The sequence below is a fragment of the Triturus cristatus genome, chromosome 7, assembly GCF_964204655.1.
Source record: "Triturus cristatus chromosome 7, aTriCri1.1, whole genome shotgun sequence".
Classification (NCBI taxonomy): domain Eukaryota; kingdom Metazoa; phylum Chordata; class Amphibia; order Caudata; family Salamandridae; genus Triturus; species Triturus cristatus.
Window position 1 is genome coordinate 1,542,044,899 of NC_140590.1, and position 144,179 is coordinate 1,542,189,077.

Here is a 144,179-nt window from a genome sequence, read left to right on the forward strand (position 1 = left end):
TGATGTCTTTTTTTTATTGTGGGTATAAACTTGATCTGAATATGGAAATGTTACAGGAAATCCCTCCAAATGTCTTTCTTTATCTCTATCTCTATATCCCTTTCTTACTAGATCTGTTCATTTCTCTCATCCTCCCTCACTTTTTGCACCTCTCAAGTTATTCATTTTTCTCTCATACTCTACTTCTTTACATCTCCTTGGTGTCTCTCGTTCTACTTTGTGCTTCACTCAAAATCTCACATTTCCCTTCTCTCTTTTCCTATCTTTCACTCTGTCTATAAACCCCTCTCCCTCTCCCTTTCCCCCTCCTGACTCCCCTTTTGGCTCATTCTTTAGTTATTTGTATATCTCTCAGGCCCTTATTCCTACTATCATTTTGGATCTCTCCTTGTAGTTTTATTAGATTTCTGTCTTGCAAACTTTTCCTTTTTCTCCTGTCTTGCAGTCTCCTGACAGCCTCTTTCACTCCCCTCTGCCCCTTTAAAGTCTTTGTACTATACTTAATATTATATTCTTATGTCCCCTTTATTGTTTTGATGCAGACAGTAACAAAGTCTTCAAGTGCCTGGAGGCAGTGTTTAAACCAAAGGAGAATCCACAGGTCGAATTTCATTTACAATTTTCATTTCTTTGATGAAGGAAACTCCACTGGTGGATGGTAATCTACATTTAGCACATCCAGTACCACTTTCCTGCCTCCCTCTTCTCCACTTTCGCTTTCCAGCTTCCTCTCCATCTTTAACAATTTCAGCACATCTCGCCACTGTCTTTCAGGGCTTCTTCTCCCTAATCTTTTCCCCTTAACTGCCACCATCTATTTGCACATCTAGCACTATTATCCTCTCCTTCCTTTCTTTCTCAGTTGATTTCCTCTTCCCAAATGTTTGTCATTCTTCTCCACTCTCTCACTTTTTCTATTGTGTTACTGTCCTGCCATGTAAATTCTCCCTTCCCTTCGTCATTTTGGCCCCCAAATTAACATTTTCACAGTACTGTTTACATTTTTTTTTGTATTTGGTGCTGTCAAAAACATATTTTATTTTGGTTGCTTGCATTTTTGTTCAATGGTGAGCCGGAGTCCTCTCTCAGATAAGCTAGCAGAGGCTGCAGCTCGAAACAAAAGTAGAGCCTTTTAGATAGCCATCACACTTAATATTTCTCCCTGCACAGTCCCCTTTCACTCCACCCCAGGTAACATTAGTGCATGTTGTGAAGCTCCAAAAAAGCTCAGCCACTCTATGTGGACTCACTGTCAGGGTGAGAGCCTGGGGACAGCAGGAGACCCACCACATGCCCAGCCTGCTCAGTTTGGCCCATTGTCCTACTGCACAAGACAATGAGCCAGCCATTCTCTATACTTGGTTAGAACATGCCCCCATCCTCGCTCTTAGGTTACAGCAGCCTTTAAGATCAAGCTCCAGTGGCCAAGCCAGCCCAGTAAAATGTGATTTTATCTATGGCTGAAAAAAACTGCCCGCCAGCTTGGTTTGTGTTTTACTAAAACAATGGGTTTTTTGGGGGGGAACTAGGGGGGAGAACATGGCGGCCGGATAGGAACGCCGGCCGGGAGCTCCCTGCAGAGATGGGCAGACACTCGGTATAATTTACAAAATGCCTAAGTAAAGTATGAAAATTTACCTCTGAGGGTTCCGTTGTTGGTTTTGGGAGCCTGGTGAGGCATTGCGCTGCTTCGGTGTTTGGGTTGTTCTTTTGTTCCTCGGGACTTGGTGCGGGGTGTGTGGAGCTTCGGTGTCTCCGGCGTCCTCCGGCTGTGGTCCTGGCTTCTTTGATGTTCCGGCTCCCTGCGGGTGCGGTCGGGCGATCGCCGCTGGAGCAGGACACCGCTGTGAGCTCTGCAGTGAGCCCCCTGAGCCCTGCAAAGCCCGTGAGGTCTGCGAGGCTCGTAGATTCGGTCTGGGCAAAATCTGTGTATATTGTAACAAAAGCTCAGGAGTTGGCACTAAGTAAGGATCTGGGGGAACTCAGAAATACAGCTATTGATATAGCTATTGATATTGCAGACACTGAGACACTTAAGAGAGGGATAAGATACTGCCTAAGAAGCAGGAACTTTCTAGGAAATCCTCTAAACACACACTACAAAGGGACAAGAAAAAAATTAAAGAAATAATTTAAATAGTTTCTCCATTACAAACACTGGAGTCTAATATTGTTTCTATACGGCCTAAAGGCACAACAAAAAAGGTTAAAATTACTCCCTCTCTCCGTACGTATTTTAAGGTAAAACCTACTCTCCCCAAAGAGGTGACTCCAGAGGAGGAGGGCAATATTATTTACACAAAGGAAAGCTTACCCCAATCTGAAATGGCTGAGAAGAATCTAACGGCAGGTATCCCACAAAGTCCCAATCGTTTCAAAGAGCTGGTAATTTTAGATCAGGATGGGGAAAATGAGGAATTGGAAAATGGTTTATGTACTCCACCGGGGGTTTTAGCAGAAAATGGTTTGGCTACTAAATCAAACGAAGATGTTAAAACGTCTGACCATTTAATGGAAATTCTGATCACTGAGATGAGATTGAGCTTTGCCATATCCGAAAAAAAACAGCTGGGAATCCAAGGGGTTTGTGAGACACTGGAGACTATGATAAACACAATAATGGAAAGGGTTACTACCCTGGAGTCTAATATGGAAGAGCTAGATAAAAGGCTCACCACTAATGAAAAAGTTACTGGGGGCCTGCAAGCCAGCGAGTGGGAACTAAGAGGAAAAATCGCGTCGCTAGAAAACCAGGCTAGGCGGAATAACCTGAAACTCTTGAATATCCCAGAAGGTCAGGAGACTGGGGACATAAAAGCATTTGTAATACAACTCTTGAAATAATTTTTTACTTGGTTTGGAACCGATGTCCTCTCGGATGATCTGCAAAGGGTCCATAGAGGTCCTTTTGTGAAAAACAAAAATAGGGTGAACCCTAGGAAGATCTTGGTTAATTTTAAGACCTATGCACTAAAGGAGAGGATTCTAAAAGAGGCGATATCTGCGGGCTCCCATAAAAAGGGAGATTGGTCATTCCGAATAAGATCGGATATATCCAAGACGACACAGGATCACCAATACATGCAGGAATTAAAATCTCTGGGAGCAAATGTACAAATGAAATTTCCGGCACTCCTGAGAATTATGTGGGATAACCACATGTATAACTTGAAGGAACCCCAAGAGGTAGAGGCATTGATAAGCACGATTAAGGCACATAAAGTTTGAAATTTCCCATAGAGCAGGGTCCTCAAATAGGCAGGACAGACCTGCCAATGAATAAAGTGAGGGTTCTCTGTGGGAGGGGCGAGAATTGGGAGGGGGGGTCACGGGGTTTTGTTCAGTTTTGCACATATGGTGTGGGAGCATTATGGGGGGAAACCCCCCCCCAAAAAAAATTGGTCCGAATCACGCACGTTAAAAGAAAAAGTGAACTCCCCATTTTAAATTATGAGAACTAAAGTCCTTACATGGAATGTGAATAGCTTGAGAGTTAGAGCAAGAAGGCAAAGGATTCTTGACTATCTTAAATGTAAGGATTGGGATATAATAATCCTTTAAGAAACCCACCTTCTAAAATCCGAACGGAAAGATATAATGAAAACCCAAGGCTGGGTGGATTTTTATATTTGTACCGAGCAAATTTGTTGTGTTAAGGGGGTAATTATTATCTTCAAAATTCAGCAAAGGCCATTCTAGATTCCTAAAAATCTGATATAAAAGGGAGATGGGTTGTTGGAAATATTCATTTAAGTGCTAGATCCCTAGTTATAGCAGGGTATTATGGGCCTAATGTTGATGATCCTTCAGCCTTGCAGTCTCTCTATGCGCACCTTTTGGATGCGTCTGGACCCATCATCCTTGGCGGTGACTTTAATATACTTTTGGACCCTGAACAAGACTGGAGCCCTTCTAAAAAATCGACTCTGTCAAAAATGAGGAGGTGGTTTAAAAATTATCTAGAAGACCTAGGCTTAACAGATATATGGAGAAGTAAGGGTAATAAAGATCACCTGTTTACTGGGACACTCATGCAGAATCAATTATTTTTTTTAATTAATTGATAAATCACTAATAGGGGAAGTAAAAGAGGTCACCCATCTATCTGAACATTTATCTGATCACTCTGCAGTTTTAATGGAGATTGAAACACAATCACTACAATCGATCAAGGTGGACTCTAGATAAGACCCTACTTCTTGATGTTAAAGTAATTGAGGTTCTTAGAGAAGAAACCATCTTATTTGCACCTAAACTTGGGTCCGACCTCCAGCCAGAATAGATGGGAGGCCTTTAAGGCAGTACTTAGGGGAAGTTGATTAGCATAGCAGAGGAGGCCGATATGAAAAAGGCCTTTTTCAATTTCTTCTCAGATTTATATAAAGAGGATGCGAATAAATGTGAGGCCTCAACCCAAGAATATCTTAATCACTGGGTTAAGCAAACCTTGTCAGAAGAGCAAAGGAAAGAAATTAACGCTGAATTTACGGAATTTGAAGTCAATGAGGTAATTAAAACCTTAAAAAAAAGCTAAGTCTTCTGGGCCCGACGCCTTGCCCAATGAGATTTATAAGGTCCTGAGAGAAGAACTTGATCCTGAACTTACCAATCTATTTAATGATATATTTATCAGAGGACAACTAGCTCCTAAATCATGGAGTGAAGCCACTATATGTATTTTATTAAAAGCAGGGAAGGGAAAGACTCTAAACATTGTGAATCCTACAGGCCAATCTCTATGCTAAATTGCAACTATAAAATCTTTACGCAATTATTAGCAAGGAGATTGGGAAAATGGGCACAACAATTAATTGATATAGATCAGAAAGGCTTCATAAAGGGTAGACAGATCCAGGGACTTAAACACTAATTAATAGCAGCAATAGATCTGGCAGATGAGGAAAAACTTCCCCTATCGGTCATTACTTTTGATGCCGCTAAGGCTTTCGATAGGGTTAACTGGAGTTTCTTACATAACGCCCTGGAGGCTTATAAACTGGGTAGTAACTTCATTAGAGCAGTAAGAGCGTTATATTGCTCCCCAACCTCATGTGTGTTGATTAATGGGTCCTTGACGGAGAAAATTCACAATAGAAAGATGTATCAGACAGGGGTGTCCGTTATCTCCTATATTGTTTAACCTTTATATAGAGCCCCTGGCCTGTGCTTTAAGATCCAACTCTTCTATACTCTCCTTCAGATGTAGGAATTGGGAAAAGAAAGTCGCACTTTATGCTGACGACCTAATGATATTTACTAATGACCTGATAGGTTCCCTTCCTGAAATAATAACAGCAACAATGCAGCAGTTTGGAAGTCTATCAGGCTACCAAATTAATCAACAAAAGACCGAGATGATGTGTTGGAATATACAGAGTAAATACCCTTTGGTAAAACACCAAATACGATATTTAGCAATACTTATTGTGGGTGAGGTTAAGAAGATCGCTCAAACAAACTTTAATAAAATTCAATCAGAATCCAAAAAATTGCTTAATGCGTGGAAAAGCCTTCCTCTCTCATTCATAGGTCGCTCTAACTTGGTAAAGATGATGATCTTGCCCAAATTTACATACCTGTTTAACTCGATGCCATTAGAGTTTAAAAAAGATTGAAGCCCAAATAAAAGTGCCAATTTCACCCTGCATTTTACTGATCCAAAGGGAGCCAGAATCTCATGGAAGAAGCTAAAAAGGAAACAGGAACATGGAGGGATAGCCTGCCCGGACTTATTCCAGTATTATAGGGCATTCCATTTTATGAATATTAGAGTACTCTTTAAAAAATATAGCTCCTTCCCAACTTTCATGCAAGCTATGACCGGTCTGGAGGCAGACCACTTTTTATACAAATTCGGACATACGAAATACTTTAAGGGAATTAAACTAAAAAATTTGGGAGCGGCTATTAGATTGTAGGTCCAGATAAGGAATCTGTGGAAGATCCCCTATTATAGTTACTATGCCCCTATTTGGGATTCGCCTGGCACGCCTGAATGTTTAAAGGATGTGTCATCGGTCCCGTTGAGAGAAAATGGAGTGCTGGAATGGGGACAAATATTAACTGGATCTAACATTGTTGATTGGGACCGACTGGTAGAACTAACGAATGGGGGTTTATCCAAATTCAAGTACTATCAGCTATTGAGCTGGACCAAAATGTTAAGAAAAGACGGGATGGGAAATATAGAGCTAGAGTCAAAACTCCAAGGGAGATTTGTGAATAAAGAAGTAGCCTACTGGTATTGGGCACTTATTGATGAAGGACGAGAGGAATTCACATCACCTAATGAGATCTGGGGAAGGCGCTGCCGTCGCTGGATGTATTAGCATTATGGCAAGTATCTGCGGCTGCATTTGGGCATGTTATCGAATATGCACCTTTGAAGAAAAACTTTCTATTTACTCTGCATAGAGCATATTGGACGCCCAAGTGGTTGTTGAAAATGAATAAAGGAAGAGCCAGGAGCTGCCCCAAATGTGGTGAGGTGCAAGCTGAAGACATCCATATGTTCTGGCAGTGTCCGCATCTTCAAACCTACTGGGAAGATGTAGGTAAGATTCTCTCAGACGTCCTCCATCAAGAAATACAGATAAGCACCCAATTGATACTGTTTGGGGTAAAATTGGACGATAATGGGAGGTCCAGTCTTATTAAAAAACAGGAATTTGTTATTTTTGTTAATACTAGCCGCCAGACATGAGATTTGCATAAAGTGGGTCAATCTACTTCCCCCCTAGTGTAGAAGAGTGGTTGAATTCAGTCCTTAGAATAAACTTATTGGACAGAGCTGGACCACACAGTAAAAGTTTGGATTTTTGGAATGATTTGGAACAGTCCTGGGTAGGTTAATCATAGTATCTTGAGATTCTGGCGATCATTTGAAGTCCAATGATTAAGCAAGTAATAGTTTTGAGTATTGGTTACAGAGAGTTTACCTATGGAAAGAGTGGGCAAGCCGCGTTGGATAGACCTAATGGGCTGTTAGGATACCCCCTTGCAGGATATAGAATGATCCAAGCGTCGGTTAAGTGCCATGGAAGATACAGCCCAATGGGAAAACCTCTCTAAGTGGATACGTTTGCCATAAACACTCTATTTCTCAAAACTTTGCGTGATGAGAGAAAAAAAAAAAATATTTATTTGCTCACATGGGCTTAGGGAATGGTGATCTCGTCTAATAAGGTGTTGGGTGTCTTCTGTTCAGTTTAAGATATACATTCATAATGATCCTTGGTAAATACATTTCAATGATTCATGTGTACTTGTGTCATCTTAAGGAAGTTTTTCCACATTCAAATTCTAAATTGCATAGTTCAATATCTGCAACTTCAGCCCACATATTACATTGTACATTAAACTTTCAGAAAATGTTCAAATATCAGTGTAATGTATTGTCCAGGGCTCCAAAAGATCACTTTCTCTGGTATCAGCATAGAAGATAGGATGCCTTGAGCAACTGCCCATGCCTTAATACCTTTGGCGTACTTGAAACTTCAGCAAAGATATTGGAACTGTAAATTCAAAAGCTACACCACAACCCACTGCAAGGAGGCTGGTAGTAGCTTTTCGCAGGCATAGTCCCCTGCAGCTACTTGCTCTTATTTTTATTTTTGAGTATATTATGATAGTTCTTGACTTTTTATATTCCAAGGTAGTCAGATGTGTTGCCTCTTCATTACTTGCAGATGTGATAGCTAGTTTCTTTTGGGGGTGGGGGGGTGAGGGGTTGGTTCTTGGCCTGTTGGATATATGCTCTTTGGCGTGGGTCAGCCCTAACTTTTTGCCTACAACCCTCCTATTTTTAGCGGCTCTGTGTGTTGCAGTTCTTTCTATTGTGCTGCATTTCTTTTGATGGCCATCTTAATGCTGTTATTGCCACTAACTATGTTACTATTATGTTAACAGAATACTGCTGTTCTGTCTCCGAGTTAACCCTGAAGAGAGGATGTGGCCTAACGGCTAGAGTGGTCAATCTCTGAGCTGGGGAACCTGGTTCGAGTCTAGGAAGGGATGCTCAACATCCTGTGATTATGAGCAAATCACTTCATCTCCCTGTGCTTAACAAAAATGTATTTGTCTGTCTGTAACGCAACTGGTGCTGATTTAAGTGCTCGGATACCTTTGGGTCTAGTTTGCACTACATAAAACCCCCCTCAATTAAAATCCCTACCGGAGCATATGGTCTTGTACACAATAGTTTGTGTTGAAAAAATGTAATAAAAATTCATTAAAAACATTTTGTTTAGTCAAATGGCCATTGAGAATGGTGATCCTGTCTGACAAGTTGTTGGGCGTCTTTAAGCTCTTTAAGACCTATATATTTGTAAGGATAATGGGTAAGGACTATGGTATGATTCTTTTGTAGTTGTGGGCCTAATTTAAGCTTTACATTCTCTCATACAGTCTTTCACCAATATTTCCGATCCATTACCGAATCCACTCACCAACCACTCACCATCCACTCAATATCCACCCTTTCATTCAACCATCCATCCAATTTTTTTAAATCACTCTGGGTATTTTGCTGACTGACTATGTTAGACAAGCCAGGGAGTGAAGCCAATCAAAAATGTTTCATAATGGAGGGGCAGACCTATAACCTATTATGATGATTATTCAGTCATTGAAGCACAATGAAGTGGTGGAATATTGGTCAATGAAAGTCATACGGTATTGGTTGGCAAACGCAATGGGACCTCATATTTTCCACCTATGCTCCGCTGTCATGAAAACTGCTGGTATACCGTATAAATTAATAAAACAGCACAACATTTGGGGTGAGAGGGGGTCCATGACCATGGCCACACCCTTGTTAACTGTTAGAGTAGGATCAAAAAAATGAAAGCAGCAAACATACATGATGAATATTATTCATGATACTAGCTTACTTTGGCCTGCATTCTTCAGGGTAGACAGAGTATGAAAACTGTGTTCTTAGTCTTAAGTACCACAAAATATAGATGGGAGAGGGAAAGATTACCAACAAAGCAGAAGATAAGTGAACTAGAGACCGTAAAAAGTCTGCTACCAAAATAAACATGAAATATGGAAACAAAATATTCAGCGATAACAGTAATGAAGCCAAAGTTGGGTAGAGGAGTTGTAAAAAAAGACTAAAAAAAAATAACCAAGGCCCTGTGGTGCTGATGTAAGAAATGAAGAAGATAAAAAAATAGATTAGTGATTTAGTTAATCTTCACAAAATTATTATGACAGGCAGTCACATTGACCTTATCTAAAACAGATTGCCTATAGTACTAGTTTTGAGGCTATTGACTATTATTGAGTTGGCCATGCTAATCCTAAAATCTTTAGCTAAAATTTCCTAAACAAAAACTACATTTGGAACTAATGCATTGCGTTGAATGATCTTTAATTCTATTCTCATTCGTCATCCTCCTTAATGGACCAACTCAGTCTCCCTTTTTTGCAATGCATAGATTCATACTACTATACATCACTGTGAAATAGCTTAGAACTATATGAGCTACATACATAATGTCACAGAGAGCTAACTCGCTGATTTACTATGATGACAGGAGGACACGAGTCAGAAATGGCTTCTTCATTTATCAGCCAAAGTGAGCACCGAAAATGATTACAATTGGGTACCGCTGAGCATATTCCTACCTGAAAGTGAATCACTGCATAATCTTAATGTATACCCTCTCCCAGCACAGTTGACGCTCCCATAAGGGTATCCACTGCCAGGCCTGCCAGCAAAGAGGGGAGGTGATGCTCCACAAAAATACTACTGTTGATACCTCTTCACACCTGGTTGGCGGCGCCGCCCGCAAGTTAGGCGGCTGCTGCTGGCTGTTCGGATGGGCCTGCCAACGCCACTCCCCTGGTCACCCTGCTCTGTCATGGCACTGGGTGGTGTAGAAGATTGAAATAGATAAAGGAAGAAAGGAAAGAAGAAATAAGTAAAGAGAAAAAATAAGCAAAAAAGTCATAAAACAATTTAAAAAAAAACTTGAATACAGACACCAACTCACACTAATACAATAAACAAAAATGAGGGGTAGAATGATTAGGAGACCAGAGGATTACAAAGATTAAAGAAGGATTAAAACACAGGACCAGCACCATTAACTGAGTAGAAATGAAGATGGCTGCTCCCATGTGAACCACCTGGTGCTGTACTCGCATGATTTGCAATGTGAGGACGTACTCTGCATTGCGTTTGATAGAAAAACAAAACGTGAGCAGGTGTGCCGGTAAACTCTGCCCACCAGTAGTGGAGGAGTTTGACACTCCTCGGAGCATGAGTCTACGACTTCTGTAAGGCCTAGTCCACATATTTTCTGAACGTTTAAATTCCAGATAAATGTCACTCAAAAATCACTGCCACCACCTACTCTTTATTTGGGTATATTATTAAAGTGGCTTCTTATGCTCCAAGGTAGTCAGATGAGTTGCCCCCTCATTACTACTACTGGCTTTGATTTTTGTTTTTTTGTTTTTTTAGGGGTTTGGTGCTTGGCCTGTTAGACATGGCATCCTTGGCGTGGCTCTCCCCTAACTTTTTGCCTTCAACACTCCTTTTTATTGTCTGCTCAATTTTTGTCGGCTTCAGTGTTTGTGGGTTTTAGTTTTTCTCGGCTCAGTGTTTTGATGGACATTTTAATGCTGTTAATGCCTCTAAATGTACCTCTATTATTTTAACAGAATACTGCTGTCCTGTCTGAGTTAAGCCTGCCAGCTCTTATTGTCTTGTACACATTTGTGTTAAAAAAATGTAATGTAAATATTTTCTTTAAAAAAACATTGTTTAGCCACATAGGCTTGGAGAATGGTGATACCGTCTGACTAGGAGTTGGGCTTCGTTAAGCCACTTTAAGACACAGATTCATAAGGATCATCCGAAAGGAATTTGGAATTATTCATGTGTACTTGTGTGATCATATGGAACTATACCCTCATTCAAAATAAGAATTGTATTACTCAATATCTGAAAATACAAGCCCACATATTGAAAATTTCAGAAAATGTCACTCGAAAATCACTGCAATATATTGCCTAGTGTTCCAAAAAATTGATAGGAAGACAGTGTATAGAGCAGCAGTGAGAGGTAGAGGTAGCTTGAAAGAGAGGTTAAGAAACTGGTGAAGGATCATTTCCCCTAAGGTAGGACACCTTGAGCAACTGCCCATACCTTAGTAACTCTAGTGTACTAGAAGCTTTAGCAATGTCCAAATTAGAAGTATAAATTCAAAAGCTACATGAGATCCCTCTGCAGGGAGGCTGGTATTAGCTTTTGGGAGGCTTAGACAACTGCCTCCACTTACTCTTTATTTGGGTATATTATTAAAGTGGCTTCTTATGCTCCAAAGTAGTCACATGTGTGGCCCCCACATTACTACTACCAGCTGTGATGGCTCAGTTTGTAATGGCGGCTCAGTTTGTTACGACAGCTCTGTTTCTGGGGCGGCTCGGTTTCCGACCGCTCCTTCTATTATGGTGCATTTTTTTGATGGACATCCTAATGCTCTTGTTGTCAGTAATGGTACCTCAATTATATTAATTGAATACTGCTGTCCTGTCTTTGAGCTAAGCCAGCCGGCTTATGGTCATGTGCACATTGGTTTGTTATGTGTTGAAAAAATCTACTAAAAATATATATATGTATCTTAAAACTTTGCTTAGACAAATAGACTTAGAGGATGGCAATTCTGTTGACATGGTGTTGGGCCACTGTAAGACACATGTTCATAAGGATCCTGAGTAAAGAGTTTGGTATGATTTATTTGTGATTGTGCCATCTTATGGAATTTTACCCTCACTCAATATCTGAATTTTATTACTCCACATCTCCTAATTCAAGCACACATTGAATTGTACAATAAAGTCTCAGAAAATGTTGCACAAAAATCACTGTAATGTCTTCCCAGAGTTCCAAAAAATTGACAAGATGAAGTGGAAAAAAGATTAAGAAATTGATGAAAGATTACTTTAACAAAGGGAGTCAGCCGAAAAGGTAGGGTGCATTAACCAGCCTTATCTCTGGCGTACTTGAGGCTTCAGCACTGTCAGAATTGGAACTGAAAATGTAAAAGCTACACAACAAGCCACAGCAAGGAGGCTGGTGTTATCTTTTGAGAGCCATAGACACCTGCCACCACCTACTCTTCATTTTGGTATATTATGCTAATTTTTGACTTGTATTTCAAGCTAGTCAAATGTGTTGCCCATTCATTAATTCTACCAGCTTTGATGGCTTGTTTTGTTTGAGGAGTGGAGGGGTTTGTTCTTCTCCTTTTAGTCCTGGCATCTTTGCTGTGTTTCTCACCTAACTTCTTGCCTTCAACCTGTGTCTGGTGGCCCAGTGTTTGGCGCCCCCTTTTTGGTGGCTCGCAGAACGTATTGAGCATCTCCCCATGTCTTAATTCTTCTAGTGTACTTGAAGCTTCAGCAATGTCAGAATTGGTACTGAAAATTCAAAAGTTACACGACAAGCCACTGCAAGGAAGCTGATGTTGGCTTTTGGGAGGCATAGACAGCTGCCGCCACCCACTCTTTATTATCGTTCATTATGATAGTTCTAGACTTCTTATATTGCAAGGTAGTCAGATGTGTTGCCCCTTTATTACTGCTAGGCCTGGGCAGAGCGAAGCGGCCCAAAAACAGCACCGCGCTGCGTGGAGTTCCATAAGTGGTAGAGTGCTTTAGGTTGTGACATTCATGCTCATTTTTAGTGCTAGATGAAAAATCAGCTCAAACAAAACCATGGGCAGCGCAAGAGGGTGCTACTACTTTCTGCTGCTCGAGTAGACAATCTACTCAAGCCCCAGTTTCCTCAAAGCGAACAGAACGTTTCTCAACGCAAGCGTCGTCAGCCATCCGCGTTGAGAAATCGGGCCACGAGGTGGTCTGGAGTAAGATTTTCCTCACTCACGCTCCACAACTTCACATTGGTGAATGAGAGTGAGGAAAAAAAACTCTGCTTTGCGGATCAGAGTTTTTCGGAACACACTTTGACGTGGTTCTGCTCTAACGTTTTGGCTTCATCTCTCCTAGTTTTTGGCAGCTCTGCATTTGGCGGCTTTTTCTATTGTGGTGCATTTCTTTTGATGGGCATCATAACGCTGTTATTGGCGCTGCTTTAGCCTCTATTTTTTAACTAAAGACTGCTGTCCTATCTTTTTGTATGGTTACCCCCAACATTTTGTCTGATATCTGATGTAACCTGACTTGATGTGCTCTGGGTCCCTTCCAACCAGGTTCCCAGGGCCTGTTTTCTTTCCAAAAGCTGTGCCATTGTACCCCCAATTGCCACATCCCTGGCCACTGGTAAACCCCTTGTAAAAGATACCATGGGCACCAAGGGCACTGTGACAAAGGAAGGCCTCTAAGGGCTGTAGCACTTACTGTGCCATCCTTAAGGGACCATTACCTTAACAGATGCACACTGCCTGTGCAGGCTGTATATTTTGGTGCAGAGAAAAGTGAAGCGTCGAGATGGCTCACATCCCTGTGTCTCATGCCTGAAACCCACTGCCAAAGGCCTATGTATGTCACCTCTCTAGCAGGGTGCACTAGCCTTCAGGTGAGGGCACAGTGGAATGAGCCCTGTGCACTTAGTGTTGAAGTCCATTCTCAGACACTAAGTGTAGTAAAGCCATAAACAGTATATGGTCTAGGAGTTGGTCATTACGAACTCCACAGCTCCATAATGGCTTTACTAAAAACTGGGAAGTTTGGTAGCAAACCTCTCATCACATTAAACCCACACTGATGCCAGTGTGAGATTTAATGTAAAATGCACTCAGAGGGCATCCTAGAGACTGCCCCTCAAAATTGACTAGCCCTAGTGTGGTTCCTGAATACCTGCCTGACATTTGCCACCACCTAGACCCCTGGGTTGAAAGCCTCCGCTCTCTTGGTCCAGAAACAAAGCCCATCCTGGACAGAGGTGTCATACCACCTTGCCCAGAATGGACTGGGTCCACAAAGGGGAAGTTTCAAAGGCCTGCAAGCTTTGGAAGCGGTCTCTGCCTTTTTCTGCCCCCAGCACTATCTCTCACCAGTTCTGGCCCCCACTTTGGGTGACACAATCTGTGGAAAACCCCAGCTAGGATGAGAGGTGTGCCCACCTTTGCCAACTCCACCTATCGTTTGGGGGAGTTGAGGTGAATCACATATCTCAGTCCCCTCCTCCTTGAAGATGGAGACCCAGCCAATCAAGAAGAGGCTCATGCCCCCTCTCACTGGAGGGTGGAATAATAGGGGGTGTACCCACCCCAAGGAAGGGACCCATTGGTCCCGACCTGCACACCCCTTTAAACACCCCTAAATATAGTAATTGGGGGCAACCCTGAACCTTGCCGCCTCGGATTTGAGGAAAGAAAGACCGAAGAGTCATGCTGACCCAGGAAGAAGAGGATACCTATTGCTTTGGCCCCAGCCCAACTGGCCTGTCCTGAGACTGACCTGCTTACAGAGAAGAAACCGGCATGTCCAGCAGCCCTCCAGAGCACCAAGGGCATGCCCTTCACTCCCCTTACAGACCTTCTCCCGTGGGCACTTGGTTTGCTCTACAAAGACTCCGAGACCAGAATTAGATGACATGCGATTCTGCACCCGATGCCCACAGCCTGAGTTAGTGGCCCAAAACCACAAGGAGATTTTCCCCCAGTGATCCTGACCTGGGATCTGGTGATCCTTGAACTCACTCAAGCTTCAAGAAGACTCCTCCAGGCTCAACCCGAAGGCTCTCCCTGACCACGACTGGAGCAGGTAAGAAAATCTGACGCCCCCTGCACTCCCCACAGCACTCTCCACAGCCTTGGGTGGCCCAATTGATGGGGTCCAGGCATCCCCCAAGATCCCAACTCATCTCTGTAGCTTGTGGTCACCTTCAGGAAACCTCCATGCCCGAGCCTGCAGCAACTTCACCGACTTGAAGGCTTCCATTGAAAAGAACAAGGCCCCTGATGTCTTTTTGGCACTGTGCACCCAGCTGCCCCAGTGCCATTGGTTGTGCAGCTCTGGTGCAGATTGTTGGCCCCTGCTGAGCTGAACCTAACCCCAGTAGCTTTGCTCCCACACCCGATTGACCTGCTCATAAACTGTCTATAACTGAAGGCCCTCTTTGTCCCATTGGCTAACATTGGGCCCCTGCACTCTGCACCTGACTGTTCCAGTGCCTCTGCTGGTGCCACTAGATTGCCCAACTAGACCTTGGGCCTATCCCCCCAAAACTCACTCTTAAGTCGTGTACTTGCCTGAGAACCCCTCTAACGCTTTTTCTCCCTTAGGAACCCATGTTATGAGATTTTGGGTCTAAAATGTGTTGAACTGATGTTTCTACGGAGAAAAGAGAACTAAAATTAAAAGTATAAAGTTGTACTTACTGTGTTTTGTGAGAACCTTAGGAGTGGTATCTTGGCATACCTGCCCCGGTATCACAAGTAATACAGAAGTAACTAAAAGGTTTTCTGAAAGTAATTACTGTGTAATTCAAACTGCTTTTTAAAGTGATGGAAACCTGTAACAACTGCAAATCCATCCTCAGTTGCATTTCTGTGTAAAGGTTTACAATTGAAAGCATATTTTCAGGCCTGGGCATGGTTTGCGTAGTTTTGCTAGGCGGAACTCCGCAAAGTTGTAAAAAAACTCAGGAGTTCTGCATGTGGCGGAGTGCAGTGCGAACTGCTGTTCATGCTGGTCTTCCTGCCGCTCGGGTAGACATTGTACCCGAGAGTCCGCTCTCGCTCGCGAACTTACCAAACTCCCCTGCACTACGCGAAGCACAGGTTTCTGCACTCTGCGAGCAGCGCGGAGTGCAGAATACGCCGCAAACGCAGCAGAGTTACACTGTTCAGGCCTATATATTGTACCTACCTGTACCAAGTCCTGCTTGGTTCAAAAAATAAAACTCAAGTATACCTTTTTTATAATTGCCCAATTGGTCTGGATTATCTGAGTATGTCTATCATTCTTGATGGAGTGAATACAATAAATGCTTAACACACCCTCTGGATAAGCCTAACTGCTCACTCACACTACCACAAAGAGAGCTGTTGGTACATAACTAATTTAGCATCTGCTATACCTCTGGGTACTCCCTGGACTCTGTGCAGACTATACCTTACTTTGGTATCATGTACATCGATCCAGCTTCATTCATCTTGGTTGAGTCAAATAGGCTTAGAGAATGATGATCCTCTCTGACAAGGTGTTGGGCATCTTTAAGCTACTTTAAGACATTTATCTGTAAGGGTCCTGGGTAAGGACTTTGGTAGCATTAATGTGTACTTGTGTCATCTCATGGAATTTTCTCCCATTTGAAACCAGAATGTTATTACTCAATATCTGCGAAGTCAAGCCCACACATTGAACTGTGTATGACAATTTCAGAAAATGTCACTCAAATCACCAACATCTTGCTTGGGGTTCCAAAAAATGTATAGGATGACAGTAGACAGAGCAAAAGTGATAGGTAGAGGTAGCCTGAAAAGAGAGGTTAAGAAACAGATGAAAGATCACTTTTCCTGTGGGTAGTCTAGAAGATGCGACCCTTTGAGCAACTTCTCATGCCTTTATACCTCTGGCGTATTTGAAGCTTCAGGAATTCAGAATTGAAACTGTAAATTCAAAAGCTACACAACAAGTCACTGCAAGTAGGCTGGTGTTCGTTGTGAGATAGAGACCTGTTGACTCTTGCTCTTTATTTGGATTTCTTATCATAGTTCTTAACTTTTTCTATTCCAAGGTAGTCAGATTTGTCCCCCCTTCATTACTACTAGCAGCTGTGATGGCTTGTTTTGTTTGGGGATAATGGGATTGGTTATTTGTCATTTAGACCTGGCATCGTTTGCATGGTTCTTCCCTAAGATTTTTCCTTCAACCATGCTATTTTAGTGGTTTTTTTGTGGCCGGCTCTGTTTTTCCATTGTAGCCACTAACTGAATCACTATTATGTTAACAGAATACTTATTTCCTGTCTCTGAGTTAAGCTTGCCAGAGCTTATGTTCTTGTACTCACTGGTTTGTGTTAAAAAAAAAAGACAACTTTGTTTAGTCATATGGGCTTAGAAAATGGTTGGGTGTCTTCAATCCACTTCGAGTCATATTCGCAAGCAACCTGAGTAAAACTCTTCAATGATTCAAGTCTACTTGTGTTTTCTTATGGAATTTATTTCCCCATTTGAAATCTGAATTTTATTACTCAATATCTGCAAATTCTGCCCACACATTGAATTGTATATAAAACTTTTAGCAAATGTCACTGAAAAATCTGTGTAATGTCTTGCCCAGGGCCCTAAGAAATTGATAAGACAGTGGGAAGAGCGACAGTGAGAGAGATACAGGTAGCCTGAGAAGAGAGGTAAAGACATTTCTGAACGATCACTTTCCCTGAGGGTAGCCTTGAAGATAGGACGCCTTGAGCAACTGCCCATGCCTCATTACCTCTGGTGTACTTGATGCTTCAGCAATGTCAGGATTTGTACTATAAATTCAAAAGCTGCACGACAAACCTACTGCAAGGAAGATGGTGTTAGATTTTGGGAGGTATAGACATCCGCTGCCACCAACTTTTTATTTGGGTACATTATAATAGTTCTTGTCTTCTTATAATGCAAGGTATTCAGATGTGTTTCCCATTCATTACTACGACCAGCTGCAATGGCTTTTTTTGGGTGGGTTGAGTTGGTTCTTGGCCTATTAGACGTGCCATCTTCGGCATGGTTTTCCCCTAACTTTTGACCTAAACAATCCTGCTTTTAGCGGCTCTCCTTTTGGCTGCTCTCCTTTTGGCTTGCCCAGTGTTTGGCTTCCCAGTGTTTGGCTTGCCACGTTTTTTTGTTGTGGGCTTGCCTCCCTTTTTTTGGGCTTGCCTCCCTTTTTTTTTGGGCTTGCCTCCCTTTTTTTTTGGGCTTGCCTCCCTTTTTTTTTGGGCTTGCCTCCCTTTTTTTTTGGGCTTGCCTCCCTTTTTTTTTGGGCTTGCCTCCCTTTTTTTTTTGGGCTTGCCTCCCTTTTTTTTTGGGCTTGCCTCCCTTTTTTTTTGGGCTTGCCTCCCTTTTTTTGGGGCTTGCCTCCCTTTTTTTGGCTTTGCCTAGATTTTGGCCGCCCTGTTTTTGGGTTGGCCGCCCTGTTTTTGGGTTGGCCGCCCTGTTTTTGGGTTGGCCGCCCTGTTTTTGGGTTGGCCGCCCTGTTTTTGGGTTGGCCGCCCTGTTTTTGGGTTGGCCGCCCTGTTTTTGGGTTGGCCGCCTTGTTTTTGGGTTGGCCGCCTTGTTTTTGGGTTGGCCGCCTTGTTTTTGGGTTGGCCGCCTTGTTTTTTGGCTTCTCCGTTTTTTGGATTGTCTTGTTTTTTGGCGCAGCTCTGTTTTTGGCTTGCCTTGTTTTTTGGCGCGGCTCTGTTTTTGGCAGCTCAGCTTTTGGCTTGGCCTTGTTTTTTGGCAACTCAATTTTTAGCAGCTCTGTTTTTGCCTTGTTTTTTGGCGTTGCTCGGTTTTTGGCTTGCTTTGTTTTTTGGCGTGGCTCTGTTTTTGGCAGCTCTGTTTTTGGCTTGCCTTGTTTTTTGTCATGGCTCGGTTTTTGGCATGCCTTGTCTTTTGGCGGTTCTGTCTTTTAGCCACTCCGTTTTTGGCTTAGCCTAGTTTTTGGCGGCTCTGTCTTTTGGCCACTCCGTTTTTGGCTTAGCCTAGTTTTTGGCGGCTCTGACTTTTGGCCACTCCGTTTATGGCTTAGCCTAGTTTTTGGCGACTCAGCTTGTGGCTTGGCCCTTTTTTTTGGCTTGGCCCTTTTTTTTTTGGCTTGGCCCTTTTTTTTTGGCTTGGCCCTTTTTTTTGGCTTGGCCCTTTTTTTTGGCTTGGCCAAGTTTTTGGTGGCTCAGCCCAGTTTTTGGTGGCTCAGCCTTTGGCTTGGAATAGTTTTTGGTGGCTGTTTCTTGGCCACTCAGTTTTTGGCTTGGCCTTGTTTTTTGGCGGCTCTGTTTTGGAGGCTCTGTTTTGGCTTGGCCTTGTTTTTTGGCCACTCATTTTTTGGCAGCTCTGTTTTTGGCTTGCCTTGTCTTTTGGCGGCTCTGTCTTTTGGCCACTCCGTTTTTTGCTTGGCCTAGTTTCTGGCGGCTCAGCTTGTGGCTTGGCCCTTTTGTTTTGGGCTTGGCCCTTTTGTTTTGGGCTTGGCCCTTTTGTTTTGGGCTTGGCCCTTTTGTTTTGGGCTTGGCCCTTTTGTTTTGGGCTTGGCTCTGTCTTTTGGCTTGGCCCAGTTTTTGGTGGCTCAGCCCAGTTTTTGGTGGCTCAGCCTTTGGCTTGTCCTAGTTTTTGGTGGCTGTTTTTTGGCCACTCAGTTTTTGGCTTGGCCTTGTCTTTTGACTTGGCCTTGTCTTTTGGCTTGGCCTTGTCTTTTGGCTTGGCCTTGTCTTTTGGCTTGGCCTTGTTTTTTGGTGGCTCTGTTTTGATAAATATTTATTTAAAAAGCATTGTTCAGTCAAATCTGCTTAGAGAATGGTGCTCCCATCTGGCAAGGTGTTGGGCATCTTTAAGCCATTTTAAGACATATATTCACAATGATCCTGGGTAAGGACTTTGGTATGATTCATGTGTGCTTGTGTAATCTTATGGATAATAAAATCTCAGAAAATGTCGCTCATAAATCCCTTTAATGTCTTGCCCAGGGTTCTAAAAAATTGATAAGATGACAGTGGATGGAGCAACAGTGATAGGTAGAGGTAGTCTGAAATGAGAGGTTAGGAAACAGTAGGATGCCTTGAACAACTGCCCATGCCTTTGTTTTTGGCTTGCCATTTTTTTGGCAGTATTCTATTGTGCATATCTTTTGATGGATATGTGGAGCCTGTTATTGCCACTAACTGTACCTTTATTTTCACAACAGAATACTGCTGTGCTGTCTGAGTTAAGCCTGCCAGTGCTCATGGTCTTGTATACACTGGTTTGTTATGTGCTGAAAATGATAATTAAATATTTTTTTAAACTTTGAGTCAAAAAGGCTTAGAGAATGTTGATCCCGTCTGACCATGTGGTGGGGGTCTTTAAGAGCATTTAATACCTATATTCATAAGGATCCTGGGTGAGGACTTTGGTATGATTCATGTGTACTTGGTTCATCTTGTGGATATTAAACTTTCAGAAAATGTTGCTAAAAAATCACAGCAAGTTTTTAGACCCCTTGGCAAGACATTACTAATATGATAGTGGATAGAGCGACCGGGGTAGAAGTAGCCTGAAAAGAGGCTAAGAAGCTGGTAAGAGATCACTTTATGGGGGCAGACTAAAAGGTAGGATGCCTTGAGCATCTGGTGATGCCCCAATTCCTCTAGTGAACTTGAAGGTTCAGCAATGTCAGAATTGGCACTAACTTTTTACAAGCTACATGACAAGCCAGTGCAAGGATGCTGACATTAGCTATTGAGCGTCATGGACACCTACCCTTTGCTTGGCTTTACTATGATAGTTCTAGACTTTTTATATTCCAAGATAGTCAGATGCATTGCTCCATCATTACTACCAGCTGGGATGGCTTCGTTTTTTGGAGGTCTGGGGTTTGGTTATTTGCCTGTTAAACCTGGCATCTTTGGTCTGGTTGTCCCCTAACTAATTTCCTTTAAAGCGCCTGTTTGTGGCAGATGAGTTTGTGGCAGCTGAGTATCAATCAATCAGCGCTTGTTAAGCAGGTCTACTTCCCCGTGAGGGTCTCAAGGCAGTGGGGAGATGGCGGCTGCAAGTCCTGCTGGGTGCAGAGATTAAGTTAAAGAGCCAGGTCTTGAGGCCCTTCTTGCATTGGGACAGCGAGGGTGATAGCCTGAGGTAGAGAGGCAGGGTGCTCCAGGTTTTGGCGGCGATGTAGGAAAAAGGTTTTCCTATGGTCCTGGTCTTGCGGATCTCAGGGGCAGTGGCAAGGGCCAGTTCACCGAATGTGTCTGGTGGATATGTGGAATGAGAGGCAGTGGTTCAGGTATGCTGGTCCAGCATCATTGAGGGCTTTGTAGGCATGTGTGAGGAGCTTGAACTTGACTATATTGTTGGCTGGGAGCCAGTGGAGTTCTCACAGGTTTTTGGAGCTATGGCTGTGGTGGGTGATGTTGAGGGCCAGTCTGGCTGCGGGGTTCTGTATGTTAATGAGGAGTTTCTGGGTGCCGCCTGCATAGAGTGCATTGCCATAGTAGAGTCTGCTGCTGATGAGTGCGTGGGTGACTGTCTTTCTGACCTCAGCGGGGATCAATCTAAAGGTCTTTCAAAGCAGGCAAAGGTTATGGAAGCATAAGGAGGAGACTGTGTTGAACTGGCTGTTCATCGCGAATGAGGTGTACAATATGATGAGGTTTTGTGCGTGGTCTGTGTTTGTTGGGGGGGTTCCTAATGCAGCAGTCTTCCAGGTGGAGGTGTTTGGCCTGAGGATGAGGACTTTGGTCTGGTCCGAGTTGAGCTTGTGGCAGCTGTCTCTCATCCAGGTGGCCACTGCATTCAGCCCATCATGGAAGTAGTTTCTGGCGATTCTAGACTTGTTGAGGAGGGAGAGGATCAGCTGGGTGTCTTTGGCATAGTATAGACTATGTGGAGTCCTTCGCTCCTGACTATGGTTGCATGCATTGAAGATGATGGGGCTCTGGGAGGAGCCCTCGGTGACTTCGCAGCTTTTCCCCCATAGGTTCTGAGAGGAACGGTGGTAGTATGACTCGCAGTGTTCTAGCAGTAAGGAGGAAACCGTTCCAGTCCAGGGCTTTATTGCAGATGCCAGAGTCGTGGAGTATCTTGCTTAGGGTGCAGTGGGAGGCAGGGTTGAATGTGGCTGAGAGGTCCAGGAGGATGAGGGCTGCTGATTCTCCCCAGTTGAGAAGGGATTGGATGTCATAGGTGGCGGCAATAAGGGCGGTCTCGATGCTGTGGTTGCTTCGGAAGCCGGATTAAGAGAAGTCCAGGACATGGTTGGCTTCTTTGAATGAGTTGTGAGTTGGTAGCCTTCTCAATTACCTTAGCTGGGAAGGAAAGCAGGGAGATGGGTCTGAAACTCTTGAGGTCAGTTGGGTCGGTGGACAGTTTCTTCCAGAGGGAGTTGATCTCGGCATGGTACCAGTCATTGGGGTAGGTGGCAGTCCCAATGGAGCAGTTGATGGTGCAGTGGCTCTGAGGACCTGGCGGCTCTGAGGACCCGGCGGCTCTGAGGACCCGGCGGCTCTGAGGACCCGGCGGCTCTGAGGACCCGGCGGCTCTGAGGACCCGGCGGCTCTGAGGACCCGGCGGCTCTGAGGACCTGGTGGCTCACTATTTGCGAGCTCGGCATCTGGCGGCTCACTATTTGCGAGCTCGGCATCTGGCGGCTCACTATTTGCGAGCTCGGCATCTGGCGGCTCACTATTTGCGAGCTCGGCATCTGGCGGCTCACTATTTGCGAGCTCGGCATCTGGCGGCTCACTATTTGCGAGCTCGGCATCTGGCGGCTCACTATTTGCGAGCTCGGCATCTGGCGGCTCACTATTTGCGAGCTCGGCATCTGGCGGCTCACTATTTGCGAGCTAACTTTTTGGTGGCTCTTTGTATTGTGGTACATTTCATTTGATGGACATCTTAATGCTGTTAGTGCCAGTAACTGAACCTCTATTATGTTAACAGTATACTGCTGTTCTGTCTGAGTTAAGCATGCTGGAGCTTAAGCTCTTGTACTATTTAATATATGTTTTGTAAAAATGTAATTTTTTTTTTTTTTTTATGATCAAATCTATTATTGGCAGACCACTAGAATGATCACACAAACAGCAAGCTGCCTACAACCCAAACCGGGCCGGCCACGAGGTTTAATTGCATACAGGCAAACAAAGCCATCTCCATAAAACTATGTATGTTTGTAGCTATGGTAATACACTGCTTGCCACCTACAACCCAGCATGTGCTGGCTGCGCTTTGGGGTCAGTCAAGATTCATTGAGATGTGCAATGCACTTCATGTTCAGTATTGTCTCAACGTGGCCTCCGCGTGGTTTTGCTGAGTGTAGCAAAGTGCTATGCATGCCAAAGAATAACAGTGAAAACAAGGAAATGAATCTAACCCAAATTGAACAGACTCCCAAGACTCACCCTTTCCCCTGCCAACCAGGACCATCCTGTGAATATAAAGTGCCTAGCCCGGCCAGTGTTTGCTAGGAGTCAGTTAATTCACACTGCCCCTGTCTCCTCCTGCTCGCAGGGCAGTAGCCTGAGGATACAGAGATAGGATGGGCAAGTCAATTCCCTGAACTCTTTGAATAGGATAGTAATGAATGGGAACCAGATTTTCCTATATGCAGTAGGATCAGTGCCTGTTGCCATTGACAGCCGTTCAATGCCCAACAGGGACCAATGCTGGTGAAGCCATTGTCTGTGGTCTGGGACTTTGTCTGAGCCCCAGTTGGACAGGAATAGTCTTTGCAGTGTCTGGGGCCAGTGCAATCTGTCAACCTCTAGTGGACCAGAATGGATATGTGAGTGGGTTGGGGTGCCCCAGAAGGGTGTATGTGGGGAACAGAGGGATCTCAGTATTAAAGGTGCTATTGATGTCCTCCAGGACCATCTCCCCGAATCTGGAAAGCTTTGGACAATGCCGCAAAAGATGCAGCAGCGCTTCTGGGTTGCCAAGCTTCACCAGCACTGCCCGTCACACTGTGCGTTCCATTTTTGAATGTGTGCAGGGGTGTAGTACTAGTATGAGCACAATTTGTATGCTGTATCGGTGTGCTCTGAGTTGTGTGCCATGTCCTATAAAATATGTCCTCTCATTCTTTGTCTGTAAGGGTTTGACCAAGTTCTGCTTCCCAGCAAATCTTGCTTGGGGTCTTCTGGTTATGGGGTGATTTCATCAAATGGCGATAGATTTCAGAAATGAGCTTTTAATCATCTGCTTTTAGGAGCAGCCATTTCTCAAAGGGGGTCATGGGTCTACGGGCTTTGGGGCGTATCTCAGTGTTAAGCAACCAGTGAGTCAGCTGTGTGTGGGTAAATCGGTCCCACTCCAGCAAGGAATAGTGAGTCTTCAGTTGATCAAATGGGATAAGACCCTCATGGCCATAGAGGCAGCCAATCTACTTACAACCACCATCCACCCAGCGCTTAGCTATGCCTGTGGACATACTAGGGGGGTACTCTGGGTTTGCATACAAAGGTGTCATTGGAGAGGGGAAACATTAAAGCCCAGCGGTCTCGCCACCCTGTCCCATACTTGCAGGGTAGGATTGGTTACCGGGGATGAGTGGAGACCCCACAATCTGTGAGCGTGGGCAGCCACGCCTCATTCCAAATGTGTGAACCCACCACTGGCTGATCCATGAAGACCCAGTGCTTCTCCGTCCTAGGGCGGTTCCACTCCACCAGGTACCTCAGTACCGCTAGACCCCCCCTCTTGTTTTATTAGTTGCTGCAACTGCTTTTGCAATCTGGGCTTTGTCTTTCCCCATATAAAGTGGTCAATCTCTCTTTGAAGGTTACTAATCATGCCAGGTGGTGGGAAGAGTGGGAGTGTCTGAAAAATTAAGAGTGCCCAAGAAGGATATTCACCTTCACCGAGGCTATTCTGCCCAGCACACAAGAGGCAAGCATTGCCACTGGTCTAAGTCTCTGTAGATTAGGGCCATGAGTCTGGTATAGTTAGCTTGCAAGGTTTTAGTGACACTCCGTGCCATGATTAGTCCCAGGAAAGGGAAAGTCTGTAAACGGGTCTGATGTCACTCACTTCTTTAGAAAAACCTCTTCATGTCTATGTGTGTATAAAGAGGTTTCCCTGATTATCTTTTTCCCAAGAAAAAATTGTATAATGTAAAATGAAAAGACAGAGAGAGCCATATATAAATGGTACCCACTTAGAAACAATAGTGGTAGAAAAAAGGTGGAACGGGACTGGCAGTGCCTCACGGAAGTAACCCCAACGAGGATACGCAGACAGGTACTCGCCTGCTACCTCACGTTCTCATGAGCAGCAGCTGCCGCCCAGATAGGAAAAAAAGGGATAAATCAAAAACCTCTGCTTAATCCCAACAACTGGTGCCTAGTGAAACTTATACATTAATTTGTGTCTGTGTTAAAAAAATCACAATGTCGACCCACAAAAGAGAGACTGGGTCTGATCAGAACCCACGTCAATCCAAGTTAAAACCAAGCGAAACTACACTAGCTAAATAACTCTTTATTCTGTGCTGTGTCTGCTCATTTAAAACCAACATGTTTCATTGCCTGAGTAAATTAGCGGCAACTTCATCAGGGCTAGTGTCGACTGGCCACTCTGCGTTTCTAGTTCAGACCAGTGAACTATCTATCTGCATCATGGAGATTGCTCTCGTTCAGCATACCTCAACCCTTCATGTAGATAGGTGCGTGCTACATCCAAGTGTGTTTGTCCACCTGGGCTGGTTCCCCAATAGCCGCGGATTTGTGTTTCTCGTCAGCCCTCTGGTCCGGATAAAACTCAGCCTCCACTATTGTTTCTAAGTGGGTACCATTTATATATGGCTCTCTCTGTCTTTTCTTTTTACATTATACAATTTTTTCTTGGGAAAAAGATAATCAGGGAAACACCTTTTATACACACATAGAAATGAAGAGGTTTTTCTAAAGAAGTGAGTGACATCAGACCCGTTTGCTGTATGGCAAAATTGCCCGCACATGTAATATCAAACAAAACAACTTTGAATCTACAAGAGATACTGATGTAAGTGTGCTCACTTTGTTCACTAATTTTTACGGGGCAGGTCCTATTTTGTATATGGTTCATGAGTGGGGGGGCGACCTGCCTATTAACCCCCTGAGCTCCATATTGTTGATAAGGGAAACTGGAATCGCAAAGTTTGCTCAGTGCACTGATTTGCAGTAAGGTTCAATGATTGCGATTTCTCCGACGTTTCTCCAAATACAGTCCGCTCCGAGACAATGGCTGGAAGTGCGGACAGGGGCCGGGTGATTGAGAAAATATCATCCGCATAGAGACTAATCAAATAATGATCGGCCCGAATGGTATGCCCGACGCCTTAGGTTTGTCTCAGTTTCTGCGCAACGGGCTCCATGTACAGGGCGTAGAAGAGCAGAGAAAGCAGACAGCCCTGCCTCGAGCCCCACTCAATAGTGAGCCTACTGGAGGTCACCCCGTTAACTCGCACCACTGTGCTAGGGGTGCTATAGATGTTTTTAATACACTTCTCAAACCGCCCGCCCACACTGAAGCACCCGAGATTCGCAAACAGATGGTGCCAGTGCACTCGATCAAACGCCTTTTCAGCATCTATAGCCAGCACTAGGACCTCCTCCCGTGAGTGATGTTCCTTATCAATAAGATGGCAAATGCACTTGATTTTGTCCTCCTCATTTGGGGCAAGGGGATAAAACCCAGCTTAATCTGGATCGATGAGACCGGCCATCAAGGGGTTAAGGCGATGAGCAGGGACCCTAGTGAACAGTTTTGCGTTCACATTGAGAAGGGAGATGGGGTGGTATGCCAGCATCTAACCCCTTTATTGGTCCACACGCAAAATGTATGTTTGAGGTATAGCATCGCAAATTCAGCCCTGTCTAGGTCAGGACAATTAAGTTGCAACCTCTCCTCTATTAGTCTATGCCAAACTCGGTTGGGGGGGGGAGGGCCGGTGCGTTTATGGATGTATTCCAACTCCAACACTGATTTCTCCAATTCCCTCCTCTTATCCTTCCGTATTTTATGGTAATGGCCTGTCTTTGCAATGAGAGCACCCCAGGCAACCAACTTCAATCTTCCCACACCAGGGAGAGGGGAACCGCGCCTGTGTTGTTAAGGTCCATGTAGTCAGCGTCTTCTTGATTGCTAAAGCTACCTCAGGGGAATGTAACCTCTTGCGCAGCCACCAGGGTGGTGTCTGCATGATGGGCGCATGGTCAGATATGGAACAGGGCTCAATGGAGGAGGTCGTTACCTGATCCCAGGCCGAAGGGAGGCAAAAAAGTGGTGTAAGCAAGCGTAAGTCTTATGTGCTGCAGTGTAGAAAGCGTAGTCCAGTTCATCGAGGTCCTGTGAGTGCCAGACAACATGCAGTCCACAGTCATCTAACCAAGCTAATCCCTCTGGGGAAAGAACCCCATTGTGCCCAGTTCTCTCTCCAGAGCCGTCCTGTTCTGCGTCCATTACTATGTTAATGTCTCCACCCACCAAAATCGCCTGATCTGGGGAATGGAGGAGTTCGGCTAGGGAATCAATTATAAAGTCCTCTTGCAGATTGTTTTGGGCTTGTAGAGAGGTTACCGTGTGGTGAAATGCTCCAAGTTGCACACGGATGGCCAACAAACGACCCTTGATCTCAAGACATGTATCCAGGTCTAGGCAGAATTTGCGAAGTCGCGCTCCGCAAAGCTCCGCAAAAGGGTAAAAAATCTCCGCGAGCACGCAAAAGTTCGGCGAACATGTGGAATTGCTTGTTCCTCCCATTCGCGATGCTTTTTTCTTGTTCGTGAACGCTGTTTGCGTCCTCGGGGAGAAATATCTCACGAACATGCATTTTGAAAGCGCGAACAAGCAAAAAATTTCATGAAGCTGCGGATCGCAGCATTTTTGGTAATTCTGCAGAACGCGAAATTACCCAAATTCCGCAAATTCTACGAGCGGAACGGAATTTACCGCCCAGACCTACCCAGGACCACCCCAGAGAAGCATTTGGAGAGAAGAATATCCACAACCCCTTTCTTCCATTTCCCTAATGACCAAAATTGCTGGGAGAATCTCTTGGTATACATTCTATGCGGCATGTCTTGGGGAAGCAAGTGTTTACTGGAGCAGGCATATATCCCCCAGTGAGTGTTCTAATAGGGATAGAACAGCCAACCTCTTAAAGGGATTGTTAAGGCCTTGTACATTAAGGTGAAGTATTTTGGTCTCCAGGGTCTAGAATGAAAAGAGAGACTAAGCAGTAGTAGACATAGGCTCATAGGGCTGGTTGAGAGGTGCATAGGAGCCAAACTGTCGGGGAAGGTTCGTAATGGTCCAGTGGTGTATCGTCCTGATCTGGTGTGGCCCGTCATAAGGGAAACCTGCGAACTTCACCCCAAAACCCAAACAAAAAACTTGAGCATATATATAGACAATAGAGTCCATCATGACGTGAAGGTCCATACAACTGGGAACTGCCAAGGCGTACCCCTGCCCTCGAAGTATCTTCCCCTCATCCTGTACAGTACCTCACGGGTGGGGATCATCATCCTCTGGTTTGCTGTCACCGGAAAGGGAGTGCAGCAGCTCAGGCTTTTCTTTAGCCATGGTAGCCAGGTCAGGAGGGTGACGTTCCACTCGCAGTCCACACCTTGACCTACGGCTGTTTCTGCCAGGAGCTTTATCGTCAGCAGGGGATCAGTGGGGATCCTGATCCTTGAGATCTAGATTGAGGATCTTTTAAGCCTCCAATAGGGAACATAGCTGGTGTGTCTTACCATTTATTTGAATGATAAGACGTAATGGGTGTCCCTAGGAGTAGGCAGTATCCTGAGAGTGTAGGTGGCTGGTTTTTGTTTCTGAAAGGTAGAGACCGCAATGTCGTGGAACATCTGTAACGAGTGACCTTGGAATTGTATCCTCTGGTCTGATCTGGCAGCTTTGAGGTTTGCTTTCTTATCTGTGAAGTTGTGGATTACAGATCAGGATATCTGCCGGTGGACAAGGGAGAGAATGGGGGGACCGACTCTGTGGCATCGCTCAATCTTGGTGATGCTCTGCATGTTTACCCCCAGAATACTGCTGTATAGGGCTTGAACACAGCTCTGAGCCCTCCATGCCCGTGGGGACTCCCTTGATGCAGACATAGTTTCTTTTAGACCTGTTTTCTAGGTCTTCGCATGGGCCTGCAAGTCAATTTGTTGATCCTGCAAACTGATGATTTAATGCTGGACGTCGATTTCTGCATCCCGGGCCAAGGAGCCCTCCTTAAGGGCCACCACACTCTCCCCCACCTTGTCTATGTCTCGGTGTACTTTCCTGAGTTCCAGCATTGGATCCTTTTTTACTGTCTGCAGGTCCTCTTGCAGAAGAGTGAACAATGCCTCCAGAAACTCGTGGGTCACTGTGCCTTTGGTTCCATCTCCTCCCCTTGAGTGCTTTGATTCTCCTGCTGCCAACTTCTCCTGCTGGGCCTCTCCCAATCGCTTGAGCAGCATTTCACAGACTGAATGGTCCTTTTTTGCTTTTGATGTTGCCATTGCTCCCCAGCAGCAGACCCCAGGCATTCAAGGGAGGCAGGGTGTAGTGCCTCTTAGTCTGGGCCACTGTGTGAGCAAGATCCTGAACCAAGCTGAGACCAGTCCGGACCTTGTTGGTGCTGTTTAGGTGAGCTATCAGCCACTGTTTCCCTGGTCAGCCGCCCAGCGTACAGGACGACCACAGAGTCATTCCATCCTTTGCAACCCACCTCCAGAACCCAGGCCACGGCCTAACCAAGGTTATGGAAGATGGTGGGCCCCAGGGAGTGGAGACTGCAATTCCCCCTGCAGCCCACTGGCAGTGTCAGTGTGTTTCGGGGTCGGGCACACCGGTGGCCCCTAAAGAACCTAATTTCTAGGGCTGATCAGGGCAGTCACAGCCACAACTGGAGCGTAGTAGATGAGGCCTTCGCGCTAGTCTCCTTCTGCAGCACCCTGCGTGAGTTGAGAAAGAGGAGGGGGTCAAAGCATAGGTTGCCCATGTAGATTCCAAAGAGTGAGGCTGCCCAGTTCTTATGTTGGTTCTGGGGTCCACTTTTGCTGCACTCAACATGTATCCAATGCCAGTGGGAGCCTCCCAGGGCAATTCCTGTTGAGGTAAGGTCAAGGTTGTGCAGCCGCCCGGGACCAATGTGTAGTTCTGGCCTAGCTGGGTCCCACTGCTGCTCCAGGTCTCCGGAGCTGCCCCAGTCCCCAAGCTGTGGTCCATGAGGATCAGTGATCCAGCGTAAAGGAGTTGTGGGTCCAGACCTCCCATAGTCCATGCTTCAAACCTTCTACCTTCCCCCTGGCTCCGGCGATGCAGTTGAGTAGAGAGGTGACGGGGGCGTGTCTTGCCGGGTTCTTTCTCAGCACGTGCCGCGCAGGCCCCTGGATGCAGCAGGAGGAAAGGAAGGAAGGGAGGGAGGAAAGAAGGGAGGGAGGGAGGGAGTGAGCGGGCAGGTCCACAGAACACCGGACTGCTCAATGCAGCACTCACCACAGACTGCTGCTGATGCTCTGGTCCTCCTCCCCCAAACTGACACAAGGCCCACTACCAAGGCGCAGGCCTCAGGGTGAACGGAGCTCTTTGGGCAACTTCCGGGGGGGTCCAAGCAGCGCCAATGGAGGTTTTTGTGTCCTTGATGATGCGGGACCCTCTGCCGCTGCATTCAGCCCTCTGGACCCTTGTCTCCAGCTTGCCAACATGGAGGCATGTCGTGGCCTGTGTTGGGTATGAAGTAATGTGGGGAGCGTGTTTCTACGCTCCACTCCCAGTCGCACAGCTTGTTTGGATGCTGTGATCCTTTTAGCCTTTTAAACATTTAACCTCATTGTAAGTGTAATCCATTTAAGCCACAATCTTATCCAAGATTTCTTCATGTAATTTAAACCATTTTACTGATCCACATTGTTCCATAATGCATTTTTTTCAAGCTTCTCATAATCACGAGTGCCCATCCAGGCCTCTTCGGGAAAACGATCACAAAATGCAGATAATAGTTCAGAGCAGCAATAGTTTATTAAGACCCAATGCATTTCAGGCTTATTTCCAGCCCTTCGTCAGGGGTAACTGTGAATCAACAGTTTAAAAAGATATAATTACTACGTAATCAACTTTGTAACATCTTTTGCAAAAACCGCGTGAATTTTACAATTAACAGATATATCTTAATAAACTCATAGTGTGTGTGCCATTCTATTACAGCCAAAAGTTTTCACTAACCCAACAAAATGATTTATTCAAATATATGCCCACGTTCTGTTTAGTATCAAACTTAATAGTGCAACCCCTTTCACGTTCCACCCGCCCGTTTAATAAATCATTGCGCGCTTTCAATGGACCCACCGCTACTCGAGTGTTAGCACTTATGTGTTTAGACTAACCCTGTCATCCCAACATTTCCATATTATCACCATGGCTCGCTTTGTATCCTCACTGGTTTTCCAATCAAACTCCAACGAGCCCCTGGGTGGCCACCGCCTGTCTTTGGTATCGTGCACCCCTTCCCCGAGACTCCACTGGCTGGGATTGCTATGGAGAGTGCTTTAAGCTGGGCAGGGACAGTGCACCAGCAAGACACGTCTGCTCACACCGCCATCTTGGCCACGCACCTATTTTTTTTTTCTCAAAACAACTTTGTTTGGGGTGTCTTCAATACACTTTGAGACATATTTTCATTAGAATCCTGAGTAAAGACTTTTTAATTTTTCATTTGTACTTGTACTCGTATGGAATTTTCCCCCATTTGAAATTTGAATTTTATTACTCCATATCTTCAAATTCAGTCCACATATTGAATTGCACATTACACTTTCAGAAAACAGCACGCAAAAATCACTGTAATGTTGTGTCCAGGGCCCCAAAAATTGATGAGTGGGTAGAGTGACAGTGACGGATACAGGTAGCCTGAAAATAGAGGTTAAGAACCTTGTGAAAGATCACTTTTTCCTGGGGGCAGACTAGAACTGTAAATTCAAAAGCTGCAAAAGAATCTACTGCAAGGAGAATGGTGTTGGATTTCAGGAGGTTTAGACATCCGCCACCACCTACTTTTTATTTGGGTGCATTATAATAGTTCATGGCTCATTATATTCCAAGGTAGTGAGATGAGTTGCCCCTTCATTATACTATCAGCTGTGATGGTTTGTTTTTTGTTTTGGAGGGGTTGGTTCTAATAGACCCGGCATCTTTGGCATGGTTCTTACTTAAACTTTAAGTCTTCAACCATCCTGTTTTTGACTGCTCTGTTTTTGGGAGCTCAGTATTTATCGGCCCAGTATTTGGCAACTCAGTATTTGGCAACTCTGATTTTGGCGGATCAGTTTTTGGCTTACCCAGTTTGTCTTATTTTTTTTATTGTACATTTTTTTTGATTGGCAAGTTGATGCTTTTATTGCAACTAACTGTACCTCTATCTTTTTCTTTAACAGAAGACTTCTGTCCTGTAGGTGTTGAGACTGATGGCACATATGGTCTTCCACACTTTGCTATGTGCTAAAAAAAAAAAAAAATTATTTCAAACATTTTTTTTAGTTAAACAGACTTTGAGATTGGTGATCCTGTCTGACAATGTGTTGGGTGTCTTTAAGCCACGTTAAGACCTATATTCATAAGGATCCTGGGTAAGGACTGTGCTGACAGTCATGTTTACTTGTGTCAAAGAAGGGAATTTCGCCCCCATTCAAAATCTGAAATGTGACTACACTTCTGTAAATTCAAGGCCACATATTGAACTGTATATTAAACTATCAGAAAATGTCACTCAAAATTCCCTGCAACATTTTGCACAAGGTTTCAAAAAATGTAGAAGATGATGATGGATTGAGCACCATTAATTTGGTGCAGAAATACTATTAAATAGTGTTTAGCAAACCAAATATTTGTAGGTGACTGGAATTCGGTATCAGAGGCTTACCACACACTTAAAAAAAAAAAAGAAAAAAAAAGTCTCCAAAAAGATACAACTAAAAATGCACATTGTAACTTTCTTTTTCAGAAATGAAACATAATTTGAAATACTTTATTAGGATAACACCTTTCTAAAGTAATGTGATAGGTGTCCCTGTTATTCTGCAGTTGCTCCTTGGATGTTAAACTGGAATTAAACCAGTTTAATACCCAAATAGAGCAATAAGCAACAAAAAGGTGACCTGTCCAGCTTTGCAAAGGGTCTCTTACTGTGCAGCAACTTGTTGCTGCTTTTTAGTAACTTTTCAACCTTTTGAGAACCTTCTTGGAATGTTGGGACTCCCCTCCAGATGCAGATTTCTGGGGCCCTTGTGAAGACTTTCTTTACCCTTGTCCCCACCCTTATCCTGGGATTTAGAAGAATCTTCCTTCTTCTGGTCACCTCCATTACCATGGTTTTTCTGCTTAACCCTGGTGAGGACCCATTTGTCTGCCTTCTTTACCAATTCTTGGGGAGAGGTCAGATCAGAGACCACCAGGTACTGGTGCAAAGGTATGTTCTGACCGTTATTAAGGATGTGCTACGTCATGATCAAATAGTACAATCCCTCATAGTCCTGTACCTTGCTTTCATGAAGCCAGCCTTCCAGAGCCTTAATAGCATGGTCTACAAAATCTACCCAATCATAGGTGTGTGCCTTCTGGGTATCTCTGAACTTAATCCTATACCATTCAGTGGTTAAGCCAAACCAATCTGAGAGCACTCTTCAGTAGTGAGTAATTGTCCACATCCTCTTCTCTAACAGTGAGAGTCTTAGCTCTACCTTTGTTAGCAAAGGAGAGACACAAGATAGCTGCCCGCTGCTCTTGAGGGACCCCCTGAACTTTGCAGCCTTCTCCAAAGCAGTGATCCATTTATGGATGTTGCCGCCCCTCGTAAGGAGGGACTATCCTGCTCAGATTCCTTTTGTCAAAAGAAGTGCTTCTTATTCTAGGGACACTGTTGCTGCCACCATGGGACTCCAGTTCTAGTCTCTCCTAGTGTTCTGTACTTCCAGGGACTCTTTGTCAAGGGTCAACTGATCTCTCCTAAGCTTAAGTCTGAATTTCTCAAGTTTGAGCATTTGGTATTTGCTTTCCTAAAAGTTGTCCCTCTTATTAGATATGGAGGTCCCTATGGAAGCACATGAAGCATTGGATTCGCTAGAGGAGGATCTAGTCCTCCTTGGTCTACTGTGGGCGATCCCAGGGTGAACAAGAGGTATATCCTCTGTGCCTCTGCACTATCCCCTGAGTGGTCAGAGTTTGGCAGGTTAGAATCATTTGAGTCCTCCTGCCCATGCTCTGAATTGAGATTGTCAGGGGGAACCCCTCGTGCTTCTTCTCCATGAGTATTCCCACCCACATTATCCTGTTCTGCCTCTACAAGATGGTCATCATCCTGATGAAGCAGCTCCAATAGCAGCTTAATGGTGGGGTTGCCATCTCTCTTTATCTTCCTAAGACTACACATTGTCCTTAGTTCCTGAAACTTTAGACCACTGTACTTTACAGACTAGGGTACAGTGGTGTCCCCAGCTAAAGACATGGTTCTAGGTGTATTGCGGTGTTGCACCTACCTATCCTAGTGGAAACAAAACCCTTAACTACCCAACCCTAAGTGCAGTAGAACTTAATTATTTTAAGCTGTACTATATGTGCCTAATATTAGTGATGGTTTTGCAATTAATTCACACCAAGATCAGCTGGTAAAACAATGCAGGCTTGAATCCCAACCACTGCACATCAATGTGAGAAGCTGGATTAGTATATGGTGTACACATATGCAAGTGGGCACCATGCACTAATCCACCCAATCCTTAGTGATTTTAGTGGTCTTAGACAACCTTAGAAAGCTCTCTAAGGGGTAGGTGTGGAGAACATTCTTCAGGCATAGTCCAGAAGGAGTGTAACACAGCTTAATCTTAATTGGTATAGATTAATGAAAAAGAACCACACAGCGCATTTATAAAAATATATGTATTTATATTTATTATAAGACACTCACTAACCCATACGAATATCTCCTGCCTGGAGATATACACAATGCATGCAATACTTTGTAGGTAAAACAGGTAAGTAGCACGATAATGCAGTGGCCGCCAGGGGGAGACCAAACAATATACTAAAATAGTGGTATGCGAACCTTGACTCATGTCAAGACTATACCCAGAAGATGTAGATGTGCCAGGGATCCAAGGAACCACCCGAGGTAAGTAACCAGATGCGCCACGGAGGCTGTGTGGGAACATGACCGAGGGCTCAATACAAGTCAATGGGTATGTTGCAGTTGCAGTATTAAAGAGGGACCGTTCCCAGCAGACCCTGAAGATACCCCATGGAAAACAGAAGGTTGGAGAGCTATCCCACCCGTGGATGCTCTAGGAGCCAGGATTCCTACACCAGGGAAGATGGGTGCATAGGTATGAAGTGGCATCGGAAACCGGCGTTGAACTCAATGGAGGACTTTAGGAAGATGCTGCTGCTGGATAAGGTAAAAGTGTCAGGTGGAACCCAAAGGTGGATTCGAGAAGAGAAGTACCTGCTAGCAGAGGGGACAGAGTCTATGCCACTCGGGAGTGACAAGAAGACACAGAAGACGAATGCCCACCAATGTCCGGTGTTGAAGGAAAGCTGACCGTGACCTTGGAGCAGCAGCTGTGCGGACCAAGTGATGCTGTGGAAGACCAGGAGCCGGTAAAAAGCTGTCCCATATCGGATGTTGATATTTGTGGGTTCGGTGTCTGTTGGGAGCACCAACAAGCCTTAGCAACTGTAACCAACATGGAAAGCAAAAGAGGTGCAGTGTCGGGACCAGCAAGGCCTAGGTGACTTGCCACAAGCAGGGGAGTCAGAGCAGGCCCTGAGCAATCAGAGGAGCCCACTGAAATCAAATTTGAACCTCAAATGGACCAACAGGCCAGAGGCATTGGAGTCACAAGAAGACCTCGAGCATCTCACCAAAGATGGAGGTCCATGGTTCAAGTGATGTGGGGAGGATGAAGATCTTGGTCACAGAAGATGCTTGAGGTTGGGACTACTTGGAAACCCGAAGATCTTGGAGGAACAAAGCCAACAAGCCTTTGTAACTGCAAGTCGACATAGTGCACAGGGGTTTGATTCCTGCAGCTCCAACAAAGAATACTGGCCTCAAACTTGGTGAGAGGACAAGGCAGGCCTCAAGGGATGTGGAATACTACCACCTGTGTTGCTGAGCCTTTTGGAGTCTGTGGGAGCCTAGGATCAGCAGACCGGTTAGCGTCATTGCCGTGCCTGCAGACGCAGGGAAGTGACTCCTTAACTTCAAGGAAGATTCCTTCAGGTGTCTTGGATGTCCACAGGCCTTCGGAGGTTCCTGTATGGGGGCACAGAGGTTGCAGCAGACTTGCAGGATGACGAGACCAGGAGCAGCAGGTGTCTTTCCAGTTGCAGTCTTGGAGCTCAGAGCATGGTCCAGCGAAGTCCAGAGTGCACAGACGGTAGAAGTAGTAGTGTCTGGATATGAATCTTGTCCCACAATGAATCTAGGGACCCACCTACAGGTAAGCCCTTAAGTGCCCTAAGGAAAGTGTTGGACGATTTAAGGGTTCCCTCCCAGGGGAGGGGGTCGGACAGTGGGTAGGATACTCATGTTCTTAGTCCAGTTTTCCACCAGAGCTTTACAGTGCATGGAATTGTACCTCCCAAACCGTTTACGGTGTTGGGGTATGATTCCAACATGTTTGATGCCAAACATGACAGGGTTCATTACAGCCAGTTTAGAGCTGTTTATCGCATAATGACGCATGGCCACTCTATGTATCGTAATGGTGAATGCACTTACAACCCAGGAGAATGGACTCCAAAGGTTGTAGGGGTGTCCTGCACCTCACACTTAGAACTGCTCACCCTGCCTTCAGGATTGAAAGGCCTGCCTTGGGGTGAACTAGAAGTTTTAAGTGCAGTGACCCCAGATATAGGGAAACCTATATCTGCCATAAGTGGTGCTGGCACCAGCATACACAGGCTGCAATGACAGCCCCTTAGTCCCAATTTGAGTGGTCTCTCATGGGTGGCGTAATACCTGCTTTAACCCATGGGAGACCCTTTTTGTACCTATGCCCTTGGGACCTTATTACCATATACTAGGGACTTATAATGGTGTACCTGTTAAAATTGAAAAATTCTTGTTAATGCATTGTTCTATGTATGTCAGCATTTACAGCGCCATTTTCTATGTCGGCGCCATTTTGAGTGGTAATCGAAACTAATTCCTTGCTGTTTCTGAGAAAAGGCCCTCGTTATGTTTTGTTTCTGCAATGATATGTTTTGTTTCACTAATGAATGGGTTGTCCTTATTAGCACATACCTTTCCTACTAGATAAAGGCTTTCTCCCACTTGTCTAGTGGCGGTCATGGGCAGAGCGACCTTGAGTAGCAGATAGTGTGTGCCCGGCTCTAGAATTCAAAACTTATCCTCTGTACTTCATTGTTAGCTGCATCTGCTTGGAAAATTCCATTGTGGGTTTACCTTTGTTGGTTCTGAAATGTATATAATGTATGTATGTGCTGATGTCAGTCCCTCTGCAGCACTCCTAGCGACTGGGCAGACTGCGCTCCACTCTGAGTATACCTAAATAAACAGATATTGGTTTGTATCCTCTACTGTCTGGCCGACTCTTCCTTTTGTATGAAAGGCTGAGAGTTGGTCGTGAGTGACCCGATTGATCCTAATCGGACTACTTCCTTCAATTGGCATCCAAACAGGGACTCCTTCGGGTGAGTGGCATACCCTCTTCCGCAACAGAGGGGGGGAGGTCGAGGCCATCGTCTTGTCGGACTGACTGTTCAGGGATCCCTGTATGAGGAGCATTGATTGCTGCCAGCTGCCCCTTCCGTCCGGTGGGGGCATAGTCATTTTTGACACCAATAGGTACAAAGAAAAAATGCTCGACCTGCTTGGGTCCCCCAGGCATTATTGCAAAATCATGTCTAACCCCGAACCGAGAATTAAACGACGGATCCTCCGCGAAGTAGAACAAGCAGTCAAGAGGGGTGACATATGTATGTCAGAAGCCCTTTTCCAGACACCAACCCATACTCGTATTCCCATCATTTACGGTCTGCCAAAGACTCATAAGGACCAATTTGATCTGCCCCTGAGACCGATTGTTTCAACCATTGGCTCGGCTACGGAACCATTATCTAAATATCTGGATAAGTTCCTTCAGCCCATTGTGGGCAATCTGTCATCCTATGTGAAGGATACAGGACATTTTATTTCCAAGATTGAGGGCCTTGACTATGACTGTGAGCGAGAGATTCTGGTAACTCTCGATGATGATTAATCGCTTTACTCTAATATCCCCCAGACAGAGGCCTGTAGAGTAGTAAGCAACATCATTAACTCTGATCAATCTCTATCTAATGGCCTTTTTATGATCAAAAGCCTTGAGATTGTCCTGGAAGAAAACGTTTTTGAATTTGACGGGCAACTCTATCAGCAAGTGCAAGGAGTTAGTATGGGGGCGGCCTGTGCACCGAGTATTGCTTGTCTATACATGGGCGACTATGAAAAACTTAACATCTTCAATGAGGTCGCACCTTTCTCTGAGACTGTGCGGCACTGGTCGCGCTATATTGATGATGTTTTCTTCATTTGGACTGGTGACCAAATTACCTTGAATGACTACATTGAATGGCTCAATGCGGCTGATTGTAATATCAGGTTTACTGCCCAATCCAGTACCACCAAACTTGAGTTTCTCGACGTTTGGGTGGAACATCATGACTCCAAGCTCATGGTGTCCCTATATACGAAGCCCACCGCTAGAAACACGCTGCTCCATTTTGAGAGCTTCCATCCTAGGAGCCAGAAGGATGGGATCCCTTTCAGCCAGTTTCTACGATTACGTAGAAATTGTACCTCCATTAAGGATTATCTCCATAATGCGGAAATTATGAAGCTGAAATTTATCAACAGGGGTTACCCACCTAGGATGGCTAGAGATGCTTTAAAAAGGGCACCTTTCTATAACCGCGATTCTATGTTCCAAACTAAATCTCAGGAACTAACAGACAAAATCGTTTGGGTTACCAAGTACTCGCCATTTAATAATAAGATCGAACAAATCATCAATTCTGAGTGGCATCTGCTGAATTTAGGCGAACAAACATCCCCTTTGCCCAAACCAGTTGTTGCATTTCGCAAAAACAAAAATCTCAGGAATTTGTTGTTAAAAGCTAAAGACTCGGACCAGAATACCTGGTTACAAAAATCAATCGAAGGTTCCTCTCCTGTCAGAGGAAATCATAAATGCGCACGTGCCATGCATGTGCCAATGCCATTGTTGGTGTTTCTATCTGAGTCAATGGTTTCACTGCTGAATTGAGAGAGATGACTAATTGCAGGACGTCTAATTGTATCTATGCTATACAATGTCCCTGTTTATTGACCTATGTAGGTGAAACCTCGAGGGAGGTCAGGGTTCGGATTGGAGAGCACAAATCAAATATTAGACAGTCTAAGCATGTAGCACCCCTTGTGAGTCATTGGATGGAAAAAAAAAATCACAAAGAAGATGAGCTACGTTGGACAATTCTTGAAAAAATTCGGCTTGAGAAGGGCTCTGACCTTAACAGTACACGCAAAAATCGCGAGGTCTTTTGGATTTTTGTCCTTCACACAAAGGACAAGGGTTTGAATGAATCCCTACCTTGGGAAAACGCAATTCTGTAGGATCTCTCTGTACTTATAACTGCTAGTTGGTTCCACGCTTTGCCCCTTTTTTCTTCCGACCTTTTCTTCCGATTTTCTCTTCCGAAATTATTTTTTTTGATTTGCTTTGACCTATTTTTAGTGTATGTATATTATGGCGGTATTGGTCTGATATTTTGAATTCGTTTTTTCCTCTATTTCTTTTTCTTAAATTATTGTGCCTCCTTTCCCTTCTAGTTTTAGTTTTTATTTCTATTTTCATCTTTATTTTCAATTTTATCCTTTGGATTTGGTCCAATTAATCCATTACTGTCTGATCCTTCTCTCATTGGCCATCTGGTGTTGTGTGTTTGACACACCCTTGATCTGATTCGTCCGTGATTTGGGCATGGCGGGATTGGAGGATTTAAATAACCTGACCCCGGCAGGGCTTCCCCTGTCAGCGATTATTTCCGTTGAACTTTGCTGCTAAGACGCTGGTCGATCGTTTCCGACGCGGTTTCTATCTTTCAAGGTATTTTTTTCTTTGTATTTCTTCTTGCATATTCCTCTTCGTATCTCTTTGTGCAGCTTTTTCTATATCCGTTTCTTTATAAGTTATTTTTTCCTTTATGTTACCATTTTGCTTTTTATTTGGTTTTGACTAATATTTTTACTACTGCGGTCTCTATTGTGTATGTCTTTTCAGTCAGTCCAGTATTACGCCATGCTGAATATTTCATTTTATTTTATTTTTCCGCTTTCAGCATTCGTAAATTCTATTGCTGATTCGAATTTGAATTCATAGCTATTAGCTGCCATCTGTGCGGCACGTTGTACTCTACCTTGATGTCAGGTGAGCCACCTATACATCTCTTATTCTCCGTTTGGATTTGTTTGCTATATTGTTGCACCTGGACGTGAACTCGCGAACTGGTGCTGTTTTATTGGATTTTATGTAACGGCTCCCTCGCGTCTTAATATCTGTCTCTCCCCTTTTTGTGTTTCCTACATTAGGGGTGTACCCGCTGAAATGACTTTCCTCCTAAAGAATTGAACTCCTTCTAGGGTTCCCTTGCTGCATATTAGCCTTGAGGATTTGCCCTTTACGGTATTTAGGTAATTTCTTTTTTCCTCTATTCCCTTTTCAATGTAGCTGTAGGACCCCTTTTGCTGCTCATAACGCGTATTTGGGTATTGGTTTTTGTTGAATGTTGTCTACTGTTTATTTATTCTTTTCTCCTGCGACGTATATATATTCAGATCTTTTATTATTGTTTGATCTTGATTAGAGTGATCTCTCTGCTCGTGTGGAGTTTCATTTTGGAAGCAATTGCGCTGAACAGTCCCTCTTTATCGACGTAGGTAAGCGCCATACTGTGATGCTATTACCTACGGAGGTCGATATTATCCCTTTGTGATTTTTGATAAGTTTTTTTGTGCGCTTTTTGCATAGTGGTTCTCTGCATTCTTTTATGTTCTTTTTTCTTTCACAGCCTTTAGTCTGACCTTTGGTGCTCACTAATCAATATTTAAGTTGAAAATATTTTAATCTTTATTAAATTTGTCTGTGACACTCGGCATGGATTATGTATATATTCTGCCCCCTATTTTTGTCACATATATATATTTATACATCTAGACACTTATTTTATTTCTTTTCGCTTTTGACAGGTCCCGTTTCTATTGATGTTGTTTGTTACACCCTGAAGAAGGTGGTGCTCCCTATTAGGAGTTTTTTCACCGAAACGCGCGTCGGCGTTTTTGAACAGGGCCACACCATTCTTTCTACCTGATCGAACCTGTGTTTCTCAGAAAACTTGGATACCATCCTTATATATATTTATACATTTGTTCGACCAACCACAAGGGTTTTTTCTGGAATTTCTGCTCTTGGGTGGGGCCTATGAGTGCGGTCGGTTCGCACCATAATGAAAAATGCGGTTGAGTGTTGTTGTATGAATGTGTTTTTGGATATGAATGAATGTATGATGGACTAAGCTCTCTTCTGATTGGGAACCTGTTGCTTTCTCTTTCTTTTTCCATCTTGCACTATAAGTGTATTCTCTGTTGTACATTATTCGCACTTGTTTGAATCATTACTTTTTGATGCACATTGTGTTTTTGAATATTAAATGTGATTTGTACATTTTGATTATATTGGAAAGAATTTGATAACAATTTATAAAAGAAATAATAATAATAATAAAAAAATAAAAATGTATGTGATATTTTCTTTTCTTTCTTCCTTTTTTTTCCAAATCTCAAGACATGTCTATACATGTGTCTGTGTTTTATGGGCTTAATCCAGCTAGAGTGCCTTTTTGTCTGCACATTAATATAAGATACATTGTACTTATTCAAATAATAAGGGTAGAGTATAGTTCTTGTGCTCTTAATTGCCCCTTCCGTCCTGCCAGATGGTGCCTCGCCCAGCGGTCATCCTGACTAGAGTCCTAAACTGCAAAACCCTTGGATCCGACCATTAGGTCTGAAGATTCGGCAGTGTAGAATTAGTTTGTTTGACCTGCATGAAACAGGTGAGTTTGTTTTGGTTCTTTGTGGATAAGGTACCATTTTGGTTTGAATTTCGTATGGTCTGAGGACTGTCTTTGGGATAAAAATTTGCAATTGCTTTACCAGGCATAAATAGTGAACTTGTTTTCTTTTGAAGATGCCTGGTATCAGTAAACTGTTTTCTTTGTGCTGTCGCTCTTGTTTTCCAGATGCTCACTTGGAAGAAGCTCAACCAGCGCCTCCAGAAGGCACTCCTAATTTTGATATGTATGTGAAGCATGGTCTTGGCCCTATTATGTTTAGTACATTATGGCACAAATATACGAGGGACAATGCCGAGTTGCAGTGGCCATTGACGGGCACTTGCAATGAACAAAAGATTGGGTATTTACCAGAGAAGTTGTTTAAGAGACGAAGTAGACTGTCTGTTTGACTCTCAGAACATGGCAGAAGGCAGCTAGGCAGAGAAAATTGAAGTCGGAAAAAGATGCACAGAAAGGGAAGATGAGACACTGATTCAGAAAGCTGTAGCATATGATAGAGAAAAACAGAAGGGAGTTGAATGTGAAGATAGGAGGTTTTGATTGCATGTTGATAAATCTTATTTGGCTCAGGAGGAAACTGATACTCTTGTGGAAAAATTGTTAGACGCCCTCCCCCACATACCCCTCATTGGATATATCCCGCTGTTCCTGTGCCATCACAGCCACCTGTTACAGCTGTTCCCACTGTCCCTGTATCTATTGCTGTTTCCTCGATAGCTTGGGCTTCGGCTCTTCGTCCTCCTTTATCTTTACTGTCTGTGGCGACCTATCTCCCTCTCTCTCCCCCGGCGCAGCCGCCTGTGACTATCCTACCCGGTGCTTCTGTTGCTTCTCCGACTTTAATGGTTCGTCTCTCAGCGTTATTGGGTGCTGAGACACCAACACGTGGATTGGAGGATAGAGATTTGGTAAAATTTAAGGCGCCTATAGGCCCTTTTGTATGATCTGCTTGGGGGGGGGGGTGGGCTGAGGAGAAGCAGGTAGGAGCTAATCAGGCTGCGCAGTGGGGTCGTAATCCCATTTACAGTGTGGAGGATGTTAGGGGCGTGATGAAAGATTATGAGCCCTTTGTATAGCAGCATGCTCTTAAATGTATATGTCCTCTGTTGATTGGCCTTTGGCAGCAACATTTTGGGAACAACGTGCCCCAATTTTTTTTTATTTTTTATATTAGCGAGTATGCCAGTGGTTTCGACCCAGGCCAAGTTTTTGGTAACATTACTACGTTGGTTGCTTATAGAGGCAGGTTGCATGACGAGTCCTACTACGGTATCTCAGTTTCTGATGAGAGAGGATCATCCTATATATCACCCAGAGATACCAGAGTTAACGGACCAGCGCGGTAATGTTACTCGAGCAGGAGTAGGGCCCTGTTTCCAAGAACAATGGGTTGATACGCTCTGGAAAGGAAGTGAGGTTTTATCTCCTAAGACTCATTTGACCGATCCTAGGAAAAATGTTACTGCTTATTATAAGGAATTGACTGAAGCCAACTCTTCAACGGTAATGACTTGCTGATATTGAAATGTTTTTTGGTCTTCTTTTTCCGGTTGATATTTGGAGGCAGCTTCATACTCAAGATCAAGTTGCGGAGTTGGGTGGTACATGGAGTCAAATCAAAGCATGGGATCAGGAAAGAAAGCCATGTGATAAGCCCCGAACAGAGATACTTGCCTTGCCAGGCTGCATTATGACATATATGCATTCTCTTAGTCCGCAGAGGAAAGTAGATTGGGACAAGTTGACGCCTTGTTGCCAAAAGAAGGAAAAGTGTGTGTCTGATTTTTTTTCACTTGGTAAGAGGATACATTTTTGGAATATAGTGGCGGGATCTGTCTATTGAGGGAGGTGTTCGGTTGTTTATCAATAGCTATGTTTCTAATTTGCATTCCAAAATTGCGACTCATTTGCAGGCTTCTGAAAGTACCTGTTCCACCTCTTCCCCTCTGTTATTTTGAATATACATCGAGACCAAGAGGAGAAAGAGAGGACAGACAAAAGGCATAAGGATTTGAAGACAAAGGTATTGTTGCAACAGATATTTAGAGTGAATGGTAGAGGCTGTAGTGGTCCTGCCCGACAGCTTCCACGCACTATCAGGCAGCCAAATACGACACCTTTGGGGCTGAAACTGTGTGCATATTGTAATGAGGAGGGTCACTGGCGTAGCTAGTGTTCCGTGCTTTTGCAGAAGGTAGCGGTCCCTAGAGGACAAGGGTCTTGTGGGCGGAGTCGTGGGGCTTTTGGGGTTCAGAAAACCTACGGCCTCACAGCGTCATTCTGATAATTACTTTGATGACCCCCGTGAAGGCAAGTACTACCATGATGACTATGATATGGATGAAGTGACAGGCATGTCTTGCACTTAGGATAGCCAGGGATAGAGTGTGGATCAGTTCTGATACCTGTAGACCAGCGTGGTCCTTACGTAACCGCGAAACTGCAAGGTTCAACTAAGGAATTTTTGGTGGATAAGGGTGCAACAAAAAGTTTTGTCTCCCAAAATATGGTCCCTGGGGCGGCTCTGTCTGGCCATAATAAAGGTTTGGTTGGTTTTTTAGGTGTACCGGTTGTGAGCCCCATTTCAAGACCCCTTGCATTAACTATTGGTCCCTTTACTGAGTATGCTCCATTTTTGTTAACATCCAATTGTGGTAAGAATTTGATGGGTTTGGACTTGTTTAAGAAATTGCATGCTACTATTTATTGCTTCCCGAAAGGTGTCTATATGATGATGGGCCCAAGTGTGAGTACTAAACAGTATCTATCTCACCCTCTTCCCACTGAATTTGCTGATGCAACATCTACTCCATGGGCAACGGGTGATACGGATGTGGGAATGCTGCATATACCCCTGGTTTCAATTCAGGTTAAAGATAATGCTGTTTTGCCTCGTATTACTCAGTATAAAATACCCCAGGTGGGAAAACGGGCTCTTTTACAGATTATTCAGGATTTGCTAAGCAAAGGTGTAGTTGAGAAGACGTCTGCTAATATTTGTAATAGTCCATTCTTCTGAATCTTAAGAGGGCACCCTCAGGTTCTCCTGATGATCATGAAGATGTTTACCGTTTTGTGATGGACTTGCATGAAGTAAATAAAATAGTGGTTCCTCAGTTTCCAGGGGTTCTGGATATTTACACTTTTGACAACGATTCCTTCCACTTCTAAATTCTTCTGTTATCGATTTAGAAAAACTAATTCTTCAGTATTCCTATTCATCCAGATAGTAGATATGTTTGCATTCGTCCTAGCTGGTAAGAGCTTTAGTTTCTGTCGAGCTCCTCAGGGCTATGCAGAGTCAAGAGTATTTATAGCCAAGCATTAAAAGGTCAATTGGATACCGTTTCGCTTCCAGCAGGTAATGTATTGGTGCAGTATGTTGACTATCTCCTTATTGCTTCTGATACCGAACAAGGTTGTAAAGACAGTACAGTTAAGTTATTGCTACATTTAGCTCAGCATGCCCATAAAGTTTCTCTTTCTAAATTTCAGTATTGTCGACAGGAGGTCACCTATTTAGGTCACCTACAGTCGAAGGAGTGTAGGAAGTTGACCCCTGAGGGCATCAGTACCATTGTTAAAATGCCTATTCCACAGACGCAGAAAGATGTGCATGCTTTTATAGGTATCGCTTCCTACTGTCGCCAGTGGATAACTAAAGACTCCCTAATAATTAACCCCTTGCTTGCCTTAACAATGAAACAAGTGCATGGGCCTTTGCCTTGGACGCTTGAATGTCGGCAGTCTTTTGAGCACTTGAAAACTGCGCTTTGTTTGGCTCCAGTACTTGGCACCCCTAATTACGGAAAACCATTTGTGTTGTACATTCATGAGATGGCTGGTTGTGCGCTTTCTGTTTTAACAACAAATTTGGAGATAAGCAAGGCTGTGCGCTTATTTCTCTGTCCTTGATTCAATCGCGAGAGCCCTCCCAATTTGCCTAAGAGCGGTTGCGGCCACTTCGATCAGACAATCGGCTGGACTCGTACTGGATACAGATCTCAGTTATGGTACCCCATGCTGTGGATAAACATATTACAATCAAAAGATGTGCTACTCTGAATCCAATATACAAACAATACTGTGGGTCTAATGTTCTATGCGAAAAATAACACCGATATGACAAAGTGTGCAACCTCCCTGTAGGGTTAAGTTCCCATCACCCACCAAAGGTGGCTTATCATCTGGGAACTATGGACAGTACCATAAACACCAGCCACTATGGTGATTGTGGTGGTTCTATGGTAGTCCCAGGTGTGAATGCAAACAACATTGCAGTTGGTGGGGTGATGGTTGCAGTGCAAAAAAGTAATAAGAACAGTGCAAATAAAAATGGCTAACAAGACACTAAACTTTATTCTGGTGCTGTCTTGGTGCCACTCTAAAAACAGTGCATCGACAGCTTAGCAAATAACTTTCAAGATGTCGGTCTACATGTTTCGGCTACTGGACATAAGAGTCCAAGCTCTCATCAGGACCATGTTGACGCTACTGCAAAAATTGTGTAAAAAGAATAATAAATGAATCTAGTGGTAACTGGGTTGGTAAATTATACAACCTGATTGGTCCTGTGTGTCCCAGTTGAACTGTTACAGGTAATATTTGGTAAAAGAGGCCTGGTCAAAAACCAAACAAGAAATCAGACAAGATCGTTGATGGGATAGCCTCACTTAGTCTTGTGCAAATATCAGTGTTAATCACAGAACAATTTTTAAGAAAAGAATGATTATTTTGTTTCTACGAAATCATGGCAGTACACAAAGGTGTATTACATGGCGATAAGTTGATTCAACAATCAATATGTGCACTTACCCGGAAAACTGCGGGTACGCACCTCGCCTCTCCTGGCATCCGCTCAGGACATGAGGCACCGCTCTATAAATGGAGATTCCAAAAAACAATATTACCCTAATGGACATAGCAGTTTTAATCCAAAAGGAATATAGGAATTCCCCACCAACAGTACTTGACTACAAGTGTAAAAACAAACACAGGCAGAGTCTATATTTAAAAACAACGGGAATATCCTTTTATAGGCGCTCCAGTGTATGGTATTGCAGACAACAGGGAGCAAAACCCGTGTTAGTATTTTATGTGCAATATTGGAGTACTGAGATCCGAGTTTAGAAGTTTTAAGGACCTACAGATATCTGAAAAGCGAAAGGAGTCAGCCCGCTTGCATCTATATCCAGTCAAACACGAGAGTTCTTTATGTGCTGTGTGAATGTCACACTGCGATTAACATGCTGCGTACAAGTAGCTCAGATGCCAACAAAAACAGCCTAAGCAGACTGAGTCTGACTCGTGTATCGGGAAACCTAGAGGAATTTCCTGACATCGTTGAAGTCGCATCAGATAATCGTCGGTAACGGTAGTTGAAAAGGTTACAGAAACGTAGAAGAGACCCTTACCTCTCCGTCGGTACCCCGCTCTGACAACTGAGCTGGACGGGGAGGTATCTGTCGGAGAGGAGGAGTGTCCAAATATCTCTTCCACATACACGCATACTTCCGTCTTGACCATTACGGAAAGCGGCGGTGTACAAAGTACCGCGTGCGTTGTCATCTGTCACAGGGATGCTGGGATTTGTAGTTTGAATCACAAACTTATGCCTAAATGTCGTATTAAACGTCATTGCTGGTTAAAAGGGGAACAGCTTATGACTCCACTGGAGAAATAACACCAGATCTAATATGTCAGGATAATATGGGTGTATATATAAAGGAACAAAAGAGCCATCATTGTGTCCCTAATTTGCAGACTCATAGAAGATGAAACCCTAACATATAGATATAAATATATATATAAAGGTGCCTCACTAGTTCACGCCTAAAGGCTCACTAGCCTATCTTAGGCGCTGAATCAGATGTGTGGGTGAGGAGATCATTAGGGCTGTCCACCCACGTCCAATTGTCACGTGAGGGAAATCAAAATAGAGTCTTGCTGCATACTGATATGGTACCCGGATCCTGTTGTTTATAGAGATGACCACGGGATATCATCATTCAAGCCCAGTTGGTCACTCTTGAATTTAAATACCCACTTCTGTTCTTTAATAAACAGGAATTTTTGTATATCCGTCACATGTGTGGGAATAAATGGTTGTTCTAAAACCAACCACCTCAAGTCTTCTGGTTTATGTCTGAATGCCAAAAAATGGTTGGTTAGTTTGGTAGCCTGTTTGTTCCGCCTAATAGTGCTTTTATGTTCGTTGATACGTGTCTTGATCTTGCGTGTGGTCATGCCTACATAACGCAAAGAGCAAGGACAGGTAATAAGATAAATGACCCTTTCAGTGTTGCAGTTAGTATGTTTTTTTAAAAAACCAGGGTGTGTCTGTACCAATATCAACTGTTTTAGTAGGCTGAGTCTGTGGGCATGCTGAACATTGACCGCATGGAAAATGGCCTTGTACTTGCGGTAAATCCCATAAGGTGTTGGTAATAACGGGAGATTTCAATTTAGGTCTAGTATGTACAAGGCTATCTTTTAGGTTGGTACCCCTTTTAAAGGAGAATAAAGGTGGTAGAATAGCCTCCTTCCCTACATTTAATATCCGCCAGTGTTTTCGAACCGTTTTTTGCACCTGGTTGGACCACGTGCTGATTGTATTAACAAAGGTCATTCTGGACAAAGGAGGCTTTGGCACTGGGGGTTCCAAAAGGGCTCCCCGGTTATTGTTTGAGGCTCTTTTCCAAGCCTGTCTCACCAGGCGTTTTGGGTATTGTCTATCTCTCAATTGATTGGAGAGTTCTTCTGCATGCTGGTTGAAGGAGATCACGTTGGAACAGTTTCTGCGAATACGCAGAAACTGTCCCACAGGTAGATTCTCTCGAAGAGATCGAGGATGATGACTGTTGAAATTGAGAAGAGAATTCTTAGATAGAGGTTTCTTGTAAAGTTCACTGCCAAGTTTGCCCTGATCCGGACATATCACTATGTCTAGAAAAGGCAGGCGGTTTTTGTCAAAGACAACTGTGAAGCGTAAAAATTCATTCTTTGTATTGAGCCAAGCATGAAAGTCTAGCAGAGAAGCTACAGGTCCCTGCCAGACAACCAGAATGTCATCAATGTATCTTTTCCAAATTTTTATTTGGTCTCTGAATGGGTTGGTCTTAGTAAGTACATTGTTCTGCTCGAAAAGGTGGACATACAGATTGGCCAGACTCGGCGCAAAAATGCTGCCCATAGATGTACCCGAGACTTGTAAATATATAGTCTCCTCAAAGTGAAAGAAATTCTCCATCATGGCCATCCTGGCGCATTCCATTATAAAATGGACCGGTGTAATACTATCCAAATTCCTCATATCTAGAAGACATTCGATGGCTTCTAAAGTTTCCATTTGTGGGATGGAGGTATATAAAGATTCCACATCGAAGCTCACCAGGAGGTCTGTCTCTGTATCATAACTGACATTAGGAAGTAATCGGAGGACATCTTTCGTGTCTTGGAGATAACTGGGCATTTCCTTAACTAGAGGTTTTAGGAAAAAATCCCCAAAGGTGGAAAGAGGTTCCAGTAAGGAACCTATGCCCGAGATGATGGGTCGTCCTGGAGGTGGCCTTTGACTTTTATGTATTTTTGGTAAGACATAAAAGTATGGCATCACAGGATGTGTGGTTATTAGAAAGTTGGATTCAGGCTCTGTAATCCAACCTGCAGCTTTGGCATCATCTACAAGAATTTGTATCTCTCTTGTTAATCTGGGGGTCGGATCTTCAGAGAGTGGTCTGTATGCTGTCCGGTCATTGAGTTGTCTCAAACACTCAGTGCGGTATGCCTCGGTGTCCAGAATGACGATTGCTCCTCCTTTGTCTGCGGGTTTTATAGTTATAGTCTCCTTGTTTGCTAGAGCTGTTAAAGCTTTTTTCTCATTCTGAGAAAGATTGTGATAGACTTTGCCTTTTTTGGTGCTAATAGAGGTGATGTCATGAATCACTGCTTGTTCGAACACTTTAACCCGATCAGGTGTCAGATGGGCTGGAGGGTTAAAAGTGGACGGTGTTTTTAGGCCCGTATTTGTTCCAGAAACACCCTCCGGAGAGGCCGTCAGTTCCTTATCTTTAAAGAAAAAGTGTAGACGAATTTTTCAGAAAAATTTGGCCATTTCACATCGCAATTGAAATAAGTCTCCAACATTTGTCGGAACATAGCCCAGGCCTTTGTTGAGGATCAATTGTTCATTGGGTGTAAGAGTTCTTGTGCTCCAGTTTACAACTAGCTCGTTGTATCCGAGCTTGTCCCTGGTTGTGGTTGCCCTTTCCTGCTGCGGGTATTGGGTGGTTGTGGATCCATCTCCCAATGTACCTGCGGCTGTCCTCTCCTTCTGCCTCTGTTTCGTCCGCGGCCTGCTCCTAAAAAATGCGGTTGACCGAAGAAAGGAGATTGCGTTGTGAAGGGAGGCATTGACTGAGCAAAAGGGGGAAATTGATATCCCCATGGGGCAGGAGGCCACCAGGGTCCACCTTGTTGGTAGGGGTTTGATGAACCTCGTCTTTGGTTAGGTCGAGACTGTTGTCCCCTGCCTCTCCTAGATGGTTGTATACTGCTCTGAATCTGAGTCACTAGAGTAGGTGTCTGACCCGGATGAGGAATAGTTGGAGCCATACCTCTTGCCTTTCCTATTGAACTCCGGTGGAACATAATGCTCACTGGTGTAGGGGTAGACCTACTCTGAATCCAGCCACGTTACTACCCCTCCCTTCCTAGAGTGATGGAGTCGATAAACATGACTGTCTTCCAGACTGAAGAGACGAAAGGATGGGTAGACCTGACTGAGGTTCCCTTATCTGATCCACAAGGGGAACTATATATTGATGGCTCTTGTTTCACATCACCTGATGGCACTACAACTGCGGCTAATGCTATTACCACACTGCATACAGTAGTAGAGACATCACAAGTTCCTTATCAGTCGGCTCAAGCTGCTGAGCTTGTTGCTCTTATTCGAGCTTGTGCATTGAGTGAGGGACTGGTTGTCAATATCTATACTGACAGCCAGTATGCTTTTGGAGTCGCTCATCATTTTGGGTGACTCTGGGCTGAGAGATGATTCCTTACTTCCCATGGCACCAAAAGCCAGTATATACCCCTCATTAAGGCTTTATCTGCTTTGACACTCCCCAAGAAATTGGCCATAGTGAAATGTTGCGCCCACCAGAAGGTCATTGATGATGTAGAAAGGGGGAATGCTTTTGCAGATCAGATAGCTATGGAAACAGCCCGGACAAAGATGAAAAGAATGTTTGTAGCAGGTCCGGCAAGGTGGGTGATTGAGGTTGTCTTGTTCGAGGACACCCTTGAGAATGTAAGAGATACAAAGTGAAGCCACCGTAGAAGAGTTAGCAGTGTGGCAGGTAAGTACAGAGCAATTAAACGATGAGGGATGTTGGATTGATAAGTCAGGGAACCAACGATGGATGTTGCTCGATGCATTTATTCTCCATGTGGTTACGATGGCCCACAGCCCAGCTCATATTAGTGTTAAGGGTATTTGCAAGTTGTTAGACACTGTATGGCAGAAGGATAATATTTCGAAGACGGCTGCACATTTAGTGAAGTACTGTATGATGTGCATGATGCACAATCCTGAAAAGGGTATCCCTACACTGCCTTGTAACTTTACTCCACCTACGTTTCCTTTTGGAGTCCTACAAATGGACTATATAGAGCTAGAAAGATGCAATTATTTGAAGTATTTTTTGGTGGTTATATGTGCATTCAATAAATGGTTTGAGTCTTAACCCACTAAAGACAATACAGCCATTACGACTGCAAAGGAGTTCTTCCCTCGTCACAAGAAAAAAGGAGTAAAAAGATAAAACAAGAAAAAGGGGCAGGGTAGAAACACCCTAACCCCCTAGGCCTATTCAGGGGGTCCCACATGGACCCCCAGGGCCCACAAAAGCATTTTTTTAAAGAAAATCAGCCGAATTCCTGCTGGGTGCATGAATCCGGCCGGAAAAAAATAAAACGATGCGCGGGCTTTGTTTTCTATAAGCCCCCAGGTGGGTCAGGTCCCGGGGGCAATTCCTAACTATGGTGGGGGGGGCCGTGGGAGCCCCCACAGCCCCAGGGACTGCCACCTCCCCGTGGCTTTGATCATAGTGTGTGGGGGGCACACGGAGCCCTGGGGACTGCCACCTCCCCAGGGCTTTGCTTTAATAGTGGGCCGGGGGCCTCGCAGGTCCCCCCCCAAGCCGCGGGGACCACCACCTCCCGGGCCTCCAATTTATATTCAGAAGTGTGGGGGGCTCCTGCCCCTCCCCACACTGTCTTGGGGACCACCTCCTCTTAATATGGGAGTCCGTTACGGACCCCCGCCCCGGGGGACAACCACCTCCTATCTAACTATTGGCCGGGGTTGCCACGAGGCCCCCCTCCTGGAGCCCTCGATGGCCGTGGGGACCGCCACCCCACAGCGCTGGCTCCTGCAATGTCCCGGGTGCCCACCCCCAGCACATTGCCGTTTGCTATGGCAGGGCGGGAGCATGGCTCCCGCCTTGCCATAGCAAACACTGCTTTGCTTCTTGGAAGCGAGAGCAGGAAACCTGCTCTTGCTTCCACGAAGCAAAGCAGAATTGCTTTTGGGCAATGGGAAAGTGGGGGCCACACAGCCCCCCTTCCAAAAACCAATTAAAAAAAGCTGGTGTCTCACGGGAGGTCCCGCCCCCTCCCTGCACCACTGTGCAAACACGCCTCTTGATGCACTGCTGGTGGGGTGATGAAGTCCTCTTGTGTCCTGAAGACCTCAGGACTAAAGTGGACTTCATCCCCTGAGCAGCAGTGCGCCAGGAGGTGAGTTTGCAGAGTGGTGGAGAAAGGGGGCGTGGCCTGTGTCCACCTGGTAGCTATCTCACTATTTGGGGTATACTGGAGATATCCGGTAAGGTAGTTGTCCTCTAAGGAACCCCCAGCAGCAAAGGGGACTTTAATCCCCATCCAAGAGCATGCCAGGAAGTGAGTTTGCAGAGTGGTGGGGAAAGGGGACGTGGGCTGCTATGAGAACTTAGTAATCCTGCTGTGTGGGACTTACTGGAGGTAATAGGACGGGTACTTGGCCCCCAAGGTTGACCTTATGGGCCAACTACCCCTCCTGTTACCTCCAGTAAATACCACACTGTGGGATTGCTAAGAGGTCTTCGGAGGCCACGCTCACATTTCTCTACCACTCTGCAAACGCACCTCCTGGCACAGTACTGGTTGGGGGATAAAGTCCACTTTACTCCTAAGGGACTTTTGCGGCCTAGTAGCCCTCCTGGTACCTCCTGTAAGTCCTACACAGTGGAATTCCTGCACGCTGGTTGGAGGCCCAGCTCCCTTTCTCCACCACTCTGCAAACGCGACTACCAGTTAAAGAAGCATTTGTGATGTAATTGGTATCGCATTTGCAAGAATTAGTGCTATTAGCGTTCTAAATCCAAAAGTGTTTTATTAATGTTTATTGGAGTGGAGTGGATGTAGGTTGTGTGTAGTGGAATTATGTGTGTGTTGTGCAGTGAAAATATGTGGATAGAAAGTATGTGGTATTTAGTGAATAGGAATTATGTAGAGTGGGATTATGTGTTACAGAGAGTAATTATGTGGTGGAGTGGTAACCTGAGGTTTAGTCTTCCTCATTCCCATAGAAGCTAAACTATGAACTCAATGAGACAAAAAAAGAAGGAATCACTGAGGGGCACTTCTGGACTTAGTCAGAGGTATTTGCAGGGCCACTGGAATTATGTGACTGTTTGGCTGCACCAAATTTCGCACAATTATACATTTTCCACATTAGCCATGTAATTCATAATCTGCTTCCTGATTTGCAGATTTGAACCACAAAAAGCTTTATCTTTAGCTTTAACGGCTCAAACGTTATAAAAAATGCAGCGACAAGTGTTACAGCATGGTGGAAGGTCCTTTGTAAACCTAGAATGGTCACCTGTTACTTATTGCTCTTCAACGTCTACATGGCTCCACTCACCCCCATCGTCGGAACCTACGGACTTAACATTGTGTCATATGCAGACGACACCCAACTCATCCTCTCCGTATCCAACAAACCCAACATCGCTAGATAGAACTTTCGAGAAGGCCTGGAAGCCGTCGCCAAATGGATGAAAAACAGCTGCCTACAACTAAACACCAACATCATGGGCCCAAACCCCACGCATGGAGCAATACTTGGTGACCCCCTGCCCTCGGAAACACACCAACCCCCACGGACCACGCACGCAAACCAGGAATCGTCCTGGAATCCGAGCTCAAAATGGACCGCCAGATCAACTGTCTTGTCTTCCTGCTTCCACACCCTCTGCCTCCTTCGTAAGACCTTCAAATGGATCCCCTCTCGAACACCAAAAGACCGTCACTCACACCCTGGTCACCAGCAGACTCGGCAACGCACTCTACGCTGGAATAAACAAAAACCTCATCCTCACGCTACAGAACATCCAGAACTCCCCCGCAAGACTGGTCCTCAACCAGCCAAAACACTGCCACATCTCCCAGCACCTGCACACACTCCACTGGCTCCCCGTCGAGACGAGAATCACCTTCAAGATACTCCCCCACACACACAAGGCCCTCCATGGCACCAGACCCACATACCTGAACAGCCGACTCAAATTCCACGTACCCCAAAGGACCCTATGAACAGCCCAGCTCTCATACACTGCACCAGAAAGACTAGATCGGGAGGCCGCTCCTTCTCCTTCCTCACGACCAAAGCACTTCTGCTCCCCCTCAGACAGTCAGCATCGCTCCCCTTCTTCGCAAGAAACCTGGCTCTATGACAGACCCTCTCCTTGATGGAATGGAACCTGCACCCCCCCCACCCCTAGCGCCTTGAGACCCTTATGGGTGAGTAGTCGCGCTTTAGCAAACCCCTGATTGATTGATTGCTCTATGAGTATTAAATTGGTACTAATTGGGTGCAAACCACTCTTGCTTCTTTCTGTACTTCTCTTGCCTCTTTCTGCACCTCTCTTGCCTCTTTCTGCACCCCACTTGCTTCTTTCTGCACCCCTCTTGCCGCACCCTCTTGCCTCTTTTTGCACCCATGTTCCCTCTTTCTGCACTTTTCATGCATGTTTCTGCACCTCTTGCCCCTTTCTGTACTTCTGTTGCTTCTTTCTGCACTTCTCCTACCTCTTTCTGCACCCTTCTTGCCTCTTTTTGCGCACCTGATTCTTTTTGCACTGCTTTTGCTTCTTTCTGCACCTCTTTTGCAAATTTCTGTAGCCCTCTTGCCTCTTTCTGCACCCCTCTTCCCTATTTCTCAACCTCTCTTGCTTCTTTCTGCCCTTCTCTTGCTTCTTTCTGCACTGTTCTTGCTTCTTTCTGTACCTCTCTTGTAAATTTCTGTATCCCTCTTACCTCTTTTTGCACTCCCGTTCCCTCTTTCTGCACCTTTCTTGCCTGTTTCTGAACCCCTCTGGCCCTTTTTGGCACCTCTGTTGCTTCTTTCTGTACTTTTCTTACCTCTTTGTGAACATCTGACTTAGAGGTAGTTTTAATCCCCCTGCCCTATTATGTACTAGGGCCTTACAGGGGAGGTCATGCCAATCACAGCGGTACCCCAACCCATACTGTACCCTAGTGTATGTAGGTGTTTTTACTGTATTCTAAGTGTCTTTCAGCATAGCACTGGCTCCGGGCCTGACTAGTCAGTCAGTTAGTTACCACCAGTACCAGACACCACAAGGTTTGGGGGCACAGGATGACTTTCTGCACCTCTGCTGGTTATTTCTGCATATCTTTTGCTTTTTTCTGCACCTTTCTTCCTTTTTCTGGGCTTCTGTTGCCTCTTTCTACATTTCCCTTGCTTCTTTCTATGCCTTTCTTCCTCTTTCTGCACGTCCTACCTCTGTAGGCATAGTTAGAAATTAGCATTTAAAAAACCTTAGAAATTCACAGAAAACAAACATAGGTTTCAGGGACATTATAGTTAGTGGGACATTTTACTTGTAGAAAACCAGAGAAAATCGGCTGTTATAGTTAGTTGAGCTAACTATAGCTCGTGCCCCCACAATGCACTGCTGATGACATCACATATTACATCACTCATGACATGTTTGTGACGTCACTCATGACATCACTGATGACATCTCAAATGACATCACTGATGCCATCTTCCACGTGATAATCTGATGCATCTTCTTACACCCCAATACAACCTTTGATACACCCACTCTACATTTCAGACTGCCATTCTCAAAACCATAAACACTCCAACACCAAAAACTACATACCCACTCACTAAATCTTAGATCTTCACACACATCCACTCACTCACCCATACAGTCACTCATATATGCAGTCACTCATTGATACAGCCACTATCATATGCGCTTATACATCTATACAGTCACACAGCGCCACTCACCTATAGAGTTGCAAACACAGCTACTCAGTCATGCAAAGAATAAATTACACTCCCATTTACTCACCTATACAGTTAATAACACAACACCTCACTTATTAAGATACTAACACATTCCTACTCTCTTATATAGTCACTGACACAAGCCCACACTCATCCACTCTCAGAATCACTCAATCTCACATAGTCTTTTATGTACTCCAACACTCACTTATACTGCCTTTCACATATGTAGTTACTCACACATGTACCACTGAGACATCTATACCAACATAGCCATACACACCCTCACCAACCCATACAGCCCCTCACAGAGACACTCTTGAACCCATACACTGAGTGAATCACACACTCACACATCCATGCAGGGAGTCATACCCCCCCACCCACACACACTCTGGCACCCATACAGATACTCAGACAACCAATCAATAACCCATTTAGACACTCATGTAGCTACTCACCAACCCATGCAGCTGCTTACACACCAACAGACCGACTGATAGACATTCACACAGTTTAGTCACTAACCCATGCATTCAGTACGACACGTGTAATCCTTCACTTATACAGTCACACACCTACTAAATCATCCATTCAGACAGTTATACATCCACTCATTCTTCAATACACCTTGGCATATATATATTACACATATTTAAACTTTACAGAAACACAGTCACTGGATGATATCATTAGTGATGTCATTGGTGATGTCACTGACCATGTCATGAGTGATGTAATATGTGATGTCATCAGCAGTGCATTGCAGGGGCACAAGTTATAGTAAGCTCAACTAACTATAACGGCCGAATTTCTCTGGTTTTGTATGAGTGAAATGTCAGCCTAAAATATAACGTCCCTAAAACCTGTGTTTTTTTCAGGGAATTTCAAAAGTTTTTAAATTGCTAATTCCTAATCATTTTAGTGAATTTCTAAGATTTTTTAAATGCTAATTCCCAACTATGCCTACATAAGTAGGACATGTGCAGAAAGAGGAAGAAAGGCGCAGAAAGAAGCAAGAGAAGTGCAGAAAGAGGCATGAGAGGTGCAGAAAGAAGTAAGAGAAGTCCAGAAAGAGGAAGAAAGGTGTAGAAAGAAGCAAGAGATGTGCAAAAAGAACCAACAGAGTTACAGAAAGAGGCATGTTTTGACTGTACCTTACAACAGACTCCTACAAAGTAGCCTAAACACTAATCCTTCTCCCAAGAGTTCTTAAACCTCCCTTTTCTCTAAAAAGGCTCACTATTAAACGACTGCTCAGAAAGTTAGGCCTACCAAATATAAAACAGCAATCCTAAGCATATCACTGTTGTAATTCTGACCAAGTTTGTGAAGGAATGCATGCGTGTCCCTGCTTTTACCTAGTGACATGTTACATAAAATATACATACAAATAAGTGAATACCTGTGTTTCAAACCGCCTACTCTGTGAATTTGTGTACAAAAACGTGTATGCATTTCTTTCTGCTCACATTCAATAGTATATTTGAGGGGCGCTAAAACACACATACATAAGACGTCTGCCTGTGCAACTGAGTGACAGAGCAGAACTGAGAAGGTTTGACCACCTAGAGAAGAGAAGTTACCCGCTTTTTAAGCTACCCTCTTCAGATGCATAATGCATTTAAGAATACATGTAGAAGTAGACATATACCTCAGTCACGAGAGCATGCAGACCTTTAAACCTGACAGCTTGCACTTCCCATTTGAGTACAGAAAGAGGTGAGAGAAGTTCAGAAAGAAACAAGAGAGATGCAGAAATAGGCAAAAGAGCTGCAGAAATCGGGAACAGGGTTGCAGACAGAGGCTGGAGAGCGTGCAGAAGGAGGGGTAGATAAAGAGCAAAATGGGTGCAGAAAGAAGGGAGAAGGGTACAGAAAGAGGCTAGAGGGCTGCAGAAAGAAGCAAGAGGGGTGCAGAAAGAGGCATGAGGTGTGCAGAAATGTACGAGAGTAGCAGATAGAAGCAGGAGCAGTGCATAAAAAAACAATAGAGGTGCAGAAAGAGGCAAGAGGGGTGCAGAAAGAGGGAATAGGGTGCAGAAAGAACCAAAGGGAGTGCAGAAAGAGGCAAGAGATGTGCAGAAAGAGGCAAGAGATGTGCAGAAAGAGGGAAGAGGGATTGAGAAAGAAATGAGAGAAGTGCAGAAAGAAGCAACAGATGCAGAAAGGGAGAAGGGGTGGAGAAAGGGGTACAGAAAGAGGCAAGAGAGGTGCAGAAAGAAACCAAAGAAGTGCAGAAAGAAGGAACAGAGGTGCAGTAAGAGGCAAGAGTGGTGCAGAAAGAGGAGGGGTGTGAAAGAGACACACGGGGTACAGAAAGAAGCAAGAAAGTTGCAGTAAGAAAGAAAAAGTACAGAAAGAAGGAACAGAGTTGCAGAAAGAGGCAAGAGGGGTGCAGAAAGAGGCAAGAGGAGTGCAGAAAGAGGCAAGAGGGGTGCAGAAAGAGGCAAGAGGGGTGCAGAAAGAGGCAAGAGGGGTGCAGAAAGAGGCAAGAGGGGTGCAGAAAGAGGCAAGAGGGGTGCAGAAAGAGGCAAAAGGGGTGCAGAAAGAAAAGTAGCGAAAGAAGTAACAGAGGTGCAGAAAGAGGCAAGAGGGGTGCACGAAGAGGGAAGAGCGATATGAAAGAAGCAAGAGGAGTGCAGAAAGAAGCAAGAGGAGTGCAGAAAGAAGCAAGAGGAGTGCAGAAAGAAGCAAGAGGAGTGCAGAAAGAGGCATGTGGGTGCAGAAAGAAGCAAGAGAGGTGCAGAAAGAAGCAAGAGAGGTGCAGAAAGAAGCAAGAGAGGTGCAGAAAGAAGCAAGAGAGGTGCAGAAAGAAGCAAGAGAGGTGCAGAAAGAAAGACCAGAGGTGCAGAAAGAAAGACCAGAGGTGCAGAAAGAAAGACCAGAGGTGCAGAAAGAGGAAACAGGGGTGCGGAAAGAGGGTGGATGGGTGGAAAAAGAGGCAAGGGGGTGCAGAGAGAAGCAAGACAGCTGCAGAAAGAGGGGTGCAGCAATGTGCAAGCGAGGTGCAGAAAGTAGCAAGAGCAGTGCAGAAAGAACAAACAGAGGTGCAGAAAGAAGCAAGAAATTTACAGAAACAGGCAAGAGGGGTGCAGAAAAGGAAACAGTGGTGCAGAAACAGGCAAGAGGTGCAAAAAAGGAACTGGGTGCAGAAAGAAGCAAGAGGTGCAGAAAAAGGGAAGAAGGGTACAGAAAGAGGCAAAAGGGGTATAGAAAGAAGGAAGAGGTGCAGAAAGAAGAAACCGGTGGAGAAAGCAAAAAAAGCAAGAGGCGCACAAAAAAGGAACAGAGGTGCAAAAAGAGGCGAGGTGCAGAAAAAGAAAGGTGCAGAAAGAGTGGCTTGCACACTATTGGTACCAATTAATCACCCACATTTAGCAATAAGTAACAGATGACCATTCTAGGTTTGCAAAGGACCTTCCGCCACGCTGTAACACTTGTCGCTACATTTTTGGTCACGTTTGAGCTAAAAACAAGTCTTTTTTTGTTCAAATCTGCAGATTAGGCAGCAGATGGTGGATTATGTGGCTAATGCGGAAAATGTATAATTGTGCGAAAGTCGGTGCAGCCAAACAGTCGCATAATTCCGGTGGCCCTGCTATGAGCTAGGTCCAGAAGTGCTCATCATTGATTCCTTCTTTTTTTTTTTTTCTTTTCCATCCCCAGGCAGGTTTTGGCCCCGGGGGCCCCATCCCCCGGAGCCCGGCAAAATCATTTTTTAAAGGACGGCTGTGTGGCCCCCCTTCCCTGGACCACTTTTAGCCCCAGAGACCCCATCCCCCGGGGCTTGCCCAGACTTTATTTTTATAATTTTGGAGGGGGGCCCTCCCTCCTAAGGCCAGTTTTGACCCCGGGAATCCTATCCCCTGGGGCCTGACCTTATCTGTTTTCTTTTTGTTTTGTTTTTTAATTGAAATGGAAGGGGGCCGAGTGGCCCTCCTTCCCTGGGCCACTATTGGCCCTGGGGAACCCATCCCGTGGGGCCTAGCCTCCTTGATGGGGACAGCAGGGAGACCCAATGCCCCCGTGGTCCCTGCCAGCTCCCCACCTCTTGTTCGAACTGGCATTGCTTTTGGACAAAGGGAGATGCTGACATGCAGCTCCCCTCATCCAAAAGCATTTATACTTTGCTTCTTGGAAGAAAGAGCAGGTTTCCTGCTCTCGCTTCCAAAAAGCAAAGCAGTGTTTGCTATGGCAGGGCGGGAGCACCCCAGGACATTGCAGGAGCCGTCCCTGGGGGTGGCGGTCCCCAGGGTCTTGGAGGGCACAGCCCCAGGTAGGTGATGGTCCCCGGGGGCAGGGGGCAGCAACGGACCACTGCGCTTCATTTATGTATCACCCGGGGAGTTGGTGGTCCCTGGGGCAGTGTGGGGAGGGAGGTGGCATTCCCTGGGGCTTGGGGGTGCCCGCGAGGCCCCCGTCCCATTCAAATAAAGCCCTGGGGAGGTGGCAGTCCCCGGGGCAGCGTGGAGGGAAAGGAGCCCCCCATACATTTTTTAGTTAATAAGCCCTGGAGAGGTGGCAGTCCCCAGGGCTGTGGGGACAACGCATATAATTTTCTCATTGCCCCCAGGACCTGGCCCACCCGGGGGCTTATAGAAAACAAAGGGCGGGAGCCCGCGCTTCGTTTTTGTAAAAACTTTTGGCCGGATTCGCACACCCCGCTCAAATTTGGCCGAATGCTTTTTTTTTTTGAGCCCTGGGGGTCCTTTTGGGACCCCCTGAGCAGGCCTAAGGGGTCATGATGATTCTACCCTGCCCCCTTTTCTTCTTTTTTTTTTAATGCTTTTTTAACTCATTTCTTGTGACTCTGTTTTACCGAGTCACAAGATAGCTCCCAACACTTCCTGGTTTGGAGTTTTGGCAGCCAATCAGAATGAGCCTCGGAGGGTTTGCGAACCCTCCTCAGCCCTCAGATATCAATATTTTTATTTTTTTAATTTCTCAGCAACTACTGAATGGATTGCTTTCTGGACCAAGAGCTAACTTTTGCCAAATTTGGTGTAATTCCGTCCAGCAGTTCGGGCTGTAGCTGTGTCTAAAGTTCCTATATAAATGAATGTGGGAAAACTCGTTTTGAGACCCCCTTTTTTGTCAGCCCCCACTTGACGAATCACCCTGAAACTTTCAAGACAGGAGCTGACCTGAGTGAACCATTAGTTTTGAAAATTTTGTGAAGTTTCGTCAAATGGCGCCAACGATATTGGCCAAAGAAAAAACGCTTTTTGAATAGAAACAAGGTCCTAACTATAACTACCTACAGGCAACCACCAGTAGGTAATATAGATAGATAGATAGATAGATAGATAGATAGATAGATAGATATAAAAAGTTTGTACGTTTAATTTTTACATGTAAAAAAATATAATTGCTTCTCTATTGTATGCTTACATGAATGTTAATGTGGTGCAAGTGCTTTCTTTTCTGTTTGTTGAAAAAAAAATTACGTTTAATTTTCAATGTTAATTTGTTAGTAGTTTCTAAAGGTTGAGGTTGTTTACTTTCGCTTGCTATTTGGGTGAGTTTATAGTATTTTTATTAATTTATGTATACTTACTTTTTTGTATCTTTTTGCTGGTTTGTGATCGTTGTTTTCGAACAGTTTACAGTTTTTTCACATTGTAGTTTTTTCTTTTAGGAAGTCTATGTAAAGGGATACAAGTTGGATAGTGGTTTAAAATGTATTTGCTATTTTACACTTAAGTTTAATAACAATTTCATTATAGTTTAATTATACGTTTTGCTTACTTGGTTTGGTAGTTGTTTAGATACATATATTTCTTCTTAAATGGTCTGGTGAGAGAATCCGGCAGAGTTTCCTCGCCTTACAGCATTTGTCATTTTTGAATTATTTAGTCGTTTAAATTTGTGTGCCTTTTATATTGTTGATTTAATGGTTTGTTTGATTTTATTGGTTATAGTTGTTTAGATTTTTATTTCATTGGTTAGTTTGCATTTCTATAGTCCTTCTATAGTAAATGCTAATTTAGTTTTCGTTTTTGATGTGTGTAATATAGTTTGATAGCTTTAAATACATTTATATATGTGTTTATTGATATTCAGGTTGGTATTTAAATGTTTGTAGTTAATAGTAATTTTTCGGCTCTTGCGTTAATATTTTAGTTATATAATTTATTGGGTTAAGTATTAAATATTTTGATGTAATATATTTTTATTTAATTTGATATGTGTATGAGATGTTTTGGGTTTATTTGAATTGTTTAATGCAATACGTTTGTTGAAAAATGAATGAATTAATATCGAATTGGTTTGGACAATAATATTCTAGTCGAGATTGTGTGAATCAATGTTTTTGGCATATCTGTTTATAGGTAATGATATATGTTTCTAATAGTGTTTCTGATATATGTAAATTGATATTGTAAACAAATGTGTGATCTCAATATTTGTGGTTTTACAACGTAAGTATAGGAAGTCAATCAATATAAACTTTATTTGGCTTGTAAATCAACCATAAAAGCATATACAATCTTAAAAATACATAAAAAGTAACAGTGCAAAATGGTAAAATACAAAAGACCATTTAGTAAAATGCTACCAAATACATTTGAAAAGTGCGCAATAAATTAGATACAACATGTTGTACCCACACAGTCCTAAAATTAGATCCTGAAAATATAAAAAGCATTAGGTCAATGATTTTGTGTCAGATGGAGCCCCCCCAGTCGATGGTCTTCATTATAGCAGCAACGTTGACCGTGGTAATGGCAGGCCACAAGGTGAGAGTTCGTTCATCTGCTGTGATGGGAAGTTGAGTTGCAACGGTGACTGGGTTTGGTTGAGTTGCTGGAATCCAGCAACGGTGACGGGGTTTGGTTGAGTTGCTGGTTGATGGAGTTCATTTGGTTACAAAAACATTCAGAGTTTCTTGCAAAGGTCTTGTGTGGGGGTGATGTTGCTGGAGGTGGCAGGAGGCACAGTGAAACCTTTCAAATCTTCCAAATAGCTGTTGATCATGCCTTTTTTAGCCCATTAACAATTCAGTAACCTGTTAGCAAACCACAAAATGGGGTATTTTGCGCCGCCGGTGCGTCATGTAACGTGACGCACCGCGAAAATCACTTAATCTTCCGTGCCTAAAACCAAATGTACAATGTAAGGCATTCAAATGCCCTTGAGCAACATGCATGCTATACAAACTGCAAGTAATAAAACTAAAACCAATACTCAGGGCTCCAGCGTTTAGAGGGTCCCATAGATTTGTCTGCATACCAGCTATTTAATAGTTGCTCTCCGATCAGAGCTAGCGAAAACTACTCTTAAATCATTTTATTCTTCAACATCTGGCACACGAATTCATCCATTTTCTAAATACCCAGTCTTCTAATACCCCTCTCTTCTCATTCCCACTATTTCCTGGCCTGCCCTCCCACCAGACCCCTTTTTGCCATTTAATGCTGGTTTAAAACACCTTAAGAGGAGGTCTACACTTTGGGGCAAATTTACTGCTCTTTCACACCACTGGATTTAAGCTAGCCTCTACAGACTATGTACCATTCACCCAAGGCGAAAATATGTGCGTTGGGACTGGAGTCTAGCCTTGTTACAATATCAAGAGGTACCTGACAAGGGTGTCCCTGCTGCCCTCTATTATTTGCCTTATATATTAATCCGTTTCTGAATCTATTGGAAAATAGGTTAAATAATGTGATAGCGAGACCTGGGTTGGAGGTTACTACACTAGTTTATGCAGATGACATTGCGGTTATCTCGCCGGATCCAATTCAAACTGTTAAAGAGATTGAACGATTAGCGGCTCAATTTGGGGAACGATCAGGATTTAAATTAAATATTTCAAAAACGCAAATAATCTGCACTGAGCAAGTCTGCAGTAATGACTCCAGGGTCACAGAGGAGGCCACATACCTGGAGATCCATATTAATGCCTGTCTGGACAAAATGGTATTATCAAATTGGGAGCCGTTAATGCGGAAAATTAAGAAAGACTTGGCTAGAATAGAAAGCTTACATTTATCGATAGTCGTAGATGCAATGTTCTAAAAATGGATATTCTGCCCAAGGTGATGTACTATTTTAGGTGTGTCCACTTGGAACTCACGGTGAAGCAACTTCAAAAACTACAATCCATCTGTGGTAGCTTCCTATGGGCGCAAGGCAAACCCCGGCGAGCAATGAGGTATATGACCCTGCCTCGATCTCGAGTGGGATGGGCTGTTGCGAACTTCTTGTTCTATTATTGGGTATGTATGTTACAACAAATGGGCATTCTGTTGGTTGGGGAAAGAGAGGGAAAGGTGGAAGAATCTCCGAATATTTTTAAGTTGTTACTGGGTTCAAAAACAAAGAGGAATCTATTTTTAAGTTTGGAACCTAGCTATTATGAAAAAAAAAATTGTTTTAAGGTGATGCAAGCCGCTTATAAAGTGTGGAAACAAGTTCGGAAATATCTGAAGCTTGGTCAATTTAATTATTATACACCCACTTCATCTTTAGCATTACCCCCCCCCCCCCTTATTTTTTCCAGACAATGTTGTGGTTAGATGGAGCCGGAAAGGATTGATGACTTTGGGAGATTTAATGGACTGTAGTGGCATTAAGACACATGCTTCGTTAATATCTGAATGTGATCTCCCCAAAAATGATTTTTTTAAAAAAATATTTACAAATTGCGACTATTTATAAAAGAGAGTAGATGTATCAAATCTAGCCATAAAAAGCAACTTGCTGGTAACAAATAGGAAACACGGGGGCATTGGTATTTTATACCAGAACCTCATGGAACTGCAAGGGGATGATCTTGAAAAACAGAACTTCAAATGGAATAGATTAAATCAAGCAGGGAATGTCTTACCAACAGTCAATAGCACTGTCAGAAAAGCTTTTGGTCTCCTCCAGTCTTAAGTCGCAACATTATAAAACTATATATGATTTGTATTATATGCCTGCCAAAATTGCACGATGGGGGCGGGGGGGGGTCAAAATGAAGGTAAATGTATGCGCTGTGCAGCAGATCAAGCTGATGGCCTCCATATGTTTTTTGAATGTCCAGACTTGAGACAATTTATAAATAAGATGGAGATCTTTTTGACAGAGGTGAGGGTGCAGATGGTGATTACACCTACTGGGATGATACTGGGTGTGGTGGAGGAATTAGTAGATTCACAGGGAATATATGAATTTAGGTACTTTCTGTTTATAGCTTTGGCAGTGGCTAGATTATGTATAGCATCATTATGGAGGGAGAAAGAGCCACCATCTTTTGAAATGTTGAGGGGTAGACTTTATTCCATATGAATCTAGAGAATAGCCTCTACGCTCTCAAGGGTTCTCAGAAACGCAGGCTAGGTACTAAGATTTGGGGGGCGTTAGTAGAGTATCTACAATAATCCCTCTCCTCTCCAATTTTAGGTTAACATACCCTGTCTTATGTCCACTCTTCCCCTGATGGTTTACCCTTTATCATCTTCTTCTTTTAAAGGGCTTTCACTTTTTTCTTTGAATGTTTGGTCCATGACACGATTAAAGCTCTGTGAAATATGTTAAAAGTACAGGATGAGAAAATTTGTAACGAACCCTCTCTGATTAATATTTTGCTTTTCTGTCATACTGAATGAAATACAAATGTATGTTGACTTTATTGGCTAATAAAAAGAAAACATGGATTTAAGCTAGCTTGGCTGATGAGAGGTGATGCCCTGAAACGTTTTTCCCAGGATGATTGTTTACGCTCCAGGGAGACCAGGCTTGGCAGTTCGGGCTGGACTCTTCCCCTAAGCAACAGGGTCAAGACTGATTTGCAGATGACTGGGTCTAAACTGGGATGGTGTGGAAAGCAAAAGAATGATGGATTAAACCCAGATCCTTGTGACTATGGGTGAATGTTTGCATTGTACATAATAATGTCCATCAATTGTTTCTTTTGCATATGTCGCCCTAAGGGGGAAGGGTATGCCCAGACGTGGGTCCTGTGCTCACTACACCACCATATTTAAGCTAGCCTGGCTGATGAAGTGTGGTGCCCTGAAATGGTTTTTCCAGGATGCTTGTTTCCGGTCCAAGGAGGACCTGGCTTGGCAGTTCGGGCTGGACTGTTCCCGTAAGGAACAGGGTCAAGACTGATTTTCATATGGCTGGGTCTAAACTGGGGTGGTATAGTGAGCAAAAGAATGATGGATTAAACCCAGATCCTTGTGACTAGGGGCGAATGTTTGCATTGCCCAGTATTCTGTCCATCTATTGTTTCTTTTGCATATGTCTCCCTACAGTGTGGCTGGTGGAATTTTAAAGTGGTGAGGCATAAGGGCAATGCATCTATTTTTGGGCATGAGCGAATCAAACAAGCCTAATGCTTATCATGGAGTACAGGGGTTATTCCTTCAATAAACATTTTTAAAAATTGTGTATTTTGGTGCAATGTTGGTGCCCTGTTTCTTTCTACATCTCGTGAATGCCCTGCCTTGCATCTCCTTCACTTCCCATCTCCCAAACACAGTATGGACCCACTAAGCTGTAAGCACAACCAATTTTACTTTTGCCAAAATTTTGACAACTGTGTACCTCCTTCACATATATTTGCACAGAATCACAACTGCAACTGGACTACGTGACCATGGCGTTGTGCACCCTGCAGCGAGGTCAAGCATTTTGAACACCTTCCTGACCCACTGACAGACACATGAGAAACTTGCACTGCGGGGGCGTGGCTTGGCGCCGACGGGTGATGGCAGCGCTCTGGTGAGGCTCCGAGGCGGCGCCGGGAGACATGCCGGTTCCTGCTTCTATTTCCTGGGGATGACCGGCTGACGGAGTGTCGGAGTGTATCCTGACCCTACCCGGCATCGACAAAGGTGTTTTGGAGGCTCCGCGACGCTGCTGCTGACATTAGTGAGTCCTGTCAGGATTTTCTCAGATGCGGCCGCCATCTTGGGCTCGTCGAGCGTTACGCATTACGATGCGGTTAATCTATTATCAGCCCAACGCTCTGCTTGCTTGATAACGCTTGCTCCCAATGGCCCATAATGTGCCTGCCTGGATGTTTCCTTACTCCCATATGGAGCGTCTACTTTAATGGACTGCCACTTTCTTCTAAAATGCAAGGATAAAGTTTCCTCATTATTATTTTTGTCCTACATGCCTACTACTGTGCCGTCTCTCAAGCCACGACCTTATTGTCGTCCTGTGTGGATTTTTCTCGGATTTTCTTGGTGAGCGGCAAATTGTTTCATTATAAAACACTCACTGCGGACTCTTGTGAGGTGCGCGCTGAGGCGTCTCTTTTCGTCATTCACCTTTCGACAATTTGAATGAGCTCACTTTATACTGCGCAATGAGTCGGCACCACTTTTTTGTACTATAATACCACATGAACAATCCTTTGACCCTCTCGCGGATGGCCTCTTCCACTTTTTCGTATACGCTTTGACGACTGTTTTCACTTGATGTGAGGTGAAGTGGGCTGCATTTCCTTCCTGCACCATTCTGATACCATCGCACTCCTGCTGGGCTCTTTTTTTTTTTCTTTTTTGTGCTGTCTTCGTTCTTGCTTCTGGCGACCTCCACTGTGTTAGCCATTCCACGGATATGCTACATGGGCAGACTTAAGTCAATGTATCGCTTCCCTCGTTCCACCAAGCCTCAGATTGTGAAGAACTCCAAGGTTTTCTCTGCTTTTTCGCAACTAGAAGATTCTCTTAACTCATCTGGATCAGAATCGCCAATGGATCTTCCTAAGAACCCGCAGGATACTTCTAAATCCAACACGAAAAGACTCCAGTCAAACTCTCTTTCACCTCCAAAGCATTCGGGGCAAGTGTCCATGGAACTGTTGTTGGAAGAGATAAGGTCCTTGCGTCCTTTTATGGAAGAGACTAATGTTAAGCTCCAGGTCCTCCCGGATAATTGGTCGCAAATGGAAACGAGTCACTTCAATTGAAAAATCTGTTCAGTCGTTCTAAGAGACATCCTCTGTGGTCTCCAACTTGAAAACTCAAGTCTCAGATCTTCAACAACAGGTGGAGCAGTTGGAGAACAGAAACAGGCGCAATAACCTTCGTATTTATGGCCTGGTCGAGGGACTTGAGGGGTCCGACCCCATCACCTTCTTCAAGTCGTTCCTCCCCAAGCTCTTGCATCTGACACAGGACAAGGCTCTCAACATCCAACGAGCTCACAGGTTGGGTCGACCACCTTCCTCTACTTCTTCATCTCAGAGGCCCAGAGGGGTCATCATCTACTTTTTAGAGTATACTGACCTTTTGATGGTTTTAACGGCGGCCAAATCCTCTCTGAATTTAACCTGGTCTGGCTCTTCCCTTTTCTTCGCACAGGACTATGCTAAGGATACTGCCTCTCGGCGAAAGGCTTTTCTGAACTTGAGAGCGGATCTGTGGGCGATGGGGGCGCGATATGGCCTTTACCATCCATGTTTATTTAAAGTTACTCACAATAATAAGACTACAACTTATGAAGATCCAGTGCGTTTACAAAGTTTCATCAATGCGCATAAATCATCTGCCATGACTGCCTCCGGATCATCTTCCTCTGCTTATGGCTGACTGTTGCTTTTATAAGTTTTTCTTGGTTGTAGTACATCTGAATTTTTTCTGATTCTCCAGTTGCCCGCTTTGTTGACTCTTTATTGTCTAGGCATGATGATTGTCTTTGTTTTCCTTGTTCGTCATGGTTTCAACATGATTTCCTAGTATGTTTTAACCCTTTGTTCTCCTTTTTTCGTCTTCCAGGAATTTGTCCCCGTGTTTGATGATGTTTCTCGGCTCCTGCCTCGTTGGCCCCGGACGTGCTGCCCCACCCCTGTGGTTCCTTCCTCCCTCCACCCTTTCTCGTATCTCTCCTTCGTAGGTATGTTTTTTCCCTACTTCCTTATTTGTCTTTTTTGCGCATTTGTTGCTCTTTCCCTTTCTTCCTCCCCTTTCCCTTTTTTCTTGTTTATGTTCTTATTCACATCTTTTTGTTGTGATTTACTATATCTGATAGAAGTCTTTTGCTCCTGTAAGGATTGCATTCCTTGTTCTTCTTGGTACACTTGTTTTTCAACTTTTTTCCCCTTTTTGACTTCTTATTACAGTGCTTATATCGCTCTTCTATATCCCCCTCTCTGCATTAATGCTTTTGCTCTTGTATTCTTCCTTCTGACTCCATTTTTCTCTCTACTTCTTCCTTATTTCTGGTTTTCTGGATCACTTCCGATACTGTTGCATTTTATTCACCCTTTCTTGATATGGCTCACACTCATGATCACTTGTTTTCTTTTCTTTTACTTCAACATGTTTCCGCTAGTTTTTCTTTTTTCCTTCTGTCCTCTCTACTTTTCATGGGTTTTTCTTTTATTGGCTCTGTTATTTACATTTTTTGTAGATAAGTTACTGTCATGTCGTTGAATATATTGTCATGGAATGTGAAGGGTATCAATTCTCCGATTAAGCGTCAACGGATTTTGTCACACCTTGCCAAATTGAATGTTGATATTGCATTCCTCCAAGAAACGCATTTAACTGAGGTTGAGTCTGTTAAGCTTAAACGTGGTTGGGTGGGTGAACTGTTTTACTCGCAAGGTGATGGCAAACGCAATGGTGTGGCAGTCCTCTGTCGCAAGTCTCTTCCCTTCCAGGTCCTTACCCATGAGTCGGATGCTTCTGGTCGATGGGTTTATGCTAAGTTATCGCTCAGAGGTATTCCAGTCTCTCTTCTCAATGTATATGGTCCTACCACAGGCGAACCTGCCTTTTGGGCTGATTTCTCTCCACTTTTAACTAAATTTATCGACCACAACTTCATTCTGGCGGGAGATTGTAATCAACCTCTCGATCCCTTCATCGATAGGGTGTCCAAAGCCCCCTATATTCCCAACAAGCCCCACAAGCTGTTTAGCCATGCCATTTCACAGCATAAACTAGTAGATTCCTGGCGCCTTTGCAATCCAAGGCTGCGTGAGTGCACTTTTTATTCTCCCTGTCACCGTTCCCAGTCACGACTTGACTACATCTTTGTTTCCCATAACCTCGCTCAGTCACTCATACACTCTGAGATAGGCCCGATATTGCTCTCTGACCACGCTCCTGTTCTTACAAGTGTCGATGTATTCCCTAAAACTGTTGGCCCCAGGAGATGGCGTTTTAATAATTCCCTCCTTGCAGACCCCAAATTTACAGCCACCTTTACTTCCTTTTTTGATGAATTTTTCCTCCTTAATGCTGACGATGCTCTCCCTGACCACACTATTTGGGATGCTTTTAAGGCAGCAGCACGTGACTTTATTATTAGTTACGTCGCGAACAAGCGTAAAAGCGCCCGAAGGTTCACTAAAAGTCTCCTTTCTGACATTAAAACACTGGAACATGCATATTTCACCTCGCATTCTGCTGACAGCCTGACAGCTCTTATCGCAGCAAAAATGAAGTTTAATGAGAAATCTACGGAGGATGCTTCCTTGTACCTGTTGAAGTCTACCGCTAAATTTTATGGGGGTAGAAACAAGGCAGGAAAGCTCCTAGCTAATTATTTGAAGATTAAGCATAATAAGTTAAATATTGAATCCGTTTATGACTCTGATGATAATTTAAAACACATGGATGTTGATATTCTCGCTGAATTTTCACGTTTTTACGAAACTCTGTATACCTCAGAAACCCAGTCTACTCCCAGTTCCCTTGCTCGTTTCTTCTCCACCATTCCTATACCAGCTGATTTCCCTCCAGATCTCTCCTCCTTAGAATCGGACGTCACACAACAGGAATTACTTAATGCATTGCAACGTCTCAAACTTAACAAAGCCCCTGGTCCTGACGGCTTTACCGTCGAATTCTACCTTCACTTTTCTAAATTGTTGATTCCACGACTTCACTCTCTACTCCATACTTTTATTTCTTGCGGTGCCTCCTCAGGGACGTTTTCGGATGCCCATATCTGCCTCATACCTAAACCCGGGAAGTATGCACATTATTGCAAGAATTACAGGCCCATATCCCTAGTCAATATTGACTACAAACTCTTTGCTAAAGCATTAGCGATCCGATTGGATCACCTTCTCCCCGATCTTCTAGGCGAGGAGCAATCTGGGTTTGTTAAGGGCCGATACAATACGGACAACACTAGACTCTTATTCAACATCCTGTCAAAATCCTCCCGCTGCCAGCACTCTCTTGCAGCGATTGCCCTTGACGCCGAAAAGGCTTTTGACCGAGTTGAATGGCGCTACCTCTTTCACACTCTCACTTGGTTTGGTTTTGGCCCTAGATTTATCTCTTTAGTTTCCCTGTTATATTCCCATCCTAGAGCGGCAGTATTTGCGAATGGCCAAATTTCCTCCTATTTCGACCTAGGCAGAGGTGTTCGCCAGGGCTGCCCTTTATCCCCTTTTCTTTTTAACCTTGCTTTGGAGCCCTTTCTTACCAGACTGCGTCAAAATCCTGCCATCCATGGTTTCCAGATTGCGGACTCGCATATTAAACTCGCTGCCTATGCAGATGATATTTTACTCTTTCTTTCTAAACCTGCAGAATCCATCCCTGCTTTCATGATCTAAGTCAGAATTTTTTCCTCTATCTCTGGGTATAAACTTAATCATGATAAGTGTGAGATTCTTCCCCTGACCAAATTTACTTTCGAACAAGAATTTACTGACTCTCGGTTCACTTGGAGTCCTTCCCACATTAAATATCTAGGTCTATACATTACCCCCTCAATTTCAGACACTATTTCTTTGTGTATGTCCAAATGCTCACAAAAGATTGCAGATCTTACAGCAAGGTGGCACCCTTTATACCTTTCCTGGTGGGGTCGTCTTGACACTATTAAAATGATGATTTCTCCTCTTGTTTTATACACACTTTCCAATATCCCAGTCCCCATCCCAACGAAATTCTTTACCAAGATTAATTCTACGTTATCCTCGTTTTTATGGAGTTCCAAAAAATCCAGAATGTCTCTTGCTAGGCTCATCCGTCCGGCTTCTGAAGGTGGTGTCAACTTTCCTGACTTCCCTGCATATCAGAAGGCCTTTTTACTGCGTCAAGCTTCCCTCTGGTTACAAGATTCCACTTCCCCCTGCCCTCTATGGCTTAAAGTTGAACGCACTCTCCTCTCCCCATTCTCTTTTGCAGAATATCTTGCTTTTTCCCGTAAGCCTTCCTTGATTCCCACTCCCATTCACAAGTATACTCTTAAGCTTTTACTGTCTGCTGCTCCTGGCCCTCTTATGACTGTTGCTGATCTCCTTTCTTCCACTATCTGGCATAATAAATATCTCCTAATCGCTCTTAAGCCCTTCTATTGGAAATCTTGGAGAATCCAAGGTTTGATTTGGATTTCGCAGCTCTTTTCTGGTTCCACCTTTGTTTCTTTTCCTGACCTCTGTGCCTCCTTTGGCTTACCCCAATCCTTTTTCTCCAAGTATCTTCTCCTTAAAGCTGCTGTCCTGGAGATTTATGAACGACTCTTGGTTTTTCCTCCTCCCCCTATTTCTCACACCCCTATTTTTCGACTTCATTCCCTCCTCCGTACTGCCCCCAAAGCGTCTCTTCTTTATAAACATCTTCACACACCTGAGTCACTTAGACCTAAATCCAAGGTTGAACTTCAATGGGAAAATGACCTCAGGATAGATTGGCCGATATTCTTATGGGACAAAATCTGGACAAAATTGCGCAAAACTTCCAGAGCGGCTTCTCTGACACAATCCCTATTTTTTATTTACAACAGATTACTTCATACTCCTTCTACACTGCATAAGTGATTTCCTACTACCCCAGACAAGTGTTGGTCGTGTGATGCTCCCAATGCTACTCTACCCCACATGCTATTTCTTTGCAGACATGTACATGATTTTTGGTTACAGGTATGGGCCCAAGTCAATGTTATTTTTCATACTTGTATTCCTTTTTCTCTTACGCACCTTTTCTTGGGCAGTTTATCCACTAGCTGGAACAACGTAGATATGTCTGTACGCATTGTTGACTTGTTATTGGCTGTTGCTTTTCAGCAGATTACTGTTAATTGGAAAAATGCATCCAATATTTATTTCAAAGCGTGGTGGTATAATGTCTGTCATAACCATAGACTTGATAATGCCTTTGTCTTTCCTGTTCAATTAGCAGCTAAGCGTGCAGACCTGTGTCTCCCCATTACGCTATATTTAGATAATTGTGCTGCTCGCTCTTCCCTTCCATTGCCTGCTCAACAAGAAGTTCCCAAACCCCCATGATACCCTTTTCACGTTCAGAATGTTTCACCCTACTGTTTTATTTTCATGCTTTTTGTAATTAATCGTTTAGTCAGGATTGATATAATTTCCTTGTTTCTTTTCAATGCCCATGTTCATTGCTTTGCTGTGTACTTTCTCTTGCATATTCCATTTGCAATCCCCTTCCCCCCCCTTCTCTACCCCTTCTTCCTCTCCCCCTCCTTCCTAATTGATATTTTGTATTGCATTTTACTTGCTCATTATCTAATAAAATTCTCTTAAACTTAAAAAGAAACTTGCACTGCCTTCAGCCTCAACAGCTGCAGTGAGAGAGAGGAGTGAGAGAACTGAAATTACAACAAAGGGGTAGATTCTGCAAATAGATGGGTGAGAAGGACAAGTGCACACCAGCCTGGAGTAGATGGTGGTGAAGGAGTGGGAATATACGGGACAAATGCACTGCACAAACAGCCCACTTTGAAGGCGGAAATTATCCTGCTCCAAAGATTTTCTGTTTCCAGGCGGTTATTTAAATCTTTCAGGTAGCAATTAATATTCATCCTTTTTATATTATTCTAGATGAGTGGGTAACTGAGAATAGCGGCGACCATTCAGTGATGTCACTACTGGGCTCTCTCTTTTAGTTAGGGAAGGGGCTCTCCCTGGATTTAATGAGGGAGTCGAGGTAAGAGGGAAGGCACCCAGTGGCCTCAGAAAAGCTGGTGTTCAGCATTTCTGGGTGGGCTGTTGTACATTTCTTCTTATTTCTGATGAATACGTTGTGCACACACAGACCGGTAGTGGCCAGAGGACACTGTATTTTATATTGTATTGCAGTTGCGTTCATATAGGGCTTCACACACACTGAGACATACCGAACGCATTGCAAGCAGGCTCGCACACTCATGGCGAGGGTATGATTGTTGTTAAGACCATAAAGTATTTAGCGCCCTGCCTTTTTGTACGAACACACTTGGTGTCATAGACATCATGTGGTATTAAGTGACACACTCTCCGACCTCATGGAGAGCTTCTCTATAAATTCCATAAATCGGTAACCTGGTGTTACCACTCATTTGCCTTTAAATTGGGAATTGCAGTGTTTCTCCAAATGTTGCCACAAACTGCGGGTCACACAAATGTCTTAGTGTAGGGCATATATGCAGCTGACTATTCTAGAGCAAGGCAAAGATCACTTACCCAAACAACTTTGTCTATCTGGTTTCCAAAGCGGAGGTCAGGCCCTCCAGAAGTCCTTTCTTTTCCTCATGTTGGCAGTTGCTGACATGCTCTCTAACTGTATTGTTGTAAGCAGAATACACAGGTGCAAAAGCATGTGCAGTGTATTCTGTTTAGGGCATGCACCACGTGACCCGGCCTCACAGGGTCATGAGTTGACTCTCTGACGTCAGGCCCTCTGGCTGTAACTCCTCCCTTACCAAACTCGTCACCCTTTGACGACTTGAGTAAGGGAGGTGTGGTGATAGGCAGCTTTAAATAATTGACACACAGCCCAGGGAAGTTGAGGGCTGATACTGCAGACGCCCTGGGCTGCTCAAAAACATGATTCTGCATCACGTCATTACTGGGCGGTCCTCGAGGTCCCATAGTATTGTAGGCCTGGGTGGGCACCATGTCAGCCTGAGGTCACTACACCACTGGATTTAAGCTAGCCTGGCTGATGAAGGGTGATGCCCTGAAACGGTTTTTCCCAGATGCTGGTTTCTGGTTCAGGGAGGACCCGGCTTGGCTGTTCGGGCTGGACTGTTCCTGTAAGGAACAGAGTCAAGACTGATTTGAATATGTCTGGGTCTAAACTAGGGTGGTGTGGTGAGCAAAAGAATGATGGATTAAACCCAGATCCTTGTGACTGGGGGTGAATGTTTGCATTGTCAAGCTTTCTGTCCATCAATTGTTTCTTTAGCATATGTAGCCCTAAGTGGGAAAGGTATGACCAGACGTGGATCCAGTGCTCACTACACCACTGGAGTTAAGCTAGTCTGGCTGGTGAAGGGTGATGCCCTGAAACGGTTTTTCCCAGATGCTGGTTTCTGGTTCAGGGAGGACCCGGCTTGGCAGTTTGGGCTGGACTGTTCCTGTAAGGGACAGAGTCAAGACTGATTTGCATATGTCTGGGTCTAAACTAGGGTGGTGTGGTGAGCAAAAGAATGATGGATTAAACCCAGATCCTCGTGACTGGGGGTGAATGTTTGCATTGTTCAGCATTCTGTCCATCAATTGGTTATTTTGCATATTTCACACAACACGGCGCAGCAAGCAAACTTGCAGCGCTGCTTTGCATGAAAGGGACAGAGCAGAAATGCTCCATATTTACAAAGATATGGACATTTCTGATCTCTCCTTGGGCTGGCGCACTGTTTGCTGTCTAGTGCCAAAGTAGACACACTTGCACCATAGTGGAAGGGTGCCTGCTTTCTAGACAGGATTTTTTTGTGCAGGAAGGGATAGCTTCCTGCACAAAATCATCCTGAGATGCGTATTCTTCTTTCTATGTGTGCGTCAAAATGCAGCACATATGGAAATAGGAAATATCCAGTAGAAATAAAGATATTTAGCCTTGTTACGTCTCTGTGGTAGGTACACCATTTCGACACAAACACCGGTTTACAAGTCTTTGTAAATCTGGGTTTGCCTCAAAATACATGGGTGGATGCATAACAAAGCCCATGTAATGCCTACCCAATGTAAAGTAACACAAGGCAGCGCTATGCACTGGGTTGCATTAATTTATATTTGTAAGCCACACAAACCCAGGCAAACTGGCTTTGCTTGGCTTAGTAAATGCCAAACAGGATTTTGTGTTAGGGTTGCGCCACAAAAGTGACTCAACCCCAATGGAAAACTACAGTAAATCTGGGCCTTAAGGTGGTGGAAGAGCAGGGAGATGTGTGCTCACTGTTCAAGCACTTTTCTGAATGAATATGCCATGGCCTGACCTTTACGCACAAAAAGACCCTCCAAGAAGATCATTGCAGAATTTGAGGTGAACGAGGTCAAACAGGAGTGATCATCATACAAACAGAAAGACAGAAAAGGTCTTGGGGTAGAGAACCATCCATCCTCATGCAGCTTCTTTGCTTCCTTTTTTCAGTTAAAAGACAAAGACCATGTGAGTGGGAGATGGTGAGTGGGGGGGGAAGTTAGGGTTAGGGTGAGGGTGAGTGGGGCCTGAGGTTAAGCCCAGTGTGAAGTCACAGCTCTAAAGTTACTGCATCTTCAATGGGATATATATTACATTTTATGTTTTCACTCTGTCATTCCGGTACTTGGAGTTTTGCTTCTGTTCATTACAAATGTTGGACAACCAGTGCCATGATAAAAAATTAAAAGACATGCATATATTAAGCTGCTAGTTTTCTATTTGTATGTCAACTAAGGCTAGTGATTTTTATAGACCACAGCAAGTAAAGCAGCAGTGCTCATTCCTTGGGTAACTAGGCATCCTGGTTTATCTGAACACCACCAGTTTTGTGTAATGTGCCATGAGGCACAACCTGAGAGACTCTGCCGGTGCTCACTTTTGAGTAGATTGTATATAGGGTGTTTTGTGAGGAACTTGCAATATTAGCCCAATTAAAGTTTAGTATGAGACCGTGAGCCTGCAAAAAGTTATCCATAGGTTTAAACCAGTCAGTGGCTCAGGTGTGTTGCCTCAGGGAAAGCATTCATATGCCTGCCAACATGCTGCAGTTTGTGCCTAAGTTGGTGGGCTGTGTGAGTGAGGGCCTTAGTATGCTACTGCTGTCATCCTCACAGCTGTAGAACTGCCCATCTTTAGGCTCTGGCCAGGAAGCAGACTGACCTTGGCATGTGGTTGAGTCAATGGGTATGGTGGTCCACCATCCATGCGTCCTTGCCAAGTTCTGACCCTTGATTAATAGTGCTTATCACTAACAGTGGTGACTCTGCACTGCACCTGGTCTGGCTAGACAGAGATGTCACTGAAGCTGTTCTTCCCTGCTTGCTGGTTCTGTAAGAGACCTCCTGCTGCCCACAATGAGACACCGGGAAAAGAGTCACATGATCAGTAAAATGGCAGTACTGTTGTCGCAAGGAGTGCTGCATGGCTGGTGCAGGATATAGCAGCAGAGCAGGGTGAAGATTAAAGGATAGAAGCAGAACAGTGGTTGTCTGCTTATCAGGGTTACAGGTTGGCACATAGCGTGGACATTAGAAGCATGCATGAGGATGCAGGATTGAGGTAAACAAGCAGGCTAGTGTGTGTCAGTACTAGATGGGAAGGGGGAACGTCTTGACTGGATTCTGTACATAGGAGAGCTGTGATTTGGTCTCAGGACAGCCAGAGTATGGAGTGCAGCGTGGTTAAAGTGCATTAAACTAAATAGGATGCATTAGCTGAGTTGTTCCGTGGCAGAATTAAGATGTATTATCAAAGTTGCACTTTCCCATGACCGACACACAAAGGGAATCCTGCCAGTCGGGCTCATTTGCAAAGATGTGAGTAAATACCAGAGCTCACAAGGCTGCAGATTCATTCAGTCTTAAGATTCGTTGGTAGACCTGTGGTCACATTCCCAGGATACCCTGCTATGCCTTTGGCCAGTCTTGGCTGGTGGGACAAGACTACTGTGGGTGTTTCAAAATCTATTCTGAGGGAGATCCTGTCTTCACTGTTACATCTCCCGACTCCTCTAACAACTCAAGCTAAGATCATGGCCGCTAGTTCAGTTTCTCAAATGAGGGTCTAGGGGGATGGGTTTCCTTTCTGGGCTCATAGACTCAGAGTGACTTTGTATTGTATTTTTTTGTATTGCATTTCCATTTATGTAGCACTTACTATCCCTGACGAGGTGTTGAAGCACATTATAGTGGGTAACATGCTATTCCACAGCCCCAACTTAGTGTTTAATCCAGTGGTTAATCGTTATTGATTCTTGGTGTAGATATGTTGGTTATTGGGTTAGTCGTGTGCTGTAAAGAAACGGAAGAATGTCCTCAATTTTCAAGTGGTTATGTATTAAGTTAACAGGTGTTAGGCATAATTTTGTGTCCCTTTATCTGGTTAGAGGATCATAACATCGTCAGATGCCCCTCAAGAGGAGTATGTGTCTGTGGGGTAACGGATTGGCAGGGAGATAACATCACTCATTTCTCACACACCCACATATAGGAAAGCCCTTAACCGGATTATAGTGGCACACAATTTATTTTTCTCAACTGATTTACAAGGAGAGGGTGTCTTTAATCCCTCAACTTTTACTTGGCGGCACAAAGGAAGTACCATAGATTTTATCTTTTCCCCAGAACTTGCAGCCAAAACAGTAAATCCCAAAATTAGCCCAACAAATCTTAGTGACCAGAATCCTGTCGGAGTAGAACTTCTATTTTCTTCTCTATCAAAAAACAAACTTGGGAGCAGGCCCCACCTTAATTCACTATCCAAATAAGGGAGTTTGTATGAGGTGGGATAGCATCGACCAAAAGAAATTCTTCAAAGATTTAATTGTAGGAAATTTTGATGAGGTAATGTGTTTGTCTGAAGAGGCAGAGCTAGGCAAGGTACTGGAGAGTTTTGCGAAGGTATACAACACAACATCTTGTATGCTGAACGTTAAGAAACCAACCAAAGATCCACCAGCCCAGAAATGGTTTGACTGTGCATGTACCACCATACTTAAAACTTTAAAGCATTCTGTTAATATATCATCTAATATAGCAGCAATTAGAACAGCCAGACACAAATATAAATTAGCCTTAGATAAGAGAAGAAATCAGAGCAAAGACTTGGGCTGATTTCGGAATGGCATCGCAATGTAGGGATAATAGATCATTATGGGAAATAGTTAATTGTTCCTTTTTTCTGAACACTCCCAATCAAGACTGATTTGTCCTATCCCAACAAGAGACTGGGTACTCCCATTTTTCTTAAATCGTTGACCCAAATAATTCACCAAGGGACAATTAGAAAATTCCAGATCCTCCATTTTCTACCATAACTGGAGCACTTCAACTAAGTGATTCCAATGAGGTATCTACCTTCACCAATGCCATCTTAAGATGTCCAGTGGAGAAAGCGCCAGGTTCTGATGGAGTCCCAATTGACCTATTTAGACGCAACCCTACTTCGTGGGTTCCTCTTTTAACAAATGTATTCCATGCAGGAATTAATGAAGCCCTAATTAATTCATTGAGGGAGTCAATAATAGTACCAATCTTTAAAAAACCTGATAGAAGTCTCCCAGCCTGCTACTGCCCCATCTCGTTATTAGATGCATCTGTAAAAATACTTGAGCTAGTAATCCTTGAGAAGCTGGAAAACTGGGCCAAGGCAAACACCTTTTTTTCAGATTTTCAGTATGGATTTTGGCCAGGTCTGGACATGGTCAAAACATCCCTTAACTTACTTATGACAAAGGGTAAATATGTCAAAGCCAGAAGAAGTTCTTCACATATGGCATTGGTGGACCTTTCCTGTGCTTTTGACCTGGTGCACAGTGGAACGCTCTGGCATTTGATGGAGAAGGCAAGAATTGAATTCTTCCTTATTGAGCTTCTTAAAAGGCTACATTGGGACACAACAATTGAAGTGCGTTATGGCCAAAATAGAGATTGTACTCGACCGATCATGTCAAACCGAGCAGTGAGGCAGGGATGCATTTTGGCCCCCTTTTTATTTATATTTTATTTTAATGCCCTTGACACAGTGCTTGTTAAAACTGGAAAAGACCTCCCTAAGGTTGGAATTGTTTAGTGGCGGCTGGTGACATTTGAAAGTGGTTCGGCATAAAATGATTTTCATACTGCACCGTAGCGAGCAAGCGTAGCCAGCGAGCCTGAACCCCCTAAGGGGGGGTTCAGGGGGTGCTCCCCGCGAGAAAATTTTGAAAAAAGAGTGGAGAAATGGTGCATTTTCAAGCAAATTTGAGAAAGCAGGAAGGTTAATAAAGCAATTGTGAAAGTGCAGTTTTTACATTAATGAAGAGATGTCGTATAACATAGGTAGCTGCTTATTCCGTATAACCACCGAGCTTCATAACAGACTTAGAGATACAATGCATTTCTGAGTACCTCAGTTTTTTATTTGACAAACCACTAAACAGTTTGCATGCAGCTCTTAGATGACAGTTAATAGCTCACTGCAAGTAACAAAAGGATCTCTCTGAAAAAAGCAGTGACTCACTTACCTATTCACATCATGTGCATGTTGTGATCTGCATCAGGTACATGTTGGCACATTAACCTTCTGCGCTACCTTTCGATGAGTCACAACTTCCACTAGACAAAACTCTGATCTCTCTCTAGGAAAAACATTAACCATCAGCGTTATCATGATATTTTTATTGTTTGGGGAAATTGCTAGAGGCCAGGAAGGTGGTAGTGAGTGCTTTTAGAACCATAATATACTTGCAACTCCATTCAAATTACGCACTAGACAAGAGGAGAGCAATATGCTGCCTAAATAAAAAGTACCAACATCCTGGAAAAATCTAAATAAAGCATGTGAAATATAAGCAAGAAGACCATGGTTACCAATCCACCCATCAATCAGTCATTGCAGTACCCCAGGATTGGTGCACTCCCCCCACCCGGGAAAACCATGCTGTTCAAAACAGACAAGAAAACAAAAATTACTGCTTCACTGGCAAACTCTGTAAAGTAGCGCTAATATGTTTGGGTGTGAATGAAATCAATCTAGCCACTTTGCGAACACTCTGACTTGCTTTATTTATTTTTTTATTTATTTTTCAAGTTTGAACCTTTAAATCCCATAGCACACTGTGAAAACAAAAATGTTAAAAAGACAACAAAAGTGTTTTTTTCTGTTTTTGGGTCCATGGCAGATGTAATTAAGGCGTGGCTTAAAAAGTAAGCAAAACATCTGTGCTTAAAGTGTACCACCCGAAAGGTAATTTGCTGCTTCTGTCATTGCATCCAGATATAGAATACAAGTAACAGTGACCTACAACAAGCCAGTATTATTAGCTTTGTCAATGGTTGTTAGTTGCATAACAAATACGCAACAACCGTGGCTTCTAGTATAGCAGATTGAAAGTGCTTCAGTTCCGAAATGATGAAACTATGAAAGACCTACAACGAGTCTCTTCAAAGTTACATGGCAGAGAGGGTGGTACTGCTGCACATGCACTTTAGCACTGTCGCTCTGATTTTACCTTTACATTTGTTGAGCCACATTCTCATCTACAGAGGAGCTCCGCGTTTTAGTTAAGCTTATTCTTACTGTCCTGTTTATAAAACATCAAGCCAAGATATTTAAAGCTTCCAGTAAAAGTAAAATTAAGCCCTGGTATAGTTGTCAAAATTTGTCACACGCTGACCAGTTAGCAGGGACGAGGAGAGATTTGAAATCCAAAATGGAAGCACCTCTGAGGCAGCCCAATCGTCTGGAAAGAGGGGTGCACTGACTCCTGGCCTTTTACTTAGGAAAACATAGCTTCGTGGTTTACCTTGCTTCAGAAAATAAACAATGGAATGGAATTTCCTACTAAGCATTGACCATGGAAACTTGAACGCTTGTGACTACATTTTCAATACTGAAATCTCTAGTCCCGTCAATGAAACCAAATAGACTAAGCGCCTCATAGAAATGAAGTTATAAAGGGACGTTTAAACCGGGTAATTTCTGCCTCAGTCATCCACTTGGTAACCTTAGAAATTAAGGGTCGATGCGTCGGTAGCTCATGCCCTGCTGGCCTTTTGCTTTGTATTCTTCTCACTCATAGACCTGTATTCAGATATGATAACTATGGACTACACGTCCCAGAATGCAATGGTGAATATGGGTTGACCGAGCTCTTCACACGAGTACTCGGGATAGCATGAGAGCCAGTGAGCATGTGTCAGGATCTTCCCCTCAAGCAAGTGCAAGACGGCCTTGAAGTCAAGACATCTCTCATATCCACAACACTACTAAATACTTCTCACTGAATCTTGCTTCTTTTGCCAGGTTTGGAAATGAGATTATACTAGTCCCAGGCAAGTTTTTAATTACGCGGCATAATTTACACAATTCTGGAATGTTCGTGTTATGCTTTTTACTTGAAATTATGCCACATCGTGTAATTAAACATAAACTGTGAATGCGCCATTCATTGTAGAAATTCACTACATGCGCATGCGAACAACAGAACTCGAGCAGCTGTTGTTTAGAAAGCCCTTTTTATTGTTGACTAAATTGACTTGAGGACGCATATTGTGCTAAAGGTAAAAGGCAGATTTTCATTTAGCTTAATTCCAAGTAATTTTACTATAATTTTACATAATTATGCAAAACAAAATTACAGCAGTTTCAAACACCCTTAGATTACACTTACCGAATAATGTGCAATGACCATATTGAGCTTTAGGGCTCAGATGCCTGCAAAAGGCCCTGGAATGTTTGTAATTAACCCAGTGCCACGGGAAGCTTCAAACAAAGCACAATTCAGATTTGAATAATAGTGTATAAACTTGTGATTACATATATGATTACTAACATTTCTCCATGAACATAATCATGCTGTGTGGAGCGCCCACCCCTGTTTACACTGTTTTGCTGCATACGTTCAGGGAATGTCACAACCTAATTTTCCACCACTTTCAAATGTGCAATTTCGGCAGATGGGTCCGTTTATTTTACAAAAGGAGCAAACAGTGCACGGTTGTGTCGGGGCACAGAATGAACCTACCTTGAACGTTCATGTGCACCTGCGTTCTCCGCTCTAAATGGAGAAGGCGCGGGCTGACTAGGACGTGCCGCCCTTATTATGGCAGTCGTGCCAGTCCCCGGCCTCTCGAAAGGGGGGGGGGGGGGAGGCCGCGTCAGCGAGTGACGTGGCACTCCTCCCCCCCGCAGTAGCCAATCAGTAGTGAGGCTATTTCTGCGCCGGAAGCACTCCAGTGCCATCAGCTTTAAAAGGAGGTGGTGGGGAGCAGAACAGTCTCTTGTTCTTGCTCCCCACACATAAGGTTCCCAGGCCGGCTGCGGGCCCATAACGTTCTTTCTTTTGTTTTTACTGTAGGCTCGTCGCTGGACCCCGTCGTTTGAAGGCGAGTCAAGGTGGATCGTCGCTGGACCGCGTTGTTTGGATCGCGTCGTGTGGATCCTGGGGCGGAGAGCGTGCATAGAACGTCAGAAGCGGAGCTGCGAGTGGCATCGATTCGCATCATCGGTCTGGAGGCGAGGGGAGCCCCGTCGGGAAGGTCTGAAGCGCGGTTGGTGCTGCGGCAAAAAGCGTGGTATTTAGCGCTAGTGAATTTTGATGCAGTGCTAGGGGAAGGTTTGAGGGATATCGCCTTCTACCGGTAGCGCTGCGTGAGGTCTGAAGGGGGCTCTGTGGTCTAAGAGAGTTGCTGTGGCCTAATGGTTAAGGTCTGAGACTCTTGCTCTCAAGGTTACAGGTTCAATTCCCATTGATTCTTTTAATAAGTGTTCTGTTAGATCGTTTTTTGACCGGCGGGGGGGGGGGGGGCTCCAGCGCGCATGCTTGGCTGAGCAGAGAACGTCTGCAGGAGATTCAGGCTGAGGTGGGGGAGTTTTGTGAATTGAAGGTCAGGGGCTCACTTCCCATATTTTCGCTGCCAGAATAGTTGAGGACTGAGATTCAATACTCTCAAGGCTGCATGTGCAGTCCCCATTGATCTGATCAGGTAGACAAAAAGGAAAAAGTGTGGCAAAACAGGGACAATACTACCACAGTGCCTTAAAAATCAGTGAGTGTAACGTGGGCGCGCGACCAGCTGCAAGGAGGAGGGTTGCTGTATCTGTTCATTGCGGCTGTGTAGTCAGACTAGAGGTACTTTCGCTGTACTTTTGAGGAGTGTTAAAGGTCCCAGTTATAAACGGGGGGGGGGGGCGCTAGACACTTGGTCAGTCCTTTCAGTACCAGGACACTGTTACTCAGTGTGTACGGTGAACTGTAGGGTTTGTCTGCAAACTAGCTAGGCTTCCGCACAGCGCAATTGGGCTGATTTGTATTTCCACAGCTCCAGCATTTTTCGTGAGAACAAGACGGTACCTAGGTCAAAAGAAGTTGCTGGTGGTGATTTGGGGCAGCACGTTTGGCGGCACCGGCTAGCCAGCATCTCATTACGTCGGGAGCCACAGAGGGTTCGAGCGGGTGGCTCACCTGAGCTTACTGGAGTAGCCAGTAAGTCATGGCTCTTGTTGCGTGGGTGCAAAGGTTGGCTGGTGGCTGCTGCTCACACAGGTAATAGGTGACACAGTCACCTGCTGGGGGATTACGGTTACGCGAACAGGCAGGTCCCAGTTAAGTGTTGACATGGCCCCTCCAGTCCGGCGGCACGAAAAGCGATTGCGCACGGACGTCCTCCTGGAGGCCTTAATGCAGCAGGTCCAGGTCATGGGTCAGACGCTCAACAGGTTACAGGATAAGGTTCCCGAGGTCCCTGAGGGGAGGGGTAGGCGGCCTATTGTACCACCGAGACCCTACTCCCCGCCACTGCCAAAGAGGTACAGGCGCAATCCAGGTGGGAAAGGGGCAGCGGTCCCACCAAGGCGTGAGCCCGCATCCGCGACTAGCCCGCAGGGGGAAGGGGGCGCTGGTGACCCAGTCCCACCCGTGGACATGCCGGGCCCCATGGGCAATGGGGAACCAAGGGTCACTGTGCCAGCGGGCCCCATGGGAGAGGGGGCGGGTGGAACAGACCCAGCTGAACCAGACATAGCCGCCAATTTAGCGATAGATCTCCCCTTTGTGAGGTCTATGGTGGACATTACCTTGGCACTTCCTAACCTTTCAATGAGCTCATCCACACGCGGCATGGGAAAGGTGTCGAACCGTGATACTGCGTTAAGTTTCCGGAAGTCAATACAAAAACGTATGCTTCCATCGGGCTTAGGGACTAAAACTACTATCGGGGACGACCAAGCGCTGTGAGAGGGTTCGATTATATCCGCCTCCAACATTGCTTTTATCTCTTGTTCTATAGCCTCTCTTCGGGCCGCCGGGATACGGTAGGGTCGCTGCTTGATTGGTGGTGAGGAGGTAACGATGTCATTGTCGACCAAGGTCGTCCTTCCCGGGATACCAGACAGAACAGAGGGATAGGCGTTACATAGGGCTCTTAAGTGGTTCTTTTGCTCTTCTGTGGTTTGGGATCCCCAGTGAGGCTGAGGTGGGTCGGAGGATTTTTTGGGCATCGGAGTTGCAACCAGAGGCTTATTTGTAGTCACGTGGTAAACATTAGCGCTCGTAGAAGGTGGAGTGGGGACCGGGCCCTCCCATGCTTTTAAGAGGTTGACATGGTAAATTTGGCTTGTTTTATTTCTGTGTGGGACGGCTACTTGGTAGGTTACTGGGGTGACTTGGCAGAGAATGGAAAAGGGGCCCTGCCAGGTTGCTAACACCTTTTTCTCGGTAGTGGGCAGGAGTACTAGAACCTGGTCCCCGGCTACAAAGGTTCTCAGTTTGGTGTTTCTGTTATACCACCGTTGCTGTTGGCTTTGGGATTTCTCCATATTAGTATGTACTTCTTCCCACAAGGATGCTAAAGTGTCCCTAAGGGACGCACTGTATTGTAATAGAGGTTGCGCGTCATCCTCTTCTTCGGTCCATTGTTCAACAGCCATATCCAGGAGTGTACGGGGCCTCCTTCCAAACAGTAGCTCGAAGGGTGAGAATCCCGTAGAATTCTGTTCATGGGTGCGGATAGCAAAAAGGACCAGCGGTAGCTGTCTGTCCCAGTCCCTCCCAGCTCGATCAATGCTCTTTCTTAACATTGTTTTGATAGTCCTATTATATCTTTCCACTAAACCATCTGTTTGCGGGTGGTATACTGCTGTTCTAATCTGTTTAATTTTCAATATCTCACATACTTGGGCCATCAACCGGGAGAAAAAAGGTGTCCCCTGATCCGTCAGCAGTTAATGTGGGAACCCGACGCGTGAAAATAGGGTAATCATAGCATGAGCCACTGCCTTCGTGGTGGTGGACGTCAGGGGAAACGCCTCCGGATACCGGGTGGCGTAGTCCACAAAGACAAGTATATACCGGTGTCCTCGGGCACAAGGAATCAGGGGCCCCACCAAATCCATCCCCACCCTCCTAAAGGGAATGTCAATGATCGGAAGGGGTTGTAGCGGAGCCCGGGGTAATATGGGATGGTTAATCAACTGACATCTCACACAGGTGGCACAGAATCTAGCCACCTCTTGGTATACTCCTGGCCAATAGAACCTCTCTAGTAAATATTGGAGAGTATTTTCTTGTCCATAATGGAGTCCCCCAGCTCCACTATGGGCTAGGGACAACACTTGGTCACGGAAAGCCTTCGGAACCACCAACTGCTCTTTCCCGTGATCCTTCTCTTGTATGCCTCTGTACAAAAGCCCCTTTCTAATAAAAAAATAGGGACCTACCTTCCCGGGTTGTTCGTCTTGGGCTTGTTCCCAGGCATGTTGGAGGGTGGTGTCATCCCTCTGGGCCTGATGGAAGCTTTGAGGAGGGTTTTGAGGAGTGTCTGAGGAGATAAGGATATTTTTAGACAACCCGTATAACACCCTTTCCTTTCTCTTTTCACTACGTGTTTGTTCTCTTTTCTTGTTGGGTACGGCCTGTATATCATCATTTGAAAAGGGGGCCGTCTCTAACCACTCAACGAAGGGAGTAGGGGAACTCAATGAATGTAGGTATTCATGGAACTGCGGCAAATCGGTTCCTAACAGGGCGAGTTCGGGTAGATCGGGTACCACTCCTACCTTCCTTAATTGGGTATCCCCATTGATTTCCAGGACAACTTCTGCCAGGGGATATAGCCGTTTCTCCCCATGAACACAAGTCACCTGAACAAACTCCCCTGTCCTAATCTGTGCTTCGGGGATGATCGCCTTAGAGACAACAGTGTGATGACATCCGGTATTAAGGAAAGCTAGTATCGCCTTTCCGTTTACGTGGACCTGCAACCTGTATGGGAGGGAACTACGACTAGTGACCAATACCCGCCCATGTGTATATCCCACCTCCATAGGTTCGGCCCGGGGTTACGTGTTGGACAATGCCGAGCTATATGCCCCCACTCAGCGCAGTGGAAGCATTGGGGTCCCTGTGTTGGTGTTGTACTGGGGATGGGTTTTAACTGGGTTCTCGGAATCATGGGCCCCTTGGAGTCTATCTGGTGAGAGGGTTGTTTAATCAGGGGTCTCGGGGAAGGAACAGAGCATCGATGAATTGGGTTTTTAAAGTCCGGGGAGTGATGGTAAGCGCAGGCCAAGTCTACTGCTACAGTCACAGTTAGGTTGGGGTGCTGTTTGACCCAGGCCCGAGTATTGTAGGGGAGAGCATCAAGGTATTCTAGATATATCTTTTCTGCTATCTCCTCTGCAGTGGCGACCGAAGGTTGTAGCCAGCGGTTCCCAAGGTCCCTGATACGGAAGTATAAAGCCCGGGGGTTGTCACCTACGTTCCACTTCTCCTTCCTGAAGCGTTTCGGTAATATTCGGGATCACAACCCAGTCTTTCTAATATGGCCCTTTTGATGTCCTGGTAACTAGTCGTACCGTCTGGGTTGGCAGCTTGATACGCCACTGGAGTCAAGCTATCCTGGCTGATGACGGCTGATAGCCAGAAACCGGTCCTAGGATGCTTGATTCCGGTCCAGGGAAGACATGGCTTGGCAGTTCGGGCTGGACTGTTCCCATGAGGCACAGGGTCAAGACGGATTTGCATTTGGCCATGTCTAAACTGGGGTGGTGTAGTGGGCAAAAGAACGATGGATTTAACCCAGATCTCTTGACTGGGGGAGAATGTCTGCATTGTCAGCATTCCGTCCATCATTTGTTTGTTGTAACGCTTTTCGCCCTAAGTGGGATGGGTATTCCCAGACGTGGGACCCGTGCTCACTACGCCACTGGAGTCAAGCTATCCTGGCTGATGACGGCTGATAGCCAGAAACCGGTCCTAGGATGCTTGATTCCGGTCCAGGGAAGACATGGCTTGGCAGTTCGGGCTGGACTGTTCCCATGAGGCACAGGGTCAAGACGGATTTGCATATGGCCATGTCTAAACTGGGGTGGTGTAGTGGGCAAAAGAACGATGGATTTAACCCAGATCTCTTGACTGGGGGAGAATGTCTGCATTGTCAGCATTCCGTCCATCATTTGTTTGTTGTAACGCTTTTCGCCCTAAGTGGGATGGGTATTCCCAGACGTGGGACCCGTGCTCACTACGCCACTGGAGTCAAGCTATCCTGGCTGATGACGGCTGATAGCCAGAAACCGGTCCTAGGATGCTTGATTCCGGTCCAGGGAAGACATGGCTTGGCAGTTCGGGCTGGACTGTTCCCATGAGGCACAGGGTCAAGACGGATTTGCATATGGCCATGTCTAAACTGGGGTGGTGTAGTGGGCAAAAGAACGATGGATTTAACCCAGATCTCTTGACTGGGGGAGAATGTCTGCATTGTCAGCATTCCGTCCATCATTTGTTTGTTGTAACGCTTTTCGCCCTAAGTGGGATGGGTATTCCCAGACGTGGGACCCGTGCTCACTACGCCACTGGAGTCAAGCTATCCTGGCTGATGACGGCTGATAGCCAGAAACCGGTCCTAGGATGCTTGATTCCGGTCCAGGGAAGACATGGCTTGGCAGTTCGGGCTGGACTGTTCCCATGAGGCACAGGGTCAAGACGGATTTGCATATGGCCATGTCTAAACTGGGGTGGTGTAGTGGGCAAAAGAACGATGGATTTAACCCAGATCTCTTGACTGGGGGAGAATGTCTGCATTGTCAGCATTCCGTCCATCATTTGTTTGTTGTAACGCTTTTCGCCCTAAGTGGGATGAGTATTCCCAGACGTGGGACCCGTGCTCACTACGCCACTGGAGTCAAGCTATCCTGGCTGATGACGGCTGATAGCCAGAAACCGGTCCTAGGATGCTTGATTCCGGTCCAGGGAAGACATGGCTTGGCAGTTCGGGCTGGACTGTTCCCATGAGGCACAGGGTCAAGACGGATTTGCATATGGCCATGTCTAAACTGGGGTGGTGTAGTGGGCAAAAGAACGATGGATTTAACCCAGATCTCTTGACTGGGGGAGAATGTCTGCATTGTCAGCATTCCGTCCATCATTTGTTTGTTGTAACGCTTTTCGCCCTAAGTGGGATGGGTATTCCCAGACGTGGGACCCGTGCTCACTACGCCACTGGAGTCAAGCTATCCTGGCTGATGACGGCTGATAGCCAGAAACCGGTCCTAGGATGCTTGATTCCGGTCCAGGGAAGACATGGCTTGGCAGTTCGGGCTGGACTGTTCCCATGAGGCACAGGGTCAAGACGGATTTGCATATGGCCATGTCTAAACTGGGGTGGTGTAGTGAGCAAAAGAACGATGGATTTAACCCAGATCTCTTGACTGGGGGAGAATGTCTGCATTGTCAGCATTCCGTCCATCATTTGTTTGTTGTAACGCTTTTCGCCCTAAGTGGGATGGGTATTCCCAGACGTGGGACCCGTGCTCACTACGCCACTGGAGTCAAGCTATCCTGGCTGATGACGGCTGATAGCCAGAAACCGGTCCTAGGATGCTTGATTCCGGTCCAGGGAAGACATGGCTTGGCAGTTCGGGCTGGACTGTTCCCATGAGGCACAGGGTCAAGACGGATTTGCATATGGCCATGTCTAAACTGGGGTGGTGTAGTGGGCAAAAGAACGATGGATTTAACCCAGATCTCTTGACTGGGGGAGAATGTCTGCATTGTCAGCATTCCGTCCATCATTTGTTTGTTGTAACGCTTTTCGCCCTAAGTGGGATGGGTATTCCCAGACGTGGGACCCGTGCTCACTACGCCACTGGAGTCAAGCTATCCTGGCTGATGACGGCTGATAGCCAGAAACCGGTCCTAGGATGCTTGATTCCGGTCCAGGGAAGACATGGCTTGGCAGTTCGGGCTGGACTGTTCCCATGAGGCACAGGGTCAAGACGGATTTGCATATGGCCATGTCTAAACTGGGGTGGTGTAGTGGGCAAAAGAACGATGGATTTAACCCAGATCTCTTGACTGGGGGAGAATGTCTGCATTGTCAGCATTCCGTCCATCATTTGTTTGTTGTTTGGCAGCTTGATAGGCTGCTTGTAATTCACCGGAGAGTAGGGGGGCTACATATTGACCCCATCTCTCCTGGGGCCAGGAAGCAGTGGTTGCCACTCGTTCAAAATTAACAAAAAAATAATCCGGGTCATCCCCGGTCTGGTATTTCTGTGACACCGACCCAGGTACGTTGGGGTGTATCCTGGAGCTAGCTATAGTGTCCGTAAGCCTCAGTATAGCGGTATCTTGGACTTGTTGGTTAGAGGACGAGAGAGTAGCCTGATCTTTAAGGGCCGCTTGGAAGTCCTCCCGGTCTTTTCTAGCTTGTGTGGCCTGTTGTTCCATCATCAACTGTAAATGGCGTTGACCTTCCGCCAGTTGGGTGATAATGGCCTCCATAGTTATGGGTTGGGTCATTGTTTCAGGACCTGATATCCCACTTCTGACACCACTGTAAGAATGTCGCCCTGCTGGGTCGGTCCCTTCCCTCCTCTTTTGTCTCTGCTGGATAAAATAGGGGCGGTAGGACTGTTTTGCGAGTTACTTTTCTTAGTTTTATTGGCAGCAACTAATAAAGTTCTGGGTTGGAGAAACAAACAAAAACAAGCAAGTAGCCTGGAGGCTAAGAAAAATAGAAATGTCCTTCTGTTTTTGAGGGTCGGTCGTCTCTGCCTTCACTTCTTGGTCCTGGACTGTGGCAACCGAGGTAAAGCAGCTCCGGGGCAACAGTCGGGAAAAAATAAGGGAAAAGACAAAGAAATAAAGGGGCTTTTAGTCACTTGTATATTGGCATACAAAGGGGTAGGGTTGTGCACACCGCCACCAGTGTCCCTAGCTGTGCCGTGCCTAGGGTGAGGGTCTTTTATGGTGCTTCGTTAGTGGTGGCCCTCCGACCCGCCCACCACTTAAGTAAAAAGGAGGGAGTAAAGGCCACTTGCCTGCCTCCACGACCCTCTGGGGCCGTGGTAAGGGGAGAACCCGCCTCCTTCTCTTATGGTGGAGGACCGGTCTCTTTCGCCTTGAAGGGGAGGGCGTCCCCCATTCCTGTGGTTCTTTTCTCCGCGTGGTCTCCTTCCAGCACGTCCTGCAGGGTGCCCTTGCTTGAGGATGGCGCTTCCGTCGCTGTCTTCTCTTCCTCCGGGCTCCGCGTCTCGTCCGTACATCGGCGTTTACCACCAGCCCGACGACTCTCCTCGTCTTCCGTGTTTATGCTTCTGGCGGTCGGCGCCACCCCCGCTGGACCGCTGTTATCTCTTCCTGTTGTGGCCGCCTCGGTGGCCATGTTGGGTGTATCGGTTACGACCGAAATTGCGACCTCATCACGTGTCCCAATATGGATTGTGACTTTTTGTGACCTAAAAGCAAGGGTTTGATGTTTTTACAGAAACAACCCTTCAATAGATACAAAATAAATGTTAGCAGCTTCCTAGTATAACCGTAGGAATGAAAATCTGTTCGCTTCAAGTTGTCGACGGCGTTTCGACCCAGCTATCAATAAGGGGTCTCATCAGGACCTATCAATGAAGGAAAACCGGAAAGAATGATAATCAATGTGAAGAATTGTAAGGGATGGACAGACTAACCAAATTTCAGGAAAAAATTGGTATCATACATGGTGATGATGGACAGTTAGTGTGGTGTGCACCTGTGGGAGTGAAGGATGTGAAAGATACTCCCATAGGGCCCAGCCGGGCACTGTATGGGTAGAAAGTTAAGGGATTATTTACAATGGGCATGCATAACCGGAGAGTGTACCAAGTATCATCAATAGGGGCGTACATTGCTTACCCTATGGAGGGGAGGGTACTAGCAATCAATAATATCCGGTGGTTTGCTGGTTTAAAATGTATATCCAGAAGGTGGTGTCTGAAATAGTATCATAACACCCTGTCAGAATCTGTTATAAAGGTATTTGGCAGAGGAGGAGTAACTTGCTAAAGATCTCTTTTACCACGTGGCACAGGTTAATCGCAAGCCTTTGGTAGAATGGAGGCCATTAGCTGACTGCGGTAAAAGGGAGTCCGTTTCTGGTGTGGATTCCTAAAAATGACACGAAGCATTCAGTGATTATGCCCAAGTGCAGCATGTGTCGGGGCGGGGGGCTAAGGGCGAATTCGCATCACTTACCGGTATTAATTATACGAAGTAGGAGACCTGCACTCGTCTGTCTCTGCTCGAACAATGTAAAGACCGATCGCTTCTCTCCGGTCTTTATCGCGCAATAACCACTTCACGCTGAATAGTTGGCGTAAAAGGCCATTTATTAGGACAGGGTTGACCCCAAATATACAACATAACATCAACAACCCCAAACAATCCCCCCCCAACCTCATGCTTTCCATTCCTCCATTCACCCCTACACTCCAACTACTCACTCCCACATCACCCAGCGACCTCTTCACTTATCCCATTCGCTTCCTCACTTCTCTTTCCAATCTCCTCCTGCATCTCCAGCCATCGCACTCCTGCATGACGTACCCCCACCTTGCACCTGTATCCCCCTCCCCGGAAGGGTGAGTATGCCCGTCATGGACCCCCCCCCCCCCCCCCAAGTACCGCCAACCAGGAAACCCCCGAATGGCGGTCTCCTGCCCCACCCAATTCGAGTGCACCTTTCGCCCTCAAATCTGCCTACACCAAATTGACTCGTTCCACAAATTACTGATGACATCCCTCAATTCCATCATATAATAAGCATTACCCATGTGCGAAAGGTGCACTCCATCATCTCGAAAAAGAAGGGGCTCCTCGAGCCATATCCCCGTGTGAGAAATCACTTTGACCCCCGCATTACTACAGAAAACTCTCATAGCCCTATTGGGCTTACGCCGTGCCCTCTCGACAGCTGCAGGCTTCAAAGCTCCCCGCCAAATCCGGCGCGGTATGATTTTGGTCCAAACAATACAGGCACCAGCCAGATTGCTACGCATAGCGTCCTAGTCCCGTTGCATCAAATGTAGTAAGGTCACCCCATATTGCTTCACCAAGTCATTCTCCCCCAAGTGGATCACAATCCTGTCCGGGCATCCCCTCTGCGACACTTTTTTGGTGAGCCAGGGCAACCGGGCTCCCCAGCGCATCCCGGTCTTGCCCCACCAGTGCACTTCGTGATGGCTGCTTCCCAGGCCACAGCCGTAAACCTGCCTGTCTGTGTATTTGGATGCCCAGTGTACAAAGGAATGTCCCACAATCCAGGTAACCGTCTTGGCTCCTAGCCGCGCAACGCAACCTACGAAAGAAACAGATTAGAACAACGAAACCAAACCCTTCCACAACCTCAGCTCCATGGCCAAACCTGCCGATCGCACCGGCCTTCATTTGCGCACATAGCGTTTGCCGCGCCAATTCGAAAAGAATGTGTCCCATACTTTACCCACTTCAGGGCCATGCGCTAGACCGCCAGCAGCTGAAAAGCAGTCACCTGCCTCTTAGAAGCACGGCAAAATATTTCCCCCCCTTACTCCCGGCGCCTGCAGACAAAACTCCCTCCATTCGTGCACCGGGCAGGCCCCCGCACAACCACTCACCCAACCATACCCACTTGCCCCTTCCCGCCTGGTCCGTTTTTGAACGACCCAACCATATACCAAGCCGCGCTTCCTCCAGTCTCAGATCCTCGAATAACCTGCCAGCCGATCCCCTAGACCCTACCAACTCCGACACTCGAAACGCCCCATAAAACATCCAGATCATGCACAGCCTAAACAGAGCCAACTCAGACACCTCATAACAGCAATGTGGCAACGCCGCCCACACTTCTTCCAACAAGTCAAACGTATTGGCCTCCCTAAGGGCCCCCCCCACATCCCCTTTTACTCTCCCCCAGCCCTTCAACATCCTGCTCAGCAACTCGCTTCTTGCTGGATCAAAGCCAAAATGCAACATGCTATAGAAGGAAATCCCCGCCAGCTTCCCGGCAATAGTAACTTGTGATAACCCTCTATCCATGCAACCCGACACAAACTGCACGACCCCCTGCTCACAGCTACGCTGAGACAGCCGCCCAGACATACCAGACCAACCCAGAAAAGCGCCGAACTCAGACCATGCCAACCGGTAGGAGCGCCGAGTGGAGTCCGCTACCGACATCTCCACCAAGTCCACTACTGTCACTCCCCCAAAGCCCAGATACCCTCCGGCACCTTGTTCTTGCAAGCCTCCTCTCCCGGCGCCAGCCTCCTGAAACGCTGCCACTGCGAACAAGACAATGCATCCGCGATGTCATTGCTTGCACCTGGAACATGCTGCGCGCGAAAAAGCACATTAAATCGCAAACAGCAAAGGGAAGAACTCAAGGAACGCAATACTCCTGCCCTCTTTCAACCAATGGCCCGGCCACGGCTCCGCGCACCACCACCCGTCCCAAAAAATGCCAAACCCTGCCGCCCCAGCCGCGTCGGAAAACAACTGCACCTGCCACACCATCCTGTCATCTGCGAAGTCCAAAGACACCCCATTGAAATCCGCCAAGAAACCATGCCAAAATCCGCCCTTACCCCCAACGAGATTCGGACCCGATGATGCGGAAGCACAGCCCTAGACATGGACATGCCGAGACGCCGGCAGAAAGTCCTCCCTGCCCTCACCACGCGGCATGCAAAGTTCAACAAGTCCAACAGCCGTTTCACCTCTCGCAACGCAATCCTCCTCTCCCCAATCACTTGCAGCAAGAATTCCTGAATCTCCCCCACCTTCTGTTCCGGTAACTGCGCCGACCAAGCCACGGAATCCAGTTCAATGCCCAGAAATGTCAGACAACAGCTGGTACCAGCCGTCTTCTCTGGCGCCAATGGGACCCCAAAATCCACGGCCAATCGCTGAAACTGCCCTAGCGCTTCTGCACATTCCCCCGTCCGGCCCCTTCCAAGGAACAAAAAATCGTCCAAATAATGACACTAGCCGGTGCCCACTTCTGTTCATGAATGCCCACTGCAGGAACAAACTGAACGTTTCAAACAACGCACAACAAATCGCACAGCCCATTGGCAAAACCCTGTCCACGAAGATGGCATCCCAAAACTGCATACCTAGAAAGGAGAAATCCGCCGGATGAATTGGAAGGAGGCGAAACGCAGATTTAATGTCGCACTTCGCCAATTCTGCCCCCCGGCCACACGCTCGAACCGAACCCATTGCATCGTCCACCGAGGTGTACAACACCCTGGAATCCTCCGCCGCAATGAAATCATTCACGGAGGCCCCTTCCGGCCAAGACAAATGATGGATCAGACGAAACTTCCCCTGCTCCTTCTTGGGTACCACCCCCAACGGGGAAATGATGAGATCCGGCACCAGCCACGAGTCAAACGGACCCGCAATTCTGCCCTCCAACACCTCCTTCCGCAACTTAGCTTCCATCACCCCCAACAACTCCTTCGCCCACTTAAAGTTCTCCGCCCATCTCCGTTCCCTGTGACCCTGATAACCCATGCAAAACCCCTCCGAAGACCCCCAGTAGAGCTTCAGCGCCGCTTCCCTATCAGGATACCTAGAGAGCCATGGACCCATGGCCCCCACATCAACCGGCGTAGGAGCCCTTTGGTCCAGCCTGCCCCGCCCTTTTATGATCCGCCATTGCTCGGAGGGAGTGGCCTGCATGAAACATTGAGTGACCGGGTGTTGCCCGCCGCACTTAGAACATTCGTACTTGAAATTGCATGGGTAAGGGGTGCAGGGGCCCATTTGAAGTTCCAACATGCCCTAACAGTAACACCCCCGGGTTTAGAGGACTGCCCAGTTGTCCCTGGGGGACCATTCTGCCCTCCCCTGGAACCTCCGTGCCCCCCCGCCCCAGACTGGGCAGGATGCGACTGAAACGGCCGATAAGAAACCGGGAGACCACTAGCCGTATGCGTAGATGCCACAGACTGCGTGGAAGACATCCATTGAACCCATAGTTCCTGGTCCACCTCCCCCAACGCTTGTCCGGGTTAACACTAATCCGGGCCTGAAACTCATCGTAACTGAGCCTTGCAAAGCCCCCGAAATGCACCTGGGCTTTGCGAATAATGTCTATATACTTCAGCAGCGCAATCGCCCGATCCGGATGCTACTCGCAATAGATACTAGCGTAAATCAAAAAGGTGGACGTCCAATTCTCCATATTAACCGGCACCCTCGGCCGCCTGGTCAACTCCCATTCCTCCTCCTTTGATCCCTCCTTAGCCTGAATTTCCCTGTGCAACAGCTTGAAAACGTCTACATACTTGTGTTTCCAAATGCGAGACCGCGTCTTTTCCGATAAATGCGACCCCAAAGGCATAGCCAGACCCATATATGGCAACTTCTTACGATGTTTGTCCCCAGCTTCCTCTTTCCCTTCCGTGTCCCCTGGCTTGTCTGTCTGAACTCCAGCAACCACCAGGTTCTCCCCCCCCGACCACTGTCTCCGCCACCTTGGCTGGCACACCCACCTCCCGCACAGACCCCTCCCCATACCCCCACGGACCGGCATGCCTTCTTCCACCCCCCTTTTGCTCCATCACCCCATGCATCCCACCTCGCACTCTCACCTGCCAGTTTCGTGGGCATCGCCCGCTCCTTCACTCCTGCGACCGTAGACTGCAGGCTTTCCCTCCGGGTCCCGCTGCTGCTGGCCCGCGGCGCCTGTAAAACACCAAGCCGTCCGGTTGTCGCCTTCTCCCATCCCCCAGCCCCATCACATACCTCACCATCCTCCAATTCTTCACTGTCAGTCATAATCCAATTGCTCCTCATGCTCCACCTCCACATGCCCCCTACGCACCTCACTCACCACACGCTTCACCCCTTTCCCTTTCATACCAGGCACACATTCACAATCCGCCGCTGACTATGCCCGCTTCCTTGATGAAGGGCAGGCCGCCGCGGACCCCCCTGCTGCTTCGCCCCAGCATTTGGAGGCCGTCTTGCGCCCTGCCGGCCCACCCTGCCTCTGCCAGCTTCCACCGCTGGCTTGCACCCCCCACACCCCCAGGCCGTCAAGGCCTGCGGGAGCCCCAGCGCAGTCAGGCCTCTGCATCACTGCAGTCCCTACGTCATCCACCCATACCCATTGGCCTCGTGTCCTGACCCCCTTTCCCTGCTCACTCTCTGGTACTGCGTCAAAGCGGCATGCCTGCAGCCCCGCCCCTCCCAGCACACCCCCCCCAACCCGTCTCCCTAGCTGCACATAGCACCTGCCACCTCTGTTCTGTTTCCTCAATGATCTGACGCTGCTCGCGGATACGCTCCTCAAGGGACATAGCGTCCCACCGTTCTGAACAGCGTCCACTGCCCCCCAGAACCAGGCCCGCCCCCCATCCCATGAGGAGCTCGGAGCGCTGTGAACCCTGCACCCGGGGGCCCCTATCGCCGCCTTCAGGGGGCCTTTGCCCCCCACCGGAAATATCAATCGGCTGTTCCCCCCCCCCCCACTGTCCTTCATCGCCCCCAACCGAGTCGCTCCCAGACAAGACCAGCTCAAACTCTTCACCTGCCTGCACCTCACCCCCACTCTGCGCGCCCCCCTCCACCTCACTGTCTTCACTGGAATCAACCAGGAAACTTGCCGTCCCCTGCGCACCCACTACCGCTTTCTGTCCTTGTCCTGGGACCGCACCCCCTGCCGGGGACACGCGCGCGCTGTGTGCCTTCTGCACTGCCCCGCCCCCCCGCCGCTTCAACCATTGCCGCCGATGTGTGCTCACTCTCTAGGTGCGCGGGGAGGCTCAGACGCCGTCCCCCGTGCTTAGCCCCATCAGTCTGCCGCTTGCCCCGCCCGCGCGCCGCCATACCTGTCTTTTGCAGTGGTGGCTCATCCAAGCATGCCACCACTGCCGCCAACCCAGCCGAAGCGGACCGAGGTGTACGGGTCATCCCGACCCATGCCTGGCCCAATACACCAGGCCGCAGGAGATCCGTTCGCCCCGGCCCAGCACAAGTAACGCGGCTCTCACCGCCGCCACGTCGGGCTCTGCCATTTCGTGGGCGCGCAGTCCTCCGCACCGTGGCTCTGTAAAGCAGGCCCCCTCCGTGCTAGTGCACACTGGGCCACCAGTAGCGCACTCTCCTACTGCCCTGGTCGACCAACCGGGTACCTAGGCCTAGCCCTAAGCTCCTCAGAACTTTCTTGACCCCTAACCTAACGGCGCTGGGAGGCAGGAAGAGGAAGAACTTCCTCGCCTGCCCCCTTTAATACCTTCCTAAGTCCCACCCCCTCCCACTAACTATACTACCCTGTCCGTGGTCTCGCGCGAATACCCCGGGGTAAGACTGGTCTGCCGACCTTGCTTCCCCCGGGGCCCGCATAGTCTTCATGCGCCCCCTGCTGGCCGGGAGCAGCGCATGAGGGCAGACCTTGTTAAAGGATCATTTTCTCTTTCCAAACAGATCTCGTCTTCGAGATAGTTTGATATTAGCATCAAGGTATAGTGATTGGCACATATTGAGGGGGTCATTGAAGTGTGTAAAAAAGGGGGGTAAAAACGGAGTTTTAATAGATCGCATTTGGTGGCATGACGGGGGTGTTCTCCATGTCCATTAAAGGAAGTTGGAAACTTGCATCGAGCGATTGTGTCAGGGGTTGAGATGTGTGTACTGGGATGCTAAATAAAAATAATTGACACATTGTCTTACAACAGAGTTGTTCTTAGAGGGATTAGCCAGGGCTGTTTTAATGGCAAGTAATTTACATGTGCAGCGTATTTCCTATTGTCATTCTAGTTGCATCACATTTCAAATTCAGCAATGCATTGTTACTGTATATGGGCATAGTAATATAACTTATTAAACATATATTGATGGATTTGTTTTGTGACATAGCCATAGACAAGACAGGGTCAAATTTATCACATATAATGCTACTAGATCATACATATTGATTACACGTATACATAGGCATGGTAAAGTAGAATCCTGTTTGCGTGTGACATTGCTACTTGCGAAATAAATAGTATTTTACAGATCAGGTGACGGGACAATGGGGTTAGGTTAGTATAAACCCGCATTACCTCAATCTACTGTGTGCTCAGGACCACAAAGGTATCGTGACAGTAGTGGAAACTGACACTAATCAGTAATATTTGGTGGTTAAGATCAATGGTAACAGAACTTCAGTTAGCCAAGGTAGACACAAACCCACGCCATTCTTCACTCGTGTTAAGTCCCTGATCAATTGACTTTGTTCACTCTATTCACTGGAATTCTAATCTTTGTAGTGTATGGGTCAGATCCCCCCCTCTTTCTGGTAGGAACACTCTTTCCACTACTTGCCACTTCAAATCGTTTGCAGTGTGGGTTTTTTCTTTGTAGAGGGCACTGGGGATGGAACACCTTATTCTGCTTTCGTGTTTTGATGGGCTGGCTGGTTTGTCCTATGTACGGTAATTGGCAGGGGCACCAAATACAATGTACTACATCCTGTGTATTGCAATTTGAGAGGAAGTTGAGAGAATGTTCGATTTTCCCATACTCAAAGGTGTTAGTTTCAAAAGTTAGGGCACATGCTACACAGTTGCCACATCTGTGATGACCCTGGATTTTAGGTAACCCCCAAGCTGATTCTAGTGTCCCAAATCTTAGATTAATCTTGCCTTGAGTTGAAGAATGGACAAGATAATCTTTAATGTTTTTTCCTGCTGTTTTGAATCCGAGCTAAGCCTGCTAGTGCTTATTGTCTAGTACCCATGGGTTTATGTGTTAAAAGTTTTAATACAAATATATTTATATAAAGACTATTGGAGAATGGTGATCATGTCTAATAAGGTGTTGGGTGTCTTTTTCCGCTTTAACATATATTTGTAACGATCCTGGGTAAGGACTTTTCGATGACTCATGTGTACTTGTTTCATTTTAGGGAATTTTCCCCTTATTCATATTCTTAATTTTATTATTCAATATGTGCATATGCAAGCCCACATATTGAATGGTACATAAAAGTTTCAGGAAATGCTACTCCTATCACTGCAATGCCTTGCCCAGGGTTCTAAAAAATGGATAACCTGACCGTGGATATAGCAACAGCGAGAGGTAGTGGTATCCTGGAAAGAGGATCAGAAACTGGTGAAAGATCACTCTCCTCAAGTGCAGCATAAAAGGTTGGACACCTTGAGCTACTGACCATGCCTTAATACCTCTGGCATACTTAAAGCTTCAGCAGTGTCAGAATTAAAACTGTACATTCAAAAGCTAGACGACAAGCTACTGCAAGAGGGCTGGTGTTAGTTTTTGGGAGGCATAGACACCTGCCGACACCCATTCTTTATTTTGGTATATTATGATTGTTTTTAACTTCTTATATTCCAAGGTAGTCTGATGAGTTGCTATTTATTAAAACTACAAGCAGGGAGGGTGGGGATCTTCACCTGTTAGGTCTTGTATCTTTGGCATGGTTCTCCTATACATTTTGCCTTTAAACATCCTGTTTGGGATGGCCATGGGTGGGACGGCTTTCTGTTGTGGTACATTCATTTTGATGGCCATCTTGATGAGTTATTGCCACTAACTGAACCACTATTATGTTAACAGAATACAGCTGTCCTGTCTGAGTTAAGCCTGCCAGCACTTTTGGTCTTTCACACATTGATTTGTTTGGAAAAATGAAGTAATTTGTTTTTTTAACTATGTTTAGCAATAGGGGCTTAGAGAATTGTGATCCTGTCTTATAAGGAGTTGGGTGTCTTTAAATCCCCTTTAAGCATACATTCACAAGGATCCTTGGTAAGGACTTTAGTATGATTCATGTGTACTTGAGTCATTTTATGAAATTTTAGAGGCTGGTTAAGAAACTGACAAAAGATCACTTTTCCCTGGGGAAGCCCAGAAGGTAGGATGTCTTAAGCAACTGCTCATGCTTTAATATCTTTGGTGTACTTGAAGCTTCATCACTGTCAGAATCGGAACTGTAAATTCAAAAGCTACACCACAAGCCACTGCAAGGAGGCTGGTGTTAGCTTTTGGGAGACATGGGCACCTGCAGTCACCTACTCTTTATTTGAGTATATTATTGTCATTTTTTACTTCCTTATATTCCTTGTAGTCAGATGTGTTTCACCTACATTACTACTACCATCTGTGATAGTTTGTTTTGTTGGGGGTGGGGTGGCACAGGGTTGGATCTTGGCCTGATAGACCTAGCATCTTTGGCGTGGTTCTCCTCTAACTTTTTGCCCTCAAATCTTTCGGTAGCACAGTATTTACCGGCACACTATTCCTATTGTGTTGCATTTCTTTTGATGGCATGTTAATGCTGTTATTGCCTCTAACTGTACCTCTATGTTAAAATACTGCTGTCCAGTCTGAGTTAAGGCTGGCAGAGCATATAGTCTTGTACACATTGGTTTGTGTTGAAAAGTTTAATAGATTTTTAAATATTTTAGAATGGTGATTTCGTCTAATATAGTAATGGGTGTCTTCAATCCATTTTAAGACCTATGAGTAAGGATCCTGGGTAATTAATTTTCGGTGATACATGTTACTTGAGTCATCATGGAATTTCGCCCACATTTGAAATCTGAATTAACTCTACCAAAGAACTCTTTTCGACAGTGCAGAAATTGAGTTAACTCCCTGGTCAGAAAAATATAGCAGCAGACCAAGATTTCTGCAACCGGCTAGCAGACTCCTTTCAAGCAAAATTTAAAACCGTCTTGGACCTTTTTCTGTCTACCCGTCGGGGGTCGTGAGGGCACTTAAATGCCCTCCCTCCACCATGATTTAGGGTCTGAGTGGTGAAGGTATGCTAGCAGTCTGGCTCTTGTCTGTGTGCTTTCAACACTCTCTCAGAAACTCAGGTCATGACAATTCTCGGCCAAACGAGACCAGGCCTCCTTGGACACTTGCCCCCTAAGATCCTTCACCTGGCACTGGGGGTCACTACTAGCTATCTTACTGACATCTTTAACTGTATCTGCTCCAATGGGTATTTTCCGAGCCCATGGAAGAAGGCATCAATCCTCCCACTCCTGAAAAACCGAACCTGGATAACACTGATCCAAGCAACTACAGGCCTATTTCCCAACTACCCCTTCCAGCTAAAGTCATAGAGAAGGCCATGAACACAGAACTCAACTGGTTCATTAAGGACAATAATCTCCTAGATAGGACCCAATATGGTTTTAGAATCCAGCACAGCACAGAGCTGGACCTGATTAATGTGTCAGAGGAAATAAGAGAGGTCTTTGGGAAAGACTGCCCTGATCCTTTTAGACCCCTCTTTGGCTTTCAAAATGGTGGATCATGATCTCCTAATACACCAATTGTTTTCTGTAGGGATCTTGGGCAAGGCTTTGGCCCTTCTGAACTCCTTTATCCATGACAGGGAGCAACGAGTGCAGCTTGGTGGACATGCATCATTCTGTTTCACCTTTCTATGTGGGGTGCCACAGGACTCCTCCTTGAGCCCTACACTTTTCAATGTATATGTTGCCCCCCTTTGCTCTCTTATTAGGTCTTTCAGTTTCAAGACCGTGTCGTATGCTGACGATACACAAATCATAGCGTCCTTTTCAGGGGACTCGACGAATACTGCTTGGAGATTTCAGGATTGTATGCGGAAAGTTGGACATTGGATGTCCCAAAACTGATTGAGGCTGAACACAGGGAAAACCGAGGTACTCCTGTTTGGGCGAGATACCTCCTTTTGGAACCCAACTGGTGGCCTCAGGAAATGGGAGATATCCCTACTCCCACCTCCAAGGTGAAAAATCTAGGTGTCTATTTTGACACCAAGTTGTCCTTCAAGGGCAAAGAAACGCACTTACCTCTGTATGTTTTTACTCGATCAAAATTATCAGGAAAATTCTCCCTACATCCCATTAGAACTTCAGAAATTGGTGGTTACAGCCTTGATCCTGTCTAGAATAGATTAGTGTAGTGGGCTGTTTTTAAATATACAGTCACGTCTCCAACAAATGCAAGTTGTCCAAAACACAGCAGCTCGCCTTCTACTTGACATTCCGAAACATCCATCAGTGGCCAATGCCCTTCCAATTCTGCACTGGCTTCCAGTTAAAAGAAGGATTGAAATCAAGGCTCTCTGTATCGCCTTCAAAGCAATGCATGGCCTGGAATATTTCGCAGACAAATTCAAGTGGTATATTCCAGAGAGGCAGCTGCGCTCTGACGGCTGCAAATCTGTTGATCCCCAGGGCCAAAATGGCTCCCTGGGGGGGGGGGGGCAGAATGTGGAATTCCCTCCCACTGACACTAAAGACAGAAAATAATCTACTGGGATTTCGTAAGCTTTTAAAAACGTAGCTTTTTAGCAACTAGCCCGTCACAGCATGTTAATTTTCCACTCTGGTCAGTAGTTCGGGGGGAGCTGCTGCGCCTAGAAACCTCCAGAGTATTAGCGCACGTTAAAATTTTAATTTCATTTCATTACTCAATATCTGCAAATTCAAGCCCGTATTTTGAACTGTCAAATAAAGTTTAAGACAATGTCACTTAAAAATCACTGCAACATCATGCCCAGGGTTCCAAATAATTGATAAGATGACAGTGGATAGGTGGACAGTGAGAAGCAGAGGTAGCCTGAAAAGAGGTTAAGAAACTGGTGGATGATCACTTTCCCTGATGGTAGCCTAGAAAGTAGGATGCCTTCAGCAACTGCCCATTCTCTAATAACTCTGACATACTTGACGTTTTCATCAATGTCAGAATTGGAACTATAATTTCAAAAGCTAGATGACCAGCCTCTGCAAGGAGGCTGGTGTTAGCTTTTAGAAGGTATATACACCTGCCACCATCTACTGTTTTATTTGGGTATATTATAAAAGTTCTTGACTTCTTATATTCCAAGGTAGTCAGATGTGTTGCCCCATGGTTATTACTGCCAACTCTTATTGCCTGTCTTGTTCCTGGCATGTTAGAACTGGCATATTTGGCATGGTAACCTCTTAACTTCAACCCTACTATTTTTACTGGCTCTGACAGCGGGTTCCTGTTTGTTGGACGGCTCCCTCCATTGTGGTGCATTTCTTTTAATAGACATCTTAATGCTGTAATTGCCGCTAACTGTACATGTATTATGTTTGCAGAATACTGCAGCTCTGTCTCGGATTTAAGCCTGCTGGATCTTTTGGTCTTCTACACATTGGTTTGTTATGTGTTTTAAAAAATCTTTTAATATTGTTTTAAAAGAATTCGTTCAGTCAAGTAGGCTTAGGGAATGTGATCCTATCTGGCAAGGTGTTGCACGTTTTGAAGCCATTTCAAGACATATATTCATAAGGATTTTTTCGATGGTTCATTTGTACCTGTTTCACGTTGGGGAATTTTTCCCCCGTTCAAAATATGAATTTTATTACTAACTATCTGCAATTCAAGCCCACATATTGAGGTGTCCTTTAACTGTCCGAAAATTACACACACATCAGTAATATCTTGTCCACGGTCCCAAAAAATTGATAAGACAGTGGGTAGAGTGACAATGAGAGGTACTGGCTGCTGGAAAAGAGAGGTTAGGAAACTTGTGAAAGATTAATTTCCCTGGGGGGTAGCATAGAACGTAGGTCTCCTTGAGCAACTGCCCATGCCTTAATAGTACCCTGCTCATCACGGCAGTCACTTTCAAAACCATGAAGAGCATTCACTCCAGACCACACTCTGACCACTGCTCGCAACACATCTTCCACAGAGCCACCACTTCCATCACCCCGAATTACATTGCTCCATCAAGACCGCCACCTTTGCAGATGAATGGAAACACGCTGAGATCAACCCCCGGCTAAAGAAACCATCCCCGACAGACTTCAAGCATTTCAGACCCATCTCCCTGCTCGGCCAAGGTCATAGACTGCCATCACTGCCCTACTCTCAGCGTTTATCGCAGTCAGCCACATCCTGAACTCCCCTCAATCGGGCTTCAAGTACTGAGACCGCCCTCCTCGCTGCCACTGATGACATCTGCTCCCTCCTTGACCAGGGACAAAAAGAAGCCATCCTCCTCCTGGACCTCTCAGCTGCCTTCAATACCGCCTCTCACCTAAGCATGAGACTCCATGATGCTGGCATCTGTGACACAGCACTGAACTGGATCCATTCCTTCCTCACTGGAAGAACACCGTGAGTCAGACTACCACCGCTTCTCTCAGAAACCACTAAGATTGGCTGCAGAGCCCCCATGGCTCCTCTCTGAGCCCCACCCTCTTCAGAGTCTACATGGCCTCACTCGCAGCCATAGCTTGAACCATGGACTACTTACTCTCCTATGTCGACAACATGTAAATCCATTTCCACCCTGTAATACCCATAAGACCAAGTTAGTGGTGTTAACATTTGTATGTAGGCTACTTGTTTAAAGAAAATCAGCCTGTAAAGAACTATGTTATGATGTGTTGTGATTTTTCCACGTCCTGTCGGACATTAGGACTTGTCAAGGTATAAAGCACTTAAAAGCATTGTGCCTAATCGGGTATGTATGTCCTGCGAAAATTCAAAAATCCCATAAGAGACAGCAACTTTTTTTCAGTATGCATGGTGGCTGCAATTGAGCAAACGTTTTCAGAAAATGAGGGCAAGACTGTTCTCTCATTTTTAATTTCAGATCCTAAGAAAAGGACACAAAAGCTTTGTAATATTTTTTGAGGTTACATTTGTAACCAAGTTCAGAAAATCACAAAAATATTGATCAAGTCTTGCGAATTGGGGGCTCAATTCATCACATCTGTGAGTTAGATATCATCAACATAGGAAAGCACATCGGGGTCGAGCTCATGGAGAATCAACACAATGCATGCTTCTAAGACTGCCGGGCTGTTATAGCCCTTAGAAAGTCAGGTGTAGCACCTGCAAGGGTGCTAAATGCTGACCAGTCACGGCTCTCAGGAGCCAAATTTGACAGAAAAAAACATTGGAAATGCCCAATGTGGTTTTGTATTAATCCGCACCATACTATGGGTATTTTACACTGCAAATGAACGAGTATGGCTATTCAAATGTGTTTGATATAATCCTATACGATAGGAGCCATCAGGTTTCATAACGGGAAAAAGAGGTATATTAATTTGAGAGATGCAGGGTTCTATTTCCTGGTACTCAAGTTGGGAAAGGATTTCTAGAACAGGAGCTTTACCATCCCATTCATTAGGACACTGTGGCTGAATTTGAAGTGTAGACGGTATAGGAATAGCATGTTCAGGGGAATCCTTATCCCAACATGTGTGATTACAGTAAAGAACTGGGGGGAAAGCAAGGGCCCATTCAAATGCATATTTGACCTTGTCTGGCATGAGGTGTGTGAGAAAGAAGGTAGAATAACACTCTCACCCTGTGGACAAGCAAGAACAAAAGGTGGGGGCCAATCGACCTCCGCCTATAGAATATCATAAGAAGTAGTCAAGTTGTCCCAAAAGATTGCGTTAATGGTGAGTTGAATATCGCCCTCAATTTGGATTTCCAAGTGATAGTCTGTCTGGAGTGGTTACGTGGTGTCAGTTGATTCAATTGTAATGAAGGCATCAGTTGCTTTCATTACCAGAAATTAGTGAAGATTCCAGCTGACTATGGTGATCTGTCGCTCTGTCGACTCACCTCCCAACTCCTGTTCAGGAGGAGGGTTCTCATTCTGTGGCATATCTAGCTGTCAATTCTACAACTCTTGAAAGGTGCTTTATATGGAAGTGGCCTGTCCTCCTTTATCGTCCCATCAGATGAGTTTTGTCTCCGTTTTCAGTTGCACATACTCTCTCTTGTCTGAGATCAGATCACCCTTTCTCTGTCGTACTGTTGGTCAGATTCCTGAAAGGAACAAGAAGAGCTCATATCAGAAACCTGTTAACTATCAGGAGTCTTGGAATTGTAACTTCTCCGAGAACTCTAGGGATGGGGTACCTCCATGTTGTCTTTTTTTTTTTTTAAGTTGCTTAGTTTTATCCCATGATTTAGTAGAGACCAGGGCTGACCTAGTGTTCTTATTAGAACTATGCTTGCCAAGAGGTTGTACGGCATGTGTGGTTCCCAAACTAGGAAACTACCATCACAACGCAGGTATTATAACATTATGATTTTACAATGCATTTTGCAGAATACATTACAATGCATGCGATTACAATGCATTTATGGCAAGTTTGATAGGTAAGTTTTTATATTGGAAGAATGTTAAAGACTGAGGTTTCATTTGTTTTTGGTTCCATTTAGTGTTTTTAAAAATACATTTTAAATATATAATAGATGTGCGAGGAATGAGGGTTTTGAGTGGGCCAGTGTTTTAATGCTCAGGTTTTCATTTTAATGCTTGGGTATTCATTTAATGTTTTTATGTTGTTAAAACAAATATTTAAACTCTTGGAAGTAGTAAACTTACTCTCTGGTATGGGATGTGTGAGCTATTGGGTTATTGGATGGGGTAGTGAATCAATACTCTGGCATTAATTTTAATACATTTATTTAAATTTTTAATATGGTTCTTATCTTTCAATTTAGAAATAAATACTCTTGGGTGTGTGGGAAATGGAGGGTTTGGGTGGGGGAATATATAATACTATGGCATTAATTCAAATACTTGGGTATTCATTTATTTTTTACATATTTGTTAATATTATAGATTTTTTTTATTTTTTTTAAATCACCAATATACTCTTTGGTGTGTACCACCCACTGGCACGGGTTATGTGAGAAGGGGTGGTGGAGTGTATTACTACTCTGTATTAATTTTAGTACCTGAGTAATTTAAAATCCATTAATAAATAATGCATTTAAAAGCTGTTTAGCATGGGGGACGTGTCACATCGCTTTTGTATTTAAATAAACTCTAAATAAAACGCACTTTTAGATGTGGGAAAAATATATTGAAATCATTTTTAAAAACCGATTAAACATATCCATATAACATGGTTTTATTAAAATTATGCATATTACAGTAAAAATATTAGTGTAATTTTCATATTTTTATTTCCTTAAATTTTTCATCAACATACTGTAAAAAATTTTTAGAAGCACTTTACTATGCTTTTCCATTTAGTTCAATGGGAAAATTTTTCCTTTTTACATTCAGTTCACGTGCAGTTGTGTGTAGGTTTCTACGGTCGGTGGAGCATTGGGTTCAAGATCGGAAGCAAGGTAGAGCTGTGGTCATGCAAGTTAAAATACATTTATTAACAGATTACATGTGGGCTACTTTATTGTAAGGAGAGTGGAGGGAAGTAGTTAGATGCAAGTTAGTAGTAAATTAATTTTTTTAATGTTTTAGCCACTTTTTCATTCGTCTGCAGCTAGGGGTTGTAGGCCTACATTGGGCTGATTATTTTTTGATTTTGTATTTTTTGGGTTAAAATAAACCCCTTCATTTTGACAAAGAATAGGATTCCTTTGAAACCAAATGAGAAAAAAAACAATTTGACTATGTGCACCATTTGATTTTGGGACATTGCTTCAAAGGATATGGATTGAATACTTTTGTCTGGACAGCGAATTTGATCAATGGATTTTTTTCGTTAAACATTTTTTGTGATTTTGTTTTGGGGGGGCTGCGTTTTTTTTTTTTAGTCTATTCAGAAATTTTCCTGCAGTTTTGTTGGAAAAAATGGCTATACAAATCTGCCTTATTTGTTCGCTCACAACGGTATTTGGATACCTACATGGAATATGGATTTGTTACTTTGGATTATTGGAGCGCTTAAGACTCTTGGTGAAGTGTGGTTATTTATAAATAGCCAAGGGTTGAAGAAAATACAACTTCAGGTAAGAAGCCCGACATTCTTTTAATTAGGAACAACTTTTTATAAACTGCAAAGCTAATTTCTTCCAAAAACTGATAAACAGGCAAGTAAGATATAATAGGTATTTGTCTTTGTTAGAAATGTAGTATGCGTGCAATGTTGTCTAGGTAGTCTGAAGCCGCCATCAACTAAAATTGTTGAATTTGACCCAGTCGCCGCTCAGACATTTCTTTTTGTTCTTTTTGAAACATGTGGGTTCAGACTACCTGTCAACCTATTTGGGAGTGCCTTGACTCGATGGTCATGTTTAATTGGGAGCCTCTGCTATGCAAGATTAAAAAGAAATTGGATAGGATGGAAGGTCTTCACTTATCAATGCTGAGAAGATGTAATGTTCTAAAAATGAACATATTACCAAAGGTTCTTTATATTTTTTTTGTGCAGTCCCACTTGAAATTACAAGAAACCAGATTCAGAGACTGTAGTCTATCTGCAGTAGTTTTCTGTGGGCACAGGGAAAACCTCGTAGAGTGTTGAAATTTATGACCCTTCTGCGTGAACGAGGAAGCTGGGCAGTTCCTAACTTCCAGTTTTATTATTGGGCTTGCCTACTGCAGTATGTGGGAATTTTATTGGTTGGGGCAAATGAGGAAAGCATAGAGGACACTCCTTATATTTTTCAGCTGTTACTGGGCTCTATGGCATAGAGAACTTCCTTTAAAATCCTCGAGCCCAGTTACTATAAAATAAAAAAAAAATGTAAGGGGCTTCAGGCCGCCCACAAGGCCTGGCTTCAGATTAGGTGACATCTGAAGATCGGCAGGATTCATTATTACACCCCTACGGTTGCCACAGCTTTATTACCAGCTATTTTCTTCGATGACATCATGAACAGATGGAGAAGCAAAGGAATTTTGATTTTAGGAAACCTAGTAGACAGTAATGAAGTATATGTCCTAGTACCATTAATGGCTAATAACGATCTTCCCAAAGCAGATTTTTTCAAATGTTTACAGATTCGGGCCTATCTGAGCACCCTTCATAAATTAGGCCTAGTGTGCCTTCTGAAAAAATATCACGTCCGCCATGAACTCCTCCGAGTCGCCAGTCTCCTTTCTAGAGTAACGGAGGTCACAGGGATGCAGATTATAATCACCCCAACAGTTATGTTGCTGGGGGTGCTAGAGGATGATATGTCTGCACATGGAATGTATACAATCAGATATTTAATATATATTGCTGTCGCCGTGGCAAGATTATGTATAGCCTCACTGTAGCGCCAGAAGGAGCCCCCTACGTTTGAGATGTGGAGAGGAAGGCTATTTGCTATATGCAAACTAGAAACTAACCTATATGCTATCAAAGGGCTACAGAAGCGAAGACTGGGTGCTAAAAATCTGGGGGGCTATAACTGAATTTATGACACCTGCAATATAAGATCATATGTAGACCCTGTTTATCGGAACGATCCTAATCTGCCTGGCTGTTGAAGTCTTGTGCGCCCTCTGTAAATGTAGTTGTAGGCTATTTGCAAACCACTATTTATTTTCTTTAGTCTATCCTTTTGATACTTGCTTATCGGTACCTAGAATTTAATTACTGTGCAAGGGGCTTAAACTCCAAGGTAAGGTTCTACATATGTTTATTATCTCAGAGTATACAAATTTTATTTTTCTCGCATATCCTCCCACTTGACTATCTCTCTCTTGTGTTTTTCTGACTTATGTTTGATATATTTTGATGCTTTCTGTAATTGTCTACTGGCTTAATAAAAATATATTTTTTTTTAAATTTAGTATGGGTGCAATGTTGTCTAGGTAGTCTCAAGTCGCCATCAACAAAAATTGTTGAATTTGACCCATTAGTTGCTCCGACATTGCTTTTCTTTTTGAAACAAGTGGCTTCAGACTACCCATCAATGATGGTGCTATTCTCATTTCTTGGAAACTTTGCTCCTTTGTCAAATTTTCTAAGGAATAATTAGTTTGGGTGAGGTTTTCAAATTGATGTGTTGAAAGAGTTGTCATCCCTCTATTACATTAGCCTGTGCACCTCCTTCTAAATAGTTTGGGAACCAATTGCACCATTCATCAGATAACCTTGGCTTCCTCATACCACCGATCTGTTTAGATGGCCAATTCATGTGACCTCAAAGTCATTTAGTAAGGGAGCCAATTTGTCATTGTTTGTTTTAAAAGACTCTGATTCAGTAATTGATGTTTAAAATTCATCCACACTATTAGAAAGTAGAAAGCATAATGCAGTTAGTTTCTTAAATTCACACTGAGGTCTACTGTCTGAAATGTAATCCTCAACTAAGGATGTATTTGGGATTTTCTTCAATAGGCCTGTGAAAAGTGAAAAACATTCTTGAATTTAAGTATTTGGATATCATTTAGTAATGGTGTTAATCATTGGTATTTCTAAAAAACAATAGATTTGGATCTTTATTGAGTGTTTTAGATTTTACCACTGTTAAAAATTTAGTGGATGTTGAAGTTTGCTTATCAGGGAGTAAACTGTACACTAAAGGAACTGTAGTGTTATTGATATTGGCATGAATAGTGGATATTTGGGTGAATGGATTGGGTGTGTATTTAAAGGTACCATCCATCATCGAAATATCACTATAATACAAAAGTAACAAGGTTATGGTGTTTTTAAGATTAGTATCTTTTTCTGAGGGTTTTTGCTCACATGCAAAAGTAAAGTTTCATTAGTAAAGGTTACAATAAGTTCAATGGGAATCTACATGTCTGAGTCTGGTTGGGGTGTTAATCATTGTCAGTTATTTTCTTGTTTTTTTCTTTGTAAATTCTGCTGATATTAGGAATTATGAGCATAGAAATTGCCATATGCATGGGAATGCGCTGGGATACCTCCCTCAAGACCGAGCCATAGGATTAATTGATTGTGGATGCCAAAGTTTTGATTTGTTGGATGTTCTTTCTAACCTCAATCTCCATTTCTGAATGGTTATCCTCAATGTTTTTTTCAACAGTGTCACCAAAAGTAACCGCTCTGCCTGTGCATTGGGGTGCATATTACTACACAAAACTCCAATGACTCCTGTATTCAGTTAGTCTCTCCTTACAATAGAATAGCCACCGTACCTTAGCAGTCGATTGCCTCTGTTAGATCTGATGTAGGTTGCCTCTCTTCCTGTTGCCATATTGTATTTGCCTTAAAACAAGATAGGAAAAGTAATTTTGTTTTATAGTGTTTACTAATAGAAATGTTTATTTGTTAAAACTTTTAAAGAAAATATGGTTATTACTTGACTGCCTATTGACGTTTCTAAGAACATGGTATTTATTCTGTTGCTGGACTCCGACTCGGCTAACTCTGACTCGGCTATCTGATTTTGAAACTATGATTTTGCACTCTAATTTGTAGTGGATACCTGTTAAAAAGACCATTTTTAAAATTCTGAATGTCTGTTTTTGCCTTTGCATGTTTCTTTACATCTTTGATGGTTCACGTCTTCTTCCAGTAGATATTGTAGCATTGAATTACTCCCTTCTGGGTGTGGTTGTGCCTCTAAGGAAAAGTTGACATAAATAGAGATATTCAAAATGATTTTTATTTACAGTACAACCTTTTGAAAAAATGTTTCACTTTCTATTTTTTTTTTTTTTTAAACTGTTTAGCGATTCCCAACAAACAATCTGGTATCAGCACATGACACAGAGAAATGGCATTGAATATTTCCCCACCCCATCCTACAGCTCCAGTTGAAATCCACACTGCTTTCTATTTTTAAACTGATGGTGGTTTGTGTTTTTGTTCGTGCTCAAGATACATTTTTGGGTTTGTTTGGGTTGAAAAAGTAGGTTTCGCAAACATTTCACCTCTCAAGGTCTTTGTTTTTTGTTGTTTTTTTACAACTGCTGATGAGGATGGACTTCAGTCCAGATAATGAATTTGTTTGGTCCTTTCTGATGGGTAAAGTTCATGTCCTGTGGAAAAGAAAAAATGTATTTTCCGTGTGTTTTATTGTAAATGCCTAAAGAAGAATTTATAACAATAATGCAGAGCAATGTCAACCATTCATGCCAGTACAGAGATCTGGGACTAAGTCCATTTTTGTTGTGCTCCCCAAGCCATTTCAGTTTGAACTCAGCCATATGTAAATAAGCCTTGACCCTGAAATCGGTCCCAGGATGCTTGTTTCTGGTCCAGGGAAGACCAGGCCTGGCTGTTCGGTCCGGACTGTTCCTATATGGCACAGGGTCAAGATTGATTTGCATATGGCTATTTCTGAACTGGGTGGCAGAGTGAGCTTGAGAACAATGATGAATTGAACCCAGATCTGTGACTGGGGCTGAGTGTCTGAAAAGTTCCAGGGCTCCGTCCATCATCTCCTTGTGTTTGTTTTTTTGTAAATGCATTACATTTCATGACCTACAACTGACAAACACCTTACCTGGTCTAGCACCCGTTGGAGTTGGAATAGTAGTTTTGCTGCTCACCACTCACTAGAACCTTCCTTGCGTCCAGCACCTGGTGGAGTTGAAATAGTAAATTACAGCCAACCACTGACCGGAACCTTCCCTGCGTCCATCACTTGGTGGAGTTGTAATATTAATTGGGCCCCCCACCACTGACTATCACCTTTCCTGAGGTAAAGGTTTTTTAAATTTATTTTTTAAGTTAAAAAAATGTTTATTACAAACTTAGTGGTTAACCTCTAGGTATTGTATTTCAATTATAAGGCTGTTGGGTTATGTTCAAAATTTGTGAATTTGTACTATATTTACAATTAATGTTGGGTTTGGAAATTATTGGTGTTAGTGTTTTTTATGTTTGTTTCATTAACTGGAGTCAATAAGTAACAGTGTCTGTCTAGGAAACATTTGTTTTTCCCCTCACAACTCAATAGCATGTGGTCACCATGAAAGTGAGCACAAAATGGTGGTTGGCTGAATTTATACATTTTTTATGAGTTTTTCAAAATCTAAAAGCATTTTTTTAAATATATTTTTTCACGTGATGCAGCATCTGCCATAATGTATGTTTTCTGTTGTGAAAAAAGGGTTCTCTTTGTTCCTTTTTAGAACCGCCATTTTGTGAAGATCTTTCTTGTACTGGTAGAGTGAAGATAGAGGAAGGACACCAGTGTTGTATTTGGAATGAACACACTTCGTTTCCAAATGCCATGAGAGTATTTTAGCATAAGAAATGTTTCTGCTTCTTTGGAGTACTTTATTTCAGGAATGTTTTTCAGTTTTGAAGTTTTCTGTAAATATATATTTTTAATTTTTCCTGTATTTTAGTGGGGCATTAAAAAGCATATTTGATTGGTTTTGTAGGATGCATTGTGATTGTATACGTTGTAAAGACATTTTTACTGTACTTCTTTTGGGGATGCTTTATAATGGTATGCATTGTGAAAAGTTGTGATGGTAGGTGCGCTGTAAAGCCTGTGTTGTAGAAACATGCGTGTAATGTCCTAGTCTTCCAAACTATTGCATCCTAAAGACTTGTATACATTAGCAATAATACCTGGCAATTAACCTTTGTGGTTGGATACTGCCACCATGGCAAGTCGCTGGCATAGAGGCAAAGACGCTGTTTCACCCTTAACATTAGAAAGAATCATTTCAGAGACAACTGGTAAAATACCCCATGTTCATACTGTATTTCTTGAGGCCGTTATGTAGAACTGCCATTGAGGAAGTGACAAAGTGTAAACTGTGGCAAAAAAGTCCCCATGGTGTTGTAGTCAGCTACAAGGGCAACCAGGCCATTGGGCGAGCACATACACAGAATTTTAAGTATGTCTTGGGGTCCCAAAGGGGATAAACTGCTTCATGCTGATCTATTTTTTGGGCTATTCAAAATGTAGTTCAAAACGATTTGTAGGTAGTTTACCCTTATCAAAATTAACAATTGCAGGACTGATAAAATGAGCTGCAGGTACTGAAGTTAAATGATTATATGAGACAGCATCTGAAGGAGAAGACGATTGAGCAGAATCCGGGAGTAATTTTTCAGTCGGTGCAGTTCTAACCAATGACTCCTCTTTCAGTAATTCTGAAGGAGACTATCAGTTGTGCTGTCCGTTTGCAAGCACAATCTGTGCTGCGGGACACCAGTAGGAGGTTAGAGCAACCCAGAGAGCAGGCACGTGAGGGAGCAAGCACAGATGGAGCAAGCACAGATGGAGCGCTCTCTTGGCAGCCTCCCAATTTAGTTCAGCCCCAAATTCTGGCGACGCTTGATGTAAAGTTGATACGACTAATTTTTAGCCAATTGACTACATCCATCTGTTTTTAGATGTTGACTTCCTTGATGAAATTGTGCAGCAAACAAATTTGCATGCCAAACAATTTCTGAGGGAGCATGGAGGCACTCATGGGCCTCATTCTAGGGCCCACATGTGGACTCTCACTTCATTAGGGGAAATGAAAATATATTTTTGGGTCTCAAGCTTAAAATGGGGTTAGTGCATAAGCCAACCTTGCTGTTCTACTGGTCTACTTGCATGGTTTGGTTAACACCCATCTTGCACCATACATGATCAGAGATTGTATCTTGCTATTGCAGCCTGCTGTGCCACTCTGTCCTTGCCTGGTTGCCTGTTGCCCTGTCGTTCATGCCCTGGTGAGACAGGAGTCCCAGGGCCTCAGAGCCGTGCCGCCACCACCATCACCCTGGTTAGAGACTACATCTCCCAGGGTGCAACGATCATCCCACAGGAGCTGAGAGTGAGGGGGAGGCGTTTGAGTCTCCAACGTGCAGAAAGCGTTGCCTCTCTCCCCCCCCCCCCCCGCAGTGCGGGACAAGGTCAGGCCGATCCCGGGCAAAACCCGGGCCACGGGCGGGCCTGTCCTTGCCCATCATTCCCAGTAAGAGGCAAGGCAGGGCCACTCCTCTAACAGCGTCCCCAAAATTGAACTACGACAACAATAAGGTACTGTTACCTACATTTTGGCCCCTGCCCCTGCCCCTGGTAACCTGTGTGACCACCTCTGTTATAATACCCATTCCAGCAGACTCATTATATTGTAAGAGGAATAATTAGAGCCCACCATTGTATGTAAGTGTACAGCACAGTACCCGAACATCGCATCTGAACTGCCCTTTAATCCGTATTGCGAGACATAGGTTGTACCTAATTAGTATCTGTGTAGTGTCCATCGCTGTTACTTAGTGTGGGCAAAAGGAAAGCAGTGGATGCGTTGGAGGGGGCGTGGGGGGAGAGAAGTGGGAAAGTGTAAGAAGCCCAAAAGGTCGACTAAACATCCATCAAATAAAAGAAGTAATTGTGTCATGAATCTCATAGATAACTTAATCAGTGACTGTGAACAGATCTTAACTGCCCCCATGAGTAACGACATAGGTACAAAGGAAGCATCCCCCACTAAGTATCCCTTGTCCCCCCGGATTTTTAAATCCTTATGGACATGTTCAAAAGTCCTACACCGTAAGAATTCCTACCTGTATATCCAGAAAAAGTATCACAAGTAGGGTTAACCCCACCCCACCACGCCGACTCAAGCAAAGAATCCCAAAACGTATGCGCACTAGAGTGCTCAAACAGATTTGCCCCCGATAAACATAAACGTAGATAATGAGTGCTCAGCAAGCAGTCAGTACAGGATTAGTTGTGGATAAGCATCACATTGACCCCTGGGGTCATGTAAGTGTTTGTGTTCAGGTCAGCTCACAAATCTGATAGCCGATCTGATCGACAAACCTACCAAAACAGAGTGATACCCATTGTACAAAATATTACTTTAGATTTAACTAGATCACCCATGCCTATGTCTTTGCCAAATAGTGCGCCTTACCCTGGTGTTAAAGGTAGATATATTGAGGACCCAACAACTGTTTCAACAGACACCAATACTGGCAACATTGAAGGAACCCAAAAGAACCAGACAAGAATGTATTCTTCTGCCTATACTAGCCAAGATGCGCAGTTTGGCCACCAGGATCAGACAACCTGCTATATAGACCAAGAAAGATTATCTTGTATCTCCCCCAAGGAATTCATGCCCAGTACAACAAGGGTTAAATAGAGGCGAACACAGAACATTAACCAGCCCTAGCAAATGCCAAATATTTCCAATCAACATTCCAAAACCTTCACCTAGCCTGATAAAAGAAGACAGTCACTGATTAGCAACAGCATCCATTGGTTGCGGCATGTTAGGAACTGTAGATCCGTAATCAGAGAAGATATACTTTATGCCAAAAGAGTTGAATCAAAAGGTGCCATTTCAGACTGTGTATGTCTCGCACTCAAAGCATCAGACATGGTTGACAAATTAGTGGCACTTGACTTAAGGACTTCCCACATGACCTCTTCTAGTATTAGGATTAAATATAATCTTCCAGCAAGTAATTCTAGTAATAACCCTAGTAAATCAGCTCAAGGTGGTATTGAGTGTTCATCCCTAGAGAAGGTAGATTGAAGTTTATGGACCATCCTCCCAATCCCACGCAGAAATGATATCCTATTGCATGGGGGAGAACTATCCAGCCAAATAATGGCACTTCCTTGTACTGGCTCTGTGGGCTCATGGTCAGAGATCGGGGTGGGTAAGCCATAGAAAATCTGAATGACTGTCCCGAAACTCCCCCTGATAGTAACGCTCTGGGAGAATTGTCACTAGCTCAAGAAACTAATGGCCAGGTTATCTCCCCCCCCCCCCCCTTGCCCTCAAACCATCTACGACCAGATTGGCCTTTGCCTCCTGGAATATTGCAGGACTGCATACAAAAATAGCCTCAGCAGAGTGGTCAGCATTTATGGAGGACCACGATATATGGGCCTTTCAAGAAACGTGGTCACTGAATCATATCTACTGCCCTGGAGGGCTTACTCTATGGGTCAGGCAGTGCTCTGGCTATAAGGTAGAGGAAGTACCAGTAGAAAGCCCGGATATCCTGGCTATACTTTTACGTCTGAATCACTCCCCCATTATAATGGTAATACATTTATATGCAAGAGGGATGGTGGGTGGTAAATTATCCAACACGGTTAACCTACTTGAACGTCTTAACAATAATATGGGCAGAAGTAACTTGGTAATTGCGGGTGATTTTAATTTCTCATTTGAGCCCCTTGATCAGGAAGATGGACTGCAGAGGAGGATGCCCTATGGTGCATCCCATCCCTGGATCTACTGCCAATAACTAAATGGACGGAGGCAACACTCCAGTTAAAAGGCCTCTGCCTAGAAAGGGGTATCGGGGCAGTAAATGGAAGGACTTCCTCCGACAGATTAGGCTCTAACACATATAGTAATGGGCATAGAAGCAGTCACATTGACTATTTTCTTAATAATCTGGAATTATGGTCTTCCCTATTTGATATGGTGGTCCTTGAGAGAAGTGAAAGTGACCACAATCCACTCTTGATGACATTGCACATACTGGGTTCCCACAGGCACGACCGCTGGTAACAGAGTGCGAGACCATGGATGCCGTATTATGTAATGACATGAGGAGTAAAATGGGCCATGATGGTTGAAAATGAGAACTCGTTAGAGCAGATGAAGGCATTGGTGGAGTGTACATTAGTAGCCCTCCAAAACCCAGATTCCCAGGAGAAAATAAATGCAAATATCATGCACATTCACGATAACATGTCCACTAAACTCAAATCCTTTTTATTAGACCCCACAAATTTAAAAGAAATATTACCCCAAAAGCAGCAAATTAGTACAACAAGGCCCGTAGAGAAGATTATAAGAGGCTCTCCCATGCTATACAGCTTAAAAAAATTGATGAAATCAAAACCGCACGGAAGAGTTATAAAAGAACCCAGCTCATAGCTAAGGAGTGGGACAAACCACGATGGCAAGACCTTCTCCATGCTAGCAAAGAAAAAAAGTATGCAAAATGTTGGCAGATAGTAAAATGGGGCAGTGGAGAATGTCGACAAACTCCCATTAATTATGTAGCCCCGGACCAGTGGGGATCTCATTTTGAGGCTCAATTTGCTGCTACTGGCAACAACACAGATAATGTACAACTACCTAAACCGGATACTATTATGTTTTTTAATAGAGGGGAGTTCGAATCTGCCCCAAATGCAATTCCCAGAGGAAGGGCTCTGGGACCTGATTGCATCCAGGCCGCAATTTTCCCCATATATAAAAAAAAGGGGTATCGCTCCTGCCCCGGAAACAGGCCAATTAGCCTAACCGATTGTATACAAAAGATCATGGCCAGGCTAGGGTTGAGCAGAATCCAGTCCTGGATCAGACGACATCTTGTCCCCATTACAGGCTTGCTTCCGCCAACACGCAAGTACTATAGATCAAGTCTTTAGATTTATATTGATCTATTGGCGTGTTGTGGTCATCGGGGGAGGAACGATCTATTCGGCATTCATTGATCTCAAATCCGCCTTCGACCTGGTCCCCTGTAATAAACTATGGGGGGTACTTAAAGATTCAGGGATGCCACTAGAACTGCTATCATTGGTATTCAAGCTGCATGAATCCAATTTTGCACAGGTACGCTGGGGCACGCAGGGCAACGTTACTGACAGGTTTCCAGTAACCAAAGGGGTACGCCAAGGGTGCGTCCTGGCGCCAACCCTATTTTCGCTATTCATCAATAGGGTTGTTAATTATTTTACCACCTATCCAACTGACGCCCCCACATGCATGAAGATTCCCATACTTATGTTCGCCGCTGATACCCTTATAATTTCGAAAACACAAAAAGGGTTGCAGAGTTCATTGGAAAGATTTGAAGATTTTTGAGGAGATTATGAGTTAATGGTTAATGTGGAGAAAAACAAATTCATGGTTCTCCACAAATGCAAAGCGATAAAAGGAAGGGTCTTTATGAATAAGGTCCAACTCGAACAGACAGATGTTTTTAGATATTTGGGGCTCACATTGGGTAAGAAATTAAACTGGAGACCCCAGGTTGACATAATGTCCCTTAAGCATGCTCTATTGGCAGGAGAATTATCGAAAGAGCAGAGGTTGTCCCATACAAAACCGGTAGGCCCAGCGCTAAAGATATGATACAAAAGTTAGGGCTTCAGTCATGTACGGTGCAGAGCTTTGGGGCCTCAACAACCTGACACCCTTGGCTGCTGTCAAGAATAAATTCTTGAGACCTTAACAACCTCCCGCAATCTACCCCCCTTAAGCCCCTATATTTATATCTGGGTTATTGTCCCCTAGAAGAGATAGCACGGTACAGACCCCTAGTGTACTGGAGTTGTTACATTATGCTAATAAATGTAAGTAGGGCAGATTTATTGTGTAAAATTCCATGGTTACAAAAAATAAAGTGTACACTGATAAATATGGGGATGAGCCATCTGTGGGAAGATCCGGTACGTAGTTTGTTTTCATCCAAAAAAGACTTTAAGGAAGCATACTGGAATATGGTCAAAACGAACTGCCTGAAATCGACCAATGACACCACGTCAGGCATCTTTCTGGAACATAAACAAGATACCCTGTTTGAGGAGTACTGGGATTTTATAACTAAACCATGTGATAGAATGCTACTCCATCAATTCAGGGTGAGTACACGCCCCGTTAAATCATTTACACACAAATGGAATGGCTCATCGGTAATAAATGTGTATCCTGCCCTGAGCAGGTTGTCAATCCCTCACATTTTGTGTCATGCATATAAGCTTCCTAGAGAGAAATGGTTAAAACCAATTTGCTCTAATCTGGGTACCAGATCAAGTGCTATAGCTCTTCGTATTCTAAAGACAAATACACAGGAGTCCATAGTGATAGCCACGGCTACATTTCTGACCTTTATGTGGGGTATACGAGCCAAAAATATGAAGAACTAAGAAGCGAATGAATGACAATTGTATCCAAATAGAGCCGTGTTTAAATATGCTATACGTACCACTTGGGCTACTGAGCTATGTTTGTTGGTTATCCAGACCATGCCTTCCAATATTCAGCAGCGAGTATGAGCTTCATGTAGAAAAGGGAACACATGCACAATTGGTCAAGCTGACTGAGTAATGTATTTGCTAAATTATCAAAACACAGAAATTTTATTAACTCTTTTCTCTTTTAACCCTTTTAACATCATAGATTTTTTAAAATCAATTATTGTACATAATGTATTTTACATTAGTGTTTTATTGGCCATCTCCCAAAATATTTACTGCATTTTAACAGTTGTATGTATATCTGTGCTTTTTCTTTTTTATATGTAACATTGTTTAAAATATCCTGTCTTTCATGATCTAAATGATCGAAATAAAGACTGTTTTGACTTGACTATTGCAGCACATGCTGCTTTTCAATGACAATTCTGCTGCTTTTACCCGGGACCATCCAGACCATGAGAGGTCATTCACAATTTGGCCTGTCGTGGAACATTTGCCAGGTTTCCAGAGGTTCAACCTCCTGGAAAGAATATAGCCATCGAGGTCCTTGATCTTGAAAAAAGGGTGGCTGCTGTTCAGGCAGTACATTCTGAGCAAACGCGCTTGCTCTGGCATCAAGCTGTACATAATGTGTGAGAGCTCGACTGGCGGTGTGTACAGCTTGAGAGGTATACAGGGAAGGACACAACTCTAAACCCTGTAGGTTGCCCTCCCACGCTTGGAGTCACAGGAAAGACTGTATGGGAGCATGTCCCGCCACTCTTTCACAAAGTTTATATCCTTTATGTGGAGAATTTCTATACAGGAGTAGAGCTGTTCAGTGAGCGTTACAAAGCTGGCACTATGGCCTGTGGTACAATTCATTGTCACCGCAAATGTTTCCCACAGGAGCTTGCTTGCAAGAAGCTCCAGAAATCCCAGAGCACTGCATTGCGTCCCAACGACCTGCTCGCAGTCAAGTTCTCAGATAGGCCTGGCGTGTACGTGCTCACTGCAATTCATGCTGAAAGCGCTACCCCCATCAAGGTTTGGGGTCAGATGGCCGAAGTTCACAAGCCCACCTGATTACAACAAGTAAATGGGTGGAGTGGACAAGAACGACCAGGTTCTTCAGCCAAACAATGCGAGTCGTGAAACTTTCACTTGGTATAAGAAACTATTTACTCACCTGATCCAGATGGCAACATACAATGCGTATGTTGTCTATTGTCAGACCACCACAGGAAGACTCGTGTCTTTCCTTGACTTTCAGTTGTCTGTGATTGAAAGTCTCACTGCTACAGAAGCAGAAGCCTCCACTTCATGCGTTCTGGAAGACTTGGCAAGGCTGCAGGAGTGGCACTTTGCTGATAAAATTCCTGCAACACCTAAAAAGGAGTGACCATGACATTGTAAAGTATGCTTCATACAGGGAAAGAGGCAGGTGACTCTTGTTTACTGTGCCCAAGTAAGCCTGCCTCCTGTTTCCTACCTGCTTTATGATGTATCATACTAAAGCTAAATACTGGGAAATTGACTGAGGTGGAGCTGCCAATAGGTAAACCTTTCAATTGGTTTGAATGGATACCTACTGTCTGTGTGCAACTAATTCACTAGGCAAGCAGCCGCAGAATATTTGTTTCTCTACTTCAGGATGTCATTGACTTCTCAACAACCTTTATCTGCTTTCAGAACGTGGTAGTTGTTCGGTTTGACAAGTGCATTATAGTCCCCACACTGCACATACTGGTGGACAGAACATGCGCAAAAAGTTAGTCTTGACTGGATTTTGAAGTGCTTCTTGGGGAACGTACCTATACTACACAAGGACCACCCTCATTGCCATCAAGAACTGTAGTAAGTGTATTAAGTCAAAGAAATATCCAGTGGGACTTATTCACCAATATTTCTAGTGGTTTTGAAAGTGTGCGAACTCAATTATTAACTTGTATCATAACCATATTATTGAAAAGGGGGACAGGACACAATATCTTGTATGAAGATTGTTTTCACATTTTAAATTAAAGATGTGAAAACAATCATACATAATATTGTCTCATGTACCCTTTCTCAATAACATTGTGTATGATGCAAGTTAGTAATTGAGTTTTCATGCTGTCAAACTAAAAGTGTCAGTGAATGAGACCCACAGGAGATTTGTTTGGCTTATTACTTTAGGGTACTTAGTCCATATACCCCAGCATGTTTGCCTTATTTTCAAAGAGAGATGTGCTCCCTCAGTTCGAGATATGACCTACTGGAATACTCGGACATCCCCCAACTTGCATCCACAAACTGGAAGGAGTTGATTGTAGCACAGTGAGAACATTGATGGCATGTGACAGAAATGTTTTCTCCAGCTGCTAGAGATGGAAGGTATTAGTATAGGGTTTTTTGACCATTAGATAGGATTAGTCAGACATACTTATGAGTTAGAATAGCTTATGGTAGGTGGGCTTTCCCAGGAAAATTCCATAGGCAGATAGTAAAGGTAGAACAGATACATGTCATGACTTCATCTTCCACTGTGGATTAAAATCCACTGCTGCAACTCCCGCACTGAATTTACCATAGTACTTATGGGTTAATGCTTCTTGCCTTGTTCATCCTCTGTCAGAACTCTATAGATGTTCAGTTTGCTGTATAAGTGCATTACAGTCACTGCACATAACTGTGGATTGGACATATGTTACATTGTCACAGACTACCAGTGTTTCACATTCTACCGTTCTTCATAGTTTGATGTTCTCTTTAGAAAGCTTTGGAAAATATCCAGCATGTTTGCCTTATTTTCAAAGGTAGAAGTGCTCGCTCAGTTCAAGATATGGCTTAGCGGCCTACTCAGGCACCCCCCTACTTGTATACACAAACTGGAAGGAGTTGGATTTAGCACAGTGAGTGCGCTAAAGGAGCATGAAAGACATGTCTTCCTGAGACTCATGTGGCTGTCATGGGATCCATTAGCAAAGGTTCACTCCGCATGCAATTGGTAACTTTCAGGAAGAAGGAGGTGGAGACTTAATAGGTGGTAAAATGTAGTCCAACTCACTATGTCTTGTGAAGTGTGAATGTGATAGGCCCTTGCATGCTGGCGGTATGTTTATGTTAGTGCAAGTGATCTGGTTCATTGGGGCCATGGCTGGCAGTATGGATGTCTTGTGAGTGGTGCGTGAATGGTGTGTGAATGGACCATAAAGCAGTTGGTGGCGTGAAGTGGCTTCATGGCTCACCTTCAGAAGGCTTGGCTTTAAGATGTACGTACTTTGATAAGTATTTGTGCTTTGAAGCGAGCGTTTCTGCAGGTGCTAAAACCAACCAGTGTAAGTGGTGGATTACCTTTATAAAATTAGTGTCTAATTTATATTTGTGGTGGTTTAATGACCCTATGTAAGACCTATTTTCTGTCAATCTGGGTAGCTGTGGATTTTGTGCTCTAGCTCAGTCCTCACCCAGGCAAACCTTTACATTTTTAAGTAGTAGACACCGAAAGTAGTACAGGGGTGAATGACTTGCATCGCTCTCGCAGGTTTCTTTTTTCCCAGCATTCCCTGTAAACCTCAAATTTAGCTGGGAAAAAAAACTTTTTCCACACATTTTTGTGTGGGATCACTGTGCCTGCACAAATGTCCTACCACCTAGTGTTCCCCTGATCTCTGGAGTAAAATGATATCTCACTTGTCTGGCAGTCCAATGCAGAATCGTCTGAAAAGTATTTTTTTAAATGTAGCACTTAGAATTTGCTGTGCTATACCCTTAAACCCTATGTTTTTCGCCCTTAACAGTCGAAGGCCCTTGGCCCAGCCACACAAGTGAGCTATCATTTTACTCGGGAGAACAAGGGGGAACGCTGGGTGGTAGGACACTTGTGCTGGAACGGTGATACCTAACAAAAACTTGTGGACATTTTTTTTTTTTTAGCCAAATTTGAGGATTGCAGGGGATTCTGGGTAGGAAAACATTGGGGAATCCATGCAAGCCATACCTCTCTGCACTTTCTAGGGTGTCAAGTTTTCAGAAATATGTGGGTTTTGTAGGAACCCTTATCTTTCTCTCTCTTCCTAACCTCACATAATTTTGGAGGTATGAACTCATGTGGAGATGTGACAAGGTGGTCGTTTCTTTTATGTACTGATCATCTGTAAGCACTTTTTTGTGTGTTAACAAATTTCTATTAAGTTGGGGTAGGGACTGTGTTAATAAATCATTTTTTTCTTTGTATTCCTTTTCTGAATTCACACTTTTTACCTTTTAATGGGTCTCTCCAGTTCTGGGTTCTTTTTCTATTGGCACTGTCTGTGGAAATATTTCTGGTGGTGCACAGACTAAGTTAGGTGATATCCTAATGGTGAAATTGGCCGAATTAGCAAGTATTCCCTCTTGTATCACTAGGTTTCTTTGAAAAATCAGACCATCAGATGTAAGACTTTCTCAAGGCTGCTGATAAAACAAATACATCGACGAAACGCGTGTCGGCTGTGGATGTACTACATCTACGTGTCAACTTGTTTGAATAAATATATGCTGTTTACGTTCTTGCCATTTGTATTTTAATTCATGATGTACTTGAGCAATTAAATTACATTACTGACTTTTGTTGGTCAGTTGGTACTTATAGTGGTGCTGTGCTCTGTTTTTGGCTTCCTAGATTGTACATGCATGGAGGAAGTTTCCTTTATGCACAGGGAGACACTGTGGATGGCACAGCGTTAACATTGAGCATGCCACATGACATATTAGTATATACTTGTGCAATACGTTAACAGAGGTGCTGGCTGTTCTCTTAGTTACCACTGTCATCAATTTGTTATTACGTTTTGGGCCCTTGCCTGTCATGGATACTTGACCAACCCACTCAAGTGAGGTACCATTTTTATCAGGAAACTTTGCAGAATGTGGGGGGGTGAAAGTTTGTGGACCCACGCAGATTCCAGAACGTTCCATCACTGAAAATGGGGAAATGTGTTTACACAGTTTGAGATTTGCAAGGGATTCTGGGTGACAGAACCTGGTGAAAGCCACATGCATCACCCCAACCTGGATTCCCCTGGGTGTCTAGTTTGCAAAAATGTACAGGTTTGCTAGGTTTCCCGATGTGCCAGCTGACCTAGGGTCCAAAAACCACAGCTAGGCACTCTTCAAAACAGGGTCAGTTTTCACTGGAAAAAAATGTGCCTATGTTCAGTTGTGGGTCTTGTCCTTACGCGGGCACTATGCCTAACCACACAAGTGAGGTACCATTTCTATCGGGAGACTTAGGGAAACACAGTATAGTAGAACAAGTGTTATTGTCTTTAAAAGCATTTATCCCATCCAAATGTGAGATGGTGTTTAAAAAAAAAAGAATTAATTTTCAAAAATGCCCTCTAATTCACATGCTAGTTTAGGTACCCACATATACAGAGTTGTACAAATAACCACTGTTTCTAAACTCCAAATGTTGTTCCCATTTCGAAAATACATAGTTTTCATTGGTACCTATTTTTCACTCTTTATATTTTGCCAAGTGCATTGCTGTATACCTGGTATACAATGAAAACCATAGCAAGGTGCAGCTCAGTTATTGGCTCTGGGCACTTTGGGTTCTTGGGGAATCTACAAGTCATATATGCCCCTGCAACTATAAGGCTCCAGTGGACTGAACGGTATATTACTTGTAAGAATCAGCCATACTTAGAAGAAGTTACAGGTGAAAATGCGGACACAAATAGCTCTTTTTTTCCAACTCATTTTCAATATGTTTTAATTTGAACTGTTACTTTCTATAGGAAAACCTTGAAGGATCTACACAAATGATCCCTTGCTGAATTCAGAATTTTGTATACTTTTCAGAAATGTGTAGTTTTCTGGGAGCCCACTATTGGTTTCACAATAATTTCTATCACTAACTGAAAGAGGGTTGAAAGCACAAAAAATAGGCTATGTCCCACTAAAATGCTAACCGTGTAGAAAATGTGGGTTTTCTGACAATAGTCTGCCTGTTCCTGAAACCTGGGAAAATGGTGATTTAATCACAGCATAGGCGTCATTGATGCTATTTGCAGGGAAAGAAACACACCTTCAGCCCTTTTTTCCCATGTTTTCACCCAAAAAATCAAACTTTAGCTGTATTTTGGATAATCTCTGGGTCACCTCCAGGGGAATCCACAAACCCTAGGTACCTTTAGAATCCTCAGGATTTTGGAAGAAAAGGACACACATTTGATGTGGATACCTTATGTAGACAAAACGTTACAGGAGTCTAAGTGCAAACTACCCCAAAGAGACAAAAAAGGGCTCAGCACTGGGGGCACAAAGGCCCAGCAGTTAAGGGGTTAAGAAACTGATGAAATTTCACTTTCCCTGTTGGTAGCCTAGAAGGTGGGGCGCCTTGCAGGGTCACATTGGGAACATAATTAGGCCTGGGATTCGAAAGAAAATGTTGACCACTTTGTGGATGATGACCTTTTATGAAATGTTGCTTAGTATCGGGAGTATTTTTGGGAGAAATCTCTGATAAATTAAACTTTCTAAACTCATGGGGGTCAGTAGCATTGGCCATAGACCCATCACAAGACACCCTATTATTCCACTTCAACTCATCCACAGGTCTCCTCACAATATATTCAGGTCTGTACATTTGTGTACTTTGGGTGCCTGAATGTGTTCGTCACCTATTGGTCTCTTAGTCTGTGATCAACACCCCAAAGATCCCTGAATACCCTGTATTATATCCAGTCCTGAGTCAGAGAACCATCTGCATTCTTCGTGTCTGGAGATTTGTTTGCCCTCAAGGAATCAGGGGTCTTTCTCTTTTAGCTGTCACTGAGGAGCCTCTCCGCAAGGGATGTCCTTGGGGATTGCATACAACTGTGTGCTTGATGTATTTTTTTTTATTGTGGGTATAGACTCAAGGAATCGGGGGTCTTTCTCTTTTAGCTGTCACTGAGGAGCCTCTCCGCAAGGGATGTCCTTGGGGATTGCATACAACTGTGTGCTTGATGTATTTTTTTTTATTGTGGGTATAGACTTGATCTGAGTACGGAAAAGGTGCAGTAAATAACGACAAATGCTTTTCTTTCTCTGTCTCTATACCCCTTTCTTACTAGCTCGGCTCATTTGGCTCATTCTCCCTATCACCTTTTGTACCTCTCTCTAGTTCTTCCTTTTTCTCTTATACTCTACTTTTCCTCTCCTTGGTGTCTCTCATTCTACTTTGTGCTTCACTAAGAATCTCACATTTCCCTGCTCTCTTTTCCTATCTTTCTCTCTGTCTATAACCCCCCCCCCTCCCTTTCCCACTCCTGACTCCCCTTTTGGCTCATTCTTTAGTTTTTTGTATATCTCGCAGGCCCTTATTTCTCCTGTCATTTCGTATCTCTCCTTGTAGTTTTATTTCATTTCTCTGTCTTGCAAACTTTTCATTTTTCTCCTGTCTTTCTCTCTCCTGACAGCCTCTTTCATGCCCCTTTGCCCCTTTAATGTCGTACCATACTTAAGATTATATTCTTATGTCCCCTTAATTGTTTTGCTACAGGCAATACCAAAGTCCTCAAGTGCCTGGAGGCGGCAGTGTTTAAACCAAAGGAGAATCCACAGGTGGAATTTCCATTACCATTTTGTTTTTTTTTGATGAAGGAAACTCCACTGGTGGATGGTACTCTACATTAAACACATCCAGTACCACTTTCCTGCCTCCCTCATCTCCACTTTCACTTTTCAGCTTTCTCCCTATCTTTAAGAATTTCAGCACATCTCACCACTGTCTTTCAGGGCTTCTTCTCCCTTAACTCCCACCATATATCTGCATATCTAGCACTCTTATCCTCTCCTTCCTTTCTTCCTCAGTTGATTTCCTCTTCCTAAATGTTTGCCATTCTTCTCCACTCTATCTCATATTTCCTTTTTCCATTTTGTTACTGTCCTGCCATGTCAATTCTCCCTTCCCTTTGTCATTTTGAATCCTGAATTAACATTTTTACAGTACTGTTAAAAAAATATATATATATGCTGTCAAACATTTTTCATTTTGGTTGAATGCATTTTTTATTTTCGTTCAGTGGTGAACCGGAGTCCTCTCCCAGATAAGGTAGCAGAGGGCTATCTCTGAAAACAAAAGTAGAGCCTTTTAGATGGCCATCACACATAATCTTACTCCCTGTACATCCCCCTTTCACTCCACCCCAGGTAACATTAGTGCAGGTTGTGAAGCTAAAAAAAACCTCATACACTCTTAAGTGGCCTCACTGTCGGGGTGAGAGACTGGGCACAGGACCCTGCTCAGTTTGGCCCATTGTCCTACAAGACAATGAGCCAGCCATTCTCTATACTTGGTTAGAACAAGCTCCCATCTTCTCTCTTAGGTTACAGCAGCCTCCAGCAGTCAGGCAGCCCATTAAAATGTGATTTGATCTATGGTAAAAAAAAAAACGGCCCGCCAGCTGGCTTTTGCCTCAGGCCCCAAATGCTGTGCCTGATTTCCTGCCCTGCCAATCAGATGCTGACTCCTTGACCAACTGCCCATGCCTTAATACCTAGCAGGCTGGTGTTAGCTTTTGGAAGGCATGCCACCACCTACCATTTATTTGTTTATATTATGATGGTTCCTGACTTCTTACATTACAAGGTAGTCAGATGTGTGGCCCCTTCATTACTGCTACCAGCTGTGATGATTGGTTCTTGGCCTGTTAGACCTGTTATTATCATGTTTCCCCACTAACCTTTGGTCTTGAACCATCTTGTTTTTGGCAGCTTTTTCTATTGTGGTGCATTTCTTTTGATGGACCTCTTAATTGCCACTACCAAACTTCTATTATAATAGAATACTGCTGTGCTGTCTCTGAGTTAAGCCTGCTGGAGCTCATGGTCTTGCAGACATTGGTTTGTGTTGAAAATGTTTACTGCAACTTTTTTGCTCACATGGGCATAGAGAATGGTGATCTCGTCTAATAAGGTGTTGGGTGTCTACAATTGAGTGTAAAATATATATATTCATGATAATGCTGGGAAAATACTTTTCAATGATTCATGTTTACTTGTGTCATCTTGTGGAATTTTTCCCACATTCTAAATCTAAATTGTATTGTTCAATATCATCAACTTCAGCCCGCATATTACATTGTACATTAAACTTTCAGAAAATGTTGTTCAAACATCAGTGTAATATATTGTCCAGGGCTAAAAAAAAATGATTAAAAGTTGAGCAGTGTGACAGCGAGAGGTACAAGAAGCCTGAAAACAGGTTAAGAAACCTGTGAAAGATCTCATTCTCTGTGGTCAGCATAGAAGATAGGATGACCTGAGCAACTGCCCATGCCTTAATACCTTCGGCGTACTTGAAACTTCAGCAAAGTCAGATTTGGAACTGTAAATTCAAAAGCTACACCACAACCCACTGCAAGGAGGCTGGTAGAGCTTTTTGGATACAGTCACCTGCAGCCCCCTACACTTTTTTTTAGTATATTATGCTAGTTTTTGACTTTTTAAATTCCAAGTTAGTCGTATGTGTTGCTAGTTTCTTTTTTTTTTGGGGGGGGGGGTTAGTTATATGCTCTTTGGTGTGGGTCAGCCCTAACGTTTAACCTTCACCCTCCTATTTTTGGACATCCTAATGCTTTTATTGCTACTAAATAAATCACTAATATGTTAACAGAATACTACTGTTCTATCTCTGAGTTAACCCTGGGGAGAGGATGTGGCCTAATGTCTAGAGTGGTCGACCTTGGATATTGGGAGCCTAGTACGAGTCTAGGAAGGGACGCTCAACATCCTGTGATTCTGTGCAAATCACTTCATCTCCCTGTGCTTAACAATAATGAATGTGCCTGTTTGTAATGCAACTGGTGCTCATTTAAGCGCTCTGATACCTTTGGGTCTAGTTTGTGCTATTAAAACCCCCCTCAAATAAAAACTCTGCCAGAGCTTATGGTCTTGTACACAGAAAATGTGTGTTGAACAAATGTAATAAAAAATCATTTAAAAAACTTTGTTTAGTCAAATGGCCGTAGAGAATGGTGATCCTGTCTGACAAGATGTTGGGCGTCTTTAAGATCTTTAAGTCATTTATATTTGTAATGATAATGGTTAAGGCCTTTGGTAAAAATATTGTGCAGTTGTGGGACTAATATAAGCTTTACTTTCTCTCATCCAGTCTTTCACCAATATTTCCGATCTATTGTCCAATCCACTCACCAGCCATTCAATATCCACCCTTTCTTTCAACAATCCATTCACCTATCCATCCAATTACCCACCCACGCACCCTTTCACCCATCCTTTTTTTTAACCTGCTATTCTTCCCTGGTTTCCCTCAAGCCATCAACACTCAATATGTGAGCTTTTTCTGAGCAGCAGACAGAAGAGGCCATAACTCAACCACCACTGCAGCTGTTAAAGAGGGGGGTTCACGGTCATTAGTCAACGATACCCTGGTAGCTAGTGAGTGTACTAGTAATTGTCAATAAGCAAGTATTGATGTGACTTACCAGTGCCCATCCGTGCCTCCGCTTTTCCCCCTCCAGCTTACAATCCTCCTGCTGCGGCACTTGAGCCAGTGTTATGGGTGGCCTCTATGGTTGGAATAAAAACATAGATTGTTTAGATGCCAAATTCACCTCCTCTTAATTTTTTTCAATAAAATAATACAACCAAATTACATACTTCACTACAGTTTGGTTAGCACTGCAGTATCTTTGAAAAAAGAAAAATCACTGTGGACATTTTGTTGACTGACCATGTTAGACAAGCCAGTTAGTGAAGCCAACCAAAAATGTTTCATAATAGAGGGGCAGACCAATTACCTATTATGATGATTATTCAGTCATTGAAGCACAATGAAGTGGTGTGATATTGGTCAATGAAAGACATATGGTAATGGTTGGCAAATGCAATGGGACCTCATACTTTCCACCCATGCTCCGCTGTCATGAAAACCGCTGGTATACTGTATAAATTAATAAAACAGCACAACATTTGGGGGGGCCCATGACCATGGCCACACTCTTGTTAACTGTTAGAGAAGGATCAAGAAAATGAAAGTAGCAAACATACATGGTGAATATTATTCATAATACTAGCTCACTTTGGCCTGCACTCTTGCAGGTAGACAGAGTATGAAAAATGTCTTCTTAGTCCTATAGTACCACAAAATACAGATCGTAGAGTGAAAGATTACCAACAAAGCAGAACATAAGTGAACTAGAGACAGGAAAAAGTCAGCTACCAAAATACACTTGAATTAGGGAAACAAAAAAATAATAGATAACAGGAATGAAACCAAAGTTGGATAGAGGGATTGTAAAAAAGAGACTATAAAAAAAAGGCAAACTGTACAAGTAACGTTGTGGGCAGAGTTAAAAAAAGCAAATCAATTGAGTTTTGCACGTGTGGGTTCGTATCCAATCCTCGTAGCCATGTGAAAAGGCAGGTCCGCAGGAAAAAATGTCAGAGCAACATGCGATTTGGTTAAACATTTAAGGCCTGCAGAACATAAGCAACCCAACAAATACTACTCACTGAGTACCGGAATCTCTACACAAAGCAGATCAAGCAAGTCCTGCTCCCGGTCAAGAATGTCCACCCAAAAGTGTATCAACTGCTGGAGGGCGCATTGTACCTGGCTGGTGTGACGCACGCATAGGCGCACCCTCTCCCAGCACAGTTGACACTCCCATAAGGGTATTCACTGCTAGGCCTGCCAGTATGGAGGTGAGGTGATGGTCCACAAAAAAAACGAATGCTGCCACCTCCTTCACACCTGGGTGGCGGCGCCGCCCACAAGGTAGGTGGCTGCTGCTGGCTGTTCAGACGGGCCTGGCGCCACCACTCCCCTGGTCGCCCTGCTCTGTCATGGGTCTGGGTGGGGTAGAAGATTAAAACAGGTAAAAGAAGGAAAGAAGATATAAGGAAGTAAAGGCGAAACATAAGCAAAAAAGTAATGAAAAACACAATTAGAAAAATAGAATACAGACACAAACACACACTAATACAAAAAATAAAAATGAGGGGTAGAATGATTAGGAGGACGGAGGATTACAAAGATTAAAGGATTAAAACACAGGACCAGCACCATTAACAGAGTGGAAATCAAGATGGCTGCTCTAATGCGAACTGCGTGGTGCCGTACTCGCATGATTTGCAATGCGAGAATGTACTCTGCATTGCGTTTGATAGGAAAACACAATGTGAGCAGGCCTGCCGGGAAACTCCGCCCACAAGTAGTGGAGTTGTTTGCCACCTTGCGGAGCATGATTTCACAACCTCTGTCCGGCCTAACCCATATATTTTCTGAAGGTTTAATGTACAGATCAATGTCATTCAATCACTGCCACCACCTACTCTTTATTTGGGTATATTATTAAAGTGGCTTCTTATGCTGCAAGGTAGTCAGATGAGTTGCCCCCTCATTACTACTAATGGCTGTGATTTTTTTTAGGTGGTGGGTTCTCGGCTTATTAGATCTGGCATCGTTGGCGTGGTTCTCCCCTAAATTTTTGCCTTCAACCTTCCTTTTATTGTCGGGTCAATTTTTGTGGGCTTTAGTATTGGTTGAATCAGTGTTTTGATGGACATCTTAATGCTGTTAATGCCACTAAATGTACCTCTATTATTTTAACAGAATACTGCTGTCCGATCTGAGCATGGACTCCCCAAACAACCCCACAACCAACAACCGCCCAGTTTAGTGGGCAATCTAATGGATAAGAGTCTATCACCTACCCAAGTGCAAGTATTGGAAAAAGGCTTAGGATTCGTCCCCACACCAAATGTGGACAAATTCAAGCTAAGCTGTGAGATGAATGAACTTATTTGTAAAATCAAGCTGCAGGTCTATTTTGCTAGCAAACCAGCAACTGACCCTCATAACGGGGACACAGAACTACACCGGAAATCAAACTTTACATCCCCATCCGCTACTTTGCCTGTGTAACTGCTAGCCTTTGAAAAAGCTATTTTAAAAGAAATAGGAGAGATTAAACAAGGACCATCAGAACCTTTCACAACACAAGTAGAGCTGAACAGGAAGCCATCCTACAACTGGCCAACGGTACAAGAATAGTGCTAAAACCGGCAGACAAAGTGGGCGCAATTGTCTTACAGACTACTGGGGCATACCGCCGGGATTGCATGCGAGTATTTGAGGACAAGAGGAACTACCTACACATCAGAGATGACCCTACAGAATTCCTACGGATAGGGATCACCAGTAGGGTGGAAGAGGCCACCTTACACAACTGGATTACCAAAAAAGAAGGGGGTTTCCTGATTAACACTCACCCGGTTACCCCTTACTTCTACACCATACACAAGATACACAAGTCACTGGATAACCCACCTGGACGACCCATTGTTTCTGGTATAGGATCCATCTTGGAATCCCTCTCTAAATTCGCCGATGCCTTTCTACGTCCATTGATACAAGGAACAGATACATATCTACAGGCAGGCCCGGATTGGCCGTAGCGGGCACCGGGCAATCCCCCGGTGTGCCGCAGGGGTGGGGCCGGTTTTGGCCCCTTGGGGCCGGTTTTGTTACAGGGCCGTTTTTGCAGAATAGCTGCAAATCGGCCCGTAACAAAATCGTCCGAAAACCGGCTCAGACAAAGCGCTCGGCGGCACCCCCAAGCCCCGGGGGGCCGGCCGAGCACTTTGCCAGGGCCGGTTTTGGTTCTCAGTCCGGCCCAGTCTACAGGACACCAAGGCTGTACTATGTCTTCTTAAAGATTTTAAGTTCAATGCAGCTTCCAGCATACTCATGGGGTTGGACGTCGAAAGCCTGTACACTAGCCTACCACTTAAGGAGACTCTAGACCTCATCGAAGAGGTCGTGTATGAAGAGAACTGGTCCTACCATACACGTAGACATCTGGTGTTGGAGTGCTGCAAGGGGGCCCTGAGGGAGAATTTCTTCCATTTTGAGAACACCCCTTTTTGCCAACACGGCACCAGCCTGGGCAGTACATTTGCCCCTGGTGTGGCCAGATTGTATGTGCACCATCTTGAGAAGCACAAGATCCTGACAGACACCAACCCCTATCGTCTGCACATTACCCTTTGGAAAAGATACATCAATGACATTCTGCCTATTTAGGAAGGCGAGGAATCAAGTGTGGATGAGTTTATCGCCTGGCTGAATCGTCAGGATGTCTTTCTCAAGTTCACCCACACAATGAGCTGATCCCAGTTGGTATTCTTAGCCCTCAATATCTTTGCGGTTGAGGGGATCCTCAAAACAAAAACATGAGAAACTCACTGCAAAGAAATGCCTGCTCCTGTACGATAGCTTCCACCCAAAAGATCTGAAGGAAAATCTTACCTTCGGCCAGTTCCTAAGGCTAAGGAGGAACTGCACCGAGATCATAGACTTCAAAATCCAAGCCGAGAACTCATCAGAAAAACTCCTGACAAGAAGATACCCAACAAGGTTGATATCAAACACAAAAAAGAGAGCAGCCAACAACCACAGAGCTGCCCTGCTGGAGACATATTGCAGTCAGGACACAAAGATAGGGATCTGTATCATGACCTTTAACATTGCCTCAGATCACGTTAACAAGATAGTCAAAATACACTGGCGCATTGGACAAATCAACATCCCTAAACCAATGTTCTCTCTTAAGAGGGGAAGGAACTTGAAGGACATCTTAGTACATACTCGCCCAAACTGATAACCAACAGAGCTAGAAATCGGCCAGCTTTGGGGAAACTACCAACGGGTCATTACCCATGCGGTTACTTTAGCATATGCCACCTGACCACCGCTACTAAGAAGGTATCCTTTAATAATGGAATGAGCTGGGAACTAAGGAAGCTGACTAATTGTAACACCACAGGAGTAGTATACCTGATAACTTGTCCCTGTAACCTACATTACTTAGGTATGACTTTAAGGAAAGTGAGTATCAGGATATGCGAACACCGCAGTAACATCAGGTGCCACCGCTTTACTACGAAAATGTCCGAACATTTCATGGAACAAGAACACGCACCCAATGATGTGAAATGGGTGATACTAGAACACCTGAGTTACACTGATAATCTGGAATACAGACTATTGGAAAAGGAGCAGCGATGGGTGTACAAACTCCACACAGAGGGATTAAATGACAATATCCGTTGGGTTCTCCTAATTGGTTAGTGCATGAGTAGTAGCCTTTTTTTTCACCACTGACTCAGCATATTTTGCCATAACTGATCCAACAACTTTCCATATCCTGTATTCTTATATTATCCATATGAGAACCATATAGAATGAAGTATCCCCATATGATTTGGGAAAAAAAACTAGTAATTGGAGTTTCATTTCTTTTTCAACTTGAAGACGGGGTTTGCTAGCTCTATGAACCAGAAGCGACACTGATTTAGTAATGGTCACTCTAATACCCCTTAAGCACTCTACCAGGCTTTGGTGCTGTTTCACAGAGGTGTGGCCCCTTACGCAATGAAACACATACATCCTAAGTACCATAGTAACATCGCAAAAGTACATCTCTACACATTGGGGTTGCCCCACATGAGTGGTGCCTGCACTTACACCTATTCCGATCCAGTGTGACACTTTCAGCCATGGGTTGATTGTATTCCTTATAACCAGCCAAAACGGGGTTTTGCTGTTCTTTAGTAATTCATCCCTGTGGCATACCGTTTTACCAGTTTATTACTATTATTGTGAATTTTTATTTTTATCTTTATTCCTACGATTTTTACTGCAACTATCCCAGTGGTCCCAACTGGCAAAGACGGGATGATGTACCGATCTGATGCCTATTTTGAAAACAGTGAATTTTAGCAATTGCGGTTAACTTGGGAAAAAAAACAAAAACCTCTCGCCCCAAATTGGAAAGGACTTGTATTATTAATGAGGGGATAGAACTCCATATTAAGTGGACATTATATCGGATTTCTTGAATCCACGGAACATCACGATAGTTGCAAGATGGCCCCGCTGTTGGTCCCTATGATGGCGGTCATTTTGTAGGTGAATACACGCTCTAGTGGTTGGGCACAATGACACTGCACTTTCACGCTGACTGTTACAAATACAAGCCCAGCAGACACACACACACACTCACCAAGATGCGGTCGACCGGGAGGGCAGTAGGTAATTTACTGAAACGAAGTAAGTACAGAAGGGGACAGCTCTACTCTGGGGTGCAATCGCTATCCTCCGGTCCCATTGTCTTTAGAAAAATGGCTAATCTAGTATCTTGTCTCCTTTTCTGGGTGTGACAACAAACCCCTCTCCCCCTGTTATTGACCATGAGGCAATAGCATTGCCCTAATAGAAGTATGTGTCACCGTATATGTTTCATGTTGTTCATCACATGTTATCTATTCACACGAGTGTCTTTTATGATTGTTTTTTTCACCATCATAGAGTGTGGCACATATACCACTCTTTGAGAGGCGCACAAGAAGCAGAGCTGAAGTGCACCCACAATATACGAGTGCTTAGATCCATGAGAGGAGCTGCATGTATCTACAAGCCTGTATGGCCTGCCAGCTATGCTGACAGGCTGCTGTTTTTAATTTATATTTTTGTTTCCTTTACAGATAGAGTACCTAAAAAAAAATATATATATATGTGTATATATAATATAACTTTTTTTTTTTTTGTGTATACACATTAGGTGTGCACGTCACAGCATCCTAAAAATAGGATCAATTAGGAGTAGCATACACTGGGCTGGACCTCGTGTAATCCTGATGGAGAGCCTGTAGGGGACGGCTCGAAACATGTTGACACACATACATTACTAGGAAAACCAGACTCATCAAGGTCTGGTCTTTTCCTGGTATCAACCCATGATTTTAACCATACCATTTAGGGGCGGGAACAAAATAGCAGCTCACTAGTTAGGTATTTTTAATCCTTTCCCTTCCCTTCCACTCCACATCACTGCACCTCACATAGTCCTTAACAAAGTGCTCCTGCTTAATTCACAAGTCGCAGCATGCCTCAATCCTTGGAGGATTAAGAGGAACCCCAATGATGAAGCATACCACCTAGGGGAAACCCCAGTGGGTGAGGGGTCTCTAGAAAGTTTTTCTTTCTAGTGAAGTGATCACAATAAAAATCAGTTGGATCCTGTTCTTTCATTTCCCTTAGGGTTAGATTTGTTCGATTAAATTCGATTTGTGAAACTGTCTGAGTTATGCCTGCCAGTGCCTATGGTCTTGTACACATTGGTTTGTGTGTTGAAAAAATGTAATACAAATATTTTCTTTAAAAAACATTGTTTAGCCACATAGGCTTAAAGAATGGGGATACCGTCTGACTAGGGATTGGGCTTCTTTAAGCCACTTTAAGTTACATATCCATTAGGATCATCCGAAAGTAATTTGGAATGTTTTGAAAAAACCCTGACACCTTATTCCTAGACCCCTTCTTCAATGCCAAAAAAGGCATAATCAATAACCTCATATTTTTCACAAGAAAAATAGCCAAATGGTGATCAGCCTTCTCCAAGTTACTAATCATCCAGGACCATAAAAATATTCCCTTCGGAACCACTGTTCTCATTCAAGCAGCTAACAAAGACCTAGAACTATTCAACAAATTCTTCTTCACCCTAAAAACCCATACCATCACCTCGACTAACGTCGGCCAGGACCTAACTACTCCCACCACCCCTTCATCTCATGAAGATCAACGACCCCCTACATCACCCAGAACCGATGACAGAAGCATCAACTCCCATCATCTTTGCACACTAAAAAGCCACACCATCACCCCATCCAGTGTACCTCATGACCTACCTACTCCCACCACCCCATTCTCATCATCTTCTCCTGTGGTTCAACGACCCCCGCCTCCACCCAGGACGGGGGAAAGAAGCATCAACAACTCACCTCCTTCAACACGCTCCGACATTGACAGCCTCATCTATATCTGTCAGGAGAACCAACAACAATGCCCCTTCACTATCACCCAACATCCGATCTCCCCCACCCCATCAGCAGGCGCAACAAGACTCACCCAAAACCCAGTCGTACATCACCTCCCGGAATTTACAAAACGTTATCCTAGCAATCAGAAACATCTTACAACTCGCTGAAAAATATTTCTTCACTTGTACATCTCCAAAATTCTCTAGCAGCAGTCGACAAGGTGATAGAAACTATCCCCCTGCCTCTAACCAACTGACTCCTGCGCACATGCAAACTCACCAACAACATTACGGACCAGGAAATTCAAACACTACTACTGCTATATGAAACTCCTTCCTGCCCCACCACTAATAAAGAAGAATACGCTATTTTCCTAAACCCTATCAACCCAAGCAGAACATCCCACCCCCAATACACAGAGGAATAAACCTTCAATCCTTAACCTCTAACACCAAGATTCTTGAGCCTACTTTAAAGAATTCCTCAAACTCAATCGCCTGCCTCCTACTAAACTGCCGGTCAGCACTAAAACACACCTCTGACATCGCCGACCTCGTCCTTAACACGAACATAGATTTAATCATCCTCACAGAAACTTGGCTCAATGACTCATCCTCACCATGCCTAGACCTTCTAGTCCCCCCCCCACCCCTCCAGACTACATCATCATTAGACTAGACAGAGCTCACAAAATAGGCGGAGGCTTAGCCTGCATACATCCCTCCGACATCACCATTACAAAGTTTCACGCGGAACCCCTGGACTCTTGTGAATACCTTGGGATTTCTGTTAAATCATCTAGCATCCACTCCCACAAACTACATATACTCTACCATCCTCCAGGTTCAAACGCGGAGTTCACAGAACATGTTATGGAAATCATTCCTTCTAACTCTTCCCCTCAATCCAATGACTTATTCCTTGGCGATTTCAATCTCCACTGGGAAAACCCCTTCCACAAGCAGGTTAATGCCCTCAAAACCTTCCTAGCAGACTACTCCCTGATCAAAGCCATCTAAAAGCCGACCCACACAAAGGGTGCTACTCTGGACTGGATCATTTCTAAACAAAAAACGATTGATTAGCTCTCGGTTACCCCATGTGACTGGTTAGACCATCAAATTATCACCTTCCAAATTCCCTTAGCTAACAAGAAAACATTCGCGGACCAAGTTAAGCCAAAACAATGGATAAGAGACACAAAAAACATCGGTTGGAACGACCTAGCCTCCCATTGTGAGAAGGTTCTCACTCCCCCCAATAACATGTCAGACGTCAATGACCTCACGGCTCACTATAACTCCTCGATGAACAAAGTCTTCGACCGAGCCGTGCCATCAAAACTAAAAAGAGTTCCAGACAAAGACAAAAACCCATGGTTCAGCGGAGCCTGTAACGAAGAGAGACACAAACTTAGATCAACGGAACGGAAATGGAGGCAACATCCTTCCCCCTACCATCTTAAACTTCTCAGGAAATCTGGAAACTCCTACAATAAAAACATTCTACAGTCAAAAAAAACTTTTCCAGATCAGAACTAGACAAAGCTAAAAATAGACCAAAAAGACTCTTTGCAATTCTAAAACAACAATCTAACAAATTAGCCAAATCCTCACTCTTAACATCGAAATCACAGCTGAGCAGGGAAGAATTTTCCTAATTTTTCACAACTAAAACAAACTCCCTCCAACTCGAGCTTAGTGCAGCAGCAAGTAACTCAGTCACCCCAAAGAGCATGCAAGACGATGACTCTGCACTACATGAGCTACCACTGCCAACAAAATAACTCTCACTGGTCTACTTTTAAACTATACGATCTTAATGACATCACCAATATTCTAGCAACGACCAGACTCAACAACCACTTCAATAACCCTGTCCCCTCAAATTGCCTACCCCACCTCTATCATACCATCACACCTCTTTGGACCAAAATCATCAATGCCTCGCTAGCACAAGGTCACATCCCGGATTGCCTGAAGACGGGGCAAGTCACCCCTATCCTAAAAAAACCTACAGCTAACACTTCCGACCAATAACCAACATTCCCATGCTAGCTAAAGTCTTAGAAAAATGTGTTCCCCCAACAACTGAACCAACACATCTCGAACTTCAATCTACTGAATATCCACCAATCGGGTTTCAGACCTGGTCATAGCACAGACACAGCCATCCTGCACATAGTAGACGACACCCTTCAAGCTCTTGGCCGCAACAAAACCTGCCTGCTAGTCCTACTCGACCGCTCATCAGCCTTTGATACGATCAATCACGACAAACTTCTAAAAAGACTAGAATACAGGATGGGTTTAAACAGAACACAATCAAACATGGTCAACAAAAATCTTTCCGCTTCCTCACATATCCTAATAGGAGTTCCACAAGGCTCTAGCCTATCCCCCCACGCTCTTCAACCTTTATGTCGAACCACTTACCGATCTACTACAGCAGGCGAACATCTCCTTCCACATGTACGCGGACGACACCCAACAGTACATCAAGATCTCCTCTATCGAAGAGATAAATACAATGAATCTAGCTCTCGAAAAGACCGTCCAATGGCTAACTCCCAACTTCCTAAAGCTAAACTCTCAAAAAACAGAATTTCTTCTGATCTCCCCAGCTAATAACTCCACTGTGACAAATGAGTGGCTCAAAATGATCACTGCTCTGAACTGCACGCCGACTCTGGTGGACTCCACAATATCACTTGCAATCACACTGGATAAGAACCTTAACATGCAAAGTCATATCAACTTGTTGGCTAAAAATGCCCGCTTCCACCTCAGCTACCTCAGAAAAATGAAGCCATTCGTCGAATTCGGACCTCAAAACGGCAGTTCAGTCCTTAGTTATCTTGAGGCTGGAATATGGATGTACCACCCTCTCAGGACTTCCCAAAATATCAACTGCCCCTCTAAAAGTCTGTCTCAATGCTGCAGCAAGACTCATAACAGGATCCAGGAAATACGACCACATATCACCACACCTGAAGGTACTCAACTGGCTACCCTATGAAGCTTGAATCACCTAAAGATGGCCTGTATTACTCACAAGGCCCTACACCACAACACCCCCCAGTACCTAACCCAAAAACATACCATATTGGGAGGAAACGGACACTTTAGGAGCGCGGACAATCTACTTCTGAAACCCTCATGTTTCAACAAGACCAAAACCTCCAACATAGCTTTCTCCAGAGCAGCGCCAAGAATATGGAACTCTCTTCTGCCATACATCAGAAATCTCCTCTACGCCTCTCTCCAAAAAGGAAGCAAAATCATTCTTGATGAGCAAATTCCTACCTTAAATCTGCACAATCACGACCCTAGCTATACAACCTCCTAAATACCTCTACTTTCAAATCAATGAGACCACGGAGCTAAGGCCTACACAAACTCGAACTTGTTTTTATTGCTCAGAACAATGCTCAATGCTGCTATCCACTCGAACCCTTTTACTATATGCTGTTACTTTTATGCTTTGTTTTGGTATACAATGTGTTTTCACTAATTGTTTTCACCTTGCGCTCTATGTAAAGTGCTCTGATACCTACCCTGGGTCTGGTTCGCGCTATAGAAAACTCTAAAAATAAATTTTAAACATTCATGTGTACTTGTGTGATCCAATGGAACTATTCCCTCATTCAAAATAAAAAATGTATTGCTCAATATCTGCAAATACAAGCCCACGTATTGAACTGTACATTAAACTTTCAGAAAATGTAATTCGAAAATCACTGCAAGATATCGCCTAGTGTTCCAAAAAATTGATAGGAAGACAGTGGATAGAGCAACAGTGAGAGATAGAGGTAGCCAGAAAAGAGAGGTTAAGACACTGGAGAAGTGGCTTCTTACGCTCTAAGGTAGTCAGATGTGTGGCCCCAACATTACTAGTACCAGCTGTGATGGCTCCGTTTGTAACGTCCGCTCCATTTGTAACGGCGGCTCCGTTTGTAACAGTGGCTCTATTTCTGACTTTCTGACCACTCTTTCTATTGTGGTCCATTTCTTTTGATGGACATCGTAATGCTCTCATTGCCAGTAACTGTACCTCTATGATATTAATTGAATACTGCTGTCCTGTCTCTGAGCTAAGCCTACCACAGCTTAAGGTCTTGTGCACATTGTTTTGTTATGCGTTGAAAAGATTTACTAAAAATATATTTTTTTTTAAACTTTGCTGAGCCAAATAGGCTTAGAGGATGGCAATCCTTTTGACAAGGTGTTGGGCATCCAAGCCACTGTAAGACATATGCTCACAAGGATCCTGTGTAAGGGCTTTTGTATGAGATTCATTTGTACTTGTGCCATGTTATGGGATTTTACCCTCATTCGATATCTGAATTTAATTACTTAACATCTCCTAATTCAAGCACACATTAAATTGTACATGAATGTCTCAGAAAATGTTGCACAACAATCACTGTAATGCCTTCCCCATAGTTGAAAAAAATTGAGCAGATGAAGTAGAAAAGAGATTAAGAAACTGATGGAAGATTACTTTCAAAGGGGGTCAGCCAAAAAGACCTGGCTTTTCGGCCAGTAGCAGCAGCACCCCCACCCCCTCAGCGCCTTGAAACCCTTACGGGTAAGTAGTGCGCTTTACAAATTAACTGATTGATTGATTGATTGATTGATAGGATGCACTGACCAGCTGCCTGTGCCTTATCTCTGGCCTACAAGAAGCTTCAGCAATGTCAGAATTGGAACAGAAAATGTAAAAGCTACACAACAAGCCACTGCAAGGAGGCTGGTGTTATCTTTTGAGAGCCATAGACACCTGCCGCCACCTACTCTTTATTTTGGTATATTATGCTAATTTTTGACATGTACGTTTTGCCCATTCATTACTTCTACCAGCTGTGATGGCTTGTGTTTTTTTTGAGGAGTGGAGGGGTTCGTTCTTTTCCTGTTAGTCCTGGCATCTTTGCTGTGGTTCTCCACTAACGTCTTGCCTTCAACTGTTCAAATTGTGTTTGGTGGCCCACTATTTGGTGGCTCGCAGGACGCATTGAGCATCTGCCCATGTCTTAATTCTTCTAGTGTACTTGAAGCTTCAGCAATGTCAGGATTTAAAGCATAAATTCAAAAGTTGTACAACAACCTACTGCAAGGAAGATGGTGTTCGATTTTGGGAGGTATAGACACCAGGTGCCACCTACTTTTTATTTCGGTATAATATAATAGTACTTGTCTTCTTATATTGCAAGGTATTCAGATGCGTTTCCCCTTCATTACTACGACCAGCTGCGGTGGCTTTTTTTTTTTTTTTTGGGTAGGGTGAATTGATTCATGGCCTGTTAGACCTGCCATCTTTGGCATGGTTCTCCCCTAACTTTTGGCCTCCACAATCCTGCTTTTGGAGGCTCTCCTTCTGGTAGCTCTCCTTTAGGTGGCTCTAATTTTGGCTTGCCCAGTGTTCGGCTTGTCCATTGCTTGGTTTGCCCAGTTTTTGACGGCTCAGTTTTTGGCTTGCCTGGTTTTTGGCTGC